The following is a 144,179-nucleotide window of genomic DNA, read 5'->3' as shown; positions in this document are numbered from 1 at the left end:
CCTCTCTACCACCACGGCATGCCACCTTGTAAATATTGCAGAAATAATTCACCCTCACACCCCCGAGGTTGTTTTTATCAATTGCGAGTGTTCTCTCTCTCTCTCTCTCTCTCTCTCTCTCTCTCTCTCTCTCTCTCTCTCTCTCTCTCTCTCTCTCTCTGTGTGTGTGTGTGTGTGTGTGTGTGTGTGTGTGTGTGTGTGTGTGTGTGTGTGTGTGTGTAGGCTTGCGGTGTTCATATCATCGTGGGCTTTGCGTCCTAGCCGCTCAAAGCTAGGTGGTGCCCCCTGTTCGCTTTACCGTGGCAGGCTCGAGGCGAGCCATTCGGCCCCCGGCGTTTTAGAGGCCGTCGGGGTTCGGGGTCTGCTTTGCGTCCGTCATTTTGGTGCCCCCATGGAGGAGGGCTTTTCTAAGACCCCTTCAGTTTACAATGCTGAAAGTGACGCCCACTATCAATCATGGACGAGTAGCTAAAGGAATTTTCTAACTGGAGGACGGAAGAAGAAGAGACGAAGGAGGCCCTAGCCGCCTTCATTGAGGTGCTGTTGCCAGGCTGCAGTGTCATCAACATTCAAGAGGTAAATTCTCCATCTCGTATCGCTGGTTCTAACTATAAATCGAAAGCATCAGGCAGGAGATTGGTGAGGTGCCATCACTATTGTCAACCAAGGCACACGGTCAATGAGTGCCAGCAACGAAGGCAGCAGAAGGGCTGAAGTCTTCTACATTGACATTCATCGCAAGGAGGTCATTCACGTCAAGGAAGGAGAGCAGACGGTAAGGCCTCTTTTCCCTAAAGATACAGCAGTCAAAGATAAAACCCCGAAGTGGCCTAAAGGGGCTGCTCGAGCCAAGGGCAAGGAGAAAATAGGCTCTGGAAACACATGACCCCGAAGGGAGAAGCATCTGGCCAAGCAAGTGCTTCAAGCTCAGAGAGCCGGGTTGTACCCACTTTGTCAAAGAAGAAGTCATCCGAAGCTAAGCAGCGGAAGGTCGCCTACCGATTTGCACGACGCATGCGAGTGCTACCAATCCACTTCGACAATCCAGAAGAAGAAGTGGTGAGAAGATTCCCATGTCCTAGAGAAGAGTGGTTCGGCTACTGCTCTCGCTGTTTTGGGAAGCGAGTGGAGGACCTTCCTCCCCTCCCTGTACAACTTATCCTGAAGAAGCTCTCTACCACGGGAGAGACCCAGTGGGCTGGAGATGAGCTGCAGCTGAATGGAGTAGAAATCATGCAACACGCCGATTACGGAAATTACCTACAATTGCTGTTAGCCAAGAGACTGGGAGTGGTCAGACGCGTCGCCATCACCCCGTACGTGCTGAGCAACGAAGGAAGGGTAGAACCCATGAAAGGTGACGACCTCTTGTGGATGTGCCGACTCATCAACACTGGCACGGTAAGAGTGTAAGTAGGTATTTCACCCTTTGTGCATAATGGAAAACGGGCCGACGGCATTCCCGTTGAGATTCCTGCAGCATATGCATGTAAACATCTATGTGGATAGGAAAGTCTTCTACCAACAGAAGATCGTCTACCTATTTGGTGCGGCAGTACTAGGAGAAATCCTCAATTCCCGGAACCCCATCATTCTCCCCATACTAGATTACCATCATTCCTTTAATGTCTCTATTTTTATCCTGTTTTAGCCTATCCATTCGCCCCTGAAAGAAACCCCTATGAGCAGTTGCTGTTGATGTTTTTTTTTTTTTTTTTTAAAGGTTTGTAATTTCCCAAGTCACCACCATGGCAAGTGTTTCTTTCCCCATGTTCAATGGAAAGAAGGGAGAAGATCTCACCACCGACTTTTTCGATGATTTTGACATTGCTTGTGTCGTCTCCAACAAAGATGACGACGCTTCACGACTTAGAATTTTTCCTCTACTGATGAAAGTAGAGGCCAAGTCCTGGTACAATGCATTGCCCCAGGCTACCAAGAATGCATGGGATGTGTTAAGGGTTGCTTTTGTAAAGAGGTTTGGTGGAGGCACAACCTCGGAGAAGCTATGGAAGCTATTGACAGAATTAAAGCAGGCAGGCCTGCTGGAGTACGCCACCTATGAATCAAAGCTTGTGGACCTATGGGAGAGATGGGTTGCCACACTGGAGGAAGGCGAAGGAGCGCCTATTTCCTAAAGAAGGACCGTTCCATTGCTGGTCTATGGTCGCCGCTTAGAGAGAAGGTGAAGGGAAGGTTTCGTGCAACATATGAGTTGGCAGTCGAAGTAGCCCACCTTAAAGACAAGAAGCTATGCATGCAAGCAAGAGTAAACGAGTCAGAGAAAACAAGCTCGGCCTGACCAACCCCAATGGCTGCAACAGCCAACCATAGAGTCCAACCACAAGAGACAGCAGAGGAACAACAAGACCTGCTGAGTCGCATCACCACCCAACTAGAGAGTTTATATGTGCATCTGGTGCAGCAAGGGCATGCATCTGGCAGAAATCCAGAACAAGGAAGAGGACAACAAAGGCAGAACCCATAATACCACTGTTACAATTGCGGAGAAGACGGCCATGGAATGTACTACTTCCCACACCCAAGAAGGCAGAACTTTAATAGAGGGGGGAGACAGAATCAGATCTCTCCGCCAAGAGTAAGACCACCACCAAGACAGCCAGGACCAATCCCAGCAATCCAAATCCTGCGACCACCTATACAACAACAACCACCACCCCAACCTCTCATTCCGCCACTACTCCCACCACCTGCGGTGAACCAAGCGGTGAGTGTCATTAGCTTAGAGGCTAAAGGGAAGGCGAAGGTAGAAGAGTCAGCTCCAGAGAAGCACAAAGGAAAAGCGATGGTAGAAGAAGTGGATGCTATGGGAGTGAAACGTGCGAGGCACGAGGAGGCATCTCAAAAGGAAGAGAAGATGAAAGGGAAAGCCGAGTCTAGCAAACAAGCAGCTATAAACCGCGGCAGAAGATAGACATAGTGGACTTCTCACTAGGTGAGGAGGCACAACCCTATGACTTAGTTCAGGATGTGTTAATGCAGGGCCCGAAGATAACGTGGCCCCAATTATTCCACCTTGCACCTAGAATGAGGAGGCAATGGACGAAGATGGTAAGTACCAAGAAATCAAAACCACGGATAGCTGGGGCTATCTCTGGGAGGGATCTCGACGACATCTTGCCAACCATGGACGCTCACATCAAAGGGCAGCGGATTTCAAATGTCTACATAGATGGTGGCGCACAAATATGCGTCATGAGTGAAAAGATGATGCACCATCTAGGTCTAGAGGTAAGTAGGCCGGCACCCTGCTGAGCCAAGATGGCAAACAATGTAAGAGTAAAATGCGTAGGCATTGTAAATGCGGTCAAAGTAAAAGCATTCAATACGGAAGTGGAGGTAGACATCTTTGTCATGCCACACAAAGGAGAGGGCTACCCCATCATTCTTGGAAGGCCTTGGCTTATGGCCATGGAAGCAAAACAAGACTGGAGCACCGGGATGATCCAGATGAAGGATGCTAAAGGGAAGTCCATATTCTACGACCTGAGGACTGGGAAGCAGTGCAATATGATCTTGGAGGCTTCAGAAGGCGAGTCCACCAGCGACTCCTCGTCTACCTCAGGAGAAGACACAACCACCACCGACGGGGGTGACAGTAGCATCGAAGTAATGGGATTCGTTCTTAAAGACCCAAACAGATTAACACAATCTGAAGCAACCTCAGCAAACGAAGAGGGACCATCAGGTAAGCAGTCATTGGAGGATGCAAGTAAGCTACAAAAAATGCTCTCAAATGAGTTAACCAATGAAGAGAGGAAGGAGTATGTCTCTATGTTAGGCAACTTCACTACTTTGTTCATTGATGGCTATGATAAGATCACAGGAATTACAGTAGTGCAGCACCACATAAAACTCAAGGAAGGCAGTAAACCCGTAGTACAGAAGCTCAGAAGACTTGGAGTGATTCAACAAGAGGCATTGCTTAAAGAAGTAAGGAGTTTGCTACAAGCAGGTTTCATCTACCTTGTCGAAGACTCAAAATGGGTCTCCCCAGTAGTAGTCCCACCAAAAAAAAATGGTAAATGGAGAGTCTGTATGGATTATAAACCTCTCAATGCAGCCACGAAGAGGGACCATTTCCCCCTCCCATTCCAGGACGAAATACTCAATGAAGTGGCAGGTCACGAACGCTACACAGTATGCGACGGCTACTCAGGATACTTCCAGATTAGCATTGCGGAGGAGGATCAGAAGAAGACAACCTTCATCACACCTTGGGGATGTTTCGCCTACAGAGTGATGCCATTTGGCCTCACCAACGCCCCAGCCACATTTCAACGCTATGTGACCTTTGTTTTCCAACCCTACTTTGGAACATCAATAGTTATTATGGAGTGATGCCATTTGGCCTCACCAACGCCCCAGCCACATTTCAACGCTATGTGACCTTTGTTTTCCAACCCTACTTTGGAACATCAATACGGGGTTTTCATAGATGATTTTTGCATCTATAGCTCACGAGCCCTTCATCTAAGCAAAGTCTATGGAGGCTTAACCAGGCTACAAACCCTGGGTGGCCAACTCAACATGGACAAGTGTCACATTGGTGAGAGCAAGGTCACTCTCCTTGGTCATGTAATTTCAGCAAAAGGAATCGAGGCTGACCCTAGCAAAATTCAGGCTCTAGTATCTTTATCATCTCCCACCACCGCCAAGCAGTTGGTTTCTTTCCTTCAGAAGGTAAGATATTTAAGCAGGTTCATTCACCTGCTATCTCAAGTGGTCCTTCCCCTACAACAACTCACCCAAAGGGATGTTTTCTCATGGAGTGAAGAGAATGAACAGCAGTTCACTGAGGTAAAGCAAGTCCTATCTAAGCTTCCCACTATTTCACCCCCCAAGTGGGACGAGCCATTCTATGTGAACCCTAGTGTGGGAAGTAATACTCTGGGAGCAGTACTAATGCAAAAGGATCCCAAAACTTCTTTCATGCGCCCTATTTACTTCTCTAGTCGGGTCATGACCCCATCAGAGAAGGGATTCACCGAAGTAGAACACATGGTTCTGGCACTGATGTTTGCTACCACAAAATTCCGCTCCTATCTCTTTCCTAGACCATTTGTAATCCTGACAATGGAAGAGGTTTTTCCTTATGTAATGCGACACATGGATGTCTCATCTAGGATCTCAAAGTGGTTAATTAGACTACAAGAGTTTGATTACACCATGCAAGTAGAAAACTCCACCAGGGCTAGTCTAGCAGGAATTCTCACTCATCGCCACTACGAGAGGAAACTGAAGGTCAACACGGAAGCAAAGGAAGGAACACCAGATAAAGAGAGCCCTAAGCTAGATAGAGCTCACTCTCTTTTCTTTGACGAAGCATACAAGAGAACAATGGATCAGTCTGCAGCACGCATGGTCATTTTCAATGAACAGCAGGAAAGAGTATTCTCCATGGGGCAGTTATCACACTCCCACTCTAACAATGAGGCAGAATATGCAGCCCTAATCCTTGGGCTGGAACAATGTATTTCACACAAAATTCAGCGCTTGAATGTGTTCGACGACGCTTTACTTTTGATAAAGCAGATAAATGGCACCTAGGAGTGCAAGAATCAGGTTTTACTTGGTCAACTTCGCCAAGTTAAGGACCTTCTGAAGAATTTTGAAGCGGTAAGACTCTTCCACATTCCCAGAGCAGAAAATCAAGAGGCAGATGCACTAGCTAAAGAAAGAATACAAGATGCTTCCATAGGAGCAATCAAATTAAAGCTACCCCTCTTTCAAGGCAGTGACGCTATGCCTGATATCATCAGCTTCCTGAATACACGGGAATGTCCAACAGGACACACGAAAGGCAAAAAAAAATGCTGGTAAGGAAGGCTACTAGGTACCGCCTTATAGACGACCACTTGTATTGTAAGGGCAAAGATCAAATTCTCAGGCAGGTGCCAACCTCCAGTGAAATCACCGAGGTAATCTCAAGCTGCCATGACGGCATCTGCGGTGGTCATTTTGCTCTAGATATCACCAGTAGGAAGATTCTACAAGCAGGATACTTTTGGCCTAATTTGAACAGAGATGTACACCATTGGTGTAAAACATGTAAGACCTGTCAAGTGGCCAGTGATCGCACGCTAACCTACGAGCCACAAACCCCTATCATTTCATATGGTCCGTTTGAGAAATGGGGAATAGATGCAATTGGTCCCTTACCAAAGGCCCAATCAAGTAAACTATACATCATTGTGGGGGTAGACTACATGACGCGATGGGCAGAAGCAACGGCCAGCACCCGCATTACAGCCCAAGAGGTGGCAAAGTTCATTTTTGAGAATATCGTTTGCCGTTTTGGCACTCCTCTTGAGATAATATCAGATAGAGGACCAGGATTCAGAGGTGATGTGGTAGGAGAACTGATGAAGAAGTTAGGCATCACACGTCGGCATTCCACACCATACTATCCACAATGCAATGGTCTGGTAGAGAAAGTAAATGGAATGATTTGCAAGATCATCACCAAACAGGTGAACAACCATACGGGAGATTGGGATAAACATCTCATGGCAGCTCTTTGGGCCTACAGAACAACGTTCCGAACATCACTAGGTTTCACCCCTTTCTATCTAGTTTATGGAAAGGAGGCAATTCTACCCATTGAGGTACAAATAGCCAGCTTACGAGTCTTGGCCAGCCAAACCCACCGTCCAATCATAAACCTTAGAAACCACATCTTGGATCTAGAGAGACTACAACTGGATAGGGAAGAAGCAATCAATCACTATGCGGCACAGGCAGAAAGACGCCGACTCACTTTCAATCAAGGGCTTAAAGAGAAAGGACTGGAAAAAGGCATGTTAGTGTTGCGATACGACAACAGATTTGATACCAAGAAGGATAAGAAATTTCATCCCAGATGGGAAGGACCATTCATCATCGAGAAACGCTACGACAACGGCAGCTATAAGCTGATGGAGGCAGATGGGAGAATTCACAAGACTAGAGTCAATGGATGGAGACTGAAGAGGTATTTTCTTAGGTTTGACCCAGAATTCATGCTAGACATTCCAGAAGAGGGAGAACCCTCTAACTCTACAACTGAAGAAATTGAAGAAGGGCTAGAAGCATGAATGCCTCTAGCCAAAAGAGAGAGGGATAATGATAGCCGGATTTTGGAAAATCAAAGGAAAAAAAAAAGAAAAAAACTCATTTCACCCCCCCCCACTCTCAGTACCCCCCCACCGTAACTCATCTTTCCCTTCCCGCCCCACGGGCATCAGATAAAACTCTCGCACTCTCTCCCCCCCATTTTCTTTACATACCATCCCCCCCCCCCCCCCCCCCTCGATTTACCCTCCCCGGCCAGGCAGAAATTAGGAAGAAACCCCCCCCCCTCCCCCCCCCTCCCCCACCCCCCCCCCCCCCCCCCCCCCCCCTCACTCTTACACTCACCCCTCTCCCATTACCCTTTACCCTCTACCCTATCCTACCCCCCCCCCCCCCTCTTCGGCCCGCCAATATTCCCTCCACCGACCCCCCCCCCCCCCCTCCCTCTTCCCCACCCTCCTTCGGCCTCATTCTCTCCCCCCCCGGCCCGCGGATATATTCCCCCCCCATTGACTTAGTTGTCCTTCATCCTTAAGCCCATGCAAAACACACCACCCTCTCCCTCTCACCGACACAAACCCATGCCCCGCCATACCCCCTCTCTCCCTCACACACTCTCTCTATCCCTTATCCCCTCACCCCTCACCCTCCCCCTCTCCCTCTCACGCCTTGCGGCAGCACGCCAACTCTCTCTCTCTCTTTCTCATCCGGATGCCACCAGCGCAAATCTCTCTCTCTCTCTCTCTCGCCTTGCGGCAGCAGCCACACGCACACACACTCACCCACACACACACACACCCCACCACACCTTCCCCCCACCTCTCCTCTCTCTCCCATGCGCAGTCCGTAGCATACCACTCACTCACACACACTCTCTCGCACGCAGTCCGCAGCATACCACACAGCCACACACACTCGCCTTTCGGCAGCAGTTGAAACACACACACACACACACACACACCCCACCACACTCCTCCCCCCTCTCCTTCTGCCATGCGCAAACAGTCTGCCATCTGCCACAGGAAAAAAAGAGAAAAAATATACATATAAATTATATATATATATACACATTATATAAACCCCCCCCTTTCCCGTGTTCCCACGCACGCATGCGCACATACATATACTTATACGCACTCACCCACACACAAAAAAAGATATACACACACACATGCTCCCACACATACATACATACACACATGCATAAACGCCTATGACATCGACAAACGGAAGAAGAAGGATCCAAAGCACGCGTCACCAACGACAAAAACAGAAAATGCGCCGAAGGCATGCCCCGGCCGACTCCACAAAGAAGTACGCTCGACACCAATGCACCTGCAACTCGCCATTCGCCGGCAACACGCAACCTCGATGCCATCTCAGTAATTTTAGGTTATTTTACCATTATCTTCATTTTTCACCCAAGCCATTGTAAATTTCCCTTTTGTAAATATCCTCTCTCTAGGTGAGGATAACAACGGCCCACCTAGAGATTCCCATCTTTTAATAACCATCCCCAAAACAAAGCAAGGGTCAACCACTTCTGGCCCACCACTTGCTTTGTCTCCCCGATTAAGATTACCCTAACCACCCTGGGATTACCATAATCCAAGCAGCCAACACCTATAAATTGGCACTGAGAGGTCACTATCGGGGGGGGGGGGGGCAACTTATGTGGAACCAAGCATTGGGTAGAGTGTAGTGGGAGGGATTGACACCATCACCATCACGGGGAGAGGGTTTAGGGTCTTGTGTGTTGGGTTTGCCTTGGAAATTGCACCATGTGAAGGGACTCACACCCATCTCTCGACTCCAATGGTTGATGCACACACGTATGCACGCTCTTGGCAATGAACATTTGCAGTCATTGAGTCGCCCTAGAGAACGCACCAAGTAGATTGCACCATCTCTTCCCCCTACCTCTCTACCACCACGGCATGCCACCTTGTAAATATTGCAAAAATAATTCACCCTCACACCCCCGAGGTTGTTTTTATCAATTGCGAGTGTTCTCTCTCTCTGTGTGTGTGTGTGTGTGTGTGTGTGTGTGTGTGTGTGTGTGTGTGTGTGTGTGTGTGTGTGTGTGTGTGTGTGTGTGGGCTTGCGGTGTTCATATCATCGTGGGCTTTGCGTCCTAGCCGCTCAAAGCTAGGTGGTGCCCCCTGTTCGCTTTACCGTGGCAGGCTCGAGGCGAGCCATTCGGCCCCCGGCGTTTTAGAGGCCGTCGGGGTTCGGGGTCTGCTTTGCGTCCGTCAGTAGCATTCTAGCTGCACCAACTATTTGGTTTGCAATACATGCAAAAGGAACCTCTGTTAATCTATCGACACTGTGATTATAAAAAAAAGCACATTAGCGTGGGGAAATAGGTGACAAAGATGTGAGAGAAAATCTCATCATCACTAGTGTCATAAAAACTAATATCTAATTCTCCCAAATGATTTTCTTATCTTAAACTAATCATTTAATATGGGGAAGTACCAGGGGAGTAAAAGCTATAATATTGGTAAGGCTGCCAGACTGGTCTCAGCACGGATCCAAAGGAGGGAAGATAGGGATCCAAAGAGGTATAGTTTGCAAAAGAGCAATGTGCTTCAATGGGGCTTAAAGACGTAAGGTTCAGCTCCATTAAGACTTCCATAGGCTAAGGTTCCAAAAATTAACTAATAAGTCAAATGGCCAAAGGTGGAAAATATTGGATGGTTATGGGAAGACTAAAAAGTCTTCCCACATCCCTAGGAAGGAGGGGGTGAGTCCTAATGGTAGGGGATGAGAGAGAAACACACACACACACACACACTCCCAAGCTCTCCCCAAAGGGAAGAAATGACACATGGCACGCTCCTAGCCCAGTTGCTATCAATCTCCCCTCAAATCCTATTGAATGGCCATAGAGGTGGACCTATGAGAATTAGGCTAGAGTAAAATAGGTCTAATCAATTTAAAAATGCTTGATAAAAGAACCAATAGAAATTAAGCTCCCTAGAAGACTATTGGACAGTCTACCAAGGGGTCCAATGAGCATCCAACAGCCCAATGGCTTGCTTGATTCCTATTGGCTAGAAGACTAAAAGGTCCAATAAGAGTTTAAATAAGTTATTTAATTACCTAAAGCGCGCTCTCACAAAAGGGGAAAGGGAGATACATGTCACAAGGCTATCAATTATGTTTCTTATTTGTTATTGGCTAAGCCGTGCAGGAACCAATGGGAAGCCAAGCAAGAGGGGTCGACCAAGTAGAGAGAGAGTTGGCAGTTTTAGTCTAACTCACTTCGCTACACACACACACACACACACACACAACTTATGTGTTGAGCAAGAACTCCATCTCCTTCTCCAAAAATTGAGAAGTAGAGGCCTACACCAACAACTTATGGTTATGGAACGCAAATCCCCAACCAAGAGCCAAGCTTCAATGGCATGCTCATCTCCTCTACCATGCTAATTACTAAGCTAAGCTTGGATGGTTATGGGAAGACTAAAAAGTCTTCCCACATCCCTAGGAAGGAGGGGGTGAGTCCTAATGGTAGGGGATGAGAGAGAAACACACACACACACACACACTCCCAAGCTCTCCCCAAAGGGAAGAAATGACACATGGCACGCTCCTAGCCCAGTTGCTATCAATCTCCCCTCAAATCCTATTGAATGGCCATAGGGGTGGACCTATGAGAATTAGGCTAGAGTAAAATAGGTCTAATCAATTTAAAAATGCTTGATAAAAGAACCAATAGAAATTAAGCTCCCTAGAAGACTATTGGACAGTCTACCAAGGGGTCCAATGAGCATCCAACAGCCCAATGGCTTGCTTGATTCCTATTGGCTAGAAGACTAAAAGGTCCAATAAGAGTTTAAATAAGTTATTTAATTACCTAAAGCGCGCTCTCACAAAAGGGGAAAGGGAGATACATGTCACAAGGCTATCAATTATGTTTCTTATTTGTTATTGGCTAAGCCGTGCAGGAACCAATGGGAAGCCAAGCAAGAGGGGTCGACCAAGTAGAGAGAGAGTTGGCAGTTTTAGTCTAACTCACTTCGCTACACACACACACACACACACACACACAACTTATGTGTTGAGCAAGAACTCCATCTCCTTCTCCAAACATTGAGAAGTAGAGGCCTACACCAACAACTTATGGTTATGGAACGCAAATCCCCAACCAAGAGCCAAGCTTCAATGGCATGCTCATCTCCTCTACCATGCTAATTACTAAGCTAAGCTATGCTATTAGAGTGATTATGTGAGGAGAATACTTCTTTCTCATAAGATGCATCTTCTTCCTCTCAATCTTTCCTCATTTCCTGCTAGCTCTCACCATTTTTGAAGGTGTGTGAGGTCTTGGGACTGAGGCTAGGGACACTAGGTGTGTTTTTCAAGCATAATTTGGTGCATGAAGCTTCCATCTTCATTGTACCAACGAGTTTTGTCAAGGAACACAAAGATTGTATTGTACAAAAGTCTCCTTTGATGGGAGAAGCTATAATACAAAGCCTTTTTGGAGAGGGGACCGGAAATCCGGTCCTCAACTGTTGTGTCAATTGTTCTATTTCTCTCTCTTTTCAAGTATTGTCTATGCTAAACTAGCTAGATGTAAATTTCTATGTTGCTTTCTCAAATTAAGTACCCTCTCTATGCTCATTAGGAACTTGTTCTTAATGAAATGCTCACTATGTTATCAATTTCCGCTACACACAAGCTACTAGTGCATTAAATGTTACATTGGTATCAGAGCTTTTGGTTTCTCTTTTCTTGCTCAAGAAGAGAGGTCCTCAAGCTTGCTACAAATGGTTGGTGTTATTAATTGCAAAAGAGTAAGTAGAATAGGGATTTTTCATCCTTGAAGCATGCCTGCTTTATGCAGTTAGCGGGGACACAACACCCCTAAACGCTCTCCAACACCCCCTAAATGGAGAATACCATCGCATACTCCTCTTCACCATAATTCAAAGAGGGAAGAGAGAAAAAAAGAGAAGAAAAAGGGGAGAAGGAGGTCACCCTCTTCTCCATCTTCTTCATTTTCTTCCTCTTTTGAAGAAAGTGATGGTGCACACAAGGAGGAACAAGGGAAGAAAAAGGCATGAAAGAGGTCACCCTCTTCTCCATCCTCCTCATCCTCTTCCTCTTCCGAAGAAAGTGATGGTGCAGCTCTCAAATTGCCCAAGAGAAGAGGCCATAGGAAATCCTATGCCACCTGGAAAAGGTCGTCCAAGCTCAAAAAGCTCAAAGAGGGAGGAAAGAACATCTCTTTCCTTACCTACAATGGCACCTTTGGTGCTACAGACAAAGTCTTGGCCTTTATCCAACAATTCGATGCGGCGTTTGGAGATGAGGGCTTCAAGGAGTCCTCTAAGCTACGTCATGTAGCTATGCATTTTCAAAAGTCTACCAGGCAATGGTAGTCTAGCCTACAAGCAAATTGTGAAGCTCCACGAACATGGAAAGATTTAAGAGCTTTCATCATGGAGCAGTTTTTAACTAGCAATGCCAAAGACAAAGTACTCACCAAATGGCAAATCTTGAAGCTCTCTCCCTATGAATCTATTCACAAATATGTAGACAGGTTTTGGTATTTACATCTCAAAGTCACTGTCTACAAAAAGATGGATTTTGGAGAGAAAAACAACAATTTTGTGCGGGGTTTTCTGAGGATATGGCGGAGTATGTTAACTCCCAAAGGCCTCGCACCATATCTACGGTCATACACCATACCATGGTGGCTTCAAGAATCAACTTCCAACAAGGGGCTAAGAGAAATCTTAAGCCCATGGAAAACAAGGACCGTAATGAGCCTAAGGGGAAGGACAACATCCAAAAGTCTCCCAAAGGCAACGGCAACAACAACAAAGCTAAGGATAAGGGAGTTTATAAAGGCAAAAATAAACTCTCTCTTGAAGAGCTAGAGAGTTATCGAAAAGATAACCGTTGTTTCAAGTGCGGGGAGCAAGGGCATGCCTATCATGCTTGCCCCCACAAGAATACATGTAATGAGCCTCCTAGAGCTATCTTGGTCGAAATTCAAGAAGAGGATACTCATCACAAAGGATCTCCTCTATGCCATGATTGGGGAAAGGTACGAGAACATGATGCTTTCATTCTCTTTGCCCCTGGTTCTACTCACAATTTCATATCCACTGAGTTGGCCACCAAGCTAGGCATCCAAGCCTATGAGATCAGAGATGTCCTACGGGGCAAGAAGCCTCAGTCACTCCCTTAATTGGGAAATTGAGGCTTCATGTCCAAAGCTATGTGGACAAGGAGGATTTCTTCATCCCTCCTCTCAGGCATGAGGATGCAATCCTAGGGGCACCACGGTTTGATCGCATGGCTGCCAATGTTAAATTCCCTGAAAGACAAATCTACTTAGGTTCAGGGAATAAGATATGTACATAGATGCTGAGCAGTTGGGTAGCACCATACCCATTGTACATACACAAGCTTTCAATAAGTCAAAAAAGAGCACTATTTCCATGTACATGATTTTTATTAAAGATTCTCAAAATGAACCTAATGCTTTAGCAAAAGAAAATATAAACAATCACAAAGAATTAGAGCTATCCAATTTTCTCTAAGGATTTCAAGATGTTTTTATTGATGACATCCCTTGTGAGCTACCTCCTAAACGAGGCAATGATGACCATGCAATTGAACTTCTTCCAAGAAGTTCACCGCCTAATAAACCAGACTTTCTCAAGCTCAACAAGAGGAGATTATGCGGCAAGTACATGAGTTAGTTGAGAAGGGCATGGTTAGGCCTAGCTCATCTCCATTTTTCTCACCCGTGTTATTAGTGCAAAAGAAAGTCGGCACATATCGTATGTGTGTCGACTATAGAGCACTAAATAGGATCACTATCAAGAATAGTTTCCCGTTCCATGGGTAGAAGACCTATTTGATAAGCTAGAGGGTCGACCTACTTCACTAGGATTGACCTAAAAAGTGGCAACCATCAAATAAGGATAGTTGATCAAGACATTGTAAAGACCTCATTTTGCACTACGTTTGGTCTTTACGAGTACATTGTCATGCCTTTTGGCTTGACCAATGCACCAACCACATTTAACCGCCTGATGGAGAAGCTATTCAGGCCTCACTGAACCTTTACTAGAGTGTTCTTTGATGGTAAACTCATCTACTCTAATTCATTAGATGAACACACGCAACACCTCTAGGTAATATTTCAAATTTTACGAGAGAATAAACTTTATATTAATCAAAAGAAAAGTGAATTTTTCTTGCAAGAGATTCAGTATTTAGGTCACATTATCTCTCAAGATGGCATCCAAATGGATCCATCAAAGTTAGAGGTAATAAAAGGATGGCCTAATCCAAGGAATTTGCACGAACTAAGAAGCTTCATAAGTATGTGTGCACACTGTAGTCGCTTCATAGAAAAGTTCTCACAAATTGCAACACCATTACATGACCTAACAAAGAAAAACCTTAGGTATATATGGTCCACCAAGGAGAACAATGATTTCAAAAGGCTTGAAGAGAAGCTTATCTCTCAACCTGTGCTTACACTGTCGGATCTCTCAAAGCCATTTGAGGTCCAATGCGACGCTTGTGGTGATTGCCTTGGAGCTGTTTTGCTAAAACAAGGGCACACCATAGCCTACGAAAGTCGAAGGCTCGACCATGTTGAGCAAGCTGTAGGTATATATGAGAAGGAACTCTTAGAAAATCTACATGCTCTAGACTCGTGGAAGAACTATTTATTGGGGACTCCTTTCATTCTGCGAACGGATGACCAAAGCCTTAAGTACTTCATGACGCAGAGAAAGCTATATGACAGACAAATGAGGTGGGAAAATATTATTTCGCAATTTCATTTTCAAATTTCCCACATTGATGGCAAGCATAATCAAGTGGCCAATGCACTCTCAAGATGACCAAGAGTGAATACGGTATCCATAGCAACTCACAATGATCTATCTGCTATGATAGATGAGTACGCTATCGATCCCAATTTCAGAGATGTGATTTCAGCCCTTGCACTAGGGAGGAAGGAAGAACAATTCACCCTACAAGATGGTTATCTTCTCTATGGCAATAGACTATGCATTACTAACTCACTATGTGAGAAAGTAATGTATGGATCTCATGCTCCTCCTTATGCGGGGCATAGAGGGATTCAGTCTACCCTAAAAGGGATAGAAACATACTTCTATTGGCCTGCCATGAAAGCAAACATACAAGAGTATGTTTCAAAAAATGTGGTATGCCAAAAGACAAATTTTGATAGAGGGAAGCAACGTGGATTGCTTCAACCTTTGCCGATCCCTAATTCACCATGGGAGAGCATATCCATGGATTTTATCTCTAGATTGCCTTAGTCTATCCATGGGAATACAAAAATATGGACAATAGTAGACAGGTTTAGCAAAAAAACACATTTCATACCTGTCAAAAATATTGTTAAGGCCCATCAAATGGCAACCCTCTTTATATCATAAATCTTCAAGTACCACGGCTTGCCAATGTCCATAGTGTCAAATAGAGATCCTAGAATGACTAGTAATTCTGGAAGGGTCTCTTTTTGAGAATTTAGGTACAAGGCTAAACTTCTCTTGGGCCTATCACCCGCAACCGAATGGTCAAAGTGAAATAACTAACTTAACAATTATTGATCTACTAAAACCTTATGTCACAAAAGTAGATCAAAAGTCCCAATGGGAGAAGTACTTACCTCTAGTGGAGTATGCTTACAATAACACTGTACATACTTCTACGAGAAAAGCACCTTTTGAGGTGATAGAGGCAAAAATCTATTGCTGATAAGCATAGAAGGGCTTTAGCCTTTAAACAGAATGACTGGGTCTTGCTTAAGTTCCCAAGGCTCGATTAAGGCACACAACATGCAAGAATCCTACAGGACACCAAAAGTACTATGCTAAGCTAGCAAAAAGGTACTATGTTCCCTTTCAGATTCTTAGGCCAATCAATGAGATGGCCTATCAACTCAAGTTGCCCAACCATTGGCTCATACACAATGCTTTCCATGTGAGCCTACTAAGCCTTACAAAGGAGAGCCACCTCAATAAGAAATTATTGAAGACCCACCGAAGATCGAGGACCAAGAAGAGGTGTTGCAGCCCAAGTCCATTCTCCTACACAAAGACAAAGTATTACAAGGCGGTAAGATTATCCAACGATATCTTATCAAGTTTAAAAATCATCCTTTTGAAGATGCTAGATGGATGCAAGGCATACAATTAAAGGATAACTTAAACCTTGCCAGTACTTACAATGATTCCCTAGAGTAAGAAAATGTAAATATGTATACATGAACAAAGTTTTTGTCTTATAAGACTCTCTTTTTCTTTATTGTTTGCACATGTTAATAAGTATGCATGCTTAGGATCACGTTTGTGGAGACGACGTCTCCCAAACACCAAGTAGAGTTTGTCACTCTACTATGGAAGATTGATACACGGACTAATGTGCAGACATGCTTGTGGCAGCTAAGGCTCTCAAGCGCCAAATGGACTAGTCATCCATTCTGGAACGGTGTCGTAGGGTAAAATAGGGATCCTCTACCCGCTAGCAAACGGACTAATGACTGGGCTTTATCTTCTCTACCTCATAGTCGAGGACAACTATGATTTCAAGAGAGAGGTAATGTCATAAAAACTAATATCTAATTCTTCCAAATGATTTTCTCATGTTAAACTGATCATTTAATATGGGGAAGTACCAGGGGAGTAAAAGCTAGAATATTGGTAAGGCTGCCAGACTGATCTCAGGAGGGATCCAAAGGAGGGAAAATAGGGATCCAAAAGGAGACAGTCTACAAAAGAGTAATGTGCTTCAATGGGGCTTAAAAGACCTAAGGTTCAGCTCCACTAAGACTTCCATAGGCTAAGGTTCCAGAAATTAACTAATAAGTCCAATGGCCAAAGGTGGAAAATATTGGATGGTTATGGGAAGACTAAAAAGTCTTCCCACAACCCTAGGAAGGAGGGGGTGAGCCCTAATGGTAGGGGATGAGAGAGAAACATAAACACACACTCCCAAGCTCTCCCAAAAGGGAAGAATGGACCATGGAAAGCTCCTAGCCCAGTTGTCCCCAATCTCCCCTCAAATCCTATTAGATGGCCATAAAGGTGGATCAATGAGAATTAGGCTCGAGTAAAATTAGTCTAATCAATTTAAAAATGCTTGATAAAAGAATTAATAGAAATTAAGCTCCCTAGAAGACTATTGGACAGTCTACCAAGGGGTCCAATGAGCATCCAACAGCCCAATGGTGTGCTTGATTCCTATTGGCCAGAAGGCTTAAAGGTCCAATGAGAGTTTAAATTCATTATTTAATTACCTAAAGCGCGCTCTCACAAAAGAGGAAAGGGAGACACATCTCACAAGGCTATCAATTATGCTTTTTATTTGTTATTGGCTAAGCCCTGCAAGAACCAATGGGAAGCCAAGCAAGAGCAAAGAAAGAGGGGTCGAGCAAGTAGAGAGAGGGTTGGCATTTTTAGTCTGACTCACTTTGCTACACACACACACGCGCGTGCGCGCGCACATACACACAACTTATGTGTAACATTTAATGCACTAGTAACTTGTGTGTAGCGGAAATTGATAACATAGTGAGCATTTCATTAAGAACAAGTTCCTAATGAGCATAGAGAGAGTACTTAATTTGAGAAAGCAACATAGAAATTTACACCTAGCTAATTTGGCATTGACAATACTTGAAAAGAGAGAGAAATAGAACAATTGACAATAGTTGAGGACCGGAATTACATGGAGCCGATCCCCCCTCCATTAAGGCTTTGTATTATAGCTTCTCCCATCAAAGGAGACTTTTGTAAAATACAATCTTTGTGTTCCTTGACAAAACTAGTTGGTACATTGAAGATGGAAGCTTCATGCACCAAATTATGCTTGAAAAACACACTAGTGTCCCTAGCCTCAGTCCCAAGACCTCACACACCTTCAAAAATGGTGAGAGCTAGCAGGTAATGAGGATAGATTGAAAGGAAGAAGATGTATCTTACGAGAAAGAAGTATTCTTCTCACATAATCACTCTAATAGCATAGCTTAGCTTAGTAATTAGCATGGTAGAAGAGATGAGCATGCCATTGAAGCTTGGCTCTTGGTGATTTTCATTCCATAGCCAAGAGTTGTTGGTGTAGGCCTCTACTTCTCAATGCTCGGAGAAGGAGATGGACTTCTTCTTGCGCACATGAGTTGTGTGTGTGTGTTTGGCAATGTGTAAGAGTAAAATGCAGCCCTCTCTCTCTTCTTGGTCAACCCCTCTTGCTAAATGCTCAGTTGGCCTCCCATTGGCTCCTGTAAAGCTTAGCCAATCACAAATTAGAAGCATAATTGATAGCCTTTTGACAAGTGTCCCCCTTTCCCCTTTTGTGAGAGCTTAAGGTAATAAAATAATTCAATTAAACTCTCATTGGACCTCTTAGTCTTCTGGCCAATAGGAATCAGGCAAGCCATTGGGCTGTTGGATGCTCATTGGACCTCTTGGTAGACTGTCCAATAGTCTTCTAGGGAGCTTGATTTCTATTGGTTCTTTTATAAATTTTTAAATTGATAAGACTAACTCTACGCTAGCCTAATTCTCATTGGTCCACCTCTATAGCCATCCAATAGGATTTGAGGGGAGTTTGGGGGCAACTGGCCTAGGAGCTTGACATGTGTCCAGTATTCCCTTTGTGTAAATGGGGAGTTTTGGAGTGTGTGTGTGTGTGTGTGTGTGTGTGTGTGTTTCTCTCTCATCCCCTACAATAAGGACTCGTCCCCTCCTTCCTAGGGATGTGGGAAGACTTTTTAGTCTTCCCATGACCATCCAATATTTCCCCTACTTTGGCCTTTGGACAATATAATTAAAATTAGGAACTTTAGCCTATGGAAGTCTTAATGGGGTTGAACCTTAGGTCTTTTGAGCCCCATTGAAGCACATTGCTCTTTTGCAGATTGTCCCTCTTTGGATCCCTATTTTTCCTCCTTTGGATCCCTGCCAAAGATCGGTCTGCTGGCACCCTTACCAATATTCTAGCTTTTACTCCCTTGGTAATTTCCCATATTAGATGATCAGTTTAACACGAGAAAATCATTTGGGGGTATTAGATATTAGTTTTTATGACATTATCTCTCTCTTGAAATCATAGTCGTCCTCAACTATGAGGTAGAGAAGATAAAGCCTAGTCATTAGTCTATTTGCTAGCGGGTAGAGGATCCCTATTTTACCCTACGACAGCATTCTAGAATGGATGACTAGTCCATTTGGTGCTTGAGAGCCTTTGCTGCCTGAACCATGTCTGCACTTTAGTCCATATCAATCTTCTATAGTAGAGTGACAAACTCTACTTGGTGTTTGGGAGACTTCGTCTCCACAAATGTGATCCTAAGCATGCATACTATCAACATGTGCGCACAATAAAGAAAAAGAGAGTCTTATAAGACACAACTTTTGCTCATTTATACATATTTACATTTGCTTACTCTAGGAAATCATTGTAAGTACTAACAAGGTTTAGGTTATCCTCTAATTGTATGCCTTGCATCCATCTAGCATCTTCAAAAGGATAATTTTTAAACTTGATAAGATATCGGCGGATAATCTTACCGCCACATAATACCTTGTCTTCATGTCGGAGAATGGACTCGGGCTGCAGCACCTCTTCTTGGTCCTCGATCTTCGGCGGATCTTCAATAATTTTGTGTTGAGGTGGCTTTCCTTTGTAAGGCTTTAGTAGGATCATGTGGAAAGCATTGTGTATTAGCCAATGGCTGGGCAACTTGAGTTGATAGGCCATCTCATTGATTGGCCTAAGAATCTGAAAGGGACCATAGTACCTTTTTGCTAGCTTAGCATAGTACTTTTGGTGTCCTGTAGGATTCTTGCATGTTGTGTGCCTTAATCGAGCCTTGGGAAACTTAAGCAAGGCCCAATCATTCTGTTTAAAGGCTAAAACCCTTCTATGCTTATCGGCAACAGCTTTTTGCCTTTCTTGAGAGATGGAAATAGCATCCTTAATCTTTTGGAAATATTTATGCAGGTCTTGACTTCATCTACAGCAATGATCTTTCCATGTAACTTGAGTAGCAGAGGATTTTTTAATCTTCCCTCAATTACCTCAGAAAGGTGCTTTTCCTGTGGAGGTATGTACAGTGTTATTGTAAGCATACTCCACTAAAGGTAAGTACTTCCCCCATTGGGACTTTTGATCTACTTTTGTGACATAAGCTTTTAGTAGATCAATAATTGTTAGGTTAGCTATTTCACTTTGGCTATCCATTTGGGGTGATAGGCCGAAGAGAAGTTTAGCCTTGTACCTAAATTTTCTAAGAGATCCTTCCAGAAGTTACTGATCATTCTAGGATCTCTATCCGACACTATGGACATTGGAAAGCCATGGTATTTGAAGATTTGCGATGTAAAGAGAGTTGCCATTTGATGGTCCTTGATAGTCTTTTTGATAGGTATGAAATTCGCTTGTTTGTTAAAGTTGTCTACTATTGTCCATATTCCTATATTCCCATGGATAGACTTGGGCAATCCAAAGATAAAATCCATGGATATGCTCTCCCATGGTGAATTAGGGATTGGCAAAGGTTGAAGCAATCCAGGTTGCTTCCCTCTATCAAACTTCGTCTTTTGGCATACCACACATTTAGAAACATACTCTTGTATGTTTGCTTTCATGGCAGGCCAATAGAAGTATGTTTCTATCCCTTTTAGGGTAGACTGAATCCCTCTATGCCCCGCATAAGGAGGAGCATGAGATTCATACATTACTTTCTCATTTAGTGAGTTAGTAATGCATAGTCTATTGCCATAGAGAAGATAACCATCTTGTAGGGTAAATGGTTCTTCCTTCTTCCCTAGTGCAAGGGCTGAAATCACATCTCTAAAATTGGGATCGATAGCGTACTCATATATCATAGAAGATAGATCATTGTGAGTTGCTATGGATACCGCATTCACTCTCGGTCGTCTTGAGAGTGCATTGGCCACTTGATTATGCTTGCCAGCAATGTGGGAAATATGAAAATGAAATTGCGAAAGAATATTTGCCCACCTCATTTGTTTGTCGGAGAGCTTGGTTTGCATTATGAAGTACTTCAGGCTTTGGTGACATGTTTGTAGAATGAAAGGAGTCGCCAATAAATAGTGCTTCCACGAGTCTAGAGCATGTAGAACTGCTAAGAGTTCCTTCTCATATATGCCTAGAGCTTGCTCAAGAGGGTCAAGCCTTCGACTTTCATAGGCTATGGCATGCCCTTCTTGTAGCAAAAAATTTCCAAGGCAATCACCACAAGCGTCGCATTGGACCTCAAATGGCTTTGAGAGATCCGATAGTGTAAGCACAGGTTGAGAGATAAGCTTCTCTTTAAGCTTTTTGAAAGCATTGTTCTCCTTGGTGGACCATATACACCTAACGTTTTTCTTAGTTAGGTCATGTAATGGTCCTACAATTTGTGAGAACTTTTCTATGTAGCGTCTACAATATGCATACATACTTATGAAGCTTCTTAGTTCGTGCAAATTCCTTTGATTAGGTCATCCTTTTATTACCTCTAACTTTGATGGATCCATTTGGATGCCATATTGAGAGATAATGTGACCTAAATATTGAATGTCTTGTAAGAAAAATTCACTTTTCTTTCGATTAATATAAAGTTTATTCTCTCCTAAAACTTGAAATATTACTTGGAGGTGTTGCTTGTGTTCATCTAATGAATTAGAGTAGGCTATTATATCATCAAATAACACTCCAGTAAAGATTCTATGACGCTTGAATAGCTTCTCCGTCAAGCAGTTAAATGTGCCTGGTGCATTGGTCAAGCCAAAAGGCATGACAATGTACTCGTAAAGACCAAACGTAGTGCGAAATGCGATCTTAACAATGTCTTGATCAACTATCCTTATTTGATGGTAGCCACATTTTAGGTCAATCCTATTGAAGTAGGTCAACACCTGTAGCTTATCAAATAGGTCTTCTACCCGTGGAACAGGAAACCTATTATTGCTTGATAGTCGACACACATACGATATGTGCCGTTTTTCTTTTGCACTAATAACACTCGTGAACAAAATGGAGATGAGCTAGGCCTAACCATGCCTTTCTCAACCAACTCATGCACTTGCTGCATAATCTCCTTCTGTTGAGCTTGGGAAACTCGATGAGAAGGTTTATTAGGCGGTGAGCTTCCTAGAAGAAGTTCAATTGCATGGTCGTCATCCCCTCGTTTGAAAGGTAGCTCACAAGGGATATCCTCAATACAAACATCTTGGAATCCCTTGAGGAAATTGGATAACTCTAACTCCTTTTGATTGGGTATATCTTCTTTTGCTAAAACATTAGGTTCATTTTGAGAATCTTTAACAAAAATCATGTACACAACAATGAGCTCTTTATTGACTTATTGAAAGCTTGCTTATGTACAATGGGTATGATACTACCCAATTCCTTAGCATCTATGTACATATCGTTTTCCCTGTACCTAAAGTAGATTTGTCTTTCAGGGAATTCAACATTGGCAGCCATGCGATCAAACCATGGTGCCCCTAGGATTACATCCTCATGCTTCAGAGGAGAGATGAAGAAATCCTCCTTGTCCACATAGCTTTGGACATGGAGCCTCAATTTCCCAATTAAGGTAGTGATTGAGGCTTCTTGCCCCTTGAAAGCACCATCGGCAGGTAGGACATCTCCCATCTCATAGGCTTGGATGCCTAGCTTGGTGGCCAACTCTGTGGATATGAAATTGTGAGTAGAACCAGGGTCAAAGAGAATGAAAGCATCATGTTATTTTACCTTTCCCCAAGCATGGCATAGAGAAGATCCTTTGTGATGAGCATCCTCTTCTTGAATTTCGACCAAGGTAGCTCTAGGAGGCTCATTACGTGTACTCTTGTGGGGACAAGCACGATAGGCATGCAGTTACTCCCCGCACTTGAAACAACGGTTATCTTTTCAACAACGCTCTAGCTCTTTAGGAGAGAGTTTATTTTTGCCTTTATAAACTCCCTTATCCTTAGCTTTGTTGTTGTTGGCATTGCCTTTGGGAGACTTTTGGACGTTGTCCTTCTCCTTAGGCTCGTTACGGTCCTTGTTTTCCATGGGCTTAAGATGTCTCTTAGCCCCTTGTTGGAAATTGATTCTTGAAGCCACCATAGTATGGTGTATGACTGCAGATATGGTGTGTGGCCTTTGGGAGTTAACATACTCCGCCATATCCTCCGTTAAACCCGCACAAAATTATTGTTTTTGCTCTCAAAAATCCATCTTTTTGAAGACAGTGGCTTTGAGGTGTAAATCCCAAAACTTGTCTACATATTTGTGAATAGATTCGTAGGGAGAGAGCTTCAAGCTTCGCCATTCGGTGAGTACTTTGTCTTTGGCATCGGTAGCCAAAAGTTGCTTCATGATGGAAGCTCTTAAAGCTTTCCATGTTCGTGGAGCTTCACCATTTGCTCGTAGGCTAGACTACCATTGCCAGGCGGACTTTTGAAAATGCTTGGCTAGCTTTGAGGACTCCGTGAAGCCCTCGTCTCCAAACGCCGCATCGAATTGCTGGATAAATGCCAAGACTTTGTCCGTAGCACCAAGAGTGCCATCATAGGTAAGGAAAGAGATGTTCTTTCCTCCCTCTTTGAACGTTTTGAGCTTGGACGACCTCTTACAAGTGGCATAGAATTTCCTATGGCCTCTTCTTTTAGGTGGTTCAAGAGCTGCACCATTACTTTCTTCAGAAGAGGAAGAGTATGAGGAGAAAGGAGAAGAGGGTGACCTCTTTCTCGCCTTTTTCTTCCCTTGTTCCTCCTCGTCTGCACCATCACTTTCTTCAAAAGAGGAAGAGGATGAAGAAGATGGAGAAGAGGGTGACCTCTTTCTCGCCTTTTTCTTCTCTTGTTTTCTCTCGTCCCTCTTTGAATTATGGTGTAGAGAAGTATGCGATGGTATTCTCCGTTTAGGGGGTGTTGGAGAGCGTTTTGCCCGCCGTCTTCGTGGAGCCATCTCCGCCGAGGTGGTAGGAGACTCAGTTATTTCTCGTTCTTTCGGTGGGGGCTCTACCGTTGAAACTTGGGTTCTCCTTTGAGAGGAAGATGCATCATCAAGTAGTAAATTTTTGAGCCCTTCGTACGGATCCTCCTTTTCTTCCCTTATCGAAGAGAGTCCTCTTTTGGAAGTCTCACAAGGAGGCTTCCTAGGTACTCTCTCTTCTTGGTGGGGAGTTTGGAGAATATCATAGGTGCACAATTGTTGTAGCACTTCACCTTGGAGGGATGGATTGTCCAGGGCTTGAAGCCTAGAAACAAGATAATTTACAAGCATAGGGGCATCATTAGTTGCTCTTTCATTAGCAAAATCAAAGCTATCAACATTAGCAAAATCAAAGCTATCAACATTCATTTCAATTAGCAAAATCAAAGCTATCAACATTCATTTCAATCCCTTTTCCCTTGTCAACCATACCAGCAAATTTTAGGTGTAAATTTTTACTTGTACTTTGGCACTTCAAGCCCTAGTTTTCTACTCCTCTTTACCTTCAAAGATAAGCACTCAAGCATCTATACCCATGGCTCGAATGTTATTAATTGCAAGGAATTGAAGAGAGAGTTCAACAGAGCCAAGACAGCACCGGTTCCTGTCAAGCTTCTAATAGCTCAATAATGGTTAGCCATAGGCAAGCCCCATAGGACTCCATTATTAAGACCATAGCTCTAGACGGTGTCCGCGTTAACTGCATAAAGCAGGCGTGCTTCAAGGATGAAAAATCCCTATTCTACTTACTATTTTGCAATTAATAACAACAACCATTTGTAGCAAGCTTGAGGACATCTCTTCTTGAGCAAGAAAAGAGAAACCAAGAGCTCTGATACCAATGTAACATTTAATGCACTAGTAACTTGTGTGTAGCGGAAATTGATAACATAGTGAGCATTTCATTAAGAACAAGTTCCTAATCAGCATAGAGAGAGTACTTGATTTGAGAAAGCAACATAGCAATTTACACCTAGCTAATTTGGCATTGACAATACTTGAAAAGAGAGAGAAATAGAACAATTGACAACAATTGAGGACCGGATTTACATGGAGCCGGTCCCCCCTCCATTAAGGCTTTGTGTTATAGCTTCTCCCATCAAAGGAGACTTTTGTACAATACAATCTTTGTGTTCCTTGAAAAAACTAGGTGGTACAATGAAGATGGAAGCTTTACACACCAAATTATGCTTGAAAAACACACCTAGTGTCCCTAGCCTCAGTCCCAAGACCTCACACACCTTCAAAAATGGTCAGAGCTAGCAGAGAATGAGGATAGATTGAGAGGAATAAGATGTATCTTACAAGAAAGAAGTATTCTCCTCGCATAATCACTCTAATAGCATAGCTTAGCTTAGTAATTAGCATGGTAGAGGAGATGAGCACGCCATTGAAGCTTGGCTCTTGGTTGGATTTTCATTCCATAGCCAAAAGTTGTTGGTGTATGCCTCTACTTCTCAATGCTTGGAGAAGGAGATAGAGTTCTTCTTGCACACATGAGTTGTGTGTGTGTGTGTGTGTGGCAATGTGTAAGAGTAAAATGCAGCCCTCTCTCTCTTCTTGGTCGACACCTCTTGCTAAATGCTCAGTTGGCCTCCCATTGGCTCCTATAAAGCTTAGCCAATCACAAATTAGAAGCATAATTGATAGCCTTTTGACAAGTGTCCCCCTTTCTCCTTTTGTGAGATCTTAAGTAATTAAATAATTCGATTAAACTCTCATTGGACCTCTTAGTCTTCTGGCCAATAGGAATCAGGCAAGCCATTGGGCTGTTGGATGCTCATTGGACCCCTTGGTAGACTGTCCAATATTCTTCTAGGGAGCTTAATTTCTATTCTTTCTTTTATCAAGAATTTTTAGATTGATTAGACTAACTTTACTCTGGCCTAATTCTCATTGGTCCACCTTATGGCCATCCAATAGGATTTAAGGGGATTTTGGGGGCAACTAGCCTAGGAGCCTGACATGTGTCCAGTATTCCCTTTGTGTAAAGGGGGAGCTTTGGAGTATGTGTGTGTGTGTTTCTCTCTCATCCCTTACAATAAGGGCTCGCCCCCTCCTTCCTAGGGATGTGGGAAGACTTTTTAGTCTTCCCATGACCATCCAATATTTCCCCTACTTTGGCCTTTGGACAATATAATTAAAATTAGGAACTTTAGCCTATGGAAGTCTTGATGGGGTTGAACCTTAGGTCTTTTGAGCACCATTGAAGCACATTTCTCTTTTGTAGACTATCCCTCTTTGGATCCCTATTTTCCCTCCTTTGGATCCCTGACAGAGACCGTTCTGGCAGCCTTACCAATATTCTAGCTTTTACTCATATTAAATGATCCGTTTAACATGAGAAAATCATTTGGGAGTATTAGATATTAGTTTTTATGACATTATGTGTTGAGCAAGAACTCCATCTCTTTCTCCAAGCATTGAGAAGTTGAGGCGTTGCCATAATAATTAATATCTAATATATAATTTTCCTAAATGATTTTCTCATGTTAAACTGATCATTTAATATGGGAAAGTACCAGGGGAGAAAAAGCTAGATTATTGGTAAGGCTAGCAGACTAGTCACAGTAGGAATCCAAACGAGGACCATCTGCAGAAGAGCAATGTGCAAGCAATGGGCTTCAAAGACCTAAGGTTCAGCCCATTAAGACTTCCAAAAAGCTAAGGTTCCAAAATTCAAAGGGTAAGTCCAATGGTCAATGCTTAGGAAAATTGGATGCTTGATAGTGTACAAAAAGTATTTAAAGAGGAGGGGGCGAGCCCTTTTAGTAGGGGATGAGAGAGAAACACACACACACACACACACACACACACACACACACACACACACACACACACACACACTCATGCAAGCCCCTTTACACAAAGGGCATAGTGGACACATGTCAGCTCCCTAGCCCAATTGCCCACAAGGTGCATGCAAATCCTATTGGATGACCATAAAGGTGGACCAATGAGAATTAGGCTAGAGGAAATCTAGTTTAATTCATTTAAAAACACTTAATAAAAGAACCAATAATACTTAAGCTCTCTAGAAGACTATTGGACAGTCTCCCAAGGGGTCAAATGAGCATTCAACCGCCCAATGGCTTGCCTGCTTCTTATTGGCCAGAAGACAAAGGGATTCAATGAGAGTTTAATTGCATTATCTAATTACCTAAATCTCTCACAAAAGGGGAAAGGGGACACACGTCACAAGGCTATCACCTATGCTTCTCAATTATGATTGGCTAAGCTTTGCAGGGGCCAATGGCGTGCCAGGATGAGTCAATTGCAAGAGGGGTCGACCATAAGAGAGAGGGGGCTGATTTTGGCAAGGCATTATCTCACACACACACACACACACACACACTCACACAATCACATGTGTGAAGCAAGAAGACTCTCTCTCCCCTTCTCAAGCTTTAATGGAAAGCTCATCATCTACTCCAAGCTTGTGAGAAGGGAGGCCTACACCAACAACTCTTAGCTTTGTGATGCATATCCAACCAAGAGCCAAGCTTCAATGCATGCTCACCTCCTCTACCATGCTAATTACTAAGCTATGCTAAGCTATTTTGAGTGATTATGTGAGGAGATATACTTCTTTCTCGTAAGACTACTCCTTCTTCCTCACAATCTACTCTCATACCCTGCTAGCTCTCACCATCTTCGAAGGTGTGTGAGGTCTTGGGTCTGAGATCGTGAGGGAATAGATGTTGTGTTCTATAAGTGTGTGCATGGTGCTTGAAGCTTCCATCTTAATCGCACCGGCAAGTTATTGAAGGAACACAAAGTATTGTATTGTAAAATGTCTCCCTTGATGGGGGAAAACCTATAATACAAAGCCTTTTGGAGAGGGGACCGGCTCCATGTATATTTAGTCCTCAACTGTTGTCAATAGCTTAATTTCTCTCTCTTTTGAAGTATTGTTCATGCCTATCTAACTAGGTTTTATGCTTTTTGTTGCTTTCTCCATCCAAGCACTCTTGCTATGCTCATTAAGAATCTATTCTAATGAAATACTCACTATGTCTATGCTATATTTCGCTACACACAAGTTACTAGGCCATTAAATGTTACAGGTCTACACCAACAACTCTTGGCTATGGAATGCAAATCCAACCAAGAGCCAAGATTCAATGGCATGCTCATCTCCTCTACCATGCTAATTATTAAGCTAAGCTATGCTATTAGAGTAGTTATGTGAGGAGAATACTTTTTTCTCGTAAGATACATCTTCTTCCTCTCAATCTTTCCTCATTCCTTGCTAGCTCTCACCATTTTTGAAGGTGTGTGAGGTCTTGGGACTGGGACACTAGGTGTGTTTTTCAAGCATAATTTGGTGCATGAAGCTTCCAACTTCATTGCACCAATGAGTTTTGTCAAGGAACACAAATATTGTATTGTACAAAAGTCTCCTTTGATAGGAGAAGCTATAATACAAAGCCTTTTTGGAGGGGGGGGGCGGATCCATGTAATTCCGGTCCCCAACTGTTGTCAATTGTTCTATTTCTCTCTCTTTTCAAGTATTGTCTATGCTAAACTAGCTAGGTGTAAATTGCTATGTTGCTTTCTCAAATTAAGTACTCTCTCTATGCTCATTAGGAACTTGCTCTTAATGAAATGCTCACTATGTTATGAATTTCCGCTACACACAAGTTACTAGTGCATTAAATGTTACAGCTAGCCTATGGCTTGCCCAACGTCCACGACATCTCTTTCCAATGAAGGGTGCTAGCCACCGCAACCTTAGAAAATCCTTGAGGTAGGGGTCAGTACCAATTTGAAACTTCATCTAGCCTAGATTGAACCTCCACCACCATGGGCATACTCTCTACAAATTGCCCAAGGCTCTTAGTGTGGTCACCTTTTCTCTTTGTTGCCCCTCTTTGCAATACACTCAAAGCGTCCACACATGCACTTGAAAAAGGGCTGATATGTCAAAGGGTTGGATGTGGTAGAGAAATTATGCTCATAGTGTTTGCAATGTAGAAGTAGGATCAAAGACGTAGTTATCTATTTACTCAGAGCCATGAGTTGATTGTGCTCTCTCAACAGCTTGTCGGTCATCCACTCATGTCTGGCTTCTTCTCATTTCTTACTACTTCTTACCTGTCATTTCTTAAAATCAATAAATGCCACTTCTTTCACTCTGCATGGCAAAAAGAAAATGCTTTGTGCTGCTTTTACCAAACGCTAATGAAAGGCTGCCTGTGAGTTGCAGCATGCGGGCACGCACATATAACTAAGGGTGCTTCTTTCACCAGATACAAAGAAATTGGTAGCGATATGAAGTCACCTTTGCTTTCACTTTGAAGGCATATTGTGGCCTTACACATGATGCTAACATGGATGAGAGAACTCATTAGGAGATAGGGACTATTGGGGAGCAGTCATACAAGTGTAGAACATAAACATGCGAGGCGGGGGTGCGTGGCTGGAGAGTCGACAATAGTCGCAACAGAAGGATCACAAGTAGTGTGGCGGCCAGTGACGCACTTGATTGTCGATAGTGGGTGCATGGACAAGAGCAAACAAAGGGATGCTGAATTGTGGTGCTTGCAGAATCAGATGGGTGGGGAAGATCCGTGGAGTAGATGAATGTGTGTGTGTGTGTGTGTGTGTGAGAGAGAGAGAGAGAGAGAGAGAGAGAGAGAGAGAGAGAGAGAGAGAGAGAGAGAGAGAGAGAGAGAGAGAGAGAGAGAGAGAGAGAGAGAGAGAGAGAGAGAGAGAGAGATGATAAGGCCCGTCATCCGTCGCCATCTAAGCACATCAGGGCTTCCAGATGGCTCTCAAGGAAGTGACAGACAACAACATCCCCCTCTCAAAATCTGTGCCTGGTGCTGTGAAAACTGGGCATGCAAGCCCACGATGTGTGCTATGTGATGTGCATGGGCTGTGCACAACATGGGAGGCATTCTAGCCACACTATGTGACAAGTGGTGCCGACAGGTGGCACCACCATAGTCTACATCACCATTGATTCACCTCGAAGGGAAACATCGCATTCACGTTGGACTTTGAGAAGCAAGTGGTGATGGATAGCGGTCTGAGCTAGCATGTGGTGGACAACATGATGTGGTGTCTTGCATACAACCTGTTGACATAACCGATCTTTGCTTCAACCTATAAGCATGTAGGTCAACCCATTTACCTGTACAAGGACGAAGGCCGCTATGCCAGCAAGCTCAACCTGGGCTTCTTTGACAATAAGACAACTTCTAACATAGCCTCCATGAGTGTGTTGCTTCAAGGTGTGGGTAGATAATTCTAGCCATTCTATAACAGCCATGGACAAATAATTTTTCCCGTTGGTAAGAGTGAGAGAGACTGACCGTAGGCATAGGCGGGTCGCGCGAGCTTGTCCCTTGATAACATGGCAATTACAAAAGCGTTGTTTAGCCTCTCAACAACGAGTTTACGAAAGCTAGCATCAGTGATAGCGGCCCTAGTTTTTTGAGTCAATTTTAAAGCAATCAAAATGAAATTAGCCAATAATCTGCTGCCATGTGTCTCACTCGTGGACCAATCACAAGTTGGACAATATTTCATACGTGGCCAAGTTTTTTTTGAAAATTGATGCATTTTGAGAAGACAACTTCTCCAGCAAGATTCGTCTTCCAGCTTCATTAGCACTCAGATACCCGAACAGGAGGTGATCACGTGGCAGTAATGGGCGACTCCCTGAGCAACGCGTTCCTTCTTTGCTATGGTAATTCTCTCTCTCTCTCTCTCTCTCTCTCTCTCTCTCTCTCTCACACACACACACACACACACACACACACACACACACACACACACACAGAGAGAGAGAGAGAGAGAGAGAGAGAGAGAGAGAGAGAGAGAGAGAGAGAGAGAGAGCTCTCCGCTCCAGAAAACGTTTATGTGGGTGTGTGCGTGCTTCCCACTTGTATTTTAATCAAAACAGATTTGCAAAAAAAAAGTATGTGTGTGTGCTGCCTACGTATTAGTTCTGCATGCACGTTCCAGTTGTCAGAATCGTATCACGTTGTGCAGGATTTCACCGAGATTCAGAGGAAATTAAGTTTTCATGAGTCGTCAAGTGCCGAATCTGAGTTTTCTTTTTCTCAAGTTCTGTCATTGCCACTTGATTTTCTTGCCTTCATGTAAGTATCCGTCCACAATTTGTTATAATTTGTACTACTTTCTTTCAATTGAATGGCCATTCTTGCTTCTCAAATTTGGGATGCCCTTTGTTGATCCCCACTTTCTGCTTATTTGCTAAAACTGCAGTTATCTTCTAAATTTCATCATTCAAATGGTGCCCTTTATACAGAATGCTAGCTACATTATTGATTACTTGAAATAAGTCGATTGCTGGATGTTTTGCAATAATTGGTTTAGGCCATTCCTATATGTGCCCACATTAATTTTCCCAGCCCCTTTTCTTTGTGATAATAATCTATGTATGGTCGTTCAACAAAGTATCTCTCTCAAGGGGAATCCTTGCATCGATATTACAACATGGAGGGAAAAGGCCAGAAATAGACATAATGACAGGAGGAACAACAACGAAAGAAGGGGAGTCAATCTCAAAGGTAGATGTACCTAAAAGGAGGTGAGTGTCACACTGGATATGTGGCTTAAGGGAAAGGAAAAACGTGGTTTGAACTTTGAAGCTGTGAAAATGGCAGCGGAAAAGGTGATTACAATCCTCTGTAGTATGGATAGGTACGTGGTCTCGAGCGTTGGGTCATAGATCTTGCTGCTAATCAGCTCGCATCGATGAACAGCCATGTGCCAGTATAGATTCCTAGTTAGACTGCGTAGGCAGCCCTGTCCATTCTTCTTCGGATGTTGTACCTCCATCCCTTGTTGAGGCTGGTGGCACTTTATCTGTCACCTCCCTATGGCTAGGAGTGATGAGATTTATCTGACATAGCAAACCTTGAGAGCACTACAGTCTTGGGTGGCCTGCCTTGTTCATCTTTTTCTTGCACAATAGTATCCACACTGTATTAGAGTAGTCCACTGGCTAGAGATTGATGGCAGCACCTTCAAATCATGCGTGGTCACAATCGATAGCGATTGAGGCTTTGCATTGACCATGAATTTTTTTTTTGTCTCACTACTACACGCTCTTTTGTCTCAGGCCAGCTCTTGCGGCCATTACCACAAGATATTGACGCTTTGCCATTAGTCAGTCGAATCCCATTCTCAGGGGTTAAAATGTACTCTTCATTATCCATAAGCATGATTTTGTGGCTTTTCAGTGTCCTGTTACTTTTGGTTCCTATGGATTTGCACATTGTCTCATGGAATGTCAATGATTTGCAGCACACCAGTGTTGGTAGTCCCTGAAAGAATTTGCTTAACGAGACTTGCATGCTCATATTTGGAGATGTAGGTAATCTTCTTGTGCAGGAGCTTGAGCTTTGTACTCATTGCAATTAGCTATTCCCTCGTGCTTCCCACACTTTTTGGGAGACTGCAGTTGATGACCAACACTCTAGTGGAGGTGTGTGCATATCTATGGGATCACGCTGGCAGGAATTTGTGGGTTTCTTGAAGATCGAGAACACCTTGGTGGGCATTTTGTGCGTGTCTGTCCTGACCACCGTTTGTGCTAGGTTTGGTTTTGGGATTCTGGGCAAAGATTTCAATAATGTTGAGACATTGGAGAATAGGAGAGTGGATGAACCACTTGCCTTACCATCCATTGCTTCAGAGTTGTTTGGGATCTATTTTTGTGGTTTCCGGAGTGGATGCATGGTATGTACCTTCTTTGACTCGCACTCCTCAGTCCATGCATATCATGGGGATTTTAGAGACAATCTAGCTGGTCATTGGAGAGATTTTATGTTGGCCCATGGGCATGTTCCCACAGTGGGTTTGCATTTCTTATTTGATGTTACAACATGCCTCATTATGCCGGACATTGTAGACAATTTGGTCATTTATATTCACTTCACATAGGACTCGGGTCTATGTCTTGCTACCTCTGCTTCTTTTGATGCATGTAGACATGTATCCTATGTAGGGCGCATGACTTGTCTCATGGAGAGAGGCAGTTACAGAGGACGGACTGGTTTGTATGTGCAGATTTCTCAAGGACTTATCATGGGATTCTTGGGTGAGCCTTTGTAGGGCGTGGGGATGCTCAATGATACACCATATTCCTATACTGCTCAAAAGAAACAACATAAAGATAGAGTAATTCCGATAATTATGTGTGAACTTTTGAGCATCAAAGAGATTTGGGAGAAAGGATTGAATCAAGTCAACATAGAAGACATACCCAACTTCTTTGAAGGTGAGCAAATACATCCTGCCAAATTTGTCAAGTGAACTTGGTATCGTGATTACTGACAATATCCTCTGGCCAGATAGCTTATAAAATTGATTGACGAATAAAATTGCCAACTCATGGCTTTCATTCTCGACTTCGTTGGTATAAATTTTACCATTTTTTTGAGTCTATCAACTACAACTCAAATGACATCATTGCCACGACTAGTATTTGGCAAATCAACTATAAAATCAATAAAGCCATATAGCTCGGTTTCAGTACCTCACCTTGAAAAGGGGGGGATGTCATGTGCACATCTAACCCTAAGTGCATGTGGACAAGCTGTAGTGTTCTGGAAACCTTGTGAGCTTGTACGCAGGCCGTGCATATCTAGGCACTTAAAGTAGCTGCATAGCCTCTCATAGCATTAACATCACGATCCAGTACCCAACATGAGCATTATGACCACATGAACCCAGTTTTTTCATATTGCTTATGAACCACCTCTTATAAGTCATTTATCAATAAATGACTTCTTGTCTACCCAATCGTGGAGGCATGAGGATGACTGCTCGATCAACATTTGTCATCTATATAAGCAAGCATGGGGCGCCAGTAGACAGCAGACGAAGCAGAGACACAAGGAGGCCAAGTACCCAGCAGACCGGCAGCACCCTCAGGCTCTTGAGCGTTTTTTCCAAAAGCAGAAGCCTAGCGTTTTTGCCAGCAGACATCAGCGTTTTCAGCCTAAAAAAAACGCTAGCAAGATCAGCGTTTTTCAGCCCCAAAGATCAGCGTTTTCAAATCAGCCCTTAGCCTCGCTGTACCGCCATTTTCCCGTACCAGATCCCTCGCCGGAATCCACTAACGCCATCAGATTCAGCCAGCATTTTCAGATTTCAGCCATCAGCGCTTTTGCACAGGCTCGTCGCTCGACCCAGCATTTGTCATCTATATAAGCAAGCCATGGGGCGCAAGTAGATAGCAGACGAAGCAGAGACACAAGGAGGGCAAGCACCAAGCAGACCGGTAGCACCCTCAAGCTCTCGAGGATTTTTTCCAGAAGCAGAAGCCTAGCATTTTTGCCAGCATACATCAGCGTTTTCAGCCTTGGGAAAAACGCGACAGGTCGCGAACTCTAATGCTGCAACCTACTCATCATCGTGCACTCCCTACCCAATGGAACCTTCGCGCATGCTCACCCCTGCTTTGCATCTTCAAAATGCGTTGCTGTTTCCAACGGCCCGCTCTCCCCTACTCTACCCTGCGCGACCTCGTGACTTGCACCACTGCTCTACCATGCGCGACCTCGCAACCTGCAGTTTTACTCTCCTGCTGATGTGTGCATTGTTGTGTGTGTGTATATATGTATAGATAGATAGATAGATGGATAGAGAGAGAGAGAGAGAGAGAGAGAGAGAGAGAGAGAGAGAGAGAGAGAGAGAGAGAGAGAGAGAGAGAGAGAGAGAGAGAGAGAGAGAGAGAGAGAGAGAGAGAGAGAGAGAGAGAGAGAGAGAGAGAGAGAGAGAGAGAGAGAGAGAGAGAGAGAGAGAGAGAGAGAGAGAGAGAGAGAGAGAGAGAGAGAGAGAGAGAGATGAAATGAAATGAAATGTTATATTAACGTCTTCAAAAGGCCAAAATGACCTATGAGACCAATCTGTTACAAAATATTGAATCTGATACCATGTCTAGGTACAAAAGAACAAAAGAACTAGAACAAAGATACTACTACTCCTCATCTGCACTCAAGATGTCGAGAGAGTATGGCTCGAATCCTCTGCTGAAGTCTCCGTCGATGCCGTGTAGCCCCTCTCCTCAATCGTGGCCGTCCGGATCTCCGTAGCTCCAATGATCGATCGATGAGAGTGCCGGTAGTGGTCGAATGAGTGGGCCGAGCTTTGCAGTAACGGCTGCTCCTGTGGTTGTCCCGAATCTAGTGAGAAGAAATCTGTAATCTGTCTCTGGGACTGTCTCTCTCTAGCTCTCCACAGTAAAGTGTCTCTATATCTTGGTAACTCAAGTAGATATAGCCCAAGATATCTCTGATCCTCATAACTCATGATCCTAGAGAAAGGACCGAAATCCTCTCTGAATGTAGTGGAAACGGCCCTGTATCTCATAGTACACTGTGCAATGACATGTAATGTAGCTCTGTCTCTCGCTCTAGCTAGGGTAAGTGGCATATCCTGCTGTCTACTGGTATCCCTTTGAATCTACCCGTCTCAATCTCCAGCTGATGTGATGATGTGCGTATTTGACCAACGGCACACCGCAAACCATGACATATGTGTGTCCATGTAGCTGGGTCGAATCACAAACCCATCTCCTGTGAGGTGGAGAAGATGCTCTCTATAGAAAGCCGTCTTCGTCTCCCAACTCCTGTGGCGGCTCTATCCATGTCCTTTTGGTATCCAGCTGGATCAGGTCCTGACGAATGAGTCTAGTAATCTCCACCCGTGTAAGAGACATCGAGGGTGCCTGAAGAGAGTACTGGAAAGGGGGCAACCTGTCCATGGTGAAGCCATGCGTCTGAAACCATGATGTCATCTGTGCATACCAGCATGAAGTGTCCCTCTGAAGAGCTGACTGTCTGAAAGACTCAAGGGCCAGTCTAGTGTCACAAATGCGGGCACCACGTGCCAATAGAAAAGAACAGACTGAACAGACTTTTAGCACTTCAATAACAACTGAACTGAAAGAGAGAGACGACACGCGACACAGAGTGGCGGAATTCTACCCCAGAGAGAGTATTGGCCCCAAACCTTGGCGCCCCTTTCGGTATTTCTTTATATTGCATCATCAAAGTACAAGCCGGTACTCCAAACTCTGCACCTTCTCCAGGAAGCATGCCAGAGAATGAGCCCTAGCCTCATATTTAAAGGCCCTTGGCCTGAAAAGCAGTTTACATGAAAAGCTTTCAAACTCAAAAGCTTCTGGTCCAAAAAGCAGTTTACATGAAAAACTTTCAAACTCAAAAGCTTATGGTCCAAAAAGCAATGCCAAAAGCTGCCAACGTAAATCACGGAAATCCGTATAGCCTGCCACGTCATCATGTCAGCGCAATTTTCGGAATTTGTCTGCTGCCTTAGGGTTAGGGCTTCTGGCAGAAATTAGGGTTTGCAGGTTTTAGGGTTAGGGTTTCCAGAATTAGGGTTTCTGCAATTAGGGTTTAGGCAGAAATTAGGGTTTGCAGGTTTTAGGGTTAGGGTTTCCAGAATTAGGGTTTCAGCAGTTAGGGTTTTCAGATTAGGGTTTCTGGCAGAAATTAGGGTTAGGGTTTTCTGCACTCGGGCAACCACGTCCTCACTCTGTGACACTTCTTCTACTGCTTGTTCTTCTTAGGGTTTAGGCCCCTCGGCTGGCATCTGTAAGTTGGCTCCATTCTTTAGGCTTTGACACGTCAGCAGTTTGTTACATCTCCCCTTCTTGAAAGAGAGTAATCGTCCGCGATTACAGCATATCTGCAAAACAACTCAAGTTAGCTCAAAAATTTCCGAGGGACAATCAGTTTGCTCTTTTTATTAAGGAGTTAGCTTCTCCTTTCTGCTCTTTTGATCAAGGAGTTAGCTGCTCCTATCGGCTGTTTTGATCAAGGAGTTAGCGTCTCCTTTCGTCCAGATCGGAACTCTTGATATTCCGGCGTAGTAAAATTAGCCATCACACCCAGACCGTATACTGATCTTCCTCGGGTGTCTTGATGTACTAAAATTACATACCCAGGCAATCTCATCCAATTAGGAATATTCACTGTTTGGCACATCACAATGCAACACAAGTGCTCACATATGCATGTTACAAGACATAGAAACATAAAGCCGCCGATGAACACTCCTCCCGCATAACCTAACAAGGTCCTGGCCGGGAGATATTCAACGACTCCCTCATCACTCCTCCCGCATAACCTAAAAAGGTCCGGGCCGGAATATTTAGAGGCCTTTTACAACCAAAAGCCCCCCTAGACCGCAGCCTGCGTCGTTTGGAGGTGCTGAGAGTAACCACTGCTCAGACTTCTTAATACTCCTCCCGCATAACCATCCAGGTCCGGGCCGGGAGTCACAACAACAATTATTTTACAAGCATACAACCAAACGCTCCCCAGGCATCGACCTGCGTCGTTCGGAGGTTTTCAAACATACAACGAAACGCTCCCTAGGCATCGGCCTGCGTCGTTCCGAGGTTCAAACAATACCAAAACAGTATTTCTCACTTCTCCACCCAGGAGTAAAATCACCAATCATTGAAACCAGTATCAAACCAGAGTCAAACAATTCAAATAGGCACCAAAACAGGTTCAAAACAGATACCATCCATTTCAAACAAATTCCAAACAGGATCACCAAACAAGCTCAAACAGAACTCAAACTTAAAAAGCAATCTCGACATCAATCGAGCTCGAAAAGTCGACGGACTTTCCATCCTGAAACCTGCACCAAAAATTAGGGTTAGGTTTCTTCCATAAGGTCATAGCCGAGCACAGCATGGTCCATCAGCTCTTGGACAAACAGTGTTTCTTTGGCTGTGATGGTAGTCCCATGATAGCAATCGCACTCGCTCTCCAAGTTCATCTACTTGTGAAGAGACATCTACTGGGAGATGTCGAGAAACTTCAAGTTATAATCTGCTAGGGTTTCCATGGCAAGCATTTCAGGATACCCCACTCTGCTAGAAGTTGCACTCCGAAGGAAGATGTCAGAAACCATATAACTTCGGGCAAAAAATTTCTTGAAAGCTTGCCAAGTACTTTGAGTATGCTGCTTGGTAGCTGTAGACGTCAACATCTGCATGGCACTGCTTCTGAAAAAAACAGTGACTTGAAACAAATCTGGATCCTTCTCTTGCAAGTGATCTTAATTGGCTTATGCCCTGTAAGACACTGCGGTGAAGACGGGAGCGCGCCCGATGCGCGATGAAGTAAGGGTGGGAGTGGCTAATAAGTCCAGGTTGGAGGACGCAGATATCCTCGAATAAAGCTCTGTCTGCTCTTTAATAAGTCCGGGTTGGAGGGCGAAGATATCCTCGAATAAAGCTCTGTCTGCTCTTTTGTAGGACCAGTATGCTTTCAGAAAAGCACACGCCTGATGCTCTGATACCACTGTCACAAATGCGGGCACCACGTGCCAATAGAAAAGAACAGACTGAACAGACTTTTAGCACTTCAATAACAACTGAACTGAAAGAGAGAGACGACACGCGACACGGAGTGGCGGAATTCCACCCCAGAGAGTATTGGCCCCAAACATTGGCGCCCCTTTCGGTATTTCTTTATATTGCATCATCAAAGTACAAGCCGGTACTCCAAACTCTGCACCTTCTCCAGGAAGCATGCCAGAGAATGAGCCCTAGCCTCATATTTAAAGGCCCTTGGCCTGAAAAGCAGTTTACATGAAAAGCTTTCAAACTCAAAAGCTTCTGGTCCAAAAAGCAGTTTACATGAAAAACTTTCAAACTCAAAAGCTTATGGTCCAAAAAGCAATGCCAAAAGCTGCCAACGTAAATCACGGAAATCCGTATAGCCTGCCACGTCATCATGTCAGCGCAATTTTCGGAATTTGTCTACTGCCTTAGGGTTAGGGCTTCTGGCAGAAATTAGGGTTTGCAGGTTTTAGGGTTAGGGTTTCCAGAATTAGGGTTTCTGCAATTAGGGTTTAGGCAGAAATTAGGGTTTGCAGGTTTTAGGGTTAGGGTTTCCAGAATTAGGGTTTCAGCAGTTAGGGTTTTCAGATTAGGGTTTCTGGCAGAAATTAGGGTTAGGGTTTTCTGCACTCGGGCAACCACGTCCTCACTCTGTGACACTTCTTCTACTGCTTGTTCTTCTTAGGGTTTAGGCCCCTCGGCCGGCATCTGTAAGTTGGCTCCATTCTTTAGGCTTTGACACGTCAGCAGTTTGTTACATCTTTCATATATTTTTCTAGTAATATCCCACAAGCTGTGCACAAAGGAGACTCGTTTAGCAAGCACCTCAATCTCCATAGGAGCAGCAGCTAGCTCTGCTCGAATGATAGCGTGGGGTACAGAGGCCTTATGTCACAAGATGGGCACCACGTGCCAATGGAAAAGAACAGACTGAACATAATTTTAGCACTTCAATAACAACTGAACTGAAAGAGAAAATGAAATGAAATGAAATGTTATATTAACGTCTTCAAAAGGCTAGAGTGACCTATGAGACCAAACTGATACAGAAGTGGTGAATCTGTTACAATGTTTGGGTACCTTAGTACTAAAGTACTAAGTGTGAAAAGTGTGAAAATAAATGCGAAAAACTAAATACAAAGTATTAGATAAACTTCTTAGGAGCATTCTGGGTGTCTGGCTGGAATGCTTCTAATCCTTTGTTGTAGTCTCCTCCGGTGAAGTGTGCTTCTGCATCTCGGTCGTGGTCGTCTCGATTTCCTAAGCTCAATCGCCCTGTCAATGAGGGTGCCTTTGGTATGAATGTGGGTACTCCTTGGTGCTCGCTGCTGGCCTCTTGCTTCTCCTTCCATTCCTGCTTCTCTCGATCCGAAGAAATCTGTGATCTGCCTCTGAGGCTGTAGTGCTCTTTGTCTTCTCATTAGATTATCCCTGTGCCGATGTAGTTCCAGTAGGTACATGCCTAAGCATCTTTGATCCTGGTATTGCATGACTCTATCTAGAGGTCCAAAGCCTTCTTTAAATAGGCAATGGAAACGCCCACGTATCTCATAGTATACGGTGCAATGGCATATGTAGTGTAATTCTGTCTCCGGCTCCATTCCGCATAACTTGCAAATTCTGCTCTCAGGTGGGATTCCCCTAAATCTGCCAAATTCAATTTCCAGCTGGTGTGAGGATGTCCGAATCTGACCAATAGCACATCTCAAACCATGAGATAGGTGGGTATCCATGTAGCTCGGGCGAATCACAAAACCATCTTCAGATAGCTGTAGGAAGTTTTCTTTGTAGTCGGCCATCTTCGTGCCCAATTCTTGTGTAGGGTCTACCCATGTCCTCTTAGTGTCCAACTGTATAAGATCCTGGCGGATGATTTTATTAATCTCCGTTCGTGTGATTGCCAGTGATGGAGCCTCAAGAGAGTATTGGAAGGGGGGTAATCTTTCCATATTGAACCTGTGTCTCTGAAACCACGAGGACAGTTGCGCATACCAGCATGATGTATCTCCTTTCATTGCTAATTGTCGAGAGGATTCGAGGGCCAATCTAGTATATCGGCAATTATTTGTATCCCACAAACCATGTATAAAGGACATTGATCTAGTAAGAGCTTCAATTTCTATCGGAGGGGCAGCTAGTTCCGCTCGGGTAATCGCGTGTGGTACGGAGGCCTTGGCTCTAATCATTTGGGAAATCATAGATACCAAAGGTCTCTCCATTGACTTCCAATTATCCTGATCCACAGATGGTCCCCAAATCTGGACCCCATAAAGCATAGCCGAAGCCACCACAGTATCAAAGAGCCAAAGTTTTGTTCGTGGTTCCTGAAACTGCACTTGTGAATACATCCTCTCCAACCCTCCCAAGGCCGCAGAGACTTTGGACAATCTAGCATCCGTTGCTTTCTTAAGAGTAAACTTCGGTCTTGTAAATACCACACCAAGGTATGTGTATGCATCTGTGTACTCTACTGTATCCTGGCCATATGCAAATGTAGGTGCCGATCTCCTAACCCACTGCGGTGTGGTGTTAAACACCATAACTTTGGTTTTACCCAAATTTACCGACAGTCTGTTGTCCTCCGCGAATTTATGTAATGCATCTAACTGCCTCTGCATTCCATCTGGTGATCTGCTATCAATACAATATCATCTGCATACAACAACAAAGGGATCCATGACCCTGCAAGTTGAGCACCTCTGTCACCCTCTCTATCAATGTAATCTGATACCTCATCTATATACATACCAAATAAAGTAGGGGACAGTGGGCATCCCTGCTTTACTCCAACGGTGGAATGAACAATGTCGGAATCCCCTTCTGGAGTACGTACATAACCAGTTACTGACCCGTATAAGGCCATGATCCCCCAGATAATCTCTTTGGGGACCCCTAACTCTTGCATTCTGCGCATCAACTGGCCCTTGGTACTGTATCAAAAGCTTTCCGAAAATTCACAAAGCAACAATACATCCTTTTCCCGCTTGCTCTTCCTTCCTCAATAATGGCTTTGAGCGTAAGAATATGATCTAAAGTGGAATAACCCCTCCTGAATCCAGCTTGTCCTGTTGCCCTTATGCCCTCATTCTCTGCCCATCTACTCAATTTTTGTTCCAGAATGGATGCGTACAGTCGGGTCAGTGTGTGACCCACCATAATGGTACGGTAGTTCCCGGGTATCATAGGATCCCCTGACTTGAAAATAGGTACGATAGTAGATAATTTCCAAGATTCAGGTAATCCTTCACACATGACCCGAATAAACAGACGAGCAAGGACTTCTGAAAGTAGATCCCTTGCATGGATCAGATGTTCTGCTAAACCCTCATGATCATATGCTCTTCTTGTCTTCATCTTGTCAATGGATTTTTTCACCATTTCCGTAGTAAAGAAAGTACTAGTAGCAGGGCATGGCTCTAGCGGATCTGGTAATGGAGGCTGTCCAGATACCATATATAATGATGTTACATATTGACCCCAAATCTCAGGAGAAGTAATTGTCGGAGGCGATGAGTGCTCGTGGAATAAATGCCAGGCCTCATGTGAGTCCTGACTCAAGAAGAGCTGATATAAATCCTTCTTCAGTTTGGCTAAAAATGCCCTTTTCTTGCGACGTACTATACGCGAAGAGCAATCCGAGACTGCTTATATGTGATGATCCCAAGTGTAAGCTCTTTCTGGACCTGGGTTCTCGTCTCTCTGCATTCCTCGTCGTACCAACTGTTTTGAGGCATGTTCCCAGATCCTCTTTTCTGATCAGGCTGAGTATGTGGGTATGCCTCTTGTGCTGCTCCATGTAGTATCTCTGTTAGCTGAGAAGTAATCTCCTCTACAGTATATACTGGCTCGGCTGCCCACATCCTATTATAGATCTTTTCCACATAGACTGAATTAGTCTCTGGCGTGAAAGTATATCTTGTGTGTGTCTTCTTCCTTTGTACTTGAGAGGCATTGTATTGGAAGGAGATTGATAAGGTCAAGAGAGCATGATCCATTGCAATCCCAACCGGTTTGGGTCCCACCTTAAAGTCCTCGATACTAGAAATAAAGCTTGGTGAAGTCATGACATAATCCACTGTACTGGCCCCATGCCTGTGCGGGAAGCATGTGAATCCCCCAGATAGAGGGAAATTCTCTAGACCATTAAGTATGGCCAAACCATGTGTAGTTGCCATCTCCATGAGATGTCTCCCATATTCAGTGTGTTCTTTATCCTGTGAGTTTCTAGTAAGCCCCTCCTGTGATAAATCCACTTCTCTGAGCATTTCCTCAGAAGTATCATAGAATACTGCTTGAGAGTTGGCCGTTCTGGCATTAAAGTCTCCTAAGAGAACGATGTCTCCATCTCTAGAGAACTCCCATATGTCATTATTCAATATAGAGAGAGAGCACACACGACACGAAGTGACGGAATTCCATCCCAGAGAGTATTGGCCCCAAACCTTGGCGCCCCTTTCGGTATTTCTTTATATTACTTGAACTTAGTACAATGCCGGTACTCGCACTCTGCACCTTCTCACTGAAGCGTGCCAGAGACTGAGCCCTCTGCACTTATTTAAAGGCCCTTGGCCTTGAAAAGCAGTTTACATGAAAATCCTTCAAACTCAAAAGCATCTGGTCCTAAAGCTGGCGCTAAAAATCCATCAGCGTAAATCACGGAAATCCGTACAGTGCCACGTTAGCACCTGTCAGCGCAACATGCGGAAATCCGTACAATATGCCATGTCAGCAGCCGATGTGAAATCCGAAAATCCGTACAAGCCATCAATACGAATTTTGGGAATCCGTACAGCTGCCACGTCATCTTCTCTTCGTGTGTGTGATTGCTTTCTTTTAATGCCTTTGTCACTTGGGCCGCATCGGCTGGGGTCCCATAAGTTGGCGGGAACTTCTTTAAAAATAGACCCACATGGCGAGGATTTGTAAATTGGTGAGAACTTCAACCTCTTCTGCTGTTTCTAGGGTTTAGGCCTCTTGGCCGGGATTTGCAAGTTGGCTCCGTTCTTCAATGGCTTGATACGTCAGCAGTTTGTGACACCTTGCTTTGATCAGTCGAGAGATCATAGATACCAAGGGCCTCTCCATACGTTTCCAACCATCCTGGCCTATCGAAGGTCCCCATATCTGCACCCATACAACATAGCTGAGGCTGCTAAAGTATCAAAGAGCCATAACTTTGTTCAAGGTTCTTGGACTTGAATCTGCGAACACATCCTCTCCAAGCCTCCCAAGGCCGCATAAGCTCTAGTCAGTCTAGTCTCTGCTGCTCTCCCCAAGGAAAACCTCGGCCCAGTAAAGACAACCCCAAGGTAAGTGTATGCATATGTATACAATCTCCTAACTATATGTGAAAGTTGGTGCTGATCTCCTGATCCACTGTGGTGCGGTGTTAAACACCATAACCTTGGTTCTACCAAGGTTTACAGACAATCCACTATCCTTTGCAAAACTGTGTAATGCATCTAATTGTCGTTGCATACCCTCTGGTGAGTCAGAGATTAACACAACATCATCAACATATAACAACAATGGGATTCACGTCCCTGCCAGCTGAGCACCTCTATCACCCTCTGTCAATGTAATCAGACACCTCATCAACATCATACCAAATAGAGTAGGAGACAATGGGCAATCCTGTTTCACCCCAATGGTGGAGTGAACTAAATCAGATCTCCCCTTCGGGTGCGTACATGTCGCATCACTGATCTGCATAGAGCCATAATCCCCCAAATCAACACTATGGGCACCTCCATCTTCTGTAGTCTATGTATCAATCGAGCTCTTGGTACCATGTCAAATGCTTTGTGGAAATCCACAAAGCTACAATAAATCCGTCTCCCATGTGACCTGCCCTCCTCAATGATGGCTGAATGTCAGAATATGTTCAAGAGTGGAGAAACCCCTCCTGAAACCGGCCTGGCCCTTTGCTTGTACACCCTCACCCTCACCCTCACCCTCACCCTTTGCCCAATTCCTCAACTGCTGCTCAAGAATGGATGCATACAACCGTACCAATGTGTGCCCAACCAAAATGATGCGGTAATTCCCAGGCTCTGTAGGATCATCTGCCTTGAAGGTAGGCACAATAGTAGACAACCTCCAAGTCTCAGGTAACCCCTCACACATGGCATGATTGAACAACACTGCAAGCAAGGTTGTACCAGTTCGTACGTACGGAACCTTTCCGTACAATACGTACGTACTGATCGTACTGTACACGGATTGATCGTACTGTACCGCAATTTTTTTAATTAAAAAAATTGGGTCAGTTGGGCGTCCGGATGCAAACAGTAAGAATCGCTATTTTAATTTTTCACTTCGGGTAGCCAAAATTTGCCGTACGTATGTAAATTTGGGGGCGCCTATTTTGCGCGTGGCCGTTTTGAGAAATATCTGCAACGCAAGAACACTTAGTGTGTGTACAGGTTCACAATAAGGTAACTGAGCATCTTCTCTCTCTCTCTCTCTCTCTCAACAAAAAACGCAGCCGTTTTTTGACCTAGTAGACAACAGTTTACTCTTTAACTTCTTCATCCGAACTCCGATTTGGGTGATCTACAGCCTCAATCGAAGTGAAGAGGTTCAGGAAAATTGACTCTCATCTCTTATTTTACATACAATGTCTTCCGGCACTCGCAAGGGTTCTTCTTCTTCAACAAGGTCCACAACTATTGTGGAAAATGATCCAAAATCTCCTAAGTGTGGAGATAGCAACACAACCACCCAACCAACGACATCGGAAACCTATTTATCTCAAGGATTACTTTTGTGAAGATCCAGGCGAAGGCTTACGAGCACTTGCAATGGAGAATGACACACTAAGGGTACTTGTGGTTGAGAATGAGAATCTCAAGAGGACACTTGAGATGCAAACAACACGTTTGATGCAACTTGAAGAGGAAGTCAAGGAATGTAAACGCTCTCTTGTGGACTTGAGTGCTTTGAAGGAGCGGATGAGCAAAGTAGAGCATGACCATGTATTGAAAGAGGAGAAATTTGACACCATGGGGATGTATGCGACATGAAAAATGTATGCACAAACAAGTCTTGGGCTGATGTATGTGGTAGCAATGTGGTTTCTAATTCCTCACTCATGCAAGCTATGGTTTAAACAAAGAATGTTGAGAATGTGGATGTGGAGGAGTTGGAGGAACTGGAGCGACGTTCCAAGAACATTGTTATTCGTGGAATTCCCAAAGAGAAGTTAGAGACACCTCCTTCTCTTGCCATTGTTATCGAAGAGGTCACGTGACACATCCAACCCTATTTGTCCGTGGACAAGCTACAACATGATCAGGGTTCAGTTCAGTCAAGTCAGTCTAGAATAGGAAGTGATCTGGCATTTTTGTGAGTCTGTTCGCAGACCGTGCATGTAAGGTGCAGCGGAATGAATGTTGTATTTTCTCAAGATTAGTGATCTTTATTGCTCAAGGTTCCTTTTACTTCTTAGGGAAAGAGAGAGCTTTCCGTCTTGTAGAGTGCTGTGGTCACGAACAAATTGAGTGGATATTGTGCGTGCAAGTGAATGAGACTGAGAGAAGGAGAGAGAAGAGATACGACACCCGAGAGGTTGTAAAACCCTCCTCCAAAGGCCCCACTCTTGTCGGCGAGAGTGGTCTACTTTGATTGCACAAAGGTGTACAATGCGTATGCAATGGACTGATGCAATGGACTATGCCGATGACGACGACAGTGGTGACGACGACGACTTGATGGCTGAAATCTGAGATCTTCTAATCACTGAATTTCGGGACTGTTTCGGTGGCTGAAAATGACTGTTTTGGCTGCGTTTTTATGGCTGAAAATGGGGAAACATCTGCAACCGACTTGGGGGAATCTGCTACTGTGTCATGGCTGAAAACCTGCGTTTTCTTCAAGTCTGAATCTCTGCTGTAAAAACGCTGATGCTGCAGGTCTATGGCTGAGAATCAAAACGCTGATGTGGCTGAAAACAAAACACTGAGATCTGCTGTTGGGCTGGCGTTTTTGCAAGAAAAACGCTGGCTGGTTAGGTAGCGTTTTTGCAAGCCAAAACGCTAGGCCTTGGGCTGATCTGCCGGGGGACTATCGCCAGAAGGGGGGAACTGTAAGGCGATGGGAGATGCTGTGAAAAACGCCAAGGGGATGGGAGGTGATGGCGATGGATCTGATGCTGAGGGGGGGGTACTGCTGAGAAGTTGCCTGTTGAGCGGGAAGCTCTTGCTGCCTCTTCTGCCAGAAAGTGCTAACTTGGGTTTGCTTATATATTAACTTAGCAAAATTGCCCTACCTACTTTTGTTGGAAAGTCATTTAAAAATAATAAGTGAAAATAACCAATAAATAGGAAAATAGGCTAAATGCACTGGAAAATTCCCTTAACTGATGCTAATGGATTCTGATGGGAATTCCGATGATCATGCTGTGTGCAACCGGAGGATATGCATCTATGCTAAGTGACTGGGAATGCACGGTCTACGAATAGACTCACAAAAATGCCAGATCACTGCTAATCTAAACTCGACTGAACTGACTGAACCCTGCTGTGGTGTAGCTTGTCCATGGACACATAGGGTTGGGATGTGTCACGTGACAGTGCATGTCCAGACACTTAGATTAGATGCATATCCTCTAGTTGCACGCAGCATGATCATAAGCATTCCCATCAGAATCCATCAGAATCCTTTAGGGGAATTTTCCAGTGCATTTAATCTATTTGCCCTATTTTTGACATTTTTCACTTTTTAATTTAAGTGACTTTTGTTGGAAAGTAGGTAGGGCAATTTTGCTAAGTTTGTATATAAGCAAACCAGAGCTAGCACTTTCTGGCAGAAGAGGGCAGCAGGAGCACTCGCTCAACAGGCAACTTCTGAGCAGAATCCAAGAGGCCTAGCGTTTTCTGCATCAGCAGGACAACCCTAGCGTTTTTCATCTACAAGACGAGCCTTGGCGATTTGTGCACATCAGATTAGCCCGGCGTCAACACGACTCAACAGATCAGCCTAGCGTTTTGCATTTGCAGGACATCCGGCGACAACAGATTTTCAGTCCCAGCTTTTTGCATTTGCATCATAGCCCCGGTGTTTTGCAGATTCTCCGCGACGGAACATCAAGAACCACCAGCATTTTCAGTTTTCAGCCTTTAGACACCCAGATCAAGTCCCGAACCTCGCAGATCTCACCTTCCCGCAACAGTTCCTTGCCGCACGGTCAGATCTCTCACAGTTCAGAGATTCAGCCCGGAAAGCGCAGATTTTAGCATCTGCGTTTTCAGCGCGTCATCGTCGCATCGTCGTCACCGACATAGAGTCAGAATTCAACAGATACAAGGTTTGCAGATTTCAGCCCTTAGCGTTTTCAGATTTCAGCCCGTCTCGTCGTCGTCCTCATCGTCGTCGACATCGTCGGCAAGTCCAAGCATTGTAGAGATTTGTGCAATCATAAGTAGACCATTCTCGCCATAGAGAATGGGGCCTTCGGAGGAGGGTTTTACAACGTCTCTGGTGTTGTATTCTCTTCTCTATCTCTCAGTCTCATGCACCTCCATTCACAGTGTCCATTCACTTTGTTTGTGTCCATTGCACTCTCTCACTAAAGGAAAGGAAGGCTCTCCCTTCCGTAAGTGAAAGGAACCCTTGAGCATAGTTCTGAGCACTCGTCTTGAGCAAAGTTCAAACATTCATTCTGCTGCACCTTACATTTGTATCAGAGCTTTGGCAGTGTTCTGTATTACTCAATGAAAGAACCACATAATTTTTTTTGCTTGTTGAGGTCGCACGAACCCAAGTTCACTTGGGCGTGTCGATTCCTAATCGTGTTTTTGAAGAGTGACAGGAATCCTAGGAAAGAAGGGCTTGTCCAGCCTCCCCTTGTGCCTCTTTTCACTCATTAAGAGCGGACCGTGCACTTAGCGGCCGGTTAATCGACGTGAGGTGGGAAAAAGCAACCTTGGTGTGAGCGAAAGGCCGCTAAGGGGTGCGCCCGCGAAAAAGAGCAGAACTCGGGTGAAGAGAAGATCCTTCTCTAACACAGAAAGAAGAACCGCAAGAACTCAAGAACCTCAAGAACCCCAAGAACCAAGAACCCCAAGAACCCAAGTTCCTCGTGAACTTAAGTACCCAAGACCACAAGAACCCACGACTTTAGTGGATGGTCATCACTCGAAGCGGAATGGATACTTCGCTTGGAGGTGATGAGCATGAGAGAGGCGAAGATGTTGTGAAGCCTGAGCTTTGTATAAAAGTCTACTTTTATTTTGAAACTAGCTCACACCATCTTTAACTTACATTCGAGTGGTGTTCATGGTCTACCTTGTGCTGTTACATGGAACTCCACCTGTTGAAACCCAGGTTGCTTGCTGCCATCTCTGAAATTTAGACGGAGTGGCTCTAAATGATCTACGTTTATTGAGGCAAGATGCAGTTCTTGAGATAATTCCAAGCCTTTTTGACATGTCTTTTGTGAGCTTTCGATTACGACGTGCTGAAGCTTCATGAGTGACACACATTGGTTGTGAACTTAGATGATACCAAGAGGTCGACATCTGTTTGTGATGGATGGAAATAGAGTGCATCTTGTAGAAATCCAGGTGGTTTGAGTTCAGCTTACTTTTTTCTCTTTTTTTTCCAACAATCTCAAGGTCCAAGGGTGAGTCGATTGTTTGTGTGTTGAAATTGCTTCCAAAGAACCAAACTCGGGATTGTAGGAAATAGCTGTCAGGCATTACTCATCTGTTGTTCATTTCTTGTGTTGTTTCTTATTGCCAACCAGTGTCAAAAATCGAAGGGAAGCTGATCTGTTGCTAAAAGTTTCAGAGTCCTCTGCCAGACTCGACTTACTGACCCAAAACTATGAGATGTTTGCTTCCAGGGCTCAAGTATATGCATGTACTCTCATTATCTTTCCTAGTTCATTGGTGAGATGGGGCATATTGAATTTGTAGTTTTCAGGCACTTCAAGAAGCCTGGAATGGATTGTGGCTTGCTCAAGAACCATACCTTGTTCCTGCTATACCATTGATTGGTACTGATTGTGGTTTTCATTCGGTATTCGCCTATTTAGTTGCTGCTACGGTCAGCTTACGAAGTGGTTTTTTCTGCAGGCCTTGAAATGTCGGGCGTGAATGATGGACAATCCATATTGCTTGAGAAGCTGGGCTGTGAATTCAAAACATTAAAGGTGACTCTTAGTCACGGACGTTACGAGTTGTCAGCATCTTTGAAAAAAGGAACACCTTATGTGAACTTGCATTTGTCTCATGAATTTCCATGGCCTGCCTTTTCTCAGGAATTAGGGAAGGAGCTGTGCCATTACATTGACGTCAATCATTCCCTTGTTGAGGTAACTTTAATGCCCCCCCCTCCCCAAAAAAAAAAAGAGCGTCCTCCTAAAGAGCATCCCTTACCTATATTTTGATATCCAGCTTCTTTAGGAAGGCTTGGCATGGCTGAAGTTTCTAACTAGTTGGTCTAGTTCATTCCATGATGATTTTTTAAAAGCCGTTACTTGGCCTTTTTCATTTCGGTACCTGCAAGATTGGCTTCAACACAAAATTGCTTCATTTGCAGGAGCTATTTGATGCTCGATGCAAGGCTGCACCTCCTTTATGCTCTTGTTGAGCAAGTTTAGCAGCTTAGGCTTCAGGAGTTTAATTTGAGAACCTATGAGTTGGACAACCCTAGTCCTTTCTATGGAACTGTTTATATTGCCTATGGGATCACCCGTTGTGGGAGTGGGCTCCAAAATAGTGTGCAAAGGATGTCCTAAAGTTCAGAGAGGAGAATCTTCCATGAGGCTGTCTGGAGAGCACCATCAAGTAATTTCGAATAATTTCAAGTAATACCCCCCTTTGAGAAGTCCCTTAAAAAAGAAGCTTAACAACAGGTGGGTGGTCAATGGAGCTGCAAACAATGGATATATAGATTTAAGTGCTTGTGGAACTTTCCCCTTCCAGTTAAGCAGAGTCTATTGCCGTGGCTAGGGAGCTATAAAAGCATCACACACCCTCTCCCAGAGGGAGGACCAGTTTTCGTAAGGAGGAGCTGCTGCTGCAGATTTCAGCCGCAAAGAAGACGTTGCCGGTGATGCCCATGGCAGGCTTGCCCCAAGTGTACCAGATGTAGCCAGGACCTAGTGCGCGAGTTCCCTCGCGAAGAAGTGCCTACAGAGCGTATTTCCATCGCGACAAGCTTCTGTTTTTCTCTGTTTTCAGCCCATAAATGTCGTAGACGGGGCTGATTTATGAGAAGAAACCTGAGAACACACCTCTTTTGTGTGTAGGATTGGAAGCTGGTTGATACTACACAATGGCTTGTGACTGGTCAGAGAGCTCTTCAAGCTCAGCAGGGGCAGGGGCAGTGCCCAAGATGTGGAGCATTGGAACATGGAGCATTGGAACAGCTTTTTATAAACTGTCCAGGCAATAAGGAAATGCCCAAATCCTTGAAGGCTGCTGCAAAACCGTCCACCCTCAGCCCTTCGCTACTCAGGAACTTGTCCTTGGGGTCTGCAGGCAAATGGATATCTTATTGTGGAATCCACGTAGAAGCTTCTATTTATGGTATTGCTGGTGTGCGGGGAACTTTTTCCTATTTAGCAGCTCTGGCTCCAGACACTCTTGTTCTCTAATTTTTGAAATTAAAGCTCTTTAGCTGCGATTTTTTCCCATCTTAGGGAAGTCTATGAGTTCCTTTTGTACTTTCTGCAGAGAACTCAGAGATGGCAGGAATGCAGAGCTACAATGCTGAGGTTTTACTATAGAGAAAGATTTCTTATGAGGGATGATTGTTTAACCCTGTAGTTGTTTTTTTTTCTTTTCGGGACTGCAACCTTTTTAAACAATGTGGAAAAGTCTCTCTGGCATGGTACATCACAGACAGCGAGTCAAAGTTATGCCTTATTTTGCTAAATATTACCGATTGGTGACCCACCAATTAAACATCCCCATTAAAACAATCGCTGTTTAAAAAGCAAGTTGCTTTTCCAGAGTTGAGCATGATTGGATTTCTAGCATTTAAGGATTTGCTGACTTGCAAAGACGATTGCCGTCAACATTGCACGGTCATCACTTTTGTGACACCAAACACCCCACCAAAAATGAATCGATATGCAGATCTGAGCTGTTGAAACCGTAACTTTAATCTTTCGAAGATTAACCCTTACATTTCTAGCTACGCAAAAGACATGTACTGGACTCACCTGTAGTCCCTTGGATAAGACTCAAGGATTGGCAGATGTCAAGTCACAATCCAAGACACCGTCCTTTCACAACTTTCAAACAGGCTTACCATGCTACCATACCCTCTCCTTGAATTCGACTAAGTTGCATCAGCATTCAGCCTTAGCCTCGCAATACCAAGCATTGATAGCAAGTACCCATCAGCATCTCAGCAGTACCAAGCATCCATAGCTAGTATCCATCAGCAGTACCGAACATCTACACCGAGTACCCGTCAACATTCATCATTTAGGACCATTTTATCAGCATTTGTGCAAGTAATAAAGTAAGTACTTGCTCTGGCAACAGAGCAAGGGGGCCCTTGTTGGTGGTTGGGACTCGACGTGCAGTGCCGTCTCTCTTTTCTCCCTCTCTCTCTCTCTCTCTCTCTCTCTCTCTCTCTCTCTCTCAGCGACCTTTTGCCCTAGCTTCCTCTCTCAGCATTCGTACAAGCTCCTCACCAGGCTGTAGGGCAGCGCGGGGGGGGGGGAGCTATAGCCCTATCTCCCTTGCCAAGCACATTAAGGGCACTGCCCATCTTCTCGTCACCTACGACACCTGCGACTCGTGTGACACGTGTCGACCTGTTGAACTTGCAGGCGGGTGGAGCTGCGACCCTTGTCATGCTTTGACCACGCTGCAGGCGACCACGCTGTGCATGTCCAGCGTTTTTCTCATTGAGAGACTTGAACCGAGTCCCGCAGTCGAAGGACTTGATGCCTTGCAGGGGACGGTCCCACATTCAAAAGTATAACTATCCCACAGAGGATGCCATAATGTCCAAGGTATCTCAACGAGCCTCAGCCATACAACCCGCAGATGATATGCCCACCTTTGGCACGCCGGCATCTCGCCCACGGAGTTTCCTTGCTGCGGCTGTCGCTCCCCGAAAGGATCCCTCCCCCCGCTAAGAATCAAGAATCTCCGCTCTCGAGGCTCAGGTCCAAGTCCTCATAGAGGAGAATGCAACTCTCAAGCAACGGGTACACAAGCTCGAGAGCTTGCAAGTAGCAGGGAGTCAAACCATTCTCGCAAAGGCACGCAAGGTTGAAGCTTCCCTCGCCGAAGTCACAATTGCTCAAGAGAAAGTCCACGAGGTAATGCATGGAATCACGAAAAAGATCGACACCGAAATATAGGCGGCCTTTCAAGAACGCAAACTACGAGAATCTCTCAGTCTCAAAGTGAGAATTGGGGGACTTCCATCACCTTGGTGCACTGACGAGGACACACTAGAGGATGCGATCGCCAAGCTCAACGACATCCTCCAATCAATCACCATCGAGCCCAACACAGTCTCTTGGATCACCGACACAAATAAACGTGGGCTACTTGAGCACTGCGTCATCACCTTCAAGACGAAGGAGGAGCGGGGCAAGGTTGATGACCACTGACCAGCCACCTAACAGTTCTTAAGAAGAACCCTACTTATTTATGAAACTACTGATAGAGTCTTAATACTATAGGAAGTCACTCCACCTTCAATCTTACTTAGTTATATTTAAGCGATGAAGCTATTGTGCCAATCCCGCCTCCTCAAGGAACCCAAGTTCTGGATAGCAGAGGAATTGACTACCAACCAGCTGAAACTCAAAGCAAATGAGCTCAAGAAGATACATGAAGCCCGCAAACAAGGTAAATGGGCGGTCTACCGAGATGGTAAAGCGGTCATCCAAGAGTTTCGGACTCCCAAACCAACACCTCCATCCCTTAACCCTCCTTAGTTTTAGTTCTAGTTGTGTTTTTCTTTTTCATCTTCTTTTACCCTATCGATGGTTCCTCAGACCTTAACTGATATGTATCCCATACCTTCGCTCAAAAGGTATCGTTGTATTGTTTTTGCTTTGGTCCCATGGGTCATATCTGACCTCCGTGGACGATAAATCAATCTATCTATGTATCTATCTATCTCTCCTTCATTGTGTTCAATTCAATTTCTCTTTTCAAGTAAAGTTAAGTAACCTTGTGTTTGTGTGGAGTAAACTTCCGTTGCACTCGACAAGAAGGGCTACAATGCTCAGATTTTGACACTAACTCTTCTACAGGTGGTAATGGCGGAGTTTTTAGAGAAGTTCGCTTCCACGATTCGGTTGGATTGGCAATAGTGGGTTGTTTGAATCAACAACCTCCGTTCGCAAACTTGTTGCAAGCAGTTGCGGCAGAGTCTCCTTTTCCTAGCATTGGCAATATTGCTGAGAGTGTGGTGCCCATGTTGCTTTTATAGGTCAAGGGGGAGTGGTAGGAATAGCATGGGGTTGGTGCTTTTTTCTCCCAACAATAGCAAGTGCGGGGAAGGTGGCAAAAATAGAGAGAGAAATGAAATGAAATGTTATATTAAACGTCCTCAAAAGGCCAAAATGAAATATGAGACCAAACTGATACAATCTTGGTGGATCTAATACAATGTATGGGTATAAATAAAAATGAAGTAAAGTGAAAAACTAAAATCATCATCATCATCAATGCTCGAGGATGCCCTGCATTGGTCGTTCTCCGAGAAAGTATTGCATCGATCGTTGACGAGCATCGCCAATGTCCGCCTCTGTAGGTAGTCGTACTGGACGTCTCCCATGTCGTGCTAGAATATTCTTGATTCTTTGATGGAGCCTCCATGGATGTCGTGGTCCCCCTCGTAGATGTGGGCGTCTAGCTCTCCCGAGCTCAATGGCTCCGTCAACTAATATACCTCTGGTATGGGTGGGCTCTAAAGTTTGCTATGAAGCTTGCTCATCTGACTGCTGAGTCCCTGCTCTAAAGAAGTCAGTGATCTCCCTTTGTGCATGTCTCCCATTGCCCGATCTCCTCAAGAGACTCTCCTTGTGTCTGCGCACTCTAGCAAAAACAACCGAGGCATCTTTGATCCTGATATCTCACGACTCTAGCCATCGGTCCAAAGCCCTCTCTGATTAGACAATGAAAGTGGCCTCGTATCTTATAGTATACCGGACAATGACATGTGATGTAACTTTGTCTCTGGCTCTATATGACACAACTAGCAAATCCTAGTGTTAGGTGCAGCGGAATGAATGTTTGCGCTTTGCTCAAGATGAGTGCTCCGAACTGTGCTCAAGGTTCCTTTTGTTCTTATGGAAGTGAGAGCCTTCCGTTCTTAATAAGAGAATGCTATGATCACAAACAAAGTGATTGGACACTGTGCGTGCAAGTGTATGAGACTGAGAGAGAGAGAGAGAAGAGAGATATGACACCAGAGACGTAAAACCCTCCTCCGAAGGCCCCACTCTCGTCGGCGAGAGTGGTCTACTTATGATTGCACAATCTGGTACAAATGGAATGCATGAGACTGATGCAAGTCTAGGCTATGTCGACGATGACGACGAAGTTGACCTAAGGGCTGAAATCTGCAATCATTCTACTGCTGTCCAAAAACGCTATGGGCTGAAATCTGCGATTGATCCAAAAACGCTGATTTGGGGGACTGCTATCGGTGGTTCCTTGACGCTGAAAGTCTGCAGTTTAATGGCTGAAAACTGAGGTCTTTCTGGGGCTGAATCTGCTATTTCTTCATGGGCTGAATCTGCTACCTTTGGGGGCTGAATCTGCTACTGTTCTAGGGTTGTATTTGCAGGTTTTCCATGCTGAAAAACGCTGCTGATGCAGGTCAAAAACGGTAGCTAGCTGGTTTCCCAAAAACGCTAGCTTGTTGGCTGAATCTTCTGGCGATCCTTGTTGATGCAAAACGCTAAGCAAGGGGTTACTAATGGCAGTGATGCTGATGCAAAACGCTGGTGTCTGTTCATGCTGGCGATGGTGTAGGTCTTGAAAACGCTAGAGAATGTCTGATGCAGAAAACGCTAGCTTGGGGGTTCTTACTTGGAGGGAGTACCGCCAAGGGTCTTGTTGAGAAGCTGTCTGCTGAGCTTGGCTTCTGTTGCCTCTTCTGCCATTTAGTGCTAGCTTTGGTTTGCTTATATGTTTTCTTAGCAAAATTGCCCTACCTACTTTTGTTGGAAAGTCACTTATATTAATAAGTGAAAAATGCCAAAAATAGGTAAAATAGGCTGAATGCACTGGAAAAATCCCCTGACTGATTCTGATGGGAATGCTTATGATCATGCCGTGTGCAACCAGAGGATATGCATCTACACTAAGTGACTGGGCATGCACGGTCTACGAATAGACTCACAAAAGTGCCAGATCACTTCTAATCTAGACTGGACTGGACTGACTGAGCCCTTGTCGTGTTGTAGCTTGTCCATGGACACATAGGGTTGGATGTGTCACGTGACATCCCCTCCTTTTCAAAGTGAGGGACTGGTACCGAACTGTATGGCGTCGAGGGAGATCGCCAATAACATCCAGAATCATAGAAGGGACTCTTCGCCGGCCCACTCGGATGTGTGGGTCGTGCGGTACTTGAACTTCATAAAGGTCTGCAACGCTTGCTTCTTTGGGCCGCGCCGAAAGCGACACAAAGTCTTCTGTGGCTCCTGCGATGCTTCAACTTCGTGTAGAGTCATGCTTCTTTCTTCTTCAAGAATCTCCATGGCTAAAAATTCTTGAAACCACTTCCAACACAAAAACATTCCATGTAAGGTGACTGGAAAAATCTTGTCTTCTCTAAAGACTGTGTATGCAATGTAGATGAACATAGAGACGGAGTGACAAACCGTTCATCAAAGACATGCAAACAATGAGATGGAATCTTTTCTTGCTGATCTAAATCAATCAACTGTGGCAATTCACAATGGAAATGCCCATACTTAATGTGCTCATTCTATGAATGTGTCATGCCAAGGAAGAGACATGGAATGTGATTAGTACTCATACTTAATGTGCTCATTCTATGAATGTGTCATGCCCAGGAAGAGACATGGAATGTGATTTCCTTACATAGATACTTTTCAGCTTTCCATGAACAATCCGCATACATTCGTGCTCATTCATGAGTGAAATGTGCTCAACGAACAATATGTCATGCCTAGTAAAAGGGATGACATAAAGACGCCGACTAAAATACAGGAAAGGATCACGAATGAAACACTCGAACAATGCGTGCGTATCAATCATGCGAACACATAATACTTCCTGTGAGGGTTCTTTGGACCTAGGCTCGAGAGCCAAGATCGGTTCTTCGTGAATGATTGAATTGTCCTGTGGGGGTTCTCTGGACCTCGCGAAAGCCAAGATCGGTTCTTCGTGATTGTAGCTTCTCTAGAAAAAGCATCCACTAACACATCATCCTTGTGAACAATCACGTCATCTTCATGCAACTCATCATGCTTCTGAGAAATCACATCTTGATCATGCAAATCATCATGCTTGTGAGAAATCACATCTTGATCATGCAAATCATCATGCTTGTCTTTATCATCCAAATCATCATGCTGATCATTGTCAATCAAATCATCATGCTGCTCATAATCAAATCTTGTGCGTCATGCTTTGGAGAAGAAGAGACTGAGAGAGTCTCCTTTTCCCGAGTCTCTTGCATCTGTGCCTGAGCTTGAGAAACGAGTCGCAAGAACTCTTTCATGTGTTGGTCGCTCTTTCCTTTGACGGCGCCTGCAATTCTTTCTTGGTGTCTGCGCTCCATTTTTGCTTTTCTTTCTGCGTGTCTGCGTTCCATTTCTGCCATTCTTTCTGCATGTCTTGCTTTGCGTTCTAACTTCCTTTCCATAAACATATGGTCTAAAGCCTCCATAGGAGTTAGTGCAATCCTTGACGTAGATAGGAAAGGGGGAGGGTCGAAAAAACCTCCTGGTGGGGAAACTTCTTCTTCGCCTCTCTCATGCTCATCACCTCCAAGCGAAGTATCCATTCCGCTTCTAGTGATGACCATTCTGAAGTCGTGGGTTCTTGTGGTCTTGGGTTCTTAAGTTCACGAGGAACTTGGGTTCTTGGGTTCTTAAGATCACGAGGAACTTGGGTTCTTGGGTTCTTAAGGGTCTTGAGGTTTTCTTTCACTTGCAATCTGTGCTTGAGAAGGATCTTCTCTTCACCTGAGTTTTACTCCTTTTTGCGGGCGCACCCCTTGGTGGCCTTGCGCTCACACCAAGGTTGCTCTTTCCCACCTCACTTCGATTGGCCAGCCGCCGCTAACTGCACGGTCCGCTCTTAATGAGTGAAAAGAGACACAAGAGGAGGTTGGACAAGCCCTTCTTTCTTGGGATTCCTGTCACTCCTCCAAAACACGATTAGGAATCGACACGCCCAAGCAAACTTGGGTTCGTGCAACCACAACAAGCAAAAAAAATTCTTGTGATTCTTGTGGTTCTTTCCTTGAGTGATACAAAACACTACCAAAGCTCTGATACCAATGTTAGGTGCTGCGGAATGAATGTTTGCGCTTTGCTCAAGATGAGTGCTCCGAACTGTGCTCAAGGTTCTTTTTGTTCTTATGGAAGGGAGAGCCTTCCGTTCTTAATGAGAGAATGCTATGATCACAAACAAAGTGAATGGACACTGTGCGTGCAAGTGTATGAGACTGAGAGAGAGAGAGAGAAGAGAGATACGACACCAGAGACGACGTAAAACCCTCCTCCGAAGGCCCCACTCTTGTCGGCGAGAGTGGTCTACTTATGATTGCACAATCTGGTACAAATGGAATGCATGAGACTGATGCAAGTCTAGGCTATGTCGACGATGACGACGGTGATGACGAAGTCGACGTAAGGGCTGAAATCTGCAATCGTTCTACTGCTGTCCAAAAACGCTATGGGTTGAAATTTGCGATTGATCCAAAAACGCTGATTTGGGGGACTGTTATCGGTGGTTCCTTGACGCTGAAAATCTGCAGTTTAATGGCTGAAAACTGAGGTCTTTCTGGGGCTGAATCTGCTACTTCTTCATGGGTTGAATCTGCTACCTTTGGGGGCTGGATCTGCTACTGTTCTAGGGTTGTACTTGCAGGTTTTCCATGCTGAAAAACGTTGCTGATGCAGGTAAAAAACGTTAGCTAGCTGGTTTCCCAAAAACGCTAGCTTGCTGGCTGAATCTTCTGGCGATCCCTGCTGATGCAAAATGCTAAGCAAGGAGTTACTGATGGCGGTGATGCTGATGCAAAACGCTGGTGTCTGTTCTTGTTGGCGATATTGTAGATCTTGAAAACGCTAGAGAATGTCTGATGCAACAAACGCTAGCATGGGGGTTCTTACTTGGAGGGAGCACCGCCAAGGGACTTGTTGAGAAGTTGTCTGTTGAGCTTGGCTCTTGTTGCCTCTTCTGCCATTTAGTGCTAACTTTGGTTTGCTTATATATTTTCTTAGCAAAATTGCCCTACCTACTTTTGTTGGAAAGTCACTTAAATTAATAAGTGAAAAATGCCAAAAATAGGTAAAATAGGCTAAATGCACTGGAAAAATCCCCCGACTGACTGATTCTGATGGATTCTGATGGGAATGCTTATGATCATGTTGTGTGCAACCAAAGGATATGCATCTACACTAAGTGATTGGGCATGGACGGTCTACGAATAGACTCACAAAAGTGCCAGATCACTTCTAATCTAGACTGACTGGACTAACTGAGCCCTTGTTGTGCTGTAGCTTGTCCACGGACACATAGGGTTGGATGTGTCACGTGACACCTAGCCTCTGCTGGTACTCTCCCAAATCTGGCAGTCTCAATCTCTAACTGATGCGATGATGTGCGCATCTGACTGATAGCACATTGTATTCCATGGGATAAGTTATTGTCCATATAGACCGGTCTGATCACATATCTATCCTCTGCTAGTTGGAGAAGATGCTCTCTATAGAAAGCCATCTTCGTGCGCAACTCCTCTGTCGGTTGTATCCATGTGCTCTTAATATATAGCTGAGTCTAGTGATCTTTGTCCGTGTGAGGGTGCATCCAAGGAGTACTAGAACGGAGACAGTCTATCCATGCTGAAACCATGGGACTGAAATCATGATGTCATCAGCCCATACTAGCATGTGATATCCCGTTGTAGCGCTAGTTGTCGAGATGACTCAAGGGCTAGCCGAGCATGTATGTCTGTGGGGAGGTCCCATAAACTATGCATGAAGGATAGTAGGATACTGATTTAATAAGTGCCTTGACCACGAGAGGGGAGGCAGCTAGCTCAACTCGAATAATCTCATGTGGCACTGAGGCCTTAGCCTGAATCATCTGAGAGCTGATCAGGCGTCGTGCATGTCAGGCCAAAGTGATCCAAATCCTCTAATGTAGCCTCCGTCGATGCTGTGTAGTCCTCTGTAGTTAAGGGCGTCTAGATCTCCCTAGCTCGATCGCTCGATCTATCAATGTGCCTCTGGTGTGAGGAGAATGTGAGTTTTGCTATGGTAGCTGCACGTGTGGCTGTCCAGTGTCCACTCTAAAGAAGTCTGTGATCTGTCTCTAAGACTGGCTAGCCTCTCCCCTCATCAGGCCCTCTCTGTGTCTACGTAGCTCGAGCAAAAACAGACCTAGACATCTATGGTCCTCATACGCCATGACTCTAAAGAGTGGTCCAAAGCCCTCTCTGAACAGGCAGTGGAAACGGCCTCGTATCTCATAGTAAACTGGGCAGTAGCATGTGTAGTGCAACTCTGTCTCAGTGACATAAGGGACATGTCCTGGCCTCTGCTGGTACTCCGCTGTATCTATCGGTCTTGATCCGAAGCTGGTGTGAAGATGTGCGTATTTGGCCAATAGCACATCGTATCCCATGAGATAAGCAGGTGTCCATGTATTTGGGCCTCGTCACAAAACCATCCTCAGTAAGATGGAGAAGATGCTCTCTATAGAAAGCCATCTTTGTGCCCAACTCCTGAGAGAGAGAGAGAGAGAGAGAGAGAGAGAGAGAGAGGAGAGAGAGAGAGAGAGAGAGAGAGAGAGAGAAGAGAGAGAGAGAGAGAGAGAGGAGAGAGAGAGAGAGAGAGAGAGAGAGAGAGAGAGAGAGAGAGAGAGAGAGAGAGAGAGAGAGAGAGAGAGAGAGAGAGAGGAGAGAGAGAGAGAGAGAGAGAGAGAGAGAGAGAGAGGAGAGAGAGGAGAGAGAGAGAGAGAGAGAGAGAGAGAGAAGAGAGAGAGAGAGAGAGAGAGAGAGAGAGAGAGAAGAGAGAGAGAGAGAGAGAGAGAGAGAGAGAGAGAGAGAGAGAGAGAGAGAGAGAGAGAGAGAAGAGAGAGAGAGAGAGAGAGAGAGAAGAGAGAGAGAGAGAGAGAGAGAGAGAGAGAGAGAGAGAGAGAGAGAGAGAGAGAGAGAGAGAGAGAGAGAGAGAGAGAGAGAGAGGAGAGAGAGAGAGAGAGAGAGAGAGAGAGAGAGAGAGAGAGAGAGAGAAGAGAGAGAGAGAGAGAGAGAGAAGAGATGAGAGAGAGAGAGATGAGAGAGAGAGAGAGAGAGAGAGAGAGAGAGAGAGAGAGAGAGAGAGAGAGAGAGAGAGAGAGAGAGAGAAGAGAGAGAGAGGAGAGAGAGAGAGAGAGAGAGAGAGAGAGAGGAGAGAGAGAGAGAGAGAGAGAGAGAGAAGAGAGAAGAGAGGAGGAAGAGAGAGAAGAGAGAGAGAAGCTCTCGAGAGAGAGAGAGAGAGATGAGAGATCTCTCTTCTCTCGAGAGAGCTCTCTCTGAGCTCTACTCTCTCTTCTCTCTGTCTTCTCTCTCTCTCTTCTCTCTCTCTCTCCTCTCTTCTCTCTTCTCTCTCTCTCTCTTCTCTCTCTCTCTCTCTCTCTCTCTCTTCTCCTCTCCTCTCTCTCTCTCTCTCTCTTTCTCTCTCTCTCTCTCTCTATAGTTCTCTCTCTCTCATCCCACCCATAACACAACCCCACAACCCCCTGCCCCCTATACCACATCTCCCCTCCCAACCCACATTATTCACATCACCCCCTACATCTACCCCCTCATCCCTACATCCCCCATCCCCCCATGCCCACCACATCCACCACCCCATCACTGATGGTCCACTACCCCCCACCCCCCCACCCCCCTCGCATTTAACTCAGACCCCATCTCACCCCCCACTCACATCATTCGTCACGCAACCAACTCCTCCATGGTCAGTAGTCTGACCGGGCGTCGTGCATGTTGAGCCAAAGTGACCCGAATCCTCTGATGCAGTCTCTGTCGATGCTATGTAGTCCTCCGCATTCGTGGACGTCCGGATCTCCCCAGCTTAGTCGCTCGGTCGATCAGTATGCCTCTGGTGTAAAGTGACGAGCTCTGCTGTGGTAGTAACTCCTCCGAGTGTCTAGTGGCAACTCTAAAGAAGTCTGTGATCTGTCTCTGAGACTGGCTAGCCTCTCCTCTCATCAGGCTCTCTCTGTGTCTGCGCAGCTCGAGCAAGAATAAACACAGGCATCTCTGATCCTCATACCGCATGACTCTAGACAATGGTCCAAAGCCCTCGCTGAACAAGCAATGGGAGCGGCCTCGTATCTCGTAGTAGACGGGGCAGTGGCATGTGTAGTGCAACTCTATCTCAGGCTCGATGTCACACAGGGGGCATGTCCTGGCCTCTGCTGGTACTCCGCTGTATCTCCCAGTCTCGATCCGCAGCTGGTTGAAGATGTGCATATCTGGCCAATAGCACATCGTATCCCATGAGACAAGTGGGTGTCCATGTATCTGGGCCTCGTCACAAAATCATCCTCCGTAAGCTGGAGGAGATGCTCTCTGTAGAAAGCCATCTTCGTGCCAGCTTCTGTGCTGGTTGTATCCATGTCCTCTTGGTGTCTAGCTGAGTCAAGTCCTGGCGAATGAGCCTGGTGATCTCGGACTGTGTAAGAGTCAGAGAGGCGCATCCAGTGAGTATTGGAAGGGAGGCAATATGTCTATGCTGAACCCATGCGTGTGAAACCATGATGTCATCTCCCCATACCGGCATTCTGTATCTCCTTGCATGGCTAAATTTTTCGAGAGGACTCAAGTGCAAGGCGTGCATATCTGTCTCTGGGAAGTTCCCACATGCGGTGTATGAAGGAGACAGATCTGGTGAGCGCCTCAACCACCAGTGGGGGGCCAGCTAGCTCTGCTCGTACAATAGCACGTGGTATTGAAGCCTTGGCTCTAATGAGCCGCGAGATCATAGAGACCAGAGGCTTCTCCATGCCCCCCCATCCATCACTGCGGCTTGTCCTCCCGTGATGATCCAGTGAAGGTCCCCAAATCTCAGCTCCATAAAGCAATGCAGAAGCCACCAAAGTGTCAAAGAGCCAGAGCTTCGTCCGAGGCTCCTAAAACTGAACCTGTGAATCCTTTCCAATCTACCCAATGCTGCATGGGCTCTGGTCAATCTAGTCTCTGCTACCCTCCTCAATGAAAATGCTGGCCCACTGAAAACCACTCCAAGGTAAGTGTAAGCATCTGTATACTCCACCTTCTCCTGGCCGTATGTGAAGGCGGGCGCTGACCTCCTGATCCATTGTGGGGTGGTATTAAATACCATGACCTTGGTTTTACCAAGGTTGACGGACAAACCACTTTCTTGGGCAAACCTATGCAAAGCATCCAAGTGATGTTGCATCCCCTCCGGAGAGTCGGAGATCAACACAATATCATCAGCATATAACAATAGTGGAATCCATGTCCCTGCCAGCTGTGCACCTCTATCACCATCTCTCTCAATGTAGTCAGACACCTCATCTACATACATACCAAATAGAGTAGGAGAGAGCGGGCAGCCCTGCCTTATCCCAATAGTGGAGTAAACCGGGGTGGATAGACCCTCTCGGGTGCGTACATGCCCCACTACTGACATGTATAATGCCATAACCCCCCAAATGAGCTCTGTGGGTATTCTCATGTCATAAAGTAGCTTGTCCACGTACAAATAGGGGTAGATGTGACATCCCCTCCTTTTAAAAGCAAGGTACTGGTACCGAACTGTATGGCGTCAAGGGAGATCACCGACAGGGTCTGGAATTCTGGAAAGGACTCTTCGCCGGCCCACTCTGATGCGTGGGTCGTGCAATACTTGAACTTCATAAAGGTCTTCAACGCTTGCTTCTTTGGGCCGCGCCGAAAGCGACACGAAGTCATCTGTGGCTCCTTCAATGCTTCAACTCCGTCTATAGTCATGCGTCTGCCTTCTTCAAGAATCTCCGAGGATGGAAATTCCTGAAACCACTTCCAACACACAAACATGGACATACCCATTCCATGTAAAGTGACTTGAAAAATTCTATTCTTTCAAAAAAACCGTGCATGCAATGCAGATGAGCAAAGTGACGGAGTGCCAAACCGTTCATCAAACACACGCAAACAATGGGGTCGAAACTTGACTTTCTGATCTAAATCAATCAACTGTGGCAAATAAGAATGGAAATGCCGATGCTTGATGCTCAATCCTTTTTGTGCTCTTTTGGAGACTGTGTCATGCCAAGGAAGAGACATGGACTGTGAATTCCTTGAATGCAAACAATTCATCTTTTCATGAGAAATTCGTATACATCCGTGCTCATTCATGAGTGAATCGTGTTCAACGTACAATATGTCATGCTTGTGAAAAGGGATCACATAAAGATGATGACTAAAATACAGGAAACCATCATGAATGAAACACTCGAACAATGCGTGTTGACTAAACATTCGAACACATAATACTTCCTCTGGGGGTTCTTTGGACCTCGACTCGAGAGCCAAGATCGGTTCTTCGTGATCTATCGAATCTGCAATGAGGTTAGCTTCATTAGACAAAGTATCAACTAAACCATCATCCTTGTGAATAATCAGATCATTATCCTGCAAATCATCATGCTCGTGATTAATCACATCTTGATCATGCAAATCATGTGTGTCATGCTTTGGAGAAGACAAGACAGAGAGAGTCTCCTTCTCCTGAATCTCTTTAATCTGTGTGAAACGTACGAGGAGAAAGGATCTCCCGGCTACATAGACCGCCTACAGACACGCGTCGGACGAACCACCCGACCATAGCCACCATTCGGCAGCTCCCCCGTGCTGGGGCCAGCGTCCGAGGACATAGGCGTGCACCTGTAAGACCGGGCGTCCCATACCACCCGGCCTCACCTCCTCGAGGTGACCTCGCGCACTCCTAGCCTCGCGGGCTAACCATTGGCACTCTGCCAGTGGGGGTTGATAACTGCAAATGAGGCCTTGGCCTCCCTTTTATAATAATGGCCGGCCACGTTGGCCAGGTTCACACTACGTCCGCTCGGACACTGGACGCCCATCCCGATGGCATCTGGGCTAGATCCCCTCTCTTGTGAGCGGGACATAACATACTTCCCCCCTTAAGAACCATTGATGTCCTCATCAATGAAGTGGGGATACTGAGCCTTCAAAGCTCTAACAGGTTCCCAAGTAGCAAACCTTGCAGATTGACCCTTCCATTTAATTAAGTACTCGTCATAAGCCTTTTGGCGAGATTGATGGGTACGATGATCCAAAACTGCTTCTGGTTCTCGAGGAACATACTCAGTTTGCATATCTTGCCATACATTTTCCTCGATAGGCACGACAACATCAGCTTCACCCAATTTTACTTTAAGGCGGTTGACATGAAACACTGGATGTACACTAACATCCGAAGGAAGAGCCAGTTTGTAGGCAACTTGGCCAATTTTCTTTGTGATCAGGAACGGACCACAATATCGAGCTGAAAGCTTATAATGCTTTCCTGTTCGCATAGTCTTGGAATCCTTGGGTATCTTCAGATAGACTCATTGTCCCACATCTAGAGCCCTTGGAGACCTCTTTTGATCAGCATAAGTAGTGACTCGATCACGAGCCGTTCTTATACTATCCTTAGCCAATTCGAGCATTTCCTGCATGTCATACAGGAAATCACGAGCTTGGCGTTCCTTGACTTTCTCTAAGCCAATAGCAATTGGGGATTTAGGCTCAAATCCATACATCAGCATGAAGTGGCTAAATCCAATAGCAGAATGCTTGCTACTATTATAGGCAAACTCTAACTGTGGGAGATACCTTTCCCAATCAGATTGTCTGTGAGAGACATAATCTCTCAACATGTCCTCTAACGTCTGATTCATCCTCTCAGTTTGTCCGTCGGACTCAAGATGGTCAGAAGACGACATACTCAACTTCGTCTGAAGGTGAGCAAAGACATCTCGCCAAAATCGGCCAGTGAACTTAGTATCACGATCACTGACGATATCTTCTGGGAGACCATACAGCTTATAAAGTTGATCAACAAATAAAACCGCCAACTCATGGCTTTTTACTGTCGACTTCGTTGGTATAAACTTCACCATTTTTGTGAGTCGATCGACCACAACCCAAATAGCGTCATTGCCCCGACTAGTATTTGGCAAACCAACGATGAAGTCCATGGAAATACTCTGCCACTTGGCATCTGGGATTTCCAATGGATGTAGCAGGCCAGCTTTCCTAAGGCGCTCTGCCTTATTGACCTGACACTGAGCGCATCTCTTCACATAGCTCTCTATGTAAGAGCACATTCTTGGCCAATAGAAATATCGTTTGATCAAAGCCAAAGTTCTCTGGATGCCTGGGTGCCTAGTGCTAGGAACATCGTGGCATTCGCACAAAATCCTTTGTCGAATCTCATCGATTTCCGGCACGCAGACTTTACCATTTCTAAACAATAGTCCACTTCTTATGGAATATTGTCGTTGTCTCGTCTCTCCAGCATGACTCACTTGGGTCTCCGGATCACCCAAGCCTGTATGTGAGTCATGCCCCGCTTCGACCTCGTTCCATATCTTGCCAAAATGGCCATCGGAACAACATAGCCCTCGGGGAGAGAGACGTCGAGATTTCAGCCATAGACACGGCATTAACCTTAGGAATCCTGCTGAGGGCATCGGCAACTCGATTGCTGGATCCTTTTCTATAACGGATCTCAAAGTCAAACTCTTGCATAAGCTCAACCCATCTAGCCTTCCGGCCTCTGAGATCACCCTGATCACAAATATAGCGCAAGGAATGATGATCTGTCCATGCAACAAACGTAGAGCCATACAAGTAATTCCGCCATTTCCTCAGGGCGTGGACTACGGCATAAAGCTCCTTTTCATACGTTGGATAACGCATCTTAGCGTCACAAAGTTTCTTACTTTCAAACGCAACAGGACGTCCATCTTGATATAATGCCGCACCAATAGCATAATCACTAGCATCCGTTTCAACCACAAACGGTTTGCTAGGATCCACAATGTGCAATATTGGCGCAGTAGTCACCAAGTGCTTTAGTATCCGAAAGCTCTCGTCGAGACGCTCATTCTAGACAACAGGGGGATTACCTTTACGACGAGGACCCGAGGTCTTCGGCCCTTTTACCCCTCCTTTTAAAAGTTGCGTAAGCGGAGCAGCAACTTTAGAGTAATCCTTGATAAACTTGCGAAAGAATCCAGTAAAGCCTAAAAAGGACTTTACTTGGCATACATTCTTCAGAATGGGCCAATTTCGCACTTTATCCAAACTTTTCAAGGTCGACGCGAATTCCATCGCGAGTAATGATGTGACCCAAGTACAGAAGCTCTTTCTTAAAGAATTCACACTTAGAAGCCTTAGCGTAAAGCTTCTCAGTTCTCAGTACTTCGAGAACGGCACGTATATGCGCTAGGTGCTCATGCAAACTTCGATTGTAGATCAAGATATCATCGAGAAATACAACAACGAAGTTGCCTAAAAATGGTCTCAGCAGAACATTCATCATCTGCTGAAACGTAGCCGGAGCATTGGTCAAACCAAAAGGCAAGACCAAAAACTCGTAGTGACCATAACGCGTATGGAAGCCTGTCTTAGGAATATCTTCCAGTTTGATCTGTATTTGATGATAGCCTGATCGCAGGTCTATCTTCGTAAAATACAACGCTCCATGGAGCTGATCTATCAGATCGTCCATGCGCGGGAGCGGATACTTGTTCTTGACAGTGAGTTTATTCAACCCTTTGTAATCCACGCAGAAGCGCATAGTGTTATCCTTCTTTCAAGAAAGTAGCACTGGCGCTCCCCACGGGGATTTGCTAGGCTGAACAAAACCCCTGTTGAGATAATCCTTCAGCTGTCCGCTGAATCTCGTCCTCCTCGGTTTTACTAAACCGATAGGGTTGCTTTGAGAAGGGTTGACTACAAGCCACCAACTCAATGTCATGATCTACTCCTCTCAAAGGCGGCAAGCCAAAAGGTAGATCATCAGGAAAAACATCCTTGAAATCAATCATGATTTCTCGGATAAGGTTGGATTCATCGGAATCCCCAAGTTCAACAGAAGAACATGAAACATTTTTACGAAATTCAGTGACAGAAGTACCAAGCACTAATGAATCAAACCAAGCAGATGGTACACATTGATAAAAGTGAACATCAGAAGACTTTATTTCTTTATACATTTCCAAAGCAGTAACAACTGGTATTGCAAAACCATTATTTACAGACTTCTGATTACAAAGTGACACAGATACATGAGGCATGTTTTGCTTAACAAAAACAAGAAACATAGTCTATATACAACGAGTCTTGTTTATCATAAAACCATGGAATTCCTAAAATAACATTTGCTCTGTCCAGGCGCATGATGTGGAAGTCCAAGTTCTCTTTGTAATCAGCCAGCTCGAGCGACAAGTCTGGAACCATCCGATTCCATACATCCGTATCCACGCCACGAGCCATCTTCACGCGATACTCATGGTCACTGTCCCGCGCCCGCAGGCTCAGTTTCTGCACCAATTTTGCATACACAAAATTGTGTGAGCTTCCATTATCAAGGAGTACGGTCACGTCGTGACCATTGATCTTCCCGGGGAAATGGAGAAGATCGTGCTTATCAAACAATTTGGTGCTAAAAGTACAGTTAGTGCATGAACTGTGCGCTAAATGATGGATTTCAACTTGAACAACATCAGAGTTGCTTGAGATCTCGTGAATTTGAACCGAAGAACGGCCTTGTGGTTTCTGCGTCTTCTTCTTCTTGGGGCAATCCTTGATTTGGTGACCCGTCTGGCCACATCCGAAGCAAGCCCCCTTCTTCACTGCATCAACAACTGAAGCATTTCTGGCTTTCTTCTTTTCCTAAAAAGATCTCGGCGGTGATTTGGACTTATGCTGGAATCGGGGTCGCTTTCTCGAAGCACCCTCACCGGATTGATGGTCTGCCGTTCTTTTCTTCTCATAATTCGCTCCATTTATCAAATGGAACGTTTTGGCCTTTGCCACTGCATCCGCGACATCAGTCGGGGTTTTGTTTTTAATCAAGGCCCAACGGTAATCTTCATGTAACCCCAGCAAGTACATGTGCACGGCGTGTGTGGAATCCACCTTGTAGAAGGTGAGCGCCTCTTTGAAAGCTGTCGTATACTTATCAAAAGACAGAGTTTTCATCGAAAGACTCTGCAGTTTGGCGTAAGCTTTCAAAGGGTCCATTTTGGCGAAATCCCTATTGAATTTCACGCAAAAGTCAGCCCACGTCGTAGGCTTCTGAAACCGGCTTGTTCAATCCAAAAAGGGTGGTAGACTTTACTTCAAACCTTGATTTAGCTTTCACCCATTATTAGTCGTCTATTTTACGTGTGCTATAGTGACACAAGAGAGGGGAATGGGATACAGATGCTAGAATGCACCTGTATGAGAAGACCGACACCAGATTGGCCCCTAACTTAGGCGCCCCTTTCGGTATTTCTTTATTCTTTAAAAGAGGGAATATACGCTGTGGATCCCTACAAGCTGCCCCGCACAAACTTGGCTGAATTTCAACTGTTCCGGCCCGATTTCGACAGCATAACTGTACTAGGACCCTTCACAGTCAGTATTCCCACGCATTGAGTGACTTTCCCGACGCATACGGGTACTTTGCAAAACCTGGCGAGAATCTGCAGCACGCTGAATTCTCTGTTTTCAGCCCTGAAAATGCGCGAGATCACCTGTACAGCGGTCCCCTTGCGTCCCCGAACCTCCTGGGGGTATTAGGGTCCGTTTAGGGCCAAAACCCTAAACCTGCAAAAATACACAGCAGGCTGTAATTCACTGTTTCGGGCTCCGTTTCGCGTGCCGGTCGCATCCGTAGCAAGTCCTCGAGCTCCCGCACCTGTAGGGCTACTTGCCCTTTGAATCGGACGAGATTTCTGGCGTGAAACCTCTCCGAATTCACCTGTACCTGCGGGGGGATTAGCCGCTAGCTAATCTAGTACCTGTACAAGAGGCTCTTGCCTCGGCAATCGCGCATGAACCCACACAACTGTACATTGGTCAAATGAAGAGTCCACTAGAGGGGCATAACATTCTGCCAAAGGGGAGAGAGAGGGCAGTGCGTAGCGTGCAGGGCATCACTCCTGGCACCGCACTGTACATAGGAGGGAAAGTAAGCACTCCATAGCTCTTAACTTGTGACAAAACTGAAAATGAGGCTCTCCCCCTCCTAAATTCAGCGCCAACTCTTGTTGCATGAGGCAAGTGCACCAGAAGGTGCCACTTGGCACATTTATAAGCATTTTCCCGTTTCGGGGTTGCCATCTAAAAATATCCCAACCGGTTGCCCAGTTGACTTCACGGCAGAGTAAGAAAATGTTCCCCTTGTCATTCCGGAGGTAATGACGTCAACACATTTTCAGGTCCCAAAATAGCAGTTCCCTAAATTTTAGGAGATGCTGCCATTGTATCTTTCTAGGTCATCCGACCCTCTTTGTACACTGCGGCCATATCCAAAACTGAAATGTAGCCTTTGTAGGAAAGGATTCCACTATGGCTAGTCAATGACCCCACTTTGGCTAACCATAGTCTTTGTCCAACCTTAGTGCTCTCTTGCCCTCAGGCCTGGACTCCCTCTGGACAGTTCCACACTAGCTATGCAATGCAGGGCAATTAGATTTCCCGAGGGGTGTTTCCAAAAAGTGAAAGTAAATAGATAATAAGAAAGAAATCAACAAAAAGGATAGATAGTAGTCACACGCTGGTGACATACCCCCCTCTTGAAATCTCAAACGTCCTCGTTTGCATCTATGTCGTTCATGCTCCTAGTCAACATTGATGTATTTAACACCTGTCGACACATGTACGACACATACATGCTCATTGTCAACCCTGGTGCATTCAACACCTCGTCGACTCATGTATTGCCTGCGTGTGAACCCTGTCCCAATGACATAGTGGTAGCTGCGCACTGTGCCATTGCTTTGAGTCACTAACTTTCCAATGACAAAATGGTAGCTGCACATTTTGCCACTGTCTTATAGTACACGTTGGATCCCGTAACACTTTCGAGCATACCCAAACCGACAGTTTAAGAATGCAGTTACACATGTACTCTTTAATAGAAGCAATCACTGTATCCTTGACAAACTGACAAGAAATACTCACTTCTATAGCACCTAACCAAACTTTTGGACATTCCATAAGAGCAATTGCCAAACTGACAATCTGTACAGCTCTAACATTCATGTAACAGGTATTTCATTTAAGCTCACTTTAAATACCATGTACATCATTTGTTTCAGAAGCCATTGTCACACTGACAATCCATGTAGCTTTGAAACTCAAGGGGTCAAGGTAGGTTGCAAATCGAAGGCTTCAAGGTAAAGTGATAACACAGTTGGTGACTCTGCAAGTTCACCTTCTTCCATCCACTTAGCATCCATTGGTGGATAGTTTCTGAACTTTACCAAGTATCGCCTAGCTACCTTGCCTTTCGCTTTCCTTTCTTTGTGTGCCAAAATCTGTTCCGGGACCAAGATCTCGTCAAGTTCCTCGACTTCCGGCTGATCTTCAGCTGGCATATCTTCTGGCACATCACCCACATAGGGTCTGAGAAGACTCACATGAAACGCATTGTGAATCTTCCAACTGTCAGGCAATTTCAGCCTATATGCAACATCACTGATTATGTCGCATACTTGAAAAGGCCCATAGTAACGCATGCTGAGCTTTGGAAACAGTCTTTCCTTGCCCTTCATCTTCTTTAACCTTGCCTTTTCAAAGCGTAAAAGCACCCAATCACCAAGTGAATATACCACTTCACAACGGTGACGATCAGCTGCTTTCTTTTGCTTTGCCTGAGTCTTTTCCAAGGCCACTTTGACCTTCTTGTACATTTCATCCATGTCCTGAACATACTTATCTGCTTCAAATATCTTGTCCTTTGTATGCAGTATGGGAGGAACTTTCTTGCCACCTTCAACTATCTCAAAAGGTGCCTTGCCAGTTGATGAATGCACTGTATTATCGTATGGATACTCCACCAATGGAAAATACTGCTCCCACTTTCCTTTATGCTCTGACACATAGCACTTCAGCAGATCTAGGACAGTAGAATTTGCCTCTTCTGACTGCCCATCTGTTTGAGGATGAAATGACGAAGAAAATTTGAGCGTGGTGCCCATATTCTCAAACAAGCCTCTCCAGAACAAACTTGTCATGCGTGGATCACGGTCGCTAACAATCGACTGTGGCATGCCATGATACTTGAAAATATTGCTCATAAACAAGCGTGCCATCTGATCTGGCTTTATCTTCTTCCTGACAGGAATAAAATGAGCGTGTTTGCTGAATCTACAAATAATGGTCCAAATACCATCGTTTTCTGTCTGCGTTCTCGGAAGATCAAAGATAAAATCCATAGCAATACTTTCCCATGGTTTATCTGGAATAGGTAGTGGTTGCAATAACCCTAGTGCCTTTTGCCTGTCAAACTTGACCTTTTGGCATATTAGGCATTCTCGCACAAAGGCATCCACATCCCTTCTCAATGTAGGTCAATAGAAGAATGTCTCAACCGCTTTAACTGTAGCATTGATACCACGATGCCCTGCATACGGTGGGACATGACTCTCTTCCATAACTTTGCGTCGCAATGGCTTTGTGACACACAATCTGCCATGCATCATCATGAACCCATCTTTGAGAAGATAGTGTTCATGACGTTGTCCATCCATTAGCTGCTCGAAGACCCTTGCAAAATCTTCATCATTTGCATACTGTTCTCTCATATCATCAAGTTCATGATGATAAGGAATTGACACAGCTGAAATTTGTGGCTTCCTTGACAAGGCATCAGCCACAACGTTCTTCTTGCCTTCCACATGCACAATCTGAAAATGAAACATGGACAAGATATTTGCCCATCGCATATGCTTCTCAGATAACTTTGTCTGTGTCAAGAAGTATCGCAAGGTCTGATGGTCCGTTTGGACAACGAAATCTGCACCTAGCAGGTAGTGTTTCCAACTTAAGAGCGCATGAATCACAGCTAGTAACTCTTTCTCATAGACCTGCATGGTCATCTCTGGCCCTTGCAAAATTCTGCTCTCATAGGCTACTACCCTGCCATCTTGCATTAGCACTGCACCAATGCTACTACCACAGGCATCACACTGGACCACAAATGACTTCCTAAGATTTGGCAACACAATGATTGGATCTGAAGTCATCTTTTCCTTTAAGAGATTAAAAGCTGAAATCTCTTTCTGTGTCCATCTAAAGGTGACTGCCTTCTTTTGAAGAGCATGTAAAGGTGAAGCAATCTCAGCGAAATTTCGGATAAACCGTCTGTAATAGGAGCATAGTCCCAAAAAGCTTCGGACATCATGCACCGTCTTCAAATTTGGCCATGACTTGATCGCTTCAACTTTTGCAGGATCCATTCTGACACCATCCTTTGAGACAATGTGTCCCAGAAAGTGAATCTCTTCCAGAAAAAACTCACTTTTCTTTGCATTGATGAGCAACCTATGACTGCGTAGCTCTTTGAACACAATGGCCAAGTGATGCCTATGCTCCTCTTCATTCTTTGAGTAGACTATCATGTCATCAAAGAATGTACCAACAAACTGCTGGTGTGGACGGAAAATTCTGTCCATCATCCTATTGAACGTAGCAGGAGCATTTGTGAGACCAAAGGGCATCACTAAAAATTCGTAAAGGCCAAACGTCGTTCTAAAAGCAGTCTTGTGCACATCCTCTGATCTAATGCGGATCTGATGGTACCCACTCTTTAGATCTATCCTGCTAAACATAGCTGCTCCTTCTAATTTGTCCATAATATCATCAATTCTAGGTATAGGGAACCTATTCTTGATGGTATTCTTGTTCAGTGCACAGTAGTCTATGCACATACGCCATGAGCCATCCTTTTTCTGCACCAACAACACTGGTGAACAGAATGGAGATGAACTGGGCTGAATCAGCCCCTTTTCTAACAGCTCCTGTACTTGGCCCATTATCTCTTTCTGCTGAGCCGCACTAACCCTGTACGGAGGCTTATTTGGTGGGCTACTGCTTGGCACCAAATCTATCGCATGGTCCTCGGGTCTCTCTGGCGGTAATTGAGACGGTAATGAATCGGAAAAACAGTCACTATACTGTTGTAAAAACATTGACCTTTCTTTATCTAGCACAGATAAATTTGATTCATCACAATCTGACACTTCACGTGCAAAAACCAAGTACGTAGAAAGATGCTTTTTCATTACAGAAGTAATAGCAGAAGCTGATACAGTGGGAATAGACTCCCCTTTAAGCTTTACATCCAGAATGTGAGTCTTTCCCCTGCTCTGTACAGTGATCTTTTTGTTGTAGGCATCCATGATTCCCTGTACACGAAATAACCAAGGAATACCTAACAACACATCACATCCGTCCAGTGGCATGATGTAAAATTCTTCAGCATCTACATAGGACTGGATATATAGACGCAATTTTCCAATGATGGGCGTCACAGCCTCTGTATGGCCAGGACATGCCAAACCTGCCTCTGCTGTATACCCCATCTCTTCAGGTCTGATTCCCAACTTTGAAGCCAATTTTGGGGAAATAAAGTTGGCTTTGGCACCTGGATCAAAGAAGATAAGCACTGTTTGATCCCTGACCTTTCCCCATGCTCTGCAAAGCTCACTTGCATCTGAATCTGGCTTGTCGCCCACCATATCTGGCACTAGACCAGCCATGGGCTTCTTTCCTTTCCTGTCCTCCTTGTCTTCAGAATCAGCTGGCCTTTTCTTTGTAGGACAGTTGTAAGCAATGTGGCCAGGCTGCTCACAGATAAAGCATTTGTTCTCTGTCCTCAGGACCTTCTTTTGCTCTTCAGACTTGCGAGGAAAACGTCTTTTCCATTTCTTCGTTGGTCCTTTTTCTGATTCAGCCGTAGCTTTATCTTTCCCTGCGTTGGCTGACTCCTGAGTCCCTTTAGGAGCCTCATTGGGAACGTGCTTCTTGGCTGAATTTTTCTTACCTGATCCTGCCTTGACGCCAGTGTTAAATTCACAATCTTCTCCCTTGAGCAAACCATTGCCAGTGTTTGCTACCTCGATGAGCTGCGTCAAAGTAGTGACTTTTGTCTTCGTACAGTACTTTCTCAATCCTTTAGGTAGGCCACAACAGTATTTTTCAATCTGTTCTGTCAATGGCACAAACCTATAGGAAGTTACTGGAAGTAGAGCTTTCCAAAACTTCCGATTGTAATCATCCAGATTCCTGCAAGTGGCAGCATTAAGCTGGTGCCATTCTGTCATGACATCTGCTTCAAAGTCATGAGATAACCATGCTGCTGCAAAAATCTGCTTGAAGTAAATCCATGTGGACGGAGCTTGCCCTTGAAGCAATAAAGTTGTCCACCATTGTCCCGCATTCCCTGTCAAGAAAGTGGCTGCCTTGCGGACCTTTGAAGCCTCTGTAAAGTTTCCCCCTGCATAGGCCTTGTCAAAGTGCTGGAGGAATGAAAGAGCCTTCTTCCTGTCATCAAACCCTGTAAAGGTCGTGAATGACACACCTTTGCCACCTTCTTTGTACAGAGTTGGCCTCTCCAACGGCGTTAAATTGTCATATGGAAGTGACTGAAACATGGGAACACTATTAGGGTTCATCTGTGTTCCTTGGCCGCTATTAACTTGACCTGGAAACGCCATATTTGGCTGCTGATTTGTAATTCCAGCCATACCAAAATTTGTCTGTGGCATCCCAAATTGGCCCTGAGTGCTCTGAAACCCTGGTAGCATGCCTGTGACACCATACATGGGGTTAGGCATCATCGTTTGAGCACCCCCAAACACTGTTCCTGGCGTGTAAAACTGATTTCCAGGTGCATGACCAGCCATGCTCTGGAATACCGATCCACCTCCAAAATAGCCAGGGTGTACTGAAGGTGGTGGGAAGACTTGTTGCATAGCCTGTAGGTTGCTTCCCTGCCCATTAGAACCAGCTATAGGCTGCTAAAAGGTGGCAGGCTGAACTGGTACAGCTTGAAAGACTTGCATCTCAGCCACCTGTTCTTGCACCTTAGGCATAGGTTGTGGAGACTGCATGTTCTCCGTCAAGTGTACAGGTGTTTCCATTGACTGTGCAGTATGAATCACCTGTGCTCGAGCCTTAACAAGTTTTTGAATATGATCCAGTGACCCAACTTGCTGAGACGGAACAGGAGGTTGCAGAAAGGCTAAAAACCTTGGGTTCTGCATTACTTGTGTGAACATAGCCACAACAGTAGCCAACTGGGTCCTAAATATATCGTCATCTGTCTGTGGTGGTCTTGAGGACTCACCCACTTCATGTGTCTGTTGACCCTGTGAAGAGGAAACCTCTTCAGTCACATCATCTGGTTTGTCAGCCATAATTGCAATTCCCTGTGTCTGGTCTATGATCCCCTGTGTCTTCAAGCCCAATCTGACCAAGGCTCACTTCTATGGGAAAAAGTGATTTAATCCCGTCGATGGAACCATGAAACCGGCCTGTTCAATCCAAAAAGGGCGGTAGACTTTACTTCAAACCTTGATTTAGCTTTCACCCATTATTAGTCGTCTATTTTACCTGCACTATAGTGACACAAGAGAGGGGAATGGGATACAGATGCTAGAATGCACCTGTATGAGAAGACCGACACCAGATTGGCCCCTAACTTAGGCGCCCCTTTCGGTATTTCTTTATTCTTTAAAAGAGGGAATATACGCTGTGGATCCCTACAAGCTGCCCCGCACAAACTTGGCTGAATTTCAACTGTTCCGGCCCGATTTCGGCAGCATAACTGTACTAGGACCCTTCACAGTCAGTATTCCCACGCATTGAGTGACTTTCCCGACGCATACGGGTACTTTGCAAAACCTGGCGAGAATTTGCAGCACGCTGAATTCTCTGTTTTCAGCCCTGAAAATGCGCGAGATCACCTGTACAGCGGTCCCCTTGCGTCCCCGAACCTCCTGGGGGTATTAGGGTCCGTTTAGGGCCAAAACCCTAAACCTGCAAAAATACACAGTAGGCTGTAATTCACTGTTTCGGGCTCCGTTTCGCGTGCCGGTCGCATCCGTAGCAAGTCCTCGAGCTCCCGCACCTGTAGGGCTACTTGCCCTTTGAATCGGACGAGATTTCTAGCGTGAAACCTCTCCGAATTCACCTGTACCTGCGGGGGGATTAGCCGCTAGCTAATCTAGTACCTGTACAAGAGGCTCTTGCCTCGGCAATCGCGCATGAACCCACACAACTGTACATTGGTCAAATGAAGAGCCCACTAGAGGGGCATAACATTCTGACAAAGGGGAGAGAGAGGGCAGTGCGTAGCGTGCAGGGCATCACTCCTGGCACCGCACTGTACATAGGAGGGAAAGCAAGCACTCCATAGCTCTTAACCTGTGAAAAAACTGAAAATGAGGCTCTCCCCCTCCTAAATTCAGCGCCAACTCTTGTTGCATGAGGCAAGTGCACCAGAAGGTGCCACTTGGCACATTTATAAGCATTTTCCCGTTTCGGGGTTGCCGTCTAAAAATATCCCAACCGGTTGCCCAGTTGACTTCACGGCAGAGTAAGAAAATGTTCCCCTTGTCATTTCGGAGGTAATGACGTCAACACATTTTCAGGTCCCAAAATAGCAGTTCCCTAAATTTTAGGAGATGCTGCCCTTGTATCTTTCTAGGTCATCCGACCCTCTTTGTACAGTGCGGCCATATCCAAAACTGAAATGTAGCCTCTGTAGCAAAGGATTCCACTTTGGCTAGTCAATGACCCCACTTTGGCTAACCATAGTCTTTGTCCAACCTTAGTGCTCTCTTGCCCTCAGGCCTGGACTCCCTCTGGACAGTTCCACACTAGCTATGCAATGCAGGGCAGTTAGATTTCCCGAGGGGTGTTTCCAAAAAGTGAAAGTAAATAGATAATAAGAAAGAAATCAACAAAAAGGATAGATAGTAGTCACACGCTGGTGATAGCTTCTCTATCATGTCACGCTTCCAGGTAAGCGCCTTGATGCGTAGATAGAGAGGAGTCGTCTGAATCCTCCGTTCATCATGCTCCGCATGGGGATCAAAGTATGTGGTCCACTGGTGCAGCCAGTTATTTACGGCCAAATCCGTACACTCCTTCTCTTCACCTGAGAAATTTGTAGTTTTGTACGGAATTGTAGCAGTCGGACCCCCCTGCGAACGCCCAAAAGCAGCAATCTGCGTCCGCAAATGCTGGAGATGGGTTTTGCCCTCGGAAATACGCGTAGTCGTCGACTGAGCCATATTTTTGAGAGTAGAAAGTCGGGAACTGATCCCTTGTACGACCCCTTCGAGAGAGCCCAAGCGAAGGTTCGTTTGAACATTCGCGTTTTCCAGAGCGGTAACACGCTGGTCGAAACTTTGGAAAGTGCTTGTAATCCATGTGTAGAGAGCATGCGTGAATGGAATTTGGATGTTACCCGACGCGTCGCCACGCTGCACATCTGAGCTGGAGGAATCCATGGCGAAGTGCGTGAAAAACTGGAAAATTCACGCGAAACCGGGCCTTTTCTGCACTTTCCGATCGCGAAAAAGTGAAGTTCGAGGAGCTCCACGCGTTGGCGTGAGCGCTTGAAGGCGAGCAGGTGATGGCGGGAGCGCGAGCAGGTGTGAGAGAGGAAGCGCGAGAGAGAAGCAGGAGACTGAAGAAATAAGGTCTCTGTAAGTTTCTGCAACTCTGTAAGTGAGTTTTTTAATAACTTACAGGTTCAAACTTTGGCCTTTAAAAAAAAGTCCTGGCCATTTAAAATAAAAGGCCACTTAAATAAACTCTTAAGTGACAACGTTTTCAACTCTTAAGTGCCAGCGTTAAAAGAAATAAAGCCATCAACGTGGGTTTTTCTTCGAAGGCAGCGCTGGCAGATAAACGACGCGTGGAGAGGTAGCGCATGAAATCTTTGGGCTTGTGGATACGCGTGCCCAGCACATGCCATAGGCTCCACTCTGGAGCCAGCGCATAGCAAATTTTCCACGCTGGAGGCCAACAGAGCCAGCGATTACATTGAACGCCCCAGAAGATACTGTCCCCGCTTCCTGTGCAGAGAAGACAAGAGAGAGGTAACTCTCTCTCTCTCTCTCTCTCTCTGAGCTTCGCACAGAGGACATTACAGAGAGATTTTAAATGCATTGAATGCTGAATTTAGTCTAAATTCAGTAAATTAACAAGCAATTCTCTGATTTTCATCAAAAATCAGTAAAATTTATCAGAAATCTTTCAATTTCCAGCACTCTTATCTGTTAATTTGCTGTTTTTTAATTAAAAATCAGCAAAAGAGCGCTAATCCTCACCTGCAAACATGCTTACGAGAAAGAAAACAAGTAATTTCAGCAATCAATTACTAAAGATTACGCGAAATTGAGGTTTTCTGACCCAAACCGATTCGTAGGTCTGCACACGGTCCTTCCTGCAGCCAAGCCGGCTCTTATACCATGAAACGTACGAGGAGAAAGGATCTCCCGGCTACACAGACCGCCTACAGACACGCGTCGGACGAACCACCCGACCATAGCCACCATCCGGCAGCTCCCCCGTGCTGGGCCAGCGTCCGAGGACATAGGCGTGCACCTGTAAGACCGGGCGTCGCATACCACCCGGCCTCACCTCCTCGAGGTGACCTCGCGCACTCCTAGCCTCGCGGGCTAACCACTGGCACTCTGCGAGTGGGGGTCGATAATTGCAAATGAGGCCTTGGCCTCCCTTTTATAATAATGGCCGGCCACGTTGGCCGGGTTCACACTGTCCGCCCGGACATCGGACGCCCATCCCGACGGCATCTGGGCTAGATCCCCTCTCTTGTGAGCGGGACATAACACTGTGCGTGCACATTAGAAAAGAGTCGCAACAACTCTTTCATGTGTTGGTCTCTCATCGCTTTTCTTTCTTCACGCTCACGATCCAATTCGGCTTTGCGTACTTGGGCTTCCAAGCGTGCTTGCTTGCGCTCACGCTTTATGGTTGCCATTCTTCGTATTTATGCTCTATGGTTGCCATTCTTTCTGTTATTCTTTCTTCGCGCTCGCGCTCCAAGGCGGCGCGTTGCGCTTCTTGTTGTAACTTCTTCCTGTCCGTCATTGTCTTGTCGAAAAGCTCCGTAGGAGTTAGTGCAATCCTTGGCGTAGATGCGGAAGGGGGAGGGTAAAAAAAACCTCCTGGTGGGGAAAATTCTTCTTCGCCACTTATCACCTCCATGCAAAGTATCCATTCCACTTCGTGTGATGACCATACACTGAAGTCTTGGGTTCTTAAGTTCACGAGGAACTTGGGTTCGTGCGGGTCTTGGGTTCTTGAGGGTCTTAAGGTTCTTGAGGTTCTGGAGTCTTGAGGTTCTTGAGGTTCTTCTTTAGCTTGCAATCTGTGTTAGAGAAGGATCTTCTCTTCACCCAAGCTCTTCTCTTTCTCGCGGGCGCACCCCTTGGCGGCCTTGCGCTCACATCCAGGTTGCTTTTTCCGACCTCACGTCGATTGGCGGGCTGCTAAGTGCACAGTCCGCTTTCAATGAGTGAAAAGACAAACAAGGGGAGGTTGGACAAGCCCTTCTTTCCTGGGTTTCTTGTCACTCTTCAAAAACATGATTAGGAATCGACACGCCTAAGTGGACTTGGGTTACGTGCGACGGCAACAAGCAAAAAAAGTCTTGTGGTTCTTGTGGTTCTTTCCTTGAGTAATACAAAACACTGCCAAAGCTCTGATACCAATGTAAGGTGCAACGGAAGTGAATGTTGAACTTTGCTCAAGATGAGTGCCGTGAACTGTGCTCAAGGTTCCTTTTACTTACATAGGGGAGAGCCTTCGGTTCCTTCAGTGAGAGAGTGCAAATGATCACAAACAAAGTGACAAACATTGTGAATGAAGGTACTGAGACTGAGAGATAGAGAGAGAAGAATACGACACCTGACAAGTTGTCAAACCCTCCTCCGAAGGCCCCACTCTCTATGGCGAGAGCGGTCTACTATTGATTGCACAAATCTCTACAATGCTTGGACTTGCTGACGATGTCGATGACGACGAGACGGGCTGAAATCTGAAAACGCTAAGGGTTGAAATCTGCAAATCTTTATTTGCTGAATTCTGACTCTATGTTGGTGACGATGGTGAGGACGATGATGCGACGACGACGCGCTGAAAACGCAAATGTTGAAATCTCTCCAAACTACGTTGGATCTGACCGTGCGGCGAGGATCTATTTGCAGGAAGGTGAGATCTGTGAGGTTTGGGGGTTGCGGTACGGTGTCTACACGCTGAAAACTGAAAATGCTGGTGCTATTCGTTGTTCTGTTGCAATGGAACTGCACAATGTTGGTCTGCCATGCTGCTCCAAAAACGCTAGGGGCTGTGTTGTTTTGTTGTCGCCAGATTGCCTTGCAAATGCAAAACGCTAGGCTACTTGTTGTGCTCTGCTATTGCGGGGCTGATCTGCAATGCAAAAACGCCATGGCTGACCGTGGATGAAAACGCTAGGCTTATAGTTGCAAAAACGCTAGGTCTGTTGATGGGGGGGGGGGGGGATCTTGCTGAGAAGGTGCCTGTTGAACAAGATGTTCCTGCTGCCTCTTCTACCAGAAAGTGCTAGCGCTAGATTTGTTATGTACTTGGCTTGCTAAATTGCCCTACCCAGTTCCCAACAAAAGTCACTTAAAAATAATAAGTGAAAAATGTCAAAAATAGGAAAAATAGGTCTATGCACTGTAAAAGTGCTCCTGATGGGTTCTTGTAAGGTGCAGCGGAATGAATGTTTGAACTTTGCTCAAGATGAGTGCTCCGAACTGTGCTCAAGGTTCCTTTTACTTACGGAAGGGAGAGCCTTCCGTTCCTTTAGTGAGAGTGCAATAGACACAAGCAAAGTGAATGGACACAGTGAATGGAAGTGTATGAGACTGAGAGATAGAGAAGAGAATACGACACCAGAGACGTTGTAAAAACCTCCTCTGAAGGCCCCACTCTCTATGGCGAGAGCGGTCTACTTATGATTGCACAAATCTCTACAATGCTTGGACTTGCCGACGATGTCGACAACGATGAGGACGACGACGAGACGGGTTGAAATCTGAAAACTCTTTAAGGGCTGAAATCTGCAAATCTTTATCTGCTGAATTTTGACTCTATGTCGATGACGATGTCGATGGCGACGACGACTCGCTGAAAACGCAGATTCTGAAATCTGCGTTTTCCGGGCTGAAACTGTAAACCTTGCGGAGACTGACTGTGCGGCGAGGAACTGCTACGAGAAGGTGCGAGGTTCGGGACTTGGTCTGCGGTGTCTAAGGGCTGAAAACTGAAAATGTTGATGGTTCTTGATGTTCCGTCGCGATAAATCTGCAAAACGCTGGGGCTGATCTGCAAATAAAAAACGCTAGGGCTGAAAATGGCTTTGCTGTCGGCGGGATGGCCTGCAACTGCAAAAAGCTAGGTCTCTTGTTGAGTCTTCTGTCGCCAGGGATCTGCAAGAGCAAAAACGTTGGCTGATCTGGTCCAAAAACGCTAGGTGGTTGCTGTGGAGCAAAAACGCTAGGCCTCTTGGGGGTTCTGTTGAGAAGTTGCCTGTTGAGCAAGGTGCTCTTGCTGCCTCTTCTGCCAATTAGTGCTAGTCTAGGTTTGCTTATATAGAAACTTACTCAATTTGCCCTACCTACTTTCCAACAAAAGTCTCTTAAAAATAATAAGTGAAAAATGTCAAAAATAGGGAAAATAAGCTAAATGCACTGGAAAATTTCCCTGAAGGATTCTAATGGATTTTGATGGGAATGCTTATGATCATGCTGTGTGCAACCAGAGGATATGCATCTATACTAAGTGCCTGGGCATGCACGGTTTGCTAATAGACTCACAAAAGTGCCAGAACACTTCTAAATCTAGACTGACTGGTCTGACTGAACCCTTGTCGTGCTGTAGCTTGTCCATGAACACATAGGGTTGGATGTGTCACATGACATCCCCTCCTTTTCAAAGTGAGGTACTGGTACTGAACTGTACGGCGTCAAGGGAGATCGCCAATAACATCCGGAATCTTGGAAAGGACTCTTCGCCGGCCCACTTTGATGTGTGGGTCGTGCGGTATTTGAACTTCATAAAGGTCTGCAACGCTTGCTTTTTTGGGCCGCACCGAAAGCGACACAAAGTCTTCTGTGGCTCCTTCGATGCTTCAACTTCGTCGAGAGTCATGCTTCTTTCTTCTTCAAGAATCTCCATGGCTGAAAATTCGTGAAACCATTTCCAACACAAAACCATGAACATACCTATTCCATGTAAAGTGAGCGGAAAAAATCTTGTCTTCCTAAAAGACTGTGCATCCGATGCAAATGAACCAATAGACGGAGTGCCAAACCATTCACCACACACACACAAACAATGAGATCGAATCTTGTCATTCTGATCCAAATCAATCAACTGTGGCAATTCACAACAGAAATGCCCATGCTTGGTGCTCATACTTTCATGTGCTCTTTCTACAACTGTGTTGTGCCAAGGAAGAGACAAGGAACGTGACTTCCTTGAATGCATACTTTTCAGCTTTTCATGAACAATCCGCATACATTTGTGCTCATTCATGAGTGAAATGTGCTCAACGTACAATATGTCATGCCTAGTAAAAGGGATCACATAAAGACGCTGACTAAAATACAAGAAACGATCACGAATGAAACACTCGAACAATGCATGCTGACGAACACATAGTACTTCTTGTAAGGGTTCTTTGGACCTAGACTCGAGAGCCAAGATCGATCCTTCGTGATTGATCGAATCTGCAATGAGATTAGCTTCGCTAGAAGAAGCATCAACTAACTCATCATCCTTGTGAACAATCACGTCATCTGCATGCAAATCATTATGCTTGTGAGAAATCACATCTTGATCATGCAAATCATCATGCTTGTCATTGTCATCCAAATCATCATGCAAATCATTGGCATTCAATTCATCATGCAAATCATGTGTGTCATGCTTTGGAGAAGAAGAGACTGAGAGAGTCTCCTTTTCCCGAATCTCTTGCATTTATGCCTGCACTTGAGAAAAGAGTCGCAACAACTCTTGCATGTGTTGCGCTGGCTCATGCTCATGCTCTATGGCTGCCTTTCTTTCTGCTTTTCTTTCTGCGTATCTGTGATACATTTCTACTTTTCTTTCTGCGTGTCTGCGATCCATTTCTGCTTTTCTTTCTTTGCATTCACAATCAAATTCTGCCATTCTTTCTGCTTGTCTTGCTTCGCGTTCTAACTTCCTTTCCATAAACATCTGGTCCAAAGCCTCCATAGGAGTTAGTGCAATCCTTGATGTAGATGGGAAAGGGGAAGGGTCAAAAAAACCTCCTGGTGGGGAAAATTCTTCTTCTCCTCTCTCATGCTCATCACCTCCAAGCGAAGTATCCATTCCGCTTCGAGTGATGACTATCCACTAAAGTCGTGGGTTCTTGTGGTCTTGGGTTCTTAAGTTCACGAGGAACTTGGGTTCTTGCGGGTCTTGGTTCATGGGGTTCTTGAGTTCTTGAGGGTCTTCTTTTGCTTGCAATCCGTGTTAGAGAAGGATCTTCTCTTCACCCGAGTTCTGCTCTTTTCCGCGGGTGCACCCCTTGGCGGCCTTGCGCTCACACCAAGGTTGCTTTTTCCCACCTCACGTCGATTGGCCGGCCGCTAAGTGCACAGTCCGCTCTCAATGAGTGAAAAGAGGCACAAGGGGAGGCTGGACAAGCCCTTCTTTCTTGGGATTCCTGTCACTCTTCAAAAACACGATTAGGAATCGACACGCCCAAGCGAACTTGGGTTCGTGCGACCGCAACAAGCAAAAAAAGTTCTTGTGATTCTTGTGGTTCTTTCCTTGAGTGATACAGAACACTACCAAAGCTTTGATACCAATGTAAGGTGCAGCGGAATGAATGTTTGAACTTTGCTCAAGATGAGTGCTCCGAACTGTGCTCAAGATTCCTTTTACTTACGGAAGGGAGAGCCTTCCGTTCCTTTAGCGAGAGAGTGCAATGGACATAAACAAAAAGTGAATGGACATAGTGAATGGAAGTGTATGAGATTGAGAGATAGAGAAGAGAATACGACACCAGAGATGTTGTAAAACCCTCCTCCGAAGGCCCCACTCTCTATGGCGAGAGCGGTCTTCTTATGATTGCACAAATCTCTACAATGCTTGGACTTGCCGACGATGTCGACACAATGAGGACGACGACGAGACGGGTTGAAATCTGAAAACTCTAAGGGCTGAAATCTGCAAATTTTTATCTACTGAATTCTGACTCTATGTTGGTGACGATGTCGATGGCGACGATGCGACGACGACGCACTGAAAACGCAGATGCTGAAATCTGTGTTTTCCTGGCTGAAACTGTAAACCTTGCGGAGACTGACCGTGCGGCGAGCGAGAAGGTGCAAGGTTCGGGACTTGACTGCGGTGTCTAAGGGCTGAAAACTGAAAACACTGATGGTTCTTGATGTTCCGTCGTGGTAAATCTGCAAAACGCTGGGGCTAATCTGCAAATAAAAAACGCTAGGGCTGAAAATGGCTTTGCTGTCGCTGGATGGCCTGCAACTGCAAAACGCTAGGTCTCTTGTTGAGTCTTCTGTCACCAGGGATCTGCAAGAGCAAAAACGCTGGCTGATCTGGTCCAAAAACGCTAGGTGGTTACTGTGGAGCAAAAACACTAGGCCTCTTGGGGGTTCTGCTGAGAAGTTGCCTGTTGAGCAAGGTGCTCCTGCTACCTCTTCTGCCAATTAGTGCTAGTCTAGGTTTGCTTATATACAAACTTACTCAATTTGCCCTACCTACTTTCCAACAAAAGTCACTTAAAAATAAGAAGTGAAAAATGTCAAAAATAGGCAAAATAGGCTAAATGCACTGGAAAATTCCCCGAAGGATTCTGATGGGAATGCTTATGATCATGCTGTGTGCAACCAGAGGATATGCATCTAAACTAAGTGTCTGGGCATGCACGGTCTGCAAACAGACTCACAAAAGTGCCAGATCACTTCTAATCTAGATTGACTGGACTGACGGAACCCTTGTTATGTTGTAGCTTGTCCACGGACACATAGGGTTGGATGTATCATGTGTCACGTGACATCCCCTCCTTTTCAAAGTGAGGTACTCGTACCGAACTGTATAGCGTCAAGGGAGATCGCCAATAGCATCCGTAATCCTGGAGGTGACTCTTTGCTGGCCCACTCTGATGTGTGGGTTATGCTGCATGCACGGTCTGCGAACAGACTCACTAAAGTGCCATAACACTTCTAAATCTAGACTGATTGGACTGACTGTGTTTGGACATGCACGGTCTGCGAACAGACTCACAAAAGTGCCAGAACACTCTCTAATCTAATTGAACTGAACCCATGTCATGAAGTAGCTTGTCCACGTACACATAGGGTTAGATGTGCGCATGACACATTTACACCAGAGACTGACTCGGTTTATATAGAGGAGATCTATAGCCGTCTATGCACAACTGGTCCTGGCCTCTCAGTGGAGTGCACCGCTTTACTGAGTGAGACACTGCATGGTGCAACATTAGAGGCATACCTGCACATTCAGCCGGGTCGGAGGCGACATTTTGGGAGCATGCCCTATTATAGTTGGTATGATGAGGAGTGCAGAGAGATAAGAGCCCAGCTCCAGAGAGCTTTTTTTAGGAGTCATCACTTACAGACAATCTCGGATTGCTTCTCGGTGCCTTGTGCGACGGAAGAAACGAGCTTACTTGGCCGAGATGGAGCGAGACTTGTATCAACTGTTCTTGAATAGAGACTTAGAACAGGCATGGCGATTCTTTCATGAGGACTCCCCTCCTCCAGTGATTACCTTTCCTGATGTGTGGGGCCAATATTCGACATTGTTACATACAGTTTTTGGACAGGACCCTTCCAGATCCTACAGGATTGCTTCTCGGCGCCTTGTGCGACGGAAGAAACGAGCTTACTTGGCCGAGATGGAGCGAGACTTGTATCAACTGTTCTTGAATAGAGACTTAGAACAGGCATGGCGATTCTTTCATGAGGACTCCCCTCCTCTAGTGATTACCTTTCCTGATGTGTGGGGTCAATATTCGACATTGTTACATACAGTTTTTGGACAGGACCCTTCCAGATCCTACAGAGTCATGCCCACCTACCAGCACCTTCTTTACCACCGAGATGGTAAAAAGACCCATTGACAGGATGACGACCAAGAGGGCATACGATCATGATGGTCTAGTAGCAGAGCACTTTATACATGCTAGAGATATGCTGGTAGAGGTTCTTGCAGTGTTGTTCAATTTGCCATGTGTGAGGGGTTACCTTAGACTTGGAGGTTGTCTACTATTGTGCCTATCTTCAAGGCATGTGATCTTACAGAGCGTGGTAATTACCGCACTATTATGGTTGGGCACACATTGGCACGGTTGTATGCATCCATTCTTGAGCAGCAGTTGAGTAATTGGGAAGAGGGTGAGGGTGTACGGGCAAAGGGCTAGGCCGGTTTAGGAGGTCATATTCTGACACTCAGAGCCATCATTGAGGAGGGCAGGTCACGTGGGAGTCAGATTTATTGTAGCTTTGTATTTGACATGGTACCGAGAGCTCGATTGATGCGTAGATTGCAGAAGATGGGGGTGTCCATTGTGTTGATTTGGGGTATCATGGCTATATACAGATCAGTGATGGGACATGTACGCACTCCGGAGGGGATATCTGATTTAGTTCACTCCACCATTGGGGTGAAACAGGGTTGCCCATTGTCTCCTACTCTATTTGGTATGTATGTTGATGAGGTGTCTGATTACATTGACAGAGAGGGTGATAGAGGTGCTAGAGGTGCCCAGCTGGCAGGGACATGGATTACATTGTTGCTATATGCTGATGATATTGTGTTGATCTCTAAGAACCGCCTAATCGCTTTACCTTTTTATCTTTCTATCTTTATGTGCCAATATGTGTTCTGGAACGAGTATCTCCTCGCTTTCCTCCACTTCCTCGCTTTCCTCCACTTCGGCTCCCCATCATCGAGTACATCACCTTTGAAAGGCTTCAATAGAATCACATGAAAAACATTGTGAATCTTCCAAGTATCGGGTAGCTTCAGTCTAAAGGAGACATCATTTATCTTTTCTTTTATCTGGAAAGCACAATTGTCACAAGACGGGCACCACGTGCCAATAGAAAAGAAGAGACTGAACAGACTTTTAGCACTTCAATAATAACTGAATTGAGAGAGAGAGACGACACGTGACATGGAGTGGCAGAATTCCACCCCAGAGAGTATTGGCCCCAAACCTTGGCGCCCCTTTATTTCTTTATATTTGCATCAACACAATACAAGCCGGTACTCCACACCTTGCACCTTCTCTAGGAAGCATGCCAGAGAATGAGCCCTTAACACATATTTAAAGGCCCCTGGCCTATGAAAAGCAGTTTACATGAAAAGCCTTCAAACTCAAAAGCTTCTGGTCCAAAAGCAATACCAAAAAACTGCCAGCGTAAATCACGGAATTCTGTACAACAGTCACCGCAAAACGCGGAAATCCGTACAGCCTGCCACGCCATCATGTCAGCGCATTTTTTGGAAATCTGCCATGGCATCAGTTTGTGCAAGTCTTTTGTGTGTGTGTGAGAGTCGAGCTTTATTCGAATCCTTTATGTCACTTGGGGCCCCATTGGACGGGGTCCCCATAAGTTGGTAGGACTTCTTCTTCTGTTACTTGTTCTTGTTAGGGTTTAGACCCCCCGGCCGACATCCGCAAGTTGGCTTTATTCTTTAGGGCTTTGACACGTCAGCAGTTTGTGACAATAGTGCCTCATGCTAAGCTTTGGAAAAAGCCGCTCCTTTTCCTTTTTCTTTCTTAGGTGCGCCTTCTCAAAACGTAAGAGCACCCAATCGTGTTCCTTTAACTTCAAATCGTGATGGTGTCAATCTGCTGCTGTCTTGTGTCGTTCTTGAGATTTCGCTAAAGGCTCCCGGACCTTGGCAAATATAGTGTCCAAGTCCCTCGTGTATTGGTCGGCTTCAAAAATCTTATCTTTCGTGCTAAGGAAGGGTGGAACCTTCAGAGCACCTTCAATGATCTCAAATGGTGCCTTCCCCGTTGAAGAGTGGATCGTGTTATTGTAGGAAAATTCCACCAAGGGAAATTTTTTTCCCATTGAGTCTTCTGATCAGAAATGTAAGACTTCAATAAATCCAGTACGATTGAATATTAACACTAGCTTCAAGCTAGTATCTAAATAGGATACGCGTATCTCCCAATTCCACACTTTAGAATTATGGCGAATTATCACTCTAAGAAAACTTGGTCATTCAACAAATCTTTGAAGGGTTAGAAGAACATGTATTGAGCAGAAGTTTAGTAAAAGTACACACCATGAGAGTAGAACACAAAGTATTGGGATAAGACCTGCACATGGTCTTCATAGTTCCTCAAACACTTTGGCATGAATCTGTAGATATCCATAGCCCTACTTTCCACCTCTTTTGGCACAAACTACCTTTGGATGCACCGGTGATCATGAGCTCTCATGGCTATGATGCTCTAGCAGTGGTAAAAATGAACGTTGTGAAGGTGGAAATATTGATGAATTAACCCTATCTCGTAGCCATAAAGTGCCTTCACCCTCGTCATCCCATCCCATTGCTACACCGACCACAACTTTGCCATATATTCCATGTTTGCCTAGCTATCATATAGTCCTTACCTGCTCACCACTCGATTTGCAATCTCAGATTGCCCATCTGTTTGCGGGTGGAATGATGACGAGAACTGCAACCGTTTGCCAATGTTCTCCCAAATAGCCTTCCAAAACAAACTTGTGAATCGGGGATCTCTGTCTCAGGCATGTCATGTAATCTGAAAATCTGTGCAATAAACAGTCTCGCTAAATGATCCGGCTTGATTGTTTTCTTCATTGGAATGAAGTGAGCTTGCTTGCTAAATCTGTCCATGATAGTCCAAATGCCATCATGCCCACTCTGTGTGTTTGGGAGATTAAAACTGAAATCCATAGCAATACTTTCCCAGGGGCAAGTGGGAATGGGTGAAGGTTGTAACAATCCTTGTGCTTTATGCCTGTCAAACTTGACCTTTTGGCACACCAAGCAACTGCGTACAAAGTCGTCCACATCCTTCTTGAGTCTCGACGAAAAGAAGTAACGCTCCACACCTTTCAAGATGGTGTCAATGCTGCGGTGACGCGTAAAAGGTGGACAATGGTCCCTCAACGGCTGTGTAACGCAGAACATCGTTTTCTTCATGAAGTAGCCATCCCGTATGGAATATCCAGCTACTATCTCCCCATTTTGTATCCGAGTGAATACATCCGGAAAATCCGAATCTGTGGCGTACTGATCAACCATGTCCTCGAAGCTTCTATGGTGAATTGCAGAAATAGCCAAGACTAGCGGCTTCCGAGACAAAGTATCTGCCACCAAGTTCTTCTGTCCTTGAACATGGACAATTTGGAAGTGAAATTGTGACAAGATGTTAGTTGACCGCATCTACTTTTCTGAAAGCTGCTTCTGTGACAAGAAGTAGCGTAAACTCTGATGATCAGTAAAGATCGTGAAATCGGCTCCGAGTAGGTAATATTGCCACTGAGTAAGAGCATGGATCACTGTCAGTAGCTCTTTCTCTTAAATCTGTGCTGTCACTTCTGGCCTTGAAAACAATCGGCTTTCATAGGCAATCACATGGCCTTCTTGCATTAAGACCGCTCCGAGACTACGACCACAAGCATCACAATATACTTCAAATGACTTCTGCAAATCCGGCAAAGTCAATACTGGTCTAGTAGTCAATTTCTCTTTCAGTGTCTGAAAGGCAGTCACCTCTGTGGGTCCCCACGAGAAAGAGACTCCTTTCTGTGTCAGAATGTGAAGGGGAAGCTACCTCTGCAAACTTTCGAATGAACCGCCGGTAGTAAGAACATAAGCCCAAGAAGCTTCTAACTTCATGAACATCCTTCAAATCGGGCCAATCACGTATAGTCTCAATCTTTGCCCGGTCCATCTGTACTCTTGGTGCTGAGACGATGTGTCCCAAAAAGTGTATCTCTGGCAAGAAAACTTCACTCTTTTTGGCATTGATAACTAACTTGTGTTCTCGCAATGCCTGAAAGACCTATAGCAGATGGTGTCTTATGTTCTGCTTCATCCTTGGAGAAGACGATGATGTCATCAAAGAAAGTGTCGACAAATGATCTATACTCTCTGAAAATCTTATCCATCATTCGGTTAAAAGTCGTTGGAGGATTGGTAAGGCCAAAAGGCATCACCAAAAATTCATATAAACCAAAGCTTGTCCGAAAGGCCGCAATATGTGATCGTGGCTTTTGGATAATTCGATGATGGCTCCGGCAGTACTAATGCTATTTTCTCCATCGGTGACGACCGCAATGACATCATGCTTTCCCACCTTCTCAATGGTAAGTGCCCACTCCGGTACAAGTACTTGCGCACTCATCCCGGTCCCCGATGCATCATGGGAGTCAATGAAATGCATCTCCCCCGGAGAATATGCCACCACGCCATGAATGGAGCGACGACGGGTATCACTCCACCCATCCACAATGAGGGATACCCCATTCTTCTTCCATGAAGCCCTTGTGGATGCACATGCCACCTCCACAATCATCTAGTGGTGCACGAGCTCTCCGAAGAGGGAGGGACATATGTGGGTCCAAACTTTCCGATCTTCCGTGTCATTTCTTAAAAATATGGAGACCTATTGTCGAAAAAAAGTGTACATTAGTGATGTACATTGTACAAACTAAAGATTAAAGCTTTAGCCTTATAAGTTATAGTCTATAGAGCTTACTGTGCCGCATTGAAAGCAAAATGGTCCTTGTAGAAAAATCTTGCCACGGCCACATCTACCTCTTTCAAGGCTGTTTTCCAACTCTCTCCAAGAGTTGCTTGCCGCTTGGGTGGACGAGAATGAGGGAAAGACGATGATGAAGGGTTGGTAGAGGATGGAGGTGGGCGGTGGCCGTTGGTGCCGGTTGATGCACAAAATGATGCCGATGCTTCGGATGAAAGCCTCCATGGCCGTCTCCCTTGGATTCACCGTGCGAAACTTGTTGCGATTCTTCTTGGCCTCTTTGATATCCTCAAGAGTTGCTGAAGGTGTAGGAGCTTTTGCTTCTCCTCATCCGAGACTGTTTGCGAGCACAATTGAATTTGATATCCTTTTTCGTGAAGGAAGTGTGTGCGCACCTTCCTCACTAAACTGTTGTGTTCGTAGCCACAACAACGGCACTTCGATGGATTGCTTCCATCTCCTACACCGGACTTGGGAGCAATCACCTCACTCCACCATGTCTATGTGAAATTGGCGGAGGAAGGGGGTTGAGAAGCCGCGGCGGGGCCGGAGGGAGGAGGGCTTAGAGAATCGCCGGATCCATCTTGAGATGCCATAGATGATAGATATTAGAGAAAGCTCGCCGCTCGGAGAGAAGGAGAGAGAGGCAGGCTTCAAGGAATCAAGCCTCAAGGCTCTAAAGTTTCGACTTGGAGAGGAGGAGAGATGGGAGAGAGAGAGGGGAGGGCAAGGCTCAATGCTTGGGTATGTAGTATGAGGCTATGGTGACTATGAGCCTTGAGGCCTTGGTTCCGATGGCCATGGGAAAGAGAGAGGGGAAGGAGAGAGTCTTGGCCCTTGGGCAATGGGTATGTAGTATCATGTATGAGGCTTGCCCCTTGAGCCACTTAGTCTTGGCCCTTGGGTCCTCTTAAATAGAAAGCGCCCCCCCTCCCCCGCAACTTCCAAGTGAAACGTCCCCTAGGGTCTAAACGGCCTGCCCGCGTCCCGTACGGATCTGTCACTGGGGATGCGCGTCCCGGGAGGCGTCCCGCCCCCATCCCTTGTGATGAACATCCCAGTGTCCCAAATTCGCGTCGCATCTCGACGTCCCCCGTCTCGTCCCTGCGTTAAGACCCGTGTCCCCCTGTCCCTTGTTTCTATGGAGTGTAGAAAAGCGAAAATTGTACTCGCAAAAAGAGTTGGACAGAGCTCTTGAAAAGAAGACGAACTAAATAATAAAAGGCGTGAAGCAGTCTTTAAGAAGAGGAAATCGGTGGATTTCCCCGGTTATTGTGTTTGTTTTGCTTTGTAATCAAATTTCTGTAAATAGTGGGTTTACAATACCAACTGTCACTGCTTTGGAAATGTTGAAGGGTACAAAGTCTTCTAATGTGGACTTTTATCAATGTATACCATCTGCATGGTTTGATTTATTAGTGCTTGGTAATTCTGTCACTGAATTGCGTAGGAATGTTTCATGTTCTTCTGTTGAACTTCGGGATTTTGACGAGTCCATCTTTTCCAAGAAATCATGACTGATTTCAAGGATATTTTTCCTGATGATCTACCTCCTGGCTTACTGCCTTCGAGGGGAGTAGATATTGCCATTGAAGTGGTGGCTGGTAGTCAGTACAATAGATAGAGAAAAGCTCAATAGACACTAACTCTTTACTTACATGCATTTGACCACTTCAAAGTTCAAACCATGTACTGGCACAAAGGCACAAGTCACTGAACAAGCACAATCGCGTTCATTGCTCACATCACTATCCCTGTTGGGATTTTAGACATGAACTGTAATCATTATGACTTATTTAGCCATCACATCTAGGCTGTATACTGATGTCTTGATGCTCAACAAAATAAAATGCTGAAGTCATTTCACCAACAACGCATACTCAGACAAAAACTTATTTAGGAATTTCCAACCGTAAGCACTCAACTTATGGCAACTGCTTATGTACATGTCATTAAGTCACTAGGCAAAGTACTGTCAGCACCCCCAAAATCTCATAGAGGAGTTGGTTGAGTCTATTCCCCTCTGGAGAATCTGTGCATATTCAATCCGCTGATTTGATGCGCACTTTTGGAATAGTCGGCGCTAAACCAAAAGTCCCAAGGTAAAGCTCTAAGGACTGAGATGTATCTGTGAATTCCTCCAGCCAATTTGCATCAAGAGCTGGGTAGTTCCTGAACTTGACCAAATACATGCGGACCAGGTCCGAGCACACAAGGAAAGGAAAGTGAAGGGTAAGCTGCTTTGGTATAACATCTTATCAGGCTTTCCTGTCCTCTACCACTTCACTTGAAATGCAATAGACTCACATGAAATGCATTGTGAATCCTCCAAGTATCCAGTAACTCCGGTCAAAAGGATACATTGTTGATCTTTTTAGAAATCTTTAAGTGTCCATAGTATTGCATACTTAGCTTTGGAAAAGGTTTCTCCTTACCCTTCATTTTCCTAAGGCACGCTTTCTCAAAACCCAATCTCCTTTCTTAAATTGCAAGTCTTGTGCCGTTCTTGAGCACAGACAGTCTCTAGATTTCAACCAAAATGATTTTTATGAAAAATCTTGTCCTTGGTGCACAAAATAGGAGGAACCATCGAAGCGTGAACAATGTTGTTGTAAGCAAACTCCATCAATGGCAAATACCACTCCCACTGAGACTTATGATCAAAGATATACATTCAAGCAAATCCAGAACCACTGAATTTGTTATCTGATTGCCCATCCGTCTGTGGATGGAACGACGATGACAACCTTGTCAGGTGACTCTGGTTTTGACGCACGCCAAGTCTCCTACTCCAGCCAGCTGTCCTTGTGCCTCGCCACACATATACACACAATTGTCCATGAATGTCCACCTTTTTTAATCAGTACAGGCTGTCCATAACATTTTCGTACGAAGTTTCTAAGGCTCAAAAAAACATACATGTTATTTAATCAATGTTATGCATCACGGGAAAACGCCAAGTTATGCATTTTAATTATAATAATACATGTTATATAGTTGCTATGAGACCCCCCCCCCCCCCCCCCCCCCCCCCCACACACACACACACACACGCGCGCGCGCAAAAAAAACCTTCCTTCTTACTCGAAAATCATTTTTCCTTCTTCCAAGACCAAAAAGAGAAGCAATCGCCTTTCAGACAGCTTACTGCTGCACAAGTAAGACATTAACAATGTTATCAAATGAACTAATGGGCATATCTGCTCTGCTGTTATGCAGATAGCTGGAAGTAGAATCATAGAAGTTTACCTGGATGAGCAAACACCTTATAATATAAATAAATAAACAAAGAAATAGATAACTGAATATGTTTGCCTATAATAGATATACATCGCAACAGTGTTTTTAAAGGATTTTTTTGGCACTCTTTTCCAGTTATTATGTGGATAGCTTGAGATTAAGTCTTAATTATTGACCTGGACTGGATCATGAGCCTAGTATGGATATATGTTTTGCCATTCCTTGTGAAAGAGTTTTAGTGGCATTTTGGTTTGAATTACAGGAGTTGCGTATGGAGGGAATAGAAAGGCTTGCTGTCAACAAGCTTCTGCTGTAAGTGCACAGGGGCTTAGTTCGATCACTATGACATTGCAGCATGTCTGCAAATTTATGGGTTTTTTTTGTGGTCAATCCAGAGTTGAAGTTGAGAAGGAGCTTGTCAGGCGTATCACTCACCTTTGCAGTAACAAAAGCATCCGTGACCTCAGGTTTCTTTCATGCCTTTACGTGCCCATCAAAACCATACCCTCTTAACGTCTGGTTAACATGACTGTCTCTGTGAAATAATACTCTTGCCTTTGTCAAGACATTAACACTGCAATGTTGCATTTCATGTCAGTCCAATTAAACAGTTTCTTTGCCAGCTCAAGAAGCCTACTTTGAGCAGCATGAAAATTGGGATGGGTGAGAGCAAGGACTGCGGTAACAGCACAATGAATGGGTCATGCTCCACAGAGAAGATCACCACTGATGGCTCTTCTGAAGCTCAAGAAAGAAGTCCGGACATAGTGAGTGGACATAGAGATGTGATATCTCCCGATTCTCAGAGTTTCGCATCCAAGTGTGTATCTACACAGGGAGACACCATGCATCCTCCATTCATTTCAACTCCCAAAAGTGAATTGCCAGCTAAGAAGCTTGATTTTGAGCAATCTCGTCCTGGTGCAATTGTAACTTCAAGCAAAGCCTCCCTGCTAGAAGCAAAGGCTGGTGTTGGTGGCATCAAGCTAGATGTTCGTAACCACTCCTCATCGGCCTCGGAGGAGAGGTTGCCAAAGGCATCTTGCAGTGGTCACCCCCTTACTCCTATGAATATTACTGACATCAAGGAGGATTTGTATAAAAGAGCAGACAAGCAGTCTGCAGATTTGCTTGTACATAATTCAAAAGAGCTTGATCTTTATGGAAACGAAACGCTCCTTCACAGAGTATTCACTACAGATCGTCCAAGAAGCTCAAAAGAAGGGAGCTCAAAACTAGAGTCAACCGAGGAGCTAGCAAACGTTGATTCAAGGATTAGCGGTGATTTGGACATCTTAGCATTTGGTCTTCTTGAAGATAAAGCTTGTGGGGCATCAAGTGAGACTCGTTTGAAATCCTTTGATCTGGATCAGATGAACAAAACTTCTAGTCATGCTTTACCGACCACACAACCAGATATGAAGGGCTCCAAAAGGATGCGTCCAACTGATTGTGAAGCTTCGTTCGGTGGCATTGCAGAAGAGAGCATCGATGTGGTTGCAAGAAACTGCAAAAGGTACGTGTGCTAATTTTTGTGCATGTGCATGTTGCAATTAAATGCGTCTAGTTTGAAGCTGTGAACAATGCTTTTGGTTGCAGATGTATTCTAGAAATTGTAATAACCTGCCTTTCGTAAATGTGAAGGCCTAGAAACGCTCAACAATTGCTTCCAGGAAATGAAATTTGAAGCCCAAAAAGTGAAACTTGTAGAAATAATGAGACAGATTTTGAAATCTAGGAAGTTTCTTGCTTATGCATGGGATTACAACTCCAAATTTTTTTGCTGCATTCCATTGTTAGAGTTCTTCCATGCCTTTTGTATCTTGGCGGCTACATAATCCCTGTACATTGGTTTGCTTTTCTGGACAGGATAATGGTTCAAGTATCCCAAGGCGTGAGGGAAGCCGTGCATGCCAGTACAGGCACATTTGCTACAAAGAGAATGTTTCTGCATTCAATTGAAGAGGGGTTGAGCCATAGTTCATTTACTGTGGGTTTAGATAATAAACACGGAGGGAGGGTGAATACTCCAACAGGCTTATGTCTACCCTGCAGCTGTAATCTCCCAATCAAAGAGGACGACGCTGTTGATGCCATACCCACAATGCAGGGCAGGTGTAAAGAGTGTGGCTGTCTCTTAGCACATTCCAACCAGACTGCCTGTGAAGAAGATGCTCATTTTGAGCAAGGCCGGGTGTCTGAATCACCCATACCATTTACACAATAGCTAATACCTTTCGGTTAAATGTTGAAGGTCAATTTTTCAAATTATAGCCCCCCCCCGCCCCCAGCCCTTCAAAACCAGGAAAGAAAAAGGGAAAATTATCGAAATACCCCTTTAATTTGTGGAAATTCCCAAAATACCCCTCAAATTTAAAAAATCACCAAAATACCGTTGTATCTATTTTGGTTGGATTGTTCAAGATTTTTTAATCTTTATTACTTTTTGACCATTAAGATCCGTTTTTGAGTGCTTAGCATGTAATTTGTCGCAAATTACCTCGCAAAAAGGGCGGTTATGTCTAAAAATAATGCTTCTTTAATCTTTAGAGAAATTTAATCTCACACCGGGGCAATTTGGGAAAAATTAGAAGGGCATTTTGGAAATCTATGACAAAATATTGGGATGTTTTGGGAATTTTTGAAATTTGAGGGGTATTTTGGGAATTTCCACAACTCAGAGGGGTATTTTGGTAATTTTTTCAAGAAAAGAAGAAGAAACAAAGCTATGCCTTCCAAGAACATGGAGAGGCGAGAGTCGCAAATCTGGATCCGGATCAAAAGCAACTGGTATCCAAGGTTATAGCGCCTCCTCTTACTTAAAACCTAGGCATGTTGCCCGCATGTGCTCTTCTGACCCTAAAAGAGTAATTTCCACGCCATAATTAAGGTCACATTCTTGTAGTAAAACATTGAATCTGCCTCAGGAAGTGCCAAAAACTCAATATCGTGGAAATGTACAAATTTTGCTTGGCACAAGCATCTCAATTACTGTTTTGATAACGTACAAGTTGGTACCATACATGAGTCCATGATTCTAGAGTCCAGACAAAGGAAGGGACCAGGGTCCAGACTCTCCGTGCTCTGAGCCCGCTCTCTCTCTCTCTCTCTCTCTCTCACAGCTATGGCCCACTTCTTTGAGGCCTTGTCTTGTGGACATCCAAGATTACTACGAGATCTACATAGACCAACCTACAAGCAGCCACATCATGGATTAGTTTCTTGTGAGGAATCAAACAGCGAATGAATACTTTTCAAAGCGAGGTGAGAGCACGTTCTCATTAAGAGAGGAGAGCGTGACAAAATGTTCGAAGGAAGATCTTATTGATGTGGAATCGATGCCATCTAGTCTTGAGACTACAAAGATGTAAAAGTGGGTTGTTTCTAGAAATGGGAAAGTGATCATGGTGAAGAGATTGAGTGCATGATGGTGCACGACCTTTGGGCCATGCTACGGTTTGCCATATGGAGTTGTCATGGATCACTCCGATTCGATGTAGATGCTTTGAGGAGACTTTTTAAGAATGAAATATTGTTCTATATTCAGAAAGTAATTGATGTAAGACAAGAAACTTGCTTGGAGTCTGAGGATATAGATGGGAACTACCGGCAAGGATAGACGATTGTGGGAATAATAATAGGGTATGAGGAGTTGCCATAGCTTATGGAGATAGTTCCATCCTATTATATAGATAGTACAAAGAGTCGAACATGGTCGCTATATTCAGGTAGAAATTTCCTGTCCTCTTTTTATTGCCATACGCTACTTTTGCCCTTTGCCTCTGAATATGCTAGCCAAATGAGCAATTGCTTTATGGGATCTTGGATGATGATATCATAGAGTACTTGAGTGGTGAACATTATGTTGGTTGGGGACTTTAATGCAAGGAAAGCAAATTGTAAGGTTGTCTTTTTCGAAACATCAAGGAAATTTTTGATTATGACCATGGTTATTGTTGGGGTAAAGGTGTTGTGCCTTTGCTTGAGGTGAGACATCGGGTGTCTACATTTCCCTGGTTTACCTACACTCTTCTTGACCCATCTACATCCATGTGTTTTATCGAATGGTTCAAAACTTTGACATCTAAAGAGAACCTCTGCAATTGGAAAAATTCTTACTCTTATCTTGTTGGACATAATAATTGATCTTGCTAGCATGGGTCAATAAGACAACAAACATTGTATTTTATAGTCTTATAAATATTGGCAGGAGCATAAAACTCTGTTGATTTTCATTATATCTTGCTATTTTCATTTACTTGCAACCAAATGAGACTCCCTCATATCCTTGAATGTTACCTTATGAAGGTTTTTCATGACATGCGCATGGGTAGCGGTTAAAGAAGGAGTCCCATTTCTGGTTGTTGCCACCTTATAACATAGATCTCGACTTCTGATCCTCTCGCACATGAATGGATCACGGTCCATTGCCTTGGTCAATTGTGTGTTGATGTACACAGGCCTCTTTCGAATGCGCAAACTCTCTCTGGTTGGTGCATACACCCCCACACACGTGTCACGCGCGCGCGCACACACACACACACACACTCTCTCTCTCTCTCTCACACACACACACACACACACACACACACACCTCTGTTTTGTTTCGCATGAAGGGGTCATGGATCTCAATTCTATGGTGCATGAATACTCATGATGGTGATGTTTTGGGCACACACATCCACAAGATTCCCTCTACATGCGATCATTCCTCATACACACACACACACACACACACACACACACAAGGAATGATGATGTTCTCGCTATGAGGTTGACCTTAGCAGGTCTGAGGTGGAAATTTTCACTCATCTAAACAACTAGCCTCTACGCATATGCATCGAGAATCGATTCTACCATCCCCGCATCAACAAGCATGATGTATTGTATAGAGAGCCAATCCATTGAAAGATTATCCATGACTCCACAACATCTAATGGTTTCCTGATCGGCATCCAGACACCTACTCAGTACATCTGCCATTTTTAAATTCACGTTTATATGTCGATGAGAGTACTCTAGTTATGATGATTTTCAATTCTTGTGGGTTCTAAAAAATAAAAGGGATTGTGCATACTCATGGCACCAAATCAAGGGGCATATAGTGGCACATGAATAGACCAGGAAGACGCATATTGCTGACTTATGCTTGTACACACCTAGTGGAATCTAGTTACTTTGAATCATCGCATAAGCATACCGAGGATCCCCTCTATTTTGCAAGGCATTTGTTCAAAGTTTAAGAGTGAGGCTCTGGCACTCTTTTATTGATTTAAACTCACATCAGAGTATGAATCGTGCACTCACAAATACACAAAGCGGTTGACCCACTCACACCTTTCAGCCTGGGCATGAAAGCTTGTAATGTCGCCCCTTAGATATGGCTTATCCTCAAGTACATAGAGCTACAACCTTGTATTATCTGGTATAAACTTTGTTTGTATAGCCATTTATGATGAACATACTAAATAACATAATTGAACAAGCTAGTAATCTTGGGATGGTCGTTCGACTTCACCCTCAAGCATAAGGTTGAATAAAGGATAAGCTAATAGCAGCCTAAAACTCGAGTCTTTTCGGTTTTTTTTTTTGGCTTTTTGTGGGAAATTAATGACTTTTTAGACCTCCATTCTAAATTATTTTGGTTGATGATGGTATACAAAATTGAATGGCTCCGTCTTTGGCTTTGACTGTTCCACATAATGTCTACCCTACATCTTGGTACAAATGATTCAAAAAAAAAAAAAACGTCGCCAAATCAACAGCTACTTGTTGGCTCTTGAGCTACAAACTCATAAGTTTGGCTGTAGCTCTATAGTTTTTTAGGATGAACACCCACAGACTCTTTGAGGTTGCAATTTTAGGGATCTGCCAATAACAGAATTGATAGGGTATGAAAGAATGGTTGTCCAATTATGACCGTCCAAAGCTATATTGGAAACATACACTTGGTGAATGGTGGATTTTGAGTAACATGTTTGTTGATGTTGGATCTTGAGCAACATGTTGTTACCTTTTTTGGATAATGATAGGCTTTTTATGATGTCTTTACGGATGGTCGTTGACATCCACCTCTTCGCAAGGTTTTGGAAAACCTAATTAGAGATCCATTAGCAAAGATATCGTTAATTGTGGTAGTAAAAGTGTAAATGAAAATTCTTGACTAGTATGGCTGCTACTGATTCAGATTTCTTAAAATTGCCTCATGCTTTGTTATGGTAGCTTGGTAATATAGATTGATTATATTGTGAGAAAGTACTTTTTTGGAATTGACAAGGCATGGGATAATTCATTTTGAGTTTTCATATGCTTTAACTACATGAAGATAGATTTCTCTTTATGATGATAGCCTTAATCCTCAGGTGAGGGTTTCTTCTGAGATCGGCGTTATTGAGTTTTTGAAATAATGTCCGAAATACAAAGAAAATGCTATCCAATTTTTAAAATGGAATTCTATGCTATTACTAATAAATTTACTTGACCTTTGCTTAATATTGAGTTTCTTAGGGGTCATTGACAAGTGTCCTCCCATGTAATGCCAATGCTTTGATACATATGATTATGCTTTTTGAACAATATTTACATGATCTTTGCTTAGTTGTTGATTTCTTTGTAATTTTTGACACCGATAACAAAGGGAAGGGGTCGTTGACACCTGCCTTCCTAAGTAATGCCAGTTTTGACGAGCTTGTGTTTCTTGGATGGTGGCAAGTAACAAGTTTCTTCCTTGGTATTACAACACTAGCAACAACTGTGGTAGTTGATCGACATACAAGGACCTTTATCTATTCGAATTTCTTAGGTCACAAAAATTGTATATGTAAAAATTGTTGTTAGCTGATAAACCTAATTCATTGGCATTTACATGTCTTCTTTTTTTCTCTCATTAATATAAGGAACCAACAACTGTCTATAATTCCTTATTAGATTGACATGTGTTAGGATGCCTTTCCTTGTCTATATATCGGATTCCTGCTCACAATTATTGTAGTCTTTGACTTTGCTGGTTTTAGGTTGCAGGTTTATCCAAAACTACTTACCCTTGTGTGATTATTCCAATTCTTATGATTTCAGGAACAGTTTACGTATAGATGAACTACACTTGTATGTATGATTCATCCATAGGAACTGTTTAAAGCATGGAAATTTTTTACAACTGACTATGAATGACATCCACACTATTCTCTACTGGCTAACAAAGCCATAAACCTCCATGTGGAGGATAATCCTCTTTGTTAACATTGTCACTTATAGCTCCAATAAGACTCATGTATGTTTTGATATGATACATCTCTTTGGCTTCAGACTTTATTCTATTCTCATCAAATTACTGAGACAGTAGGCTCATACTCAATGGGCCTATTGCCAACTCATTGAGTATGGTGCCTGGGTTAGGGCGGACACACACACACACACACACATGTCACTTTCATCTGTGGCTTACTGTTTTAAGAATGGATACTTGCTAATATTTAACACTACATGGATGGTAGGTATAAGTTAAAAAAGTTTTAACTAGGATATGGATAACAACTGATAGGTTTGTTGACACTTGTAATACGTATTCAAGGCTAGCAAATTTGTTGTTTTGTTTATATGGATCTAGATGAGGACTCTATCTTTACTTAGGATCTTTTTGGCTAAACCATTGTCCATCACTGTCGAACCTGGCCTCTTTCACTTCAGGATAAGTTGTTCTTGACTATCTTATGTACAAAACACTAGAACGATACCTCATTCTCACTATAATGTACAAAACTGAATCAAAGACTAACTTGTTTTTGTGCTAATCATTGTTCTTTGTCTAAAGCCAGTTGTCCTTTTGAATTGTTACGTTCTTTTGTGTATAAGTCCAAAAACAACAACAACAACACACACACACACACACACACACACACACACACACACACACAAATTGGGTCTTAAGTCAACAAAGCGATGGTAAATACATTGCAGCACTGGTCAAACCTTGCCTTTCAGTAGCGCCGGTAATAAGGGAATCAAGAAGTAGCACTGGGAAACCCTTGTAGTGAGGAATCTGCATAGAGACCGAGCTTTGAAAAATTGCTCACAAGTTTGGAAAATTGGGAAATTTCAGCAGGTCTCAAGAGCAGAGAGTCAACCAGTCAAAATGGAGCAAGGCTTGAGCTGAAAATTGAAAGCTTGCAATTGATAGCAAGAGAGAATTAGGGCTCTGACTCTTGGACGATGTTCATGACCACATGTGTGTCAGGTTGTGCTATGCGTTTGGTTTTTGATCAATGTGCTTTCTTAATGGTGAGGTAGACTGTGACGAATTACAAGAAATTTTGCTCACAGTTTGTGCATTCTTTCCAGTGCAAACTATGTGGCAAAGGTAGTGCTCATGTACAACTGTGTGGGTCGTTCTAGAGAGCAATTTTAGCATGGTGTTTTGCAGTTCATGCTATGTATCCATATGCAGATATAGCTTGAGCTAGATATAGGTTGCATGTAGAATATTCATAGGTTTACAACATTCTTGGACACGTACATTCGTCCATAGAGCCACTTGTTTTGGAGTAAGGGTTTTGGTAGTTCATGTATACCACATGTGGATTTTTCTATTGAGGCACTAAGTGTCTGTTCATACTACTAATGCAGTTTTGGTGAGATTTTTTGAGTTTTGACTTAGTTTTCAGGGGAAACTCTGCCAGATTTCCCCCTAATTATCGCCATGTTTTGTGCATATTCTTTGATGGTTTAGTGGTCAAGCATGACTCCCTCTTTGATAGTGATCGAGTTTAGACTCTCACTTTGACAGGTTTTGTCAGTTGCATATGCTTGTGTGGCTACATATTATATGTATCTATAGGCTTTATAGGTTTTATGTAGATCTTTGTAGGCAATTTTCTTGTGGAATGAATTTTAAGCGTATTTGCGTGCTACATGTGTATATGGATATGCGATTTACGCTCAGTTGAGCTTTTTGTCCCAGATTTGGCTCACTTGGTTCAATGACGCTATTTATGCCTGCAGATTGTAGAGTTGTTTTATGCATATGCAAGCATTGGTTTTGATGAGATTGATCATGGTTTTCATGATTGTGGAGTGGTCAAGGGATCTCCCACTTGACATTCACTTATGGTAGCAGACATGTGTAACAGTTCAAAGTCGAAAAACATGACTCATGTGAGATGGCGGTCTTGTAGTTACCCATATATGTGATGTTGACATTTTGGTCACACAAAGCACATCAAGCGCCATTGTTTCAAACGTGTGAGGTAGCAATGGAGATGTATGTGAGATGCACATGAGGTTTTAACATATCTTGAGCGGTGGATTCATATACCAGTGACGATAATATCATGTTCACCTTTAATGTTCCTCTTGCTTACATGTCTTCGAGAGGTGAAACTTCTCCCCGTTGGTTGCTAGATGAGGATGTAGTTTTCCACGTCACATCCATCATTAGTGGCTCAACACTTTTTCTATTGGGAGATTTGATTGTCTTCACTTGGCCAATGATTCAATGTTTGAAATTGCAGGTGCAAGAGATGTTTGTTTATCATTGCCTAGTGGTGCATCCTATACGCTATGACATGTGCACTATGTTCCTCCAAAAGATGAGATAGAGCTTGATCTCAATGAGACAATAAGTAGATCGTGAGTGTGAGACACTGCTTAGAGAGCAGTCTTTCCATATGCATTGCGGATCCCTACTAGTGATTGACAAGAGTGTGAGACACTGCTTAGAGAGCAGTCTTTCCATATGCATTGCGAATCACTAGTGATTGCCAAGGGAGCCCGAAGTGGCTTGGTATATCCTGTGCATGTATCTAATGTACGAGACAACATAGTTTGGTATATCCTGTGCATGTATCTAATGTACGAGACAACATAGTTTTTGTTTTAGTGCTTGCATGTGTCGAGCGAGAGACAAGACGTGTCTCCTTTGGGGGTGAGCTCCACCTTGCTCATGAGCTAGAGCATTTAGTTGTGCATGCCGTGCAAGTAGACTCTATAGAGACATATCCGATAAGGAATTATTTCTCAGGTTTAAGGGATTCGTGTAGGAAAAAAAGAATGTTATAACCCCCTTGAACTGGAATCAAAGAGCAGGAGGAGTCAAGACTTGATGTCAGTCTCAAGTGGAGGAATGTCAGGAATCATGGTGTATCCATTTGGAAATGGTGCAACTGGTGCTTGTTGGCATGGCCATCACATGTTATTCCCCTTGTCCTTTTGTGCTTTTATTGTCTGATACATTTCTTTTGTGCACTGAAGAATGTAGAAGTCCTCCTTGTCCTTGGTAGCTTTTATTGCAAAGTTGTCCCCAACAAACATCTCACACAACAATTCAAGGTTAACTTCATAGATTGCCAGGTTAGAATCTTGGCTCACTGGCATGGACAATACAACACTTCTTCCCTCCTCGTCATCTTCATTTTTATCGCTTTTTTCTACCGTCTCTGCAATGGCACAATGGATACGTATTTTCATTCTTTTGTGTATTGTCTATTCTTGCATGTCAACCATTGTCCCAACACACATGAATTACAAAAGCATGAGAGCGTTTAAAGGTCCAGAGTGCATGGGTTGTAAGTTGAATATCCATCAATCCAATGGAATGGGCTATAATGGGCTGATAGTTTCACAACAAATGGCATTGCACATCATCCTTTGAAACTAGCCAAATATTCTCTAAGTATTGCACCTATGTTCTTTACTTGTTGACTGAAATGTAGCATTAAGAAAATTAACAACATAAGCTGCACATTTCATAGGCCAACTATCTAGATTTAGCTTCTTATGAGTGAGGGCTCTCTTGATGACAACACCTCCACCATCATGCTCTCCTTTTCCATGTCCTGAAGAGGAGAATCAATGTAGCATGTGAAATCTTGTCATTTTGACAGTACCTTGCCACAAAAAAGAAAGGTCTTCGTGACTTAAACTATGAGGCAGTACCATATGATCACACCCAATGATATCGCAAGCTATGCCCCTATTTTTTCAACCACTTATCATGAAAAAGAAATGCTAAATAAACAACGTGTCATGGAGCTTGTCATCTGAAATGTAAAAAATTAGTGTCTTCTCAATAGCACTTGCTGAGTTTCTCACATAATTGATGTGCACCAATATGGTTACCTAGGTTCACCACTAATGCATGGATTGGATCTCATTCTGCATTCAAATGAATAATTCTTTGCAAAACCAACAACTAGCACAACAACATCACGAGGAAAGTTAGGCAAGTAGTCTTTGAGCTATAAGACCTGCCACCTAAAGAGGAAACTATGCTTGATGAAGTTTTTTAAATGATCTGAAAAGAGGTGGAAAAAAGTAGCACTTTAGATTCTTTCCACAATCAAGTCCTTTCTCTTCCTCACTATTAGTGGCATCAGCTTATCTAGTCCTAACATCCTTAAAAACCTTCACTTTACTATTTGAAAAAATCTTGTGCGGGAAAAAAGTCAATTTGGTTACACCACATTCGGGGCAATCTCCAAATAACCATTTATTTGCATGGTACTCATTGTCCAAAGGCTTTGGACACAATGTCGATTCCCACAGATTATTGATGTACTGACATACTATTAGGTTTGTAGAACACTGACTTAGATTACCCCTTGGGCAATAAATGAAGCATGTACAAAGATATCATTTTTCATGGTGCTCAAACTTGTTTTAGAGCATTTGATTGAAAGACTCTTTGAAATATATCATCTCGACATGATATACACAACAACAAGTATACCGCTCTTTCTGTTGTGATTAAAGCCCAAGTGGCCTCTTATACGAATATGGCCGGTCACCTGCCTAACTCGCTTATCACTAACTCTTTATACTCACTTATACTTGTGTGAATAATAAGATTTGGGTGACAACCCTTCAATGAATTCTCTGCGTACTGTGTAAGCTCTCTGTCTGTGTATCTGTGTGTGTGTGTGTGTGAGTTGATCTAAGCTCTGCTCCGCGACTTCAATTGGTAATAGAGAAAGGTTCAGTACGTTTTCGCGTAATCGCGCGCACATGCACTTTTTAGGCAGATTCTGGATCCGGAGCTTGGAAATTCACACTCGGCGTTCCGGGAGTATTTCCAGCAAGTGACCTAAAGTTTTACCCCCCTTTCAAAGCTGTTTATGCCCTCAGAATTTCGTTCTGAGCACTACAACAAAAGACATGTTTCAACCGCAAAGAAACCCGTCTTGTGTAGATTGGCAAGCAAGAGGTGGTCGGCATCAATATTGGCATCGACATACATCACTCATTAGTCTTCAAAGCATCATCTATAGACTAGGTACACATATATATCATCAGATATATATATTTCAGTCTGCATTGCTACTTCTTGTGCTTGCCAGGTTCCAGGGGAGGTGTGGCCATACGACGGCTTGACACCACTGGCATGTATTGCAGATTGATGTACTGTGATTGTGGGTCTGCTAGTTGTGAGTCACACTAGCAGAGAGACTGCCGCACCGGTCAAAGGACAGTGATTGGTCTTTTGTAGGATGTATGCTAGTTCTGGGCAGTTTGCTGAGCCATCTGAGAGGGTCATGTGTGAGGTTTTTTGAAGCCAAGCATTGGGGGCTGGGTTACTGAGGTGGATTAGGTTGCTGGAGTTCCCCTCTACACGCATCCTCTTCGGTGACTTTTATCCCGTAGGATGTATGACTTTGTGTAGACACATGATTGCATCTTATGCGTCAGGCCATTGAGGCATTTTTCAGGGTTCAGTCTTGAGATAGATACAAGTTTTGTGATCGCCTAGACAGGAGACGGTGTATGCTTACAGGATAGCATATTATAGAGACTTTTAGATTTATCACTGGTCACCTATTTATGGTTTCTTTTTAGCTATCTTTTGGTTTCCAGAGCTCAGTTTAGAGGGGAGACTGTCAAAATTTTTCAAAATACTGACAGTTCTTGAGGACAGGTGTTCAGCTTGTTGTTTACAGCTTGTTTATTGTTTATAGAGGCCAGTTTACAAGGGAAACTCTGTCGGATTTTTCCCATGAGTAAACAGTTTGGCAGACATGGCATCTTCTCAAAGTGAGACTCTTTCCAACATAAAGAAGCTGGATATCACAAACTTTCCATTCTGGAAGAAGCAGATTTGGCAGGTTTTGGTGCAGAAAAAAAAAGTAAAGCCACTGAAGCTCAAAGGGGAGAGACCAGAAGGTATGGCTGAAGATGAGTGGGAAGATCTTGACGAGTTAGCTTGTTCCACAATCATGTTGACATTGGAAAAAAATGTTTACTTCAACGTAGCAGAAGAGACTACAGCGTATGGCGTATGGCAAAATCTATGTGGTATGTACGAGAAACAAAGTGCTGCTTCTCAGATTTACTGGCTCAAGAAATTGGTGGATTTGAAGATGAAGGAAGGGACAGCCATGTCAAATCATCTCAATGAATTTCACACAATTTTCAGCTAGTAACAACACAGGAGATAGTCTTTCCAGATTCAGTGAAGGCTATGTTTCTCTTAATCACTTTGCAAGACAGTTGGGATACTTTTCGCACGGCATTAAGTAATTCTATCGCGCCAGAGGGTCTTACAAGTGCCAATGTAGAAGGCAGCTTGCTTACAGAGGAAGTAAACAAGAAGAACATTGATAAAGGCAAAGGCAATAGTGCTTTGGTTGTTCGAGGGAGATAACAGTCTAAAGAGAAGAAGGGTAAGAAGGCACAAAACCGAAGTAAGTCTTGTGACTCGAAGTCAAAGGATGACATAAAATGCTACCATTCTGGCAAGAAGGGTCACATGAAGAGAGACTGTACAAAGTAGAAACAAGAAAAAGGCAAAACAAAGAGTTCTGAGCAAGATGAAAAGAAGAGTTCATTGAAGATTGAAGAGGTGAATGTCACAGGATCAGGTTTAGACAGTGATTCTGGTATAGCAGCTGGTGACATCTTCCTCACAAGCAATTTTGATTCTGTTTTCTTGACTGCAGAAGATGGACATGCTATGAGTGATTGGATTATCGACTCAGGGACATCTTTATATGTTTCTCCTTACAAAGAGTGGTTTACATCATATGTGGCTACTAAGGATTATGTCAGACTTGGCAATGAGCAGGTTTGCGACATACTTAGAGTGGGAGATGTGCAGTTAAAATTTCAGAATGGTTCTTCTTTATTGCTCAAGAAGGTCAGACATGTTCCAGCAATCCGAAAGAGCTTGATCAGTATAGGGAAGTTGAATGATGCGGGTTATGTGACATTTTTCTGGAACAACGCTTGGAAGATCTCCAAAGGTTCGATGACTGTAGCACATGGCAGCAAGTCAGGAACTCTGTACACTTTACATGTTTCAGAGGTTAAAAACCATGTAATTAATGTGATTGAGTAGCCAAGTGTGTCACTATGGCATCGTAGGTTGGGACATATGTCAAAAAGAGGAATGGAAATACTTTCTCTTTATGGTTATTTTCTTGGCTTTTCATTTCAATATTTTGAGTTTTGTGAGCATTGTGTTTATGGTAAGAAAACACAGGAACCACACAGATCAAAGAGGAATCGTAGGGACAAACGGTTAGCTCTTGTGCATAGTGATCTATGTGAACCAATGCCTAGGTTGTCGCTAGGGGGAGCATCGTACTTTTGTACCTTTATAGACGACTATTCTCGTAGAGTATGGGTTTACTTCTTGAAGCACAAGGATGAGGTGCTCAAGGTCTTTAAGACATTCTTGCAACTTGTGGAGAATCAGAGTGGTCAAAAGCTGAGATGCTTAAGGACAGACAATGGTGGAGAGTACGTTTCCAAGGCTTTCCAAGACTTTTGTGAAGCAAAAGGGATAAAGCGGGAACTTACTGCACCAGACAATCCTTCACAAAATGGAGTTGCAGAACGTATGAATAGGACCATACAAGAGAAGGTCAGATGCATGTTGTCAAATGTTGAGTTGCCTGATGGATTTTGGGCGGAAGCAGTGGCTGCATCAGTCCATTTGATCAACAGGTCTCCTAGTAGGGTTCTGGATAAGAGTGAAGTGGCCGAGATGCTATGGGCAGGCAAGGCACCTTTGTATAAGCATCTCAGAGTCTTTGGTTGTGAAGCTTATAGCCATATTTCTAAGGATTTGAGGAATAAGTTAGAACCAAAGAGCAGGAAGTGTATATTTCTTGGCTACGGAGAATCGGGCGAGATGGGTTACCGGCTTTGGGATCTTGAGTCCAGAAAAGTTATTCGTAGCAATGATGTGCATTTCAATGAAGCCAAGTTTCACGCTAAGCCAAAGAAGACAGAGGAGATCAAAAGAGTTGTCTTCAGGGAAGATGGACCTAGTGCTAGAACATCAAGACAGCATGGTCAGGCTCAGGAGCAGCCTATAGTGGCTAGAGAGGTAGAATCAATTGTGGTGAGACGTTCTGAGCGTATCTCCAAACCACGTGATCGTTATGTGCCACCTCTAAATTATGTCATGCTCACGGATTGCGGAGAACCATCTTGTTACAAGGAGGCATTACAAGTGGTTGTCTCAAAAAAATGGCAGTTGGCCATGCATTCAGAGATGACGGCTCTGCATAAGAATCAAACGTGGGATTTGGTTCAATTGCCAGAGGGCAAGAAAGCTCTACCTTGTAAGTGGGTTTACATGTATAAGCTTAGTCCTCATGATGGACATCCAAAATACAAAGCACGGTTGGTTGCTAAGGGTTTTAAGCAAGAACACGGAATAGATTTTGATGAAGTCTTTTCACCAGTTGTCAAGATGACAACATTGAGAAGTGTCCTTGCTTTGGTTACCAATCATGATCTGCATTTACATCAGATGGATGTGAAAACGGGGTTTTTAATGGAGATTTGCATGAGGAGTTTTATATGTAGCAGGCAAAAGGGTATGTTGAGAAAGGCAAAGAGAAATTGGTATGTGGTTTGAGAAAGAGTCTCTATGGCTTGAAACAGGCACCAAGAGAATGGTACAAGAAGTTTCACCAATTTATGCTTTCTCAAGGATACAAGAGAAGTGAGACAGATCATTTCCTGTATACTCAACAAGCTAAGGATGGTAGCTTGATAATCCTTATCTTGTATGTGGATGACATGTTTGTTGGAGCCCAACTTGTCCAACTTTTGTAATGAGCCCACCTTGTAAAGCCTATCAAATTCCCATTTCTATGTCAAAGACGTCTTATCATTTTGATCCACTTGTCTGGATTATGTAAAGATTAATTAGTCGGCCGGGACCCAGATGCGTTTCCACTTTGTAATTATGATGAGTAGAACTCAATTAAAACCCCATGTACATTTTGAGCTAAGGTGACTAAAGTATAAAGGTCACCTTAGAACCATTTTGGAATAACATTTTTGAATCATTAATTCTGTGTCGTACGAGTCTGAGAGAGAGAGAGAGAGAGAGAGAGAGAGAGAGAGAGAGAGAGAGAGAGAGAGAGAGAGAGAGAGAGAGAGAGAGAGTGATCTTATCCTCTTCGCTACGCGCATCTCCCTCACCGGATTCACAAAGTGACCACACCATCGTGGTAGCCTCTCAGAGAGCTACGCACCCACGCCACGCATTTGCATCTTCAAGCTGTTCGCGAGCGATCTTGCCACGAGCTTGTTTTGCTTGTAAGTAGCACAAACGGTGTCTGTTTTCAACAATCAAGTACTTTATGGAACGAGGGCGAGATTAGCTACGCATAGATGTTCATAGACTTAGGTTTCACATACTTTTAGGTTATGAAATTTGAGTCTATCTCGACTGTATTTGAGGTAGCTCGGGTTATAATCTAGTGAGATTGGACTTATAGGTAAGTGTATCCGAGTGAGGGGATGGTGCCTAGCAAGTTTGAAGAGATTCCGAGTTAATTTGATGTGTAAACGGTTTTATGAGCATTTAGGGATAGAGTGGGTTGGAGTTGACAAGGATTAGTGATTGATACATCATAGAAGTGCGTATGTGTAGGTTGGTCTCAGCCTGACAAGCTAACGAGATTGCCTCCGTGCACCTACGGGTTAGTCGTGTCACCGGATGACAAGTATGTTGTCTGTGTCGTGCTTGTGAGCATGAACAGGGGAGTAGTTTGCCCGAAAACATTGGCGCCATTCCCGGGGACACAAGACCTTAAGTAGGGAGATCTACGTCACTCGTGTGATGGTTAGCTTACTTTAATTTCGACTAGAGAGAGCTTAAATTTTAAGAGAAGATCCAGGAGAGGGTATCCTGAGGTCTAGTGGATAGCCAGGAAGCCTGTGACTTGCCGAGGGTCTACGACTAGTTAGAGTTAGTTAGGTAGGATAAGGTGGAGTTAGGATTTATGGTTCTAAGTTATAAGTGATGTTTGTGTGCGAATAGTGTAGAAAAAACGCTGTAAAAAACGCAAAACAAACAAAGAGAAGAAACAACGAGGTTGTTTGCTTGCCTTGAAAGAAAAACCCACACCATACACTCTTTAAGGGCGTGAATAGAGTAGACGATTGGATTTATGATCCAGCGCTTGAGAAAACGTTAAAATTGCGACCAAACTAACAAAAAGAAATAAGGGATTGCCATAAGAAAAAACTAAGTGAACCTAAAGAGGCCAAAAAGAGATATAACCACTAGCCTTGGGTAAACTAATTGTGTCATGATGTACAACAGATATTCACAAGCTTAAGTTTGAATTGTCATCAAATTTGCATCACTTCAAGTGCATCTGAGCTGTGAATTTGCCGTAGAAAAGTAAAAGTGCTTGAGTCCAAGGTCAAAAGGAGTCCAAATTGAATGAAATTTGAGGGATAGACTTCTAAGGGCACAGGAAACCTAACTGTCCAAAAACAGTAAAAAAATCACATCCCAGTTTCCCTCTGCTGAGTCTATTGCGATAGACTACTACTTGGGGATAGACTAACATTCAGGCAAAACCCCTTGGACCACTGGCTCAATATATCAAAATAAGAGTGCTCACAAATTTGAGGATATTTGGACATCTGCTTGACCACCAAACCCCAAGTCTAGTGTTATGAGTCTGAACTTAGAGATATATTGGCAAAAAAGCCTTGACCTATTGTCCAAACACTGCACAAATTTGTAAATACACCATACAGAGGGTGGGGATTCCAGCTGTGGAGAGAACTTTGGAAAAAGACCAATTTTGGAGAAGATTATGAGTCTATCGCGATAGACTAAGGAAGTTGGGTTGTAGACCTTATTTTGCAAAACCCTCCTAGGGCTACTCTACCAGTCGAGTATAACGGCATAGAGACTAAGGCTATACTTGATAGTGGAGCTGGCATTGCCATTGCTACCAAATTGCTAATGGGAAGAATGGGGAAAACCGGCAATACGAACAACTAGAATAAAATTGCAACTAGCGGATGGGCACGTAGAAAGACCTATAGGATTGCTTGAGGCAATTGTGGTATCTTCATGTGGCATAGAGTATGAATATACATTTGCCATAGTAGATTTCGACAAGAAAAACAATTATAAAATTATCCTTGGTAGGCCGTTCATGAGGCAACTCAAGATGGTGCAGGACTGGGGGTATGATTATTTGTATCTAAGACATGTTGAAACCACTACACATGTAAATATGAGGAATCATAGCTACCATGATGTCACGAGAACACCTGTGGAAGATTTCGACTCAGCCACCATTAGTGGATCAGAAGTCCCAGCGTGGTTCTATAAGAAAAAGGAGATATGGATGTGCGGAGCATCTCAATGTAGTGAATTCAACTACAATGAAAGGACACTAGAGAGGGTATTGGAAGACGATGCCTATATACGAGAGCCCTTCCCTAAAGAGAAGCTCGAACCTCTATAATGGTCTCAAATTTTGGCTACTTTGGATGTGTGCGTCAATGAAGTCACTCCCACAAAATTTTGTGATGAGAATGGCTACGATATCGTACCATACTACATGTTGAGAAAAATTGTGGAGGAAGACGAGAATGAAGGAGACACCGAGAATGCGAGAGTCAATCAAACGGAAATGAAACTTGATATTAAGATAGTGGGTTATGTGGACATCCCCACTAAAAACATCGAGCATGATGGAGAATAATTTTATGATTCTTCTGATCTATGTGAAAACGAAGATAATGCGGATGATGAGAAGTCGGAAAATATGGAAGAAGATGACCATCAGGATAAAGACAATGATGTCTTTTACCAGTTCCCGAACCAAAGTGTGAGATGCCAAAAAAGATACAAGAGTAGGCGACACCATAAAAGTCTACCAACTAGGTTCAGACCTATGCCTGAGTTCAGGAGTAAGACACATTTCCTTATGAACATTCATGCTGTTGATTGTGCTAAGGATAAAGTGTTAGGAAGGTTTCTTAAGATTGCTGAAGACCCAGGTTTCAAGGCAAGACTGTTGAAATTTAAGAAAACCAGCAAGGCAAAAAAGAGAGTTGCGAAGGAAATATTGGATGTCTTTGGAGATCCAATTATAACGAAAGTTGAGCAGAAAAAGAAATACAATGATTTGAAACAAAAGCTGAAAAATGTATGGACAACTGAGATGGAAAGTAGCGATGGATCGAACTCTAGTGAGGGGAGTAAAGAGATAGATGTAGCTCCTCACTATTGTAAGTACACCATTCAGGAGAGAAAATTGGTGGTCCAGCAACCGATGAGAGAGCCTAAACCCAACGAGTCCTATGATGGGCCAGAGAACACCAAGAAAATAGACCTAGCAGAGCCGGTAGAAATTCCTCGACCTGTGTACATTGCTAGTGATCTAAGCCAGGAAGAAGAGGACTTACTGATCAAAACGCTTAAAGAATTTCGTGATGTATTTTCCTAGTCATACAAAGATATGAAGGGGGTGGATCCTAACATTTGTGAACATTCGATCCCTCTAAAGTCGGATGCAAAGCCAAGCAAACAACATCCGTACACGTACAATGAGACATTCGCCAAAAGGATCAAGGACGAGATAGACAAACTTATGGATGCTGAATTTATTTATGAGCTAGAGCACACTGACTGGGTGTCGCCAATCATGGTGGTACCTGAGAAAAACGGGAAATTACGCGTATGTGTGAATCTCAAGAAGGTAAATGCAGCAACAATAGGGGACAATTATCCTCTTCCTATCACAGAACACGTCCTAGAACGAGTAGCAGGCAAGCAGGCCTATAGCTTTATGGATGGATTCTTTGGTTATAACCAATTGGGGGTTAAACTAGAAGATCAGTACAAAACAGCGTTTGCAATTGAATGGGGCATATATGCGTTTAGGGTAATGCCATTTGGCTTGACCAATGCTCCAGCCACATTTCAGAGATTAATGATACATGCTTTCAAAGAATACTTACAAATATTTTTGGATATTTACATGGATGACTTGTGTGTCTATTCTCTATTGAGAGAAGATCATATAGATTATCTTAGAAAGGTATTCGAAAAATACAGAACGTATAGGATTTGCCTCAACCCAGAAAAATGTGTATTCATGGTACGGCAAGGCAAGATCCTAGGCCACATAGTATCCGCTAATGGAATTACCACTGATGAAGACAAGGTAAAGGTGATCATAGAATTGCCAAGACCAAACACTGTACGAGAGGTACAATCATTTATGGGACATTGTGGATACTACCGACGTTTTATCTACATGTATGCTGTAATAGCAAAACCCTTGTATAGTTTGATCACGATCTTCATATGGACCGACGAATGTGAGGAGTCATTCTAGAAATTAAAAGATGCACTGGTATCTGCACCAATTCTAAAAGCACCGGATTGGTCAAAGATTTTCCATGTACATGTAGATGCTTCGGCATTTGCAATAGGCTGTATATTAGCACAACCAGGAGAGGGTAATACAGATTTTCCCATCAATTATGCTAGTAGACAACTCAACAGTGCAGAGAAGAATTATACCACCACTGAAAGATAAGGATTAGGTATGATATATGCGGTAAAGAAATTTCGTCATTATTTGCTTGCGAACAAATTCACATTTTTTGTGGATCATCAGGCACTTTTGTACTTAGTAAACAAACCTTGTAACACGAGACGATTTGTAAGATGGTTCATTGTGTTGCTGGAGTTTGATTTTACTGTAGTAGTAAAGAAAGGAAAAACTCATCAAAGAGCAGACCACCTTTCTCGATTACTAAATGGCGAAAAGGCTACTGGTGAGATGATGATCTCCCAGACGCATACCTATTTAATGAAGAGATGGTACCAAAATGGTCAGAGCAGATTATGCCATTGTTGACATATGGAATGAATCTTGACGAAAGACACACGGTGGAAGACATTAGACAAGCACAAAATTACACTATGCTTGCGGGAAGAATGTATCATCATGGTAACAATGGGATTCTAAGGTTGTGTATAGGCCCATAGGAGTACGACGCGTATCTAGAGGAGGCACATACACAGACATGGGATTTCCATCGAGGAAATCAAATAACCTATGAACGATTACGAAGACTTGGAGTGTATTGGCTTGGAATGGCAGGCGATGTAGCTAATTACATCAAGAAATGCAACTTTTGCACAACCAATACCACTGTGGATTATGCCACATTATACCAAGTAACGATAGCACCCGCATGGAGTCATGCTATTGTGTTGACTAATAGGGAGCTGCCATGAGATTGGTCTAAAGCCAGACAAAAGGCTTTACAAATCAAAGCGAATAGGTATACCATCATTAGTGACCAATTGTATAAAAGAGGAACTGATGACCAGTTGAGGATAGTTCCTCATGAAAATGACTACTTTCCATTATTGGAGCAAGCCCATGCACGCATAGCAGGGGGTCATTTTTTGGCGGAGAGAACCGTAAAAATCATTATGATTGCAAGAATATGGTGGCCGACCATGATTCAAGATGCAACAAAATTTGTGAAAAGGTGTGATGAATGTCAATGCACTAAGGTGCCAGTTAAGAGAGATGACATGCCTTTAAGACCAATGATGAGTGCTCGAGCATTCACTAAATGGGGATTGGACTTTGTTGGTCCTATCACTCCACCAGCTTATCGTTCACAAGCACAATACATCATAGTGGCCATTGATTATATGACCAAATGGGTGGAAGCAAAAGCCACAACAAAGGCAGATGCAAGAACCACTCCACAATTCTTATATGAATATGTGTTTACACGATATGGCCTACCAATCGAGCTGGTGAGTGATAGAGGGATGCACTTTGTAAATGAAGTTATCGAACATCTCTTGATTGAGTTTATGGTAATTCATCACAAATATACACCCTACCATCCACAAGCCAATGGCCAAGCAGAAGCGACCAACAAAATATTGTGCACAGTTCTTACGAAACTGGTTAGTGAAACAAGGACGGAATGGGATCAAATGCTATATTCAACATTGTGGGCTTATCGAGTTGCATATAAAACAACACTCAATGCTACACCGTTTAATATGGTGTATGGGTTAAATGCAATACTGCCTATTGAATTTTTAATTCCAAGTCTAAGGGTAGCTAAACGGTTGGACTGGACGGGCCATGAGCTTTCAGAACGGTTAGATGACCTAAAAAAACTAGACGAGTTACGACTCAATGCGGTAGCAACCATTTTTGCCAAGAAAAGACAACAGAAAGAGTTTTTTGATGAGCATGTCAAAAACAAGGGACTATGTCTTGGTATACACCCTTAAATAGCATGCCAAGAAACTAAAGAAAAGAGGAATGGGGCCTTATCTGATCCAAGATATCTCGTCTAGCGGAGTAGTAAAACTGTCGACACTAGATGGAAAAGAAATGCCGAATTGGATTAGTGGGTGTCGTTTGAAAAAGTATCATCTACCTCTAACTCCTGGGATGTTGTTTCAATTACATTATGGAAAAGCCTATAGACAGGAACAACAATGAGTTCATGACCAAGCACAGCAATAATCCAAGGAACGCATTGCTAAGCGAAAGCAATTTCTGAGGACAATAAACATGGTCCACCAATGATGACTGAAGAATATCCTCTTCCAACAATCCAAACAATCGAAGAAGATATACAAAGCGAAGAACTAGCAAGGACAGAATATCCTCTTCCAACAATCCAAACAATCGAAGAAGATATACAAAGCGAAGAACTAGCAAGGACAATCACAGACCTTATGGCTTAGGACGAGAACACCATTGACACTTTAGAAAATACGTGGTGTAGTCCTTACATAAAAGCATATGCAGGCACATAACAAGTAGAAACCTATGCATTGCTTGACACTGGGGTGAAATTGAGTGTCATCAGCTTTGAGCTCTTTCAAAAACTTGGACTAATGACGAAATTCCTAGATACACACAAGTTGAAAGTAGAATCCGGTGATGAGGTGACCACATTGTGATCTATTATGTTACCAATCACAGTGCAGGGGCACACGTACACTCATAAGTTCCATGTGCTACCACCAAATAGATCAACAACGCCGTGTATCTTAGCAGTGTCGTGGATGAAAGTTAACAGAGTATTCATTGATTTGGATACTAATGAAGCACTGTTCAGAAATGACAACTTTTCAGAAGCCTTCTTGTCCTATGATAAACATGTGTCAATGTGGAGACAGGAGTCCGTACATCCGCAACGCACTAATCAACAACAATCAAAGTTTGGATGGCAAGAAATGTATTATCAAAAGCCAAAAATCATGCAGGGAACGAGGCAAGTGTGGGTGCGAGATACAGATCTATCCGAGTTGCAATTTCATCAAGGGCGCTCAAGCAAGACAGCTTAATTCCTGTAAGGGAGTTTACAGAAGAAAAGACAAAACACCCAACGCCAGCAAAGCTTCGAAGAAAAATTATTAACAAGAAGAATCCACAACGGACTATATTGGTATGGCGTCCAAAAGTACCAATTCAGAACAAGCCAACAACACAGGTATGGATGCCGAAGCAGACCAACGGACAATTGTCTACAACTGCCAATGAAAAACTAGACCATACAGCCATCACACCGAAACAAGTAGCGTCAACGACAACAAACACGAATATCTGTGCAAACAAAGTCAACAAAAAGATATGGAAACGAAAGGAAGTTCAACCAAAACATGCAACAAAGAATACAACCATATCGACTTCAGCGGAGGCACAAACAAAAGTTCAAAAACCTTGGAAGACCATCAAACAACAAGCGGCAGAATTACAACTTCTTATCGCCAAGAAAATCTGCCAGCCAACTAACATTACCACAGGATACCTCACCGACGAATGCCAATAAGCGTATCGCTTATACCTTCCTCTTACACCGGATAAATTTTTTCTAAATGCATTGACTGTGCATGCATATAGGGCTACCTTACAAGGCCTGCATTAGCACGAGTTAACGCCCATGCACAACACATACCCTTGACGATACCCTGTCGTCCGGGAGGACTCCGACCAAGGGGGGGGGAAGGCATTCCAAATGCGCGGACTCATGTCATATATTAGAGGGCAATGTTTGTGATTGATTTTTCAACCAATTTTGTGTTTTATTCTGTGATTTTTGGGAAAATAATATGCCCTCGTAATTAGTTAGAATGGGGACCAAATGATCATATATGAGCCCCTAGGGATGTGAATATACTGTAAAGCGAGTCAAAACTGGCCAAAAACCGTCGAAAAATAGCAAAAAATAGGCCAAGGTTGATGATTGAGAGCGAGAATGTACATAGACAAGAGAAGAGACAAGAGAAGAGTGGGCTACATAGTGTTAGTATATTTATTGGTATTTTTCTAGGTTAGATTTGCTATTTTTGGGTTGATTTGGGATTTATTTGCTCAATTTGAGCTATTTTTCTAGCAAAATTTTTTTAAAAAATCCATAATCCAGATCGAAACGTAACAGAAGAGACGCCTGATCCAAGGTAAAGAAGACACATAAAAAAATATGGAGTGCGAAGGTGATAGAGCAAAACTGGCCACCGTCATGACGGGACCTCCAAAAGGAGAAATCTGCAAAAATTGTAGAACTGGAGCAAACGAGGTCCAAATCAAAAAATTTGAGCCTAAACCGCATCTCGCAAAAAGTTATGGCCACAGGTAAAAGATAGAAAATTTTCATGTCGAAGCCCCGATCACATATAGGGAAGATAGGCTAGAAAACTCTCATTTGTGTCATTTCACCTTCCAAGAGAGAAAGCTTCCTACAACATCCGAGACTTCCAGGAGCTCATCCAACGTGCACGGTCACCAATCGACATCAGATATGAGAGGTATGCTCGTCAACACTACATCTAGCAGTTGAATACTTTATGTTGTCGCAAAACCTTGCTAGCACCACCATCACAACCTTTGCACACATACTGTAGACCGGTTGTTAGGAATACCTAGAGGCCACCAAATGGAACCAAAATTTAAAGACACAATGTCTATAGCTTAGGGATCAAGCCTATGACCTCGGGAAGCGCGAAGGAAGCCTCTTAGAAAACCCTAATTTCACAGGGGCTGCAGAAGGGCAGCTGACCCAAAGTGATCGAAAATGAGCCAAAACTCATAGGCAGCAAGCCAATAACCTCGACAAACCAACTGAATGGTTAGACCATGAAAAAGTTAGTCAAAGCTGAGCCTGAAGTCCCTATCTGATGAAAACTGCGCAAAGCGTCACCAAGCTCTAACGGGCCGACCAGGTGACCAAATGACACCAAATTTGACAGGGTACATCCTAAGGATGTCAACTACGAGTTGGAATTTTGCCACTCAAGAAGAAGCACTTCCACGAGGACAAACGCCAGCAACAGGCCAGAAAAGCGTCCAAATGGTCGTTCTTGGTGACGTAATCACCAAAAGAACAATAGACTGCTCCGACGGAAGGTCAAAAGGAAAGGAAAGTCAACCTGAGTCATACAATGACCAGAAAGTACGGCGACCATCACCTAAGTGGTCTACTCCGATTCCAGAAATAGCTAAGTGCTGCCAACAGGGAGTACACTTTTCCAAATTGGTTAAAACTTAATGTGTGTGTCTAGGAGAGCCTACTAACACTAGGGGGGCCAACTAACATAAAAAAACTTGTAAAAATGACAAGATAGTGAGTCTATCGCGATAGACTTGCTCATGCACTTAGACACATGGAATTTTGATTGTGACTTCATAAATGGGACTAACAAGGCCTAATGACCCCATATATCACATCAGAGTGCAAAATTTGATCTATTTGGCACAAGGACTGAGTCTATCGCAATAGACTAACTACTCTATCTTTGGGAGGGTCCTTTTCAAAGATAATCACATGGATAGATTTGTAGAAGCTAATGAAGAAAGTATACCAAATTTTAGACAAGATAGACTCATATGAAAAGATGATATAGACTTGACAGCAGCCCAGATTCAGAACATGACATCTCAAGAGCAAAGAAAGTTGAAAGCCACATGTGAAGGTTCAAGGGACCTTACATCAACTAGGGGAAGGCAGACCAAAGGCTACAGACCAAAAAAATTGACAAAATAAGCCTAACTCCAAGTCTATTGCGATAGACTCGGCAGAGTGAGATAGATACCCTTGATCAAAAACTGGATTCAACAGCTAGCTTCAGCATGGTGTCAGAAGATTGCTTACAAAGTTTGGACCCAAAACAACAAAAGATGAGGGAGATAGACCAACATCTCCTTGGAGGATTTCGGGAAAAATGAAAGTTGAGCCAAAGGGAGGTCACTTGACATCCATTTGAGTTGAAAATGAAGTCAGATCATGTACAAGCCATGGGAAACCTGAGTGTGAAGTCACATGTGAAAAATACCTCCCCTATGAGAAGATAGTGAGTCTATCGCGATAGACTCAGCAGAGTTTGAAATTGGCCTAATTTTGAAATTGTGACCATATGGAGAGCTTAGATACCCTATGCACATGTACCACACAAAGTTTCAAAGCATTTGGACACATTCTCCTTCATCAACATCATTAATTTGAAGCCGTCAGAGTCAGACACTTAAAGAACTTGTCTATCTGCTAACATTTTTCACTACTCATCTTGGGACTAAGAGGGCTCAACTAGATGCATGCTTAAGTGATAATCAATTTGGAAAAGAGGTACTATGTTTATACATTAACCATTACTTGTGGATACAGGATCCATGGACGCTTCTCTGGGAAAAAGAAAAGGCAAGAACCTGGCAATGGAGGGTGCAACACCCTATACACTTCTACAAAATTCATTAAAGCCAGCAGCCACATGGATACCTGCAGAAGTGCAACAGGCAGCAACTTTCCAAATCTACCAAGGTTCCTATATGGATGGCAAAGGAAATTTAGTGGATACAGTAATGATCTCCAAGGAGGCAGAAAACTACCTGAAAAGATCACCGCAAAGATCATGGCTGAAGAAAGTTGGCTTATGGGACTTTGTTTCACTACCACCAGTGGGGATAGATTTCAAGAGAGTACAACAACTAATTGAGACTATCCAAGAAGACGGAACTTGCAAGGTTGCAGGCATGGATAATGAGATGATGGAGATCCAGATCACCAAGGAAATCATCAAAGAAGCTTTAAAAGTGTCTGATCAAGGAGCCAACATGAGAGAAAGAAGGAAGAATCTCACAGTCTACCTGAAAAGATCCAAACTACCATCTTTTGAACTCATAGCAAACCCAAAAGTGAGGGTACTGACAAGGTATACATTCAATGTTTGTTGAGCTACAGCAAGAGACCGCCTAGATACACTACACCACACGGGGTCATCTCAACAACAATGACGTGGGCTATGGGAATGACACATGATTTCTATATAGATCATGCATCATATCTATTTGAGGAAGTGAAAAAGCTACAGCAGGCCAAGCCAAATTATATTGCAGGAGGAGAAGTACTCACCAGAATGATATACCATGCCATATGAGTGACAGATCAGCTACCACCTGCTCCTCAATAAAACAACTGGCTGGTAGTACGAGAGAATATTGAAGACATACCACAAAGGCGAGTACCTCCCTCTACTAACACCATTGGAGGACGCATGCTGGAAAGGGTCACCAGAAGTACACAGGAAAAGAGGGAAGAAGAAAGAAGGGCTGAAGAAGACAACTTGAGATTAAAGAAGCGGAAAGCGGAAATTGAGAACAACACCAGAGTGCAGAAGGTAGCAAAGATGGAGAGAATGCTAGAAGGCTTTGTACTAGAAAGATCTCTACGAGGCGATGTAGGCGCCACTTGGAAACCCTCTAGTGGCTCTTACACACTAAGAACAAAGAAAGCCAACAATCTAGCCTTTGAGTTGGACTGGTTTGAAGATACAAACAAAAGAGGAATGCTACGGATGATCCAGAGTTGCCACTTGAAGAGGAGGATCTCCAAACATTAAGAGATCAATTGAGGCCAACTACAATAGATGAGGAAACACCACCTCCATCTCCAAGGCCAGAGGCAAGTGAAAGGCAACCAACTCCACGTGCCGACTCTCCTCCACATCCAGAGAGCTCATCTCATGATGAGAGAGTCCCTACACCACCCCATAGAGAAGAAGAAGAAAGGAAGGATGGCCATCCAGCCACTGGAACAATATCACACCTTGATAAAGGCAAGCACATAGAGGTAGATTTGACAAGAGAACAAGAAGCGTCCTCTTCTCAAGTAATTGAGTTGGGAGCTAGTGTCAGCCTGGATTTGGGGGAAATGGAGACTCTACTAAACCAAGTAAGACTGCACAGTCGGTTGTTAGCTGATCAGAACATGGCTAACAAAAAGAGATTGGAGACAACCTAGCAAGTGGTTCTGAAGTTGCAGGAGCAGAGAGATGACAACCTTAAACTGATCAGCATTAAAGATGCTGAGATATCGGGTCTCAAAAGCAGAATAGACCTCCTCAAGGAAAATTTCTAGGAGTCAGAAAGTTTCAATGCTATTTGTGAAGATACCATCGTTGTGTTTGTTGAAGATGTCAATGATGGAGATGAACAAATCCAGAGGTTGATGGTACAAAATCAGGATGCTTTGGAGGCAGTAAAAAATTTACAAGTCATAATTGATGACTTACAAATTGAAGTGAAGGATTTGAGAGCAGTGACCGATATACAGGCAAGGGAGATAGAAAGAGCAAAAAAGAAAAAGACGTTGCCATCAGCAACGCTAGTGGCCCAACCACAAGAAGACGTGGAGGCATTGAAGAGAGAGCTAGAATTGGAAAGAAAACACAGGTTGATGATAGTTGAAAGTGCACTTAGAGCTGAGGATCAGTTGCAAAAGCAAGTAGCAGACTTACAAAGCGAACAACAGCAAGGACCAGCTCAAGACATTGAAAGAGAAAGCCTCGCTTTCAAGTCCGTCAAGGAAGAAAATGAGAATCTACACAATAGAGTCAAGGAATTGGAAGATGCTGCAGTCCAAAAGGAAATGGAATTCTAAACACTCCAAATTGATAATCAAACAATGGCTGCACAAATTGCAAATCTCCAAACTGCAAGCAAACCCCACGGGCAAGTGAGGGTGCACATGGTGCAAGAGGCCACGGATTTGGCTGGCCTGGCAGAGCTATATGGTGGTGATGATGAGTATGAAGAAGCATCAGAGGACCACGGGGCCCCAGATACTCAGAATGATCAAGCTGGCCCAAGCACTCAGGTTGAAGATGAAGATTCTCTTACCAGAAATGAAGAGCAGAGATTGACCGAACAAATGCAGAAGCAGGTGGATAGGACGTGGCAAAGGGCAATCAAGCAAGAACGAGAGTTTCTACGTGCGCTCTCGAGATTAGGCAAGTAGGTCGCACAACTACGAGAAGAATGGAATGCACCTATGCTTCCATATGCCCTTCTCAAGTATGAAAATGTGGAGCATAAAAAACAGCTCAAAAATGAAGAATACAGGCCAGATTTTGAAGGCAGATTTTGACAGGAACAGGGTTATAGATAGTCAACCAAAGTGGCGGCAACAATAGCTTAACAACCACCCAGATTACCTAATCCACCTTGTAAATGCGCCTTCGGAATTAAGGGAAGACACCACTTTTTGCCCTATGCCACGAATCTATACATATAGCCAGTATCAAGACATGCAGATCAGAAACCCTACATGGCTAAATTATCCGCGTTTGTAGGGACCGGCCGAAGGAGAGAGAATATCCGGCCTGTATATGGTGAAAACCCTCAAGGGCACCATTGCGGAGTTCAGCGGCTCTCCCGACTTGTCCTGCAAGATGCTTTGTAAGATAGCAAAAACCTTTTTGGCCTGTCTCACAGCATTTTCAGAGAGCTGGAGTTCAGAGTTCATAGATACCAGCAAAAATGAAGCGGAGTTATCTTACGACCTAAGTGCACCTCCATCAGAACAAGTTTTGTATGCCTACTTCAGAAGGCTGATGTTTTTGCCGAGCTATCATCTACAGAATTTTGAGGAAGCTTTTTATAAAGGATTCTTTTTGTTCCAGTCTCAAAATTTTGGCCCACTCATAGCAAGTGACTCCCTGCGAGATGATACATTCATTGATCGACTCGAAAGAGAAAGGCAACAAAGATGACATTGAAGATAGTCTCAAGTTCATGTCGTGGTAGACATGAAGTAAGAGGGGGGGAGTGTTGGAGCCCAACTTGTCCAGCTTTTGTAATGAGCCCACCTTGTAAAGCCTATCAAATTCCCATTTCTATGTCAAAGACGTCTTATCATTTTGATCCACTTGTCTGGATTATGTAAAGATTAATTAGTTGGCCGGGACCCAGATGCATTTCCACTTTGTAATTATGATGAGTAGAACTCAATTAAAACCCCATGTAAATTTTGAGCTAAGGTGACTAAAGTATAAGGTCACCTTAGAACCATTTTGGAATAACATTTTTGAATCATTTATTCTGTGTCGTACGAGTCTGAGAGAGAGAGTGTGTGTGATCTTATCCTCTTCGCTACGCGCATCACCCTCACCGGATTCATGAAGCAACCACACCATTGTGGTAGCCTCTCCGAGAGCTACACACCCACGCCACGCATTCGCATCTTCGAGCTGTTCGCGAGCGATCTTCCCATGAGCTTGTTTTGCTTCTAAGTAGCACAAACGGTGTCTGTTTTCAACAATCAAGTACTTTATGGAACGAGGGCGAGATTAGCTATGCATAGATGTTCATAGATTTAGGTTTCACATACTTTTAGGTTATGACTTGTGAGTCTATTGCGACTGTATTTGAGGTAGCTCGGGTTATAATCTAATAATTGGACTTATAGGTAAGTCTATCCTAGTGAGGGGATGGTGCCTAGCAAGTTTGAAGCAATTCCGAGTTCATTTGATGTGTAAATGGTGTTATGAGCGTTTAGGGATAGAGTGGGTTGGAGTTAACAAGGATTAGTGATTGATGCATCATAGAAGTGCGTATCTGTAGGTTGGTCTCAGCCTGACAAGCTAACGAGATTGCCTCCGTGCACCTACGGGTTAGTCGTGTCACAGGATGACAAGTATGTTGTCTGTGTCGTGCTTGTGAGCATGAACAGGGGAGTAGTTTTCCCTAAAACAATGTTACTTACTGGTAGAAAAATAGAAAAAATTTCAGCTCTTAAGTCAAAAATGGCAAAGGTTTTTGACATGAAAGACATGGGTGAGGCAAGTCATATACTGGGTATGCGTATCCAGCGAGATAGGTCAAAGAAGATGCTTTACTTATCTCAGGAAGAGTATATTGACAAGGTATTTCAACATTTCCATATGGACAGGGGAAAGGCATTGATGACACCATTGCCCTCATATGTGAAACTAAGCAACCAAGATTTCCCACAGTCTAAGGTGGAAAAGGTTGAAATGGATACGATACCGTATGCGTCTGCATGTGGGAGTTTGATGTATGCAATGATTTCTACACGTCCGGATATTGCATTTGCAGTGGGAGTGGTTAGCATATATATGTCAAATCCCGGCAAGAAACATTGGGAGGCAGTGAAAGGTATCATGAGATACTTAAAACATACAAAGAGTATGCGCATATGCTATGGTAGTTAGGATTTGAGTGTCAGAGGATACACTGACTCAGATTATGCAGGAGACTTGGATAAGAGGAGATTTACATCAGGCTATGTATTTACATTGGCTGGAGGTGCCATATCATGGCGATCTCAATTACAAGATTGTATTACGCAGTCTACTACAGAAGCTGAGTATGTTGTAGCAAATGAGGCATGCAAAGAAGCTATTTGGCTTGGTAGATTGGTAGTAGACTTGGGAATCAAAGTAGATATGCCAGAGTTATATTGTGATAGCCAAAGTGCTATACAATTGGCAAAGAATCCAGAGTTCCATTCAAAGACTAAGCATATTGATGTGAAATATCACTTCATTAGGGAAGTACTTGAAGACAAGCAGATACAACTGATGAAGATCCACACCAAGGACAATCTTGCTGATCTACTCACAAAGGGACTTCCAAGAGAGGGCTTTGTGCATTGTCGTGAGTTATTGGGCATTGGATAGATGGTAGCCATGTAAATCTTTGTACATTTATGTTCATAGATTTACAGTTACTTAAAGTGCCACATTGGACTTTAAGTGGGAGGTTGTTGGGATTAAATCCCAAGTGGCCTCTTATAAGGATATGGCTGGCCGGCCGCCTAACTCGCTTATCACTAACTCTTTGTATATACTCACTTATACTTGTGTGAATAATAAGATTTGGGTGATAACGCTTCAACGAATTCTCTGCGTATAGTGTAAGCTCTCTATCCGTGTATCTGTGTGTGTGTGTGTGTGTGTGTGTGTGTGTGTGTGTGTGTGTGTGTGTGTGTGTGTGTGTGTGTGTGTGTGTGTGTGTGGATCTAATCTCCACTCCACGACTTCACTTTCAACTTCCAAATAAAGTATAGTCTTAGTACCTCAAAGGATCTTTATGATAGCTACACTAAAATATGAGTACTCTTGAATCTTTGGTATAGCTCAGCCTATTACATCAAAATAGTCCAAGTTAGAGCTCTACCATTCACATCAAACATTTCAATAATTTAGATTACCAAAATTGGTGATAGATAGTACCCGAATAGCATTCAGATCCTACGTTGGGTAATAGCAAGCATAAATATGGTACTTCAGAGTCCATCTTTAACACCAAAGTGCTATAGAGTACCAATTAGATAGTACTAAGTACCAAGCTTCTACATATAAATAATTTGGTAGTGACAATACCAAAGTGGTGCATACAACGAAATTGGTAGTATTGAGTACCAAACCTCTATATAGTATCAACCTGGCACATAATTTCAAATCGGTAAGTAGTTACAACTTGGTACTATTTACTACCAAACATGATAAATATCTAAAATGATTCTGTCAAATTTGGTACTAAAAGAGTTTTGGGTACTATAAGTGGTACAACCAAGCTTCTAACAATTTATCTATCATTGGTAGTATCCAAGATTCCTATGGATACTTTTGCCAACATTTTGGTACTCTAAACTTTCATTTTTAGGCAGGGAAGTACTAAAAATGGCATTATACATTTGATAAGTTACTAGTCTTTCATTCCTTTGATACTATATAGAATCACTGCTAGGAAAAATAGCACCAAACTTGGTAATGAATAGGGGCTTGGAGACAAACTTTGGTACCAATAGCTAAACCCTAAAATCTCTATTGTCTGAAGGTTACCATATTTGGAGCTCCATGTGGGGTTTGGTGGTATATAGGGGAATACCAAAGGCATATTATTTTCCTTTTGGTGGTAATGTATGGAATGATTTCTACATCTCATACTACCCAGTTTAGTACTTTTGAAATGCTTGGGTACTCTACCTGCCTCTTTTTAATAGCATATGGATCCACTGTCCTTAAATAAATAATAAATATATTGTACTACTTTATAGCAAGTGAGATCTAATCTGGTGCTTTGGTAGTTATGGAACCACTGCTTTGGTAGTTATGGAACCACTGCTTTGTAGTAGACTACCAAATTTGGTACTTTCTAGAGTATACTACTGTTAAAAAAATCTCTACTTTAACATCTATCCAAATGAAACACTATGGAATATTGATTGCAAGAATAAGAGGTTACCTGAAAGTCATTGAGAAGATGTATGGGATGTTTGACAATTATTTTCTTCCAATTCTTCTCTTACATATGTGCTTTTTGTTAGGTGAAAATGTCATCTCTGATGTTCAAAAGGCATAGACCAAATCTCTAATTTTAGCTGTGATAATTCTACATCGAGGCATTCCTTTCTACTAACAAGCACCCAATGGCAACACTTCATCCTCATCTTTCATCTCCAGTGAGAACTTGTTGCTGCTATATTCCTTTAATGAACACACAAGACATTAGCAATTCTAGATCAATTTATTGATGTTGTGTTACCTGTATTATTCAATATTATTATCAAAGGGCTCCTCTTGACAAAAAGCATGCTTGCTAAGTGGGAGACCTTTAACTGAGTCAATGTGTTACAAACACTGGAGACAAGAGTCGATTCGACATTTAAATTTTGAAACTTGGAGAATGGTTGGTGGTGCATGAGATCCTAAAATATCTCCTTTTTTTTCATCTATTGGGAGCTCTTGGGTCTGCTTGTGCCAACACTGAGAGCCATAGGTGAGCATATGTTCTTCTTTGAACTCGATTTTGGCAATCCAACTTGGATACCATGATCTTTCTTGCTTCTCTGCTCGTGCTTTTTTTCGCCCAAAAACTGTGGTATACTCTTGGTTAGTGAGAGATTCGTCAAAGTGAGCAACATATCATAATATAAAGCACAATGATTAAAAAAAAACATGGTATGCATGCTTGACATCAAAATTTCTCTCAATTGGACTATTTGGAAAACCGTGTGCAACCAAGTATGTCAAATAATAAAGGGTCTTCTTAAGCCTACACACCTTTTTTCCTACCCTTTTTGAACAAAAACATGAGGTTTCAACCTAAAAACTCACTTAGTACTGCTGGCCTTTTTGGGTGGAGGCAAGCCAACAAAGATTATGCGCCATTTATATAGCTTTAGTTATCAATTAATAAATTAATAAAGTGATGTGCTTATCTAACTTACTCAAAATAAGTAGAATTGTATACTATTTAATTAAACAACCAATTATTTATCTAATCTAGCATCTGAATGTCATGGAAAAATTTCTAGTATGCCTAATTTTTATTGATACAATTTTTATATTTTTATCATTAATCAAGACTTGTATGCACAACAATTGAATACAAAAAGTGGCAATGCACCACGCCTAAAGAAGAAATGCCATATTCAATTCTGATATTGAACTTGCTAATCTAATATTAGTATACCCAAATTTCCCTAATTATAGTAACTAAAAGTACTAAATGTTAATTGTGCAATTAATATCTATCCCTTAACTAAATTAGCAACCTTACAACATAGGGAGCATAATGAGACTATAAGGTACAACCTATATAATCATTTTCTACTATTTAGCTCGATTTTTCAATTTTAAATAAAATAATCATTCTTGATGAAGGGATGAGTAGACTAGTATGAATAGAGATTGAGGTAGATGAGTTGAGGCAATTAAAATATAATGCAAAAGGATAACATACTTAAGGAATATATGAAATTTAAGGGGTATTTCTACACATTAGAGGAATGTTTTGGTAAGTTTTCAAAATTAATCGACAACGACTCAACGAATGTCTATTTTAATAGGAGTCTGTTTGCTTTTGATGTGCAAACGTGTTGTTGGGATAAATTAACCTTGGTTACTTTAGTTTTAATAGTCTTTTGATTGAGCTCAATACACACCCTTCATCCGGCACATACTTTTTACTTCATCCGCCCCACACACAGAATCAAAAGGCAAGAGAACCAAACTCAAAACAACAGAACCATCAAATTTTTCATAATGCAATCAAGATCTACAATTCACGAGACTTAAAGATGCTCACCATGTAGATCATCAATTTGCACACAAGAAATATTAGCCTTGTCTATCTTCTAGCTTCAAACTTTCTATTGTGACTACCTTAGAGACACTCCCTCCATCTCTCTCTCTCTCTCTCTCTCTCTCACACACACACACACACACACACACACACACACACACACACACGCATTTAGCATCCAAGCCGAACTTGGTATTGATAACTATTGTATGTAGAAACTTTGGGGCTATTACAAAGAGTTTCTTTTAATTATAAGTAGGGGCTTGTGGGTATAAGCGGGAGCCTTATGTAGGAAAACAAATAGGGTGATTTTAGAGCCATAATGATGTTACCATATACATGTGGTAGTGATGTGTGTGAACACACTAGGACCACTGGGGCATTTTTTTCCTCTTTAGGAGGTTTTTCCCCCCGAGCATTGTATATATGCCCATCACTCTAGGGCTATCTATCTTTCCATTGCACACTAAGTAACACACTCTCTATTGTGTGCCTTGAGCTTCCTTCATCTTCTACAAGCTGTGTGCGTTTCTCTGCTACCCTAATTGCAACAATTGGTATCGGAGTAGGTTACTTCCTCCCGGGCTTAGTCGCCAGTTGCTAAAGCACACGCCTGCTCACTTTCTCTGATTATAGTGAGGTTTGGCGAGCGTTCGCAGGTCAATAAATATTTCGGAAGATCTCGCAGAGCTCAGTCTGCTCAGATTCCTGATTCGGGCTCATTTCGGCCTCCGTTTGCACTACAGGCAGGTCTGCACATGCAATTTTGTCATTTTGTGCAGAATTTCTATCAGTGCCAATTTCTACATAATAGGTGCCTTACAGTCTTCTACGGTTTGTGCTATATAGCACGTGTTGTTCCCGCTTCGTTTCTCCTATTTTTGAGTAGTTTTCACATCAGGTGCAGCATTTACCATGGCTGACAACAACACATATGTGTTCAAGATGTTTGCTGTTGAGGATAGGTTGGATGGGGACAATTACCCTATGTGGGCTTATATGATGCAACACGTTCTTGTGTCAAAGGGCGTCTGGAATATTTTGCAGGGCATTTGATGTACGTCTTGGTTCTGAGGATGTAGGCGATGTTGAGGATGTTGCAGGTCTTGCTGCTATTAGCGTTGATTTGCCTACGGCACAACAAGCTTGTTGGGATGTAAAGGATGCGTAGGCTCATGCATTGATTGCGTTGCCATTTGTGAAGCGCACTATTGTTCCTCACATCCGTTCAACAAAATCTGCAAAACACGCTTCGGATATTTTGGCTGGTCTTTATGCAAGTTGCAATGAGGCTAAAATTGCTTTGCTACGTAAAGAGTTGGAGTCGAAGATTATGCATGAGGAAGATGATATGGACACTTTTCTTGCTGGTGTTAAGGATATCAATGAGCAACTTATTTCTGTAGGTGAAGTCATTTCAGACAGTTCCCTTGTGCAGACTCTTCTTGATGCCTTACCAGATTCTTACTAGACTTTTGCTAGTACTTGGAGACTTATGACCCAAGGAAATCCAGAAGTTGTCAAGTTTGATGCATTATGCACATTGCTGATACAAGAGTCACTTTCTAGAAAAAATAGGCCTAGATAGTGTGCAATTGAACAGGCTTTTATTGCTTCTCAAAGAAAGGGTGGTAACAGCAATGCAGCCCCTTCTTATGGTTCTGTTGCGAGTGGAAAAACTTCTATTCCTAATGCTTCTGCTGGCAGCACTTCGTATGGCAATTATGGCGATAAGGGAAAAAAGAAGATGCGTTTCCATTATTGCCAAGCTAATGATCACTTGATTAAGCAGTGTCCTAAGTTGAAGGCCAAAGAGGCTAAGAATAAAGAGGGTGGTTCCACTGCAAATTCTCGGTTTCACTACAAATGCAGCCATTGTTGAGTCTTCTATGAAAGGAGACTGTGTTGCTTATGTTGATGCAGAATGAGATTTTAGCGTAGAGTGCACTTACAATCCTGCTGTTCATGATGCATGCTTGTCAGTTGCTGCAAATTCACATGTGTGGTATTTCGACAGTGGTGCTACAAAGAACATTACCTCACATCGTGAATTTTTCACCTCTCTCGAGTCTATCCCTCATGGGATTTCTGTCAATTGTGCCAACAATGTCTCTTCTCCGGTTCAAGGATTTGGAAATATTGTGCTTACTGTTGCAAATGGTAGTTCTTTCACACTTGTTGATGCACTTTATGTACCTGGGATCAAGAAGAATCTTTTTTCTGTATCTGCACTTGCTAGACTTGGACTTGTAGTCAAATTTGTGGATGACAAATGTACAGTTCATCATCTCAGTTTTGGCGATGAAATCGTTGCATCTGGCCTTTTGTGCCATGGGCTGTATGGGCCCACAAACATCACTATGCACAAGCTGCAACCTGCATGTGGCCTGAACTGAACCATCCTTTGGAAACTTAGAACGCTGCATCTTACCCAAAATACAGCCTTCACAAACATGTTTGACAGGTGCTTCAAGAGGCTGCAAAGAAGCAACCATATCAAATTTCTGCAAAGCAGCAAACTGGTAAAATTTAGATAACCAAAATGTGCATGCCAAAGTTTTTCATCTGAAATAGCCCTTGAATCTGCAACAACATTTGCAAAATTTTATCCACACTTGTCATACAAAGTGATCCATGCAAACTCCGTCCTTGGGCAATTACCTTTACTTCGTGACTTTCATTGATGATTATTCTAGGCATGCATGGGTATTTCCGCTTAAAGCGAAGTTCGAAGTTTTTATGTGCTTCAAACAATTTCTGGCTATGGCTGAAAATGTCTCAAAATGTACTATGGGCACCCTCCGTTCTGATCGAGGGGGGGGAGTATATGTCTCATGAATTCAATGCATTTTTGGCTAGTCGTGGGATAAAACACCAATGTACAGTGCCTTATACACCTTAGCAAAATGGTGTTGCTGAGAGGAAAAGAAGGTCACTTACGAAAATGGCACAATGTATGGTCAAAAGTCAAGCTTTGCCGCATTCTTTTTGGCTTAAGGCCATCATGTGTGCCACTTATGTACTAAACAGGTGTCCTACGAAAGCTTTGCAGTCTATTGCTCCATATGACGCATGGCATGATAGAAAGACTTCTATTGAGCACATGCGTGTTTTTGGTTGTTTGGCATATTCTTTGGTGCCACAAACACAGCGCAAAAAATTGGATGATAAGGCTGTCATATGTATTTTTGTTGGTTACAGTGGGGAAAGCAAAGGTTACAGGTTGTATCATCCACAAACAAAGCGTATTCTGGTTTCACGGGATGTAGTGTTTGTGGAAGATTCTGTTTAGCACTTGCTGCCATGTACTAGAGACAGTAATGTAAGCTCACAGGACACTTATGACACTTTGTTGCCTCTTTTCAGTGATGGAAATTTGAATGTAAATTCCAATGAGGCAAATGTACAGCCTATGGGGGTTTCTGAAAATGTTACAAATCAGCCTATTTTACTGATGCAGATGTACATGATGTACTTGATGAGGAAAGGGCTGAAAATGAACAGGCTAGAGGTATGCCAAAATGGCTGGTGCACCAAAATGGCTGGTGAAAATGAGCAGGCTAGAGGTATGCCCAAATGGCATGACAGTAAATTGGATGCACCTTTGTCTAGTCGTACTCGTTCAGGCTCTTGTCATGCATCTTATGCATCATATTGTTATGCTTTGGCTGTGTCTAGCTTACATGATGTTGAGGAGCCTTTGTCTTTTGATGAAGCAAAGAATTCAAAAAATTGGATGGCTTCCATGCAATCATAATATGATGCACTTATAGAAAATGACACATGGACTTTATGTGATTTGCCTCCTTTCAAAAAGGCCATTGGTACAAAGTGGGTTTACAAGTTGAAACGCAAGCCGGATGGTGAGATCGATCGCCATAAGGCTCGACTTGTTGCAAAGGGTTATGCACAACAAAAAGGCATAGATTATGAAGAGACCTTTGCTCCCACTTGTTGTATGACTACTGTGCGTTTTCTATTTGCATTGGCAGCTCATTTTGGTTGGTATGTACATCAATCAGACATTGTTACTACTTTCTTGAATGGTGACATATTTGAGGAAGATTATGTAACACAGCCTCGTGGTTTTGTCATAAAAGGACAAGAGGAAAAAGTGTGCAGATGTAAGAAGGCTTTGTATGGGTTGAATCAATCTCCTTGTGCTTGGTATGAGAAAGGTGACACTCAATTGATCAAATGAGGCTTTCATAACAGTCCAACAGAAATCACATTGTATGTAAAGCATGAGGGTGATGTACTTCTCATTGTGGTTCTTTATGTCGATGATTTGCTGATCACTAGACCAAATGAGAGACATATTGCTAAGTTTAAGGCTGATTTGAATGCTACTTTCAAGATGAAAGATTTGGGGCTGTTGCATCATTACTTGGGTATACAATTTAAGCAGTGTGATGGTGGTATTTCCTTGTGTCAGAATAGTTACATAGAGACATTGCTATGTAAGTTTGGACTTGAGGATTGCAAACCTATTGCCACTCCCATGGAAACAGGTTGGAAGTTGAGTCTACATGATACTGGCGATCCTATTGATGTCACTCTTTATCAAACTGCTGTTGGCTGCCTCATTTATGTATGCAACACGAGGCCGGATATTCAGTTTGCAGTCTCACAGGTCAGCAGACTGTTGTTTATTGGGTACCTTAATGCAAGGAAAGAAAATTGTAAGGTTGCATTTTTTGAAACATCAAGGAAATTTTTGATTATGACCATGCTTATTGTTGGGGTAAAGGCATTGTGCCTTTGCTTGAGGCCAGAAGTCCGGTGTGTGGCCACCCATTGAATATACCTTTTCCTTATTCATGTATATACATGATGAATAAGGGGCTCCTCATTCTTGAGGTCTGCTCCACCCACACAATTCAATCTCTTGCTTCTCCACTTCCCTGCATGCATGCACCACACCATGCACACACTTATCTACACATGAGCACACTCTTTCCACTAGTATCAAAGCTGTGATGGATTCGTTGTGTATGGTTGGGGTATGGTTCCACATGCTAGGCCCTACCTCCCACCATGTGGACTTTCTCCTTGGGTTGGGGGAGGGTGCTACAGACACACACACACACACACACACACACACATCTCTAAACTAGATAATGCCGATACTAGCCCTTGGACGACTATAGCTTTTTGCTCACTCTGGCACATCCAGTCATATCTAGTCACTTAAGGCTATAAACTACGCTAGAGTGAGCATAGAAACAATCTAGTCACTTGTGTGTCCTCACACACACACACACACACACACACACACACACACACACACACACACACACACACACACACACACACACACACACACACACACACACACACACACACACACACACACACACACACACACACACACACACACACACACACACATACGCACACAAGCTATATACAAGAAACCGTCTTTTCCTGTCTCCCCCACCATGGCAGCAACAAGAAATCTACCTATAGTTAGCTACCAACTTGCAATAGAGCTGAATGGTGAAGAAAATGATATTGTGAGTAAAGTCCTCTGTTCTTTAAAAAAACCCCATGAAAATGCTCATATATGCCCGTATGTTCTTAACTCTCACAAGGCAAACATTTCCCTGGTTTACCTACACTTTTTCCAACCCATCTACATCCATGTGCTATAGTGAATGGTTTAAAACTTTGACATCTAAAGAGAACCTCTGCAATTGGAAAAATTATTACTCTTCCTTTGTCGGACATAATAATTGATCTTGCTAGCATGGGTCAAAAAGACAACAAACATTATCTTTTGTAGTCTTAAGAATATTGGTAGGAGCATAAAACTCCGTTGATTTTCATTATCTCGCTATTTTGGCATCACTCATCTAGCTGAAACCAAATGAGACTACCTCATATACTCTCACATGTGGTAGCTCCACATCTTGAATGTTACCTTACGAAGGTCTGTCATGACATGCACATGGGTATCCACCATTAAAGGAGTATCATTTTTGGTTGTCGTCATCTTAAAGCTCGACTTCTGTTCCTCTCGCACATGAATGGATCTTGGTTCATTGCCTTGGTCGATCGTGTCGATGTACACATGCCTCTTTTGAATGCACAAACTCTCTCTGGTTGATGCACACACCCCCACACACATGTGAAAGCGCGTGCATGCACACACACACTGCTAATATAAAGTGTTAAAATCACTATATTGATATTGGTACTACTTGTACTAGAGCTAGTACTGGTACTGGTGCTACCTATGTACTGGTACTGGTACGGGTACTTATTATACAAGACTGGCAGTGATACTATTTATGTACTGATACTGGTGTTACTTGAGTACTTGTATTGTACTGAATAGGTACAATAGGTATTGGTACTTTACTGAAGAAAAATGGAACCACGTATGTACTGGTACTTTATTGCACTGAACCGATACTACTTATGAATTGATGCTACTTATGTACTGAAGCAAAATGGAACCACGTGTGTATTGGTAATTTATTGCAAAAAACCGGTACTACTTGTGAACTGATGCTACTGGGTTCACTTGTGTCCTGGTACTATACTGTACTGGTACTGGTACTTTATTGATTGAACTGATACTGTTGCGGCTTGTGTAATATACCGATCCGGGACTGGTACTAAACTGGTACGGGGACTGCTTGTGAGACTGGTACTGGTGCTAACTGTGTACTGGTGGTGTATAGTTACTTAACTGGTGCATCTTTGGTTTTTGGACATAACTGATTAAATGCACTGAATGACTGGTTGTTTATGATGACAGTGGTTGAATATTGTTAAAAATAAATATTGAAATATGGAATATTGGTTTGAACACTTTTTACTCCGACTAAATGGTTTTTGGGCTTAATCAATAATATACTTGACTAGTGCTACTTGTGTATTGGTATTGGTGCTGCTTATAGACCAGTACTATACTAGTGCGGTACTAGTGATACTGTTACTGGTGCTACTTGTGTAATGATACTAGTATTGGTGCTACTAGTGATACTGACACAAGGTGAAATATAGTAGGTAATACGGTAGTTGAGAATTTGGAGGTGTCTTTAAAGACACTTAATTGATGCATTAAATGCCAACACACACACACACACACACACACACGCACATGTTCATTTGGCGGGTCTCTTGGCTCTGTAAACCCTGTCATTTTCTAGTTGATTTCATGGTGGCTCCATCCTGACAAGTACGCGCTACAAAAACCTCTAAGTGCTATCTCATTCTCTCTCCTTAGCTCTCTCCCTGTCGCTGTACTAGGTGGCGCTGCTATATTTGTTGTACCTCTTGATGATGGGCCCGCCAGATTGTGCTGGAGGAATATGGACACTTTCTCAAAACACTATAAAATGTGAGCTCCCATGCTCACTTAGTATTGGTATTGTTTGCTCATTCTCTCTCCTTAGCTCTCTCCCTGTCGCTGTACTAGGTGGCGCTGCTATATTTGTTGTACCTCTTGATGATGGGCCCGCCAGATTGTGCTGGAGGAATATGGACACTTTCTCAAAACACTATAAAATGTGAGCTCCCATGCTCACTTAGTATTGGTATTGTTTGCTTAGTATTTGGGAGAAGTGTCTGTACATTAGGATTGTGAGGACTTTACCTGCAAAGGGATAGTGTTAAGTGTCGGATCTATGGCAAATGGCATGGATAAGCAGGCTATTGTGGAGATGACTGCTCCAACTCAATCTCAAGTGACTTCTTTTCATTGAAATGGACTGCTGTCCAACGGTTTGATGGTTGTGAGTATTCCTCATGCATATGCCGGTAGAGGCACTTGACTAGCTTCTTCTACTGAACTTTATCTCATGAGAGCTTGTAAAGCACAAGGGGCTTGTAAAGCACAATGATTTCATTTTTGAATATATGATTAGTTTGACCTTTCTTATTATTTATCTTTGAAAGAAATCTAGTTGGGTGACATCTATAACATGTGGGATACCCATGCATCACCTACATGCGGTACCAATGCTAACTAAATGTTGTGTTGTTTCCATGGGTGCAAGTGAGGGTTACCTTCTCAACTATGGTTTTCAAAGTTCCTTGGAGTGAAGATGGTGGATTAATACATCTTCAAGCTCTTACTCTATTGTACTTATGTATAAAGTACGCTTTGTACCATGAATAGGAATTATACCACCTTTTCACTGACATAGTTTCTAGTGTCTTTTGTAATTTGAAAGAATTATTTGGTGTTTATGTTATATTGTTATTTGAACTCCACACACACACACACACACACACACACACACACACACACACACACACACACACTCACACTCGCACAACTCTGTTTTTTCCGCATGAGTCAAGGTCATCGATCTCAATTGTATGGTGCATGAATGCTCATGATGGTGATCTTCTTGAGACACACATCCACAAGATTCCCTCTACATGCAATTGTTCCTCATACATGCACACAAGGAATGATAATGTTCTTTCCATGAGGGTGACCTTAGCAGGTATGAGGTGGAAAATTTCACTCATCTACACAACTAGGCTCTACGCATATGCATCGCGAATCGATTCTGCCATCCTTGCATCAACAAGAATGATGTATTCTATAGTGATCCAATGCATTGAAAGTTATCCATGACTCCAAAAAATCTAATGGTTTCCTGATCGGCATCCATATCGACATGTAGATAGGTGCTTATGCACCTACTCATTACTTTTATATGTCAAGGAGAGTACTTTAATTATAATGATTTTCAGCTCTTGTGGGTTTTGAAAAATAAAAGGAATGTCCTGCGGGATTGTGCATACTCATGGAACCAAATTAAGGGGAATATACTTGCACATGAATAGACTAGGAAGACTCTTATTGCTGACTTATGCTTGTACGCACCTATGAGTAGCTTGTTACTCTGAATCATCACATAAGCATACCGAGGGTCCCGTCCATTTTGCAAGGCATTTGTTCAAAGTTTAAGAGTGAGGCTTTGGCACTCTTTTAATGATAAGCTCACATCAAAGTATGGATCATGCACTCACAAATACACAAAGTGGTTGACCCACTCACACCTTTCAGCTTGGGCATGAAAGCTTGTAATGTGGCCCCTTACATACGGCTTATCCTCAAGTACATAGAGCTACAACCTTGTATTATCTGGTATAAAATTTGTTTGCATAGCCATTTATGCTGAACATACTAAATTACATAATTGAACAAGCTAGTAATCCTGGGATGGTCATTTGGTTTCACCCTCAATTGAGCATAAGGTTGAATAAAGGATAAGCTAGTAGTAGCCTAAAACTCAAGGCTTTCCGGTTTTGTTGCCTTTTTGTGGGATATTAATGACTTTTTAGACCTCCGTTCTAAATTATTTTGGTTGATTACGGTATACAAAATTGAATGGCTCCCTCTTTGGATTTGATTGTTCCACATAACACAAATGATTCAAAAAAAAATTACGTCACCATATCAAGATTTTGGGCTACAAACTTGTTGTCTTGAGCTATGAGCTCATAAGTGTCCGACTATAGTTCTATGGTTTTTTAGGATGAGCACCCACAGACGCTTTGAGGTTGCAATTTCAGGGATTTTCCAATACCAAAACTCATAGGGTATGAAAGAATGGTTGCGCAATTTTGATCGTCCACTGCTATATTGAAGACATACACGTCCGGGTACTCTTTTTCCGCATAGGAACGTCATGAAGATGAAAAAATATTTTTATTAAAATACTTATCTAAAATACATACTATTGTGCTTCCTTAGGAACATATTGAGACCTTAAGCATCAAAATGCAACTCTTTGGCTTTAAGATCAAGTCAAAATTCCTCTCAAAATGCCAAGGGTTGATCGAAATCAATTATATAGGACCCATGAGCTGTAAATAGTATGTTGATCATACATCTTGGGACCCGTTCCCAACGAACACATACATGTAGAACGGTCATATCTAATCATCAAAAAACATGTAAATTCAAATTAAACATGCGTATTTTTGCACCACTATATATAGAGATACTTGCACTCAAACTTGATTTTTTGCAAATTTATTTTCATTAGCTCCACCCATTCATTTAGGAAGGCGATTCAAGGTGTTGAGACTCTAAAGGAAGTGGATTTCAACCAAACCCCCGCTTTTTCTCCAAAACTCTGAATTCTTCCAATACTTAGGGAGTCTCTTGCAATGTCATTGGTTTTTTCCTTATTTTGTCAAATGCTTTTCTATGTGTTGTGTTGTCTACCATGTGCTACTTATTGGTCTACCATGTTGTTTCGTCCCTCTGCAAAAACAGTATACCTAGGTAGAGGTCCGGCTACACAGTTTTTGCATAGAGACAACATAAACGTAATATTTGAGTGTGTACTTTGGGATTTTAGACCGACCTTAATTATTTGAACCAACAAACTACTTTTGGTAGTCTTTTCTAAAAGGTGTCTTTCTTGTGCAAAAATAGTGTAGTCGGACACCTATCCGGCTAAAAGGTGTCTTCCTTGTGCAAAAATAGTGTAGTCAGACACCTATTTGGCTTCACTATTTTTGCACAAGGACGACACAACCATTGGTATGTGTGTGGAGTGTGACTTCTTTTCAAGATATGTGGTATAGTGTGGATACAACATTATGTAATCTACATATGGTATATAACCAACAAACTAGTTTTAGTATTTGTATGTATTTTTTTGTTAGGAACATTTTAATAAATTTTTCTTAATGTGTTTTGATTTTTTTCTCCTTCAAGGTCTATGGATATGGTAAGGACCAAGAAAACTACAAGGAAGGTTCCCAAAGAAAATGTCAAGCCTAGAGATGTGTGTTAAGTATGGAGCCTGATTTACCCTTGTAATTTTTTGTGGTAAAAGCGCACATTTGTAAGGCCCCCATTATGAGGAGAAGCCATCGTGCGTGAAGGAAAATCACTCACCGGAAACCAAAATTTTCACAGTAAAAAATCAGGGGCAACTTTAGGGGCCGGAATATTCCTTTTCGCCGGAATATTATGGTCGGAAAGTGCTCGGAAAACAACCGTCGGTTGGCCGATGGACGGTGGCCGGTGGTCGAAAGTCAATGGCTGGTGGCCGGTGGCCTAATTCAATGGCTGGTGGCCGAATTCAAAAGCGGACTTGTCTTCTCAAGGGCGGCCACACATGGGCGGATTGGAGGGTCCGATTTGGACTTATTCACACAAGGGCGGCTACACATGGCTGCCTCTCATAAGAGAGGGCAGCCCTTTTGGCCTATAAAAGAAGGCCATTTGTACACACATTTCATAGTGTGAAGTTGATGCAACAAGGTGAGTGTGAGGTGGTGAGAGTGAAGCAAGGCGGGAGCTCCATTAAGGGTATAATCCCTTTGTAAACTACTTCTTGTTTTGAAGTACTAAAGCCATTGAGTGGCTGCTTTCCCGTGGACGTAGCCCACATTGGGTGAACCACGTATATCGTGTGTACTCTCTCTCTCTCTCTCTATCTCTCTATCTCTCTCTCTCTCTCTACTCTATAATCTCGTGTATGTAAATCTATCTCTCTCCATTAAGTAATCTACTCAATTATCTATTTAGCTACGTCTTATTTCCTAACAATGTGAAATGAACATCAGCTCACAAGGTGAAAGCTCGCAAGGAGATAAGGGAGCTGCATCCCCCAAGCAACAGGACAAAAAGGGGGTTGATATAAAACTCCCACCTGTAAAGAGAAGGAGATTCTCTCAGAAAGCTAGATGCTTAAGAGAGATAAGGAAAGCACAAAAGGCTGTTACACTTGTAGTGCCAAGTCTTCCTTCTTAAAGTCTTTGTAGGAAAATATCAGAGGAGTTTAAGATTGACATGATATGGACAATAGGTGCTTTGGCATGCATACAGGAAGCTGTTGAAGACTTTTTGATTGAGCTCTTCCAAGATGCATACATATGTGCATCCCACTCTCACAGGGTAACACTTATGGACAAAGATATGATTATCTTGAGTAGATTAAGATACAGATTTAGAAAAATTCTTGAGGCAATACCTCTACAAGATGAAAAGACCTTCAATATTCTCAACATAACCCCATCAAGAAAAGAAAAAGAGCATGAAGTGGTGATTGAGGAGATCACAGAGGAGGATGTTCAGGATCCCAAAGTTGACAGGGAGGAGCTGGAAACAAAGGAACTTAGGGAGATTGAAGCTCAAATCCCTTCAATGCTGAGAGATGTCAATCCCACAGGTTTCTTGGTGGTTGCTTTCTTAGAGGGTGACCTTCTTCAAAGAACATATTATATTACCCTAGATGTTGACTCTATTGATATCCTTAAAGATTGGTAGAGAGAGATCAATGACCATATTGTTATTGCATCCTTGAGGTTAGCCTAACCATCAACATTCTATATGGATTTTTGAAGATTGCTCATAACTAATAAGTGTTCTTTGAATTTCTTTGTAGATTAATGATGCATGGCTATAAGCTAGATGTCCAACAGAAAGTGGACATGGTTGTCCCAACCATCTCTCATTATTTGCGATCTGATTTTGACATAAGGCACTGGCTAGCCAATATAGACTTTGAGACTTGTGAACTCCTTCTGTGCCCCTACCATGAGAGGTATGTTCTATTGTAACCCTTTGTTATATTCTCATTTCTCCTTTGAGGCCTTGCCACTACCCTCTCACTGGAGCTGTCTTGCCACAACTCTCAGTGGAGTCTTATAGCAATTGAAATCTCTAATAAAACATGTTTCATATTGAACTCTCTTGAGGGCCATCATGGAATGGCTAGGTTGTAACTATAACCATCCAATACTTTAGCCAGTGCACACACTTTCAGTTATTTTGTAACAATGATTTGGATCTTTCTAAATAGGGTTGCCTCAAGGCTGGTAGAGGCAATTGAGCAATGTCCTCCTATTACAAAGCCCATGGATGATATCCAAATCTTAAGTGTGAGGGTAGATTGATCTTCAAATTGTAAGTAGATTTAGCTTCACATTGTGTATTTATTTTTCCTATTTTGTTTGTGTAGCCATCTTTGTAGGAGGAGACTTTATCATGTGGATGGAGAGTGATAACAAATGCCAAGGTAGTGATTGACTATTGTAGATCCGAGCAAATCACATCACTTGTGATGCATACCTATTGCAATCCAAAAAAAGACTATTAGGATAAGAATGGGACCATTTAAATAGCTATTGCTATAAGGGTAAGCTAGCACACTAATTTTTCTTTGCTAGATCAATAGGAATTGCTACACTGACAACCATGTTTGGTGGGTAAGGGAAAAGTTGATTAGATATATGGTCAGTGTCCAGATACCACTAGTCACAACAACACCCAAGCCATCAAAGGGCCAGAGAAACCAAAGGAAGAGGCAAGGCACAACATTGGTCAAGGAGGATACACAAAAAATGAGAAAAGGAAGAGAAGCCCAAGGAGGTTCCTAAGGAAGAGAAGCCCATGGAGGCTCCAAAGGAAGAGAAGCCAAAGGAAGAGAGGCCCAAGGTAGAAAATCCCAAGGAGGTTCCAAAGGAGGATAAGCCAAAGTAAGAGAGACCCAACAAGGTTCCAAAGGAAGAGAGGCCAAACAAGGTAGAGAAGCCCAAGGAGGTTCCAAAGGAAGGAGGAGAAAGATGTGTGTGTGTGTGTGTGTGTGTGTGTGTGTGAGAGAGAGAGAGAGAGAGAGAGAGAGAGAGAGAGAGAGAGAGAGAGAGAGAGAGAGAGAGAGAGAGATAGATAGATAGATAGATAGATAGATAGATTTTATTATCGTCCTCGGAGGTCAAATATGACCTATGGGACCAAAGTTACATGTGATGTAGTATGTGTATGGCTGATGAGTGACTCTCGATGCTCCAAAATTGTAGT

General features: G+C 43.5%; 1 protein-coding gene across 2 annotated transcripts; it reads left to right on the top strand.

The window, feature by feature from the left end:
- The first annotated feature begins 30,650 nt into the window (after positions 1-30,650).
- On the top strand, positions 30,651-97,189 carry LOC147456819 (uncharacterized). Of its 2 annotated transcripts, XM_086511935.1 has the most exons (10): positions 30,651-30,784; positions 31,090-31,199; positions 49,203-49,308; positions 49,382-49,454; positions 49,534-49,610; positions 49,719-49,772; positions 94,999-95,048; positions 95,132-95,203; positions 95,335-96,252; positions 96,606-97,189. In XM_086511935.1, the coding sequence occupies exons 1-10, from the start codon at positions 30,782-30,784 to the stop codon at positions 96,961-96,963; spliced, it is 1,821 nt and encodes a 606-aa protein (XP_086368061.1). In that variant the 5' UTR covers positions 30,651-30,781; the 3' UTR covers positions 96,964-97,189. The 2 variants fall into 2 exon arrangements, with proteins under 2 accessions (XP_086368061.1, XP_086368062.1); XM_086511936.1 differs by lacking the exon at positions 31,090-31,199 and having other exon boundaries at positions 30,674-30,784.
- Positions 97,190-144,179: the final 46,990 nt, after the last annotated feature.

Source organism: Adiantum capillus-veneris, chromosome 5, assembly GCF_014529385.1.
Source record: "Adiantum capillus-veneris isolate H3 chromosome 5, ASM1452938v2, whole genome shotgun sequence".
In the NCBI taxonomy this organism is placed as follows: domain Eukaryota; kingdom Viridiplantae; phylum Streptophyta; class Polypodiopsida; order Polypodiales; family Pteridaceae; genus Adiantum; species Adiantum capillus-veneris.
The sequence above is the reverse complement of the archived record's forward strand: the minus strand, read 5'-3'. Positions and strand labels throughout refer to the sequence as shown.

Bases quoted from the DNA above. Each gene is read 5' to 3' on its own strand.
- LOC147456819 (XM_086511935.1), top strand. The intron at 49,309-49,381 runs GTATATGCATGT...TGTAGTTTTCAG, and splicing joins TGTTTGCTTCCAGGGCTCAA to GCACTTCAAGAAGCCTGGAA. The intron at 95,204-95,334 runs GTTTCTTTCATG...ATTTCATGTCAG, and splicing joins AAAAGCATCCGTGACCTCAG to TCCAATTAAACAGTTTCTTT.